The sequence below is a fragment of the Arvicola amphibius genome, chromosome 14 (genome assembly GCF_903992535.2).
Source record: "Arvicola amphibius chromosome 14, mArvAmp1.2, whole genome shotgun sequence".
Lineage (NCBI taxonomy): Eukaryota > Metazoa > Chordata > Mammalia > Rodentia > Cricetidae > Arvicola > Arvicola amphibius.
The window spans coordinates 48,426,744-48,570,922 of record NC_052060.1 but is presented as its reverse complement, the minus strand read 5'-3'; the positions used below and the strand labels follow the sequence as shown (position 1 = coordinate 48,570,922).

At 40.1% G+C, this 144,179-nt stretch overlaps 4 protein-coding genes and 1 pseudogene across 17 annotated transcripts; 3 read left to right on the top strand and 2 right to left on the bottom strand.

Moving 5' to 3' along the window:
• Positions 1–2,041: 2,041 nt before the first annotated feature.
• LOC119800935 (guanylate-binding protein 1-like) lies at positions 2,042–21,737 on the top strand. The gene is made up of 11 exons (XM_038311324.1): positions 2,042–2,084; positions 7,802–8,011; positions 9,956–10,083; positions 10,788–10,897; positions 15,387–15,583; positions 16,287–16,535; positions 17,341–17,621; positions 18,212–18,424; positions 19,279–19,381; positions 19,601–19,794; positions 21,627–21,737. Exons 2-11 carry the CDS (start codon positions 7,822–7,824, stop codon positions 21,735–21,737), a joined length of 1,776 nt encoding a protein of 591 aa, XP_038167252.1. The 5' UTR covers positions 2,042–2,084; positions 7,802–7,821.
• Positions 21,738–52,273: 30,536 nt separating this feature from the next.
• LOC119800971 (guanylate-binding protein 1-like) lies at positions 52,274–75,914 on the bottom strand. 5 transcript variants are annotated; one of them, XM_038311365.1, is made up of 16 exons: positions 75,844–75,862; positions 73,092–73,203; positions 69,938–70,146; positions 68,045–68,172; positions 66,995–67,104; positions 66,570–66,769; positions 65,976–66,218; positions 64,812–65,092; positions 64,500–64,712; positions 63,982–64,084; positions 62,409–62,602; positions 59,365–59,458; positions 57,428–57,621; positions 56,291–56,393; positions 54,915–55,108; positions 52,274–52,518 (listed from the first exon to the last, which is right to left on the bottom strand). In XM_038311365.1, the coding sequence occupies exons 2-16, from the start codon at positions 73,106–73,108 to the stop codon at positions 52,408–52,410; spliced, it is 2,394 nt and encodes a 797-aa protein (XP_038167293.1). In that variant the 5' UTR covers positions 73,109–73,203; positions 75,844–75,862; the 3' UTR covers positions 52,274–52,407. The 5 variants fall into 5 exon arrangements, with proteins under 5 accessions (XP_038167293.1, XP_038167294.1, XP_038167295.1 ...); XM_038311366.1 differs by lacking the exon at positions 75,844–75,862 and adding an exon at positions 75,621–75,774; XM_038311367.1 differs by lacking the exon at positions 73,092–73,203 and having other exon boundaries at positions 75,844–75,914.
• A 12,015-nt stretch (positions 75,915–87,929) lies between these two features.
• Positions 87,930–118,830, top strand: LOC119800736 (guanylate-binding protein 1-like). 10 transcript variants are annotated; one of them, XM_038310936.1, is made up of 23 exons: positions 87,937–88,095; positions 90,853–91,057; positions 93,205–93,332; positions 93,734–93,843; positions 94,570–94,766; positions 95,104–95,346; positions 95,910–96,190; positions 96,781–96,993; positions 97,758–97,860; positions 98,145–98,338; positions 100,418–100,511; positions 101,529–101,671; positions 102,750–102,830; positions 104,807–104,999; positions 105,846–105,973; positions 108,808–108,917; positions 109,107–109,303; positions 110,961–111,206; positions 112,408–112,688; positions 114,423–114,635; positions 116,628–116,730; positions 117,012–117,205; positions 118,045–118,830. In XM_038310936.1, the coding sequence occupies exons 2-23, from the start codon at positions 90,868–90,870 to the stop codon at positions 118,249–118,251; spliced, it is 3,849 nt and encodes a 1,282-aa protein (XP_038166864.1). In that variant the 5' UTR covers positions 87,937–88,095; positions 90,853–90,867; the 3' UTR covers positions 118,252–118,830. The 10 variants fall into 10 exon arrangements, 9 of the variants coding, with proteins under 9 accessions (XP_041910082.1, XP_038166869.1, XP_038166867.1 ...); XM_038310937.1 differs by lacking the exons at positions 87,937–88,095; positions 93,205–93,332 and having other exon boundaries at positions 90,924–91,057; XM_038310939.1 differs by lacking the exons at positions 114,423–114,635; positions 116,628–116,730; positions 117,012–117,205; positions 118,045–118,830 and adding an exon at positions 111,988–112,032 and having other exon boundaries at positions 87,934–88,095; positions 112,408–112,545.
• LOC119800693 (guanylate-binding protein 4-like) lies at positions 118,752–140,691 on the bottom strand. The gene is made up of 12 exons (XM_042054140.1): positions 140,514–140,691; positions 139,737–139,864; positions 138,547–138,656; positions 138,116–138,315; positions 137,532–137,774; positions 134,994–135,274; positions 132,441–132,653; positions 127,264–127,366; positions 126,780–126,961; positions 125,812–125,978; positions 121,004–121,200; positions 118,752–118,765 (listed from the first exon to the last, which is right to left on the bottom strand). The coding sequence occupies exons 1-12, from the start codon at positions 140,689–140,691 to the stop codon at positions 118,752–118,754; spliced, it is 2,016 nt and encodes a 671-aa protein (XP_041910074.1).
• On the top strand, positions 128,990–129,920 carry LOC119801126 (annotated as a pseudogene).
• Positions 140,692–144,179: the final 3,488 nt, after the last annotated feature.

The window sequence follows — 144,179 nt, the reverse complement described above, 5'->3', positions numbered from 1 at the left end:
AGAAACCACGTGTTCTTTCTTAAATGTCTTGGAGTCCTGTTTGTACAGTTTGTTTTACTTCAGGCTACTGGAAGGTTTTTCTAAATCCTGAGATTATGACTATCAGGTATGGAATGCTTTCATGCTAAACTGCAGATTACAAACTGAACTCTGTAGCAAGCTCCACTACACAGCAACAGGGATCACAGAGTTCTCAGTAGAACAGAGGCAGGACCTTCAAGATAGGAAAACAATGGACACAGTGCATGTGGGTGCTTACTGATCACAAGTACTGTATATACAGCACTGTGGGAGATGTACAGGGCACCATGAAGATTCATTAGACTCAGTCTCTGCCCTAACAGGGTTTACTGCAGTGGGTAAAATGGATTCTTCAGAGGGCTGAAGAGTAGAGGAAAGCAAGAACACTTGACCCTAGATAACTGAACAGCACAAGAAGCCCTAAGAGAACTTTGGAAACTAAATAACAAGGAATTTGTTTTAGTAGTTTTTACGTAAAATGACTTCAAAATTTTCAAAATACTCTTTTTTTTAAAATATACAGTGACTGCAGTTTCCACTCCCCCCCCCCCCAGGTTCTTTCCCCACCTCCCTTCTCTCCCTGACCAACATCCTTGGTCTCCCCATAGAAAAGAGCAGACCTCCCAGAGGCATCAATGAAACATAGCATAACATGCTACAATAAGACCAGACACATACCATCATATAAAAGCTGGAAGAGGCAACCCAGTAGGAGGATAGATGTCCCATAAAGAGGCAACAGTGTCAGAGACCACCCCTGCTCTTACTGTTAGGAATCCCATAGGAACATCAAGCTTCTCAGCCATAACATATGTGCAGAGGGTCAAGGTTAGGCTTTAGGTCTACCATACAAGTTTCCCGATCTTATTGGACCCCCATGAGCCCCAGTCAATTGATTCTGTGGGCCATGTTCTTGTGGGGACCCTGACTCCTCTGGTTCCTCCTATCCATTCTCCTCCTCCTCTACAGGATTTCTCAAGCTCCACCCAATGTTTGGCTGTGGGAATCTGCATCTGCTCCTATAAATTGTTGAATGAATTCTCTTTGGTCTCTTTTATGATGATTTTGCTAAGTTCCAGTCCCAGAACACTCTGCAGATAGGACAAACTCTAGGTCAAACGTGTTGTGGCTAGGTTGGTGTACCAGTCCCTGCACTTAAGGCCTTCCCTGGTTACAGAAGATGGCTGGTTCGGGCTTCATTGTCCCCATTATTATGAGCCTTTGATAGGATTACTCTCATGGATTCTATGGAGTTTCCATTGCATTAGGTTTCCATCTCATCTCCAAAATGCCCCCCCCCCCATTATAGTCATTTCTCCCAGTATCCCCGCCACTTGATCTTTCCTGTTTCTATCTCTCATGAGTCAGGCTGTTCAGTCTAGGTATATTATATATTTGTCTGAGAAACTCAGAAAGTTCTCAGATCCTGAATGAGTAGCCTAATGAATGTCAGTTTCCAAAGTCCAGACAATTGTTTCTGGGAGAATAATCTTTCCATTTGGACTAGATATTAGAGCTGTCTATTTTTTTCTCTCTGCATCCTCTATTTCTTCTTGGTAGAACCATGTAGTCTCTCAGACAACACCAGGTCAGGTCATGTCCACAGAGTATCAACAAGCCTCATTGGTCTTAGGGCCATTTGCCAGGCAGCTTGGTCAAGAACCAGTTACCTCTTGCCTCAGGGGAGTCTCTTTTGATGTCCTTGGCAGTGTAGGAGAACAATTTGTAGGGTCAGTCAAATAGCCTCTGGGAGGGACAAGATTATCTCCTTGTTCTGAATGTTCTTTCTCCAGTGATCAGAAGCCCCTTTTCTCTATTCCTCAAACTGTGGGCATTCCTGGCAGTAAAAGCATAGTGACTATGTGTGTACCATGGTGTACTTTCCTTTTCTCATCTGAGATCCTCGATCAGATAAATGAGCTCTGCCCTCTGGGCTGAGGAACCTGGCTTGGGCCCAGATCATTTAGTTGAAGTGACTACTGCAGTTCCCATGAGCCTGGTGACAGTCGTACGTGAGCACCTGCAAGTCGGCGTCCAGCAAGAGGGTAGGAGGACTGACGGTGGTGAGTTTCTCAAGCCAGACTCGAGGGTGGTCCAGGAGTAGGACCTGTGACTGGGTCACACAGGCATTAGACAGACAGCATTTTGTTGTTCCTCAGATGAGGGCATCAACTAAATTGTACTGTGAGGATATGATTCTGATCCACAGTTAACTCATTTTTTTCTTCGTAGTTTGGTTTTGTTTGGTCCTTCCTTCCTTCCTTCCTTCCTTCCTTCCTTCCTTCCTTCCTTCCTTCCTTCCTTCCTTCTATTGTTCTTTTCTTTATTATACTAATAGTAGCCGCCACAGCACTTACAGGGGACATCCTGCTGCTACAGAGGCTAAGCATTTGGACAGGTATGTCACAGGGCTTTTCCATGGCCCCAGTGTTTGGCTTAGAGCTGCATTTGTGATGTGTTTTGTTTCACAGACAGACATCTGAAAAGGTTTTTGAGGCATCTGGAAAGGCTAGCCTGGAGCCGAAGTCAGTACTGCTTTTAAACCATGTAAGTCTTTTCTGTAGTCTCAGTCCAGATGAGGGATCCAGTGCCACTCCTCTCTTGTGATTGTGTTTAGAGAGGGTTTGCTATTCTTGAAAACTCTGGTATTCAGAGGCAACAATATCAGCTGCACCTAGACTCATGAACCTATCTCTTAGTCTTTGGAGTTGGGATCTGAAGGACAGTGGCCATCCTACTCTGAGACAGGCTCCCTTTGCCTCCTCTCAGCTAGTGGCTAAGATAGGTAGCCTTCAATATATAAAGTTCTCAGCAGACGATCTGCAGACCAAGGTCTGTAACTCTTGCAGCTTTCCCTCGGTGCCCTTGTATAATCTGTTTTCCTGGAAAACCTCTGATGGAAGGGTGGGGTCAGCATTTGGAGTCTCATCAAACAAGGTTGCGGAATTTTGTTAATTCCTGGGGAAATCGAGTCCATAAAAGTTGCCTGCTGTAACCTCCCTTTGGATCTGTTCATTTAAAAGCAAAAATGGTTTGACTCACCTCTGCTAATGGGAGAGTGGAGAATGCATCTTTCAGGTCCAAGATAATATACACCTGTTTCTCTGGAGGAGCCAGATTCATGAGAATCAAAGTTCCAGGATTCTTCACAGGAAGAAAAGAGTATTCCAGAGTGACTGGCCAGGCACCAAGATGCCTGTCTCTAAGTCACGAGCTAGGGACTGCATTTCCCCTTTTTGTTTCTAGGGCCATTGTGTATTTTTTTTTTATTTTTGCATCTCACCATCAGAGAAGGGGACAGTGGCTTTCAGCTTATGCAAAAGGTCCTGTCTCAATCAGTTCTGTTGTTATACCTGCTTTGAGCGACCCTCAGCAACTAGACCTACTAATGTATTTACAAATGGATGGAAATAGAAAACACTATTCTGAATGAGGTAACCCAGACCCAAAAAGATGAACATGGGATGTACTCACTCATAATCGGTTTTTAGCCATAAATAAAGGACATCGAGCCTATAATTTGTGATCCTTGAGAAGACAATAAGAAGGTGAAACCAAAGAAAAACATATAGTTATCCTCCTGGATATTGGAAGCAGACAAGTTTGCTGTGCAAAAATTGGGATCTTGGGGGTGGGGAGGGTTGGGGGCAAGGGGAGATGGGGAGAGCAAAGCGTGAAGGGGAGGATAGGGAGAGCTTGGGGGAATGGGATGCTTGGGATATAGGAAGGGTTGATATGGGAGCAGGGAAGCATATATCCTAATTAAGGGAGCCATTTTAGGATTATTAAGAGACTTGACTCTAGAGGAGTTCCCAGGTATCCAGTGAGACGCCCCCAGCTAGTTGCGTGAGCAACTTTCTAATATTTATAACTTATTTTCTACTATCTGGGGCTGACTAAATGAGAAAGGAAATCCTTTTAGCAGTTGTCTTTAATCCTTGTGAAAAGGAGCAAGTAAAACTTATTGACAGTCTCCTTGCCCAGCGTTGGACAGAAGCAGAAAATCCATGCTGTTTATGCTGATTGTCCGGCAGCTATCCTCTTGGTCACCCAGCCCTGGGCAGTTTTTCTGTCTGCCTGCCTGCCTGTCTGTCTGTCTGTCTGTCTGTCTCTCTCTCTCTCTCTCTCTCTCTCTCTCTCTCTCTCTCTATATATATATATATATATATATATATACATATATATATATATACATATATATGCCTTATGTTGAGAGAAAAGTGTGTTTTACATTTTCCAATTGTAGGGATCATTTGGTTGAAAAAGCCACAAAAATACCAAAAGAAGAAGGAGGAAAACTTCCTTCTGTTTTCTTCTGTGGGGCTACTTAGAGCAGCCAGTGAGCTCGGGGAACTATTTCTTTCTTCCTGTGTACATCCTGCTCTGAAAAGAGGGTGCTTTGAATGAGAGCCCCACCCTGACTGTGCATGGGGACTAGGACAACTGGGGACCCTGAGAAGCAATGAAACAAGGGAGATCTCCAAAGTGTGACGGGCCCAGGTTTTGTTTGTTTTACTGGGGGACCTGTCAGAGTCAAAAGGATTTGGCTTCCCAACACAGGGGGCAAAGGTCTTAAGTCTGGGAGGGGTTATCACACCAGAGAAAGTCATTGGTCACTACTCAGAGACAGAAATGGCAGACAGGGAAATCTGGTGAAGTCTCACACCTTTCTGGACACTGGATCAGCAGCCTTTGTCAACCTCTCCTGTGGGCACAAACAGAAGGCACCTTAACCAACTGTCACTCTAGTGGTGACAGGCCAGGCAACTTTCTAATTGCTTCCTTTTGTGGTGGAGGTGTCAGAATCCTCAGAAACCTTAGGCAGCAGTTGACCAAAGGGAGTTCTGGGGACCTGGAGCACCCCAGGTTTGGCACCCCAGAGGAATGCCTTGACCACTGCACTCTTCCCTATTCTGAGGGGCTCTGAGACACACACACTGTCTCAGGGTCTGGACCCTGGGGATCTCAGTGTGACCTCGAGAAATGCTATGAAATATATACCAGGGAAGACTGCTTGGACATCATTTTAAACCAATAGTAATCCTTTATTAGCCGGTCAGTGATTACACTGGGTGTTCAGAATCCCAGAGTAGTTCGAGTCTTTCTGAGAATTAGTTTTTAAGCACAGAATCCATGTTCTGGGTAGACATGTGTCAGTGAACAAGAACAGTTAGCCATGAGAAGAACTACAGAAGTCAGAAAGCAGCGTTGGTAATTCAGAGTCTTTCCCAGAACTGTGGATTTTGAAGATCTAGGTCTTTGTTTTCATTTTGGCTGACAATGCAGTCTACATGCGAGTTTCATGGCCTGGATAACACTTCTGTCATGAAGTCAGTTGTGGTAAGGTCTAGGGACCTCTTACATCATTTTCAGAAATTAGGTTTTAAACGGATTACACCTTTGCTCCTCATTGCATCAAACATGAAAATTATTCCATAGCTTTTATATCACATGGAATTGCTTTTAAATAACAAATGTGTTCAAGTTCTTTTTGATCTGGATATTGCAGGTTCTGGTTGGGAAGTTCCTGACAAAACCTACTGACCACACAGTTCAATGAAGTCTTTGCAGGGCTGTGTTTATTTACTTCCATGGTCAGAATGTTTTCAGTTTCTTAGTACTTCAACCCTCTACAAAGCTTACAGTGCTTTTCACCGTTTTTTCACTAGGAGCAAACCAGAAAGCCTCACAGGATTGGAGGAGGAAATAAAAGACAACAACATCCATCTGTGCTGAGCTGCAAGCCCGGCTAATTAGGGGCACTTGCTCTTGCTAGGTCTGGGGAACTCTACTCCGGAACGTGGGTCCACCATCCTGAGCAGGAATGAGATGGCATTTTTGAGGATTAATTCATTTTCTCTAGAACTACTGTGACTAGAAAAGGCTGTTTCTGGGCATGGCTGGGGCACAGCAGCAGAAGAGCCCTGGGTGGTATGATCAGGGCAACAAGCCTCGAAGGGGACTATCGGGCTTGATTTAAGAGAGGAACCAGAATATGTGCAGTTTAAGCACCAGTGAGAATCACACTGAGATTGTCTTTCTCTGTGCTCACGATGTCTGCTGATGGGCATGGTAAAATGATCATGGTCAGTGATGGAGCAGAGTTGATGCCTTCCCGCTTCTACTGAAAGGGCTGCCTGTGGCTGATTTCCATGAGGGGAAACAGAACAGAGTGATCAGCTGCTGGCTTGGCAAAGAGAGTTAACACAGTGTCACTATAAGAACACAAAAGGAAGAAGAGATACGATCTGTTCTAGTGGCGAATATGAATGATCAGCTTACCACACACAGCATGTTCCAACTTGGCAAGTTTCAGTAGGAACAGAATAAACAAAGTCATAGATTTAGGTATTTTTTTAAAATATATTGATGGCAATGTGGGGCAGGCAGATTATGAGAAAATGGGGCAGTTTGCTACAGGTATTCTGATGCAAGAAATCGCCATGAAGGCAGCTAAGAGAGCCCAGTAAAATCTGGCTTCCTACTTTAAAACAACCAGTTCTCTACATGCACCCAAATTCTAGTCAGTCAGTCAGCCTTGTTGGTTCATTGACAGAGCTGAGGCTGCTTTCTGGGGACTTTGGGTCACAGATGAAACTCACAGTGAAAGATGAAGGGCAGGGCCGTGACCATCACACATCTGGTCTTGGCTGCCAAGAGAATTTTCTCCTTCAGTAGGAGGATTGGCTTATTCCTCATATCCATGTAGTTTTTAACCCTCTCCTGCAAGACCAGCTCTTCTACTGTATGTAGTGAAGGGATTTCTCCTGAATGTTGGGAACAAAAGAATGAGGACAAAGTCTGCTTATCTTATCCCCAACTTCAGGTCCTCAGGCTGTCGTTCCTGCCTTTTGGGATCCAGAACCCCAGTCGGGCACCATTCTCACCCATCACGTTCTTGCTTGATAACTGGTCAGCTCCTAGTCTCTGATTCCTAGTACTTCTCTGCCCCTTCTTTATGTTTCCCCTTTCTCTACCAAATGGAAACTAAACTGAAAACCTAAAGGAAAAAGGCAGGAAATAATTCTTTGAGACATTTCCTCTCCTGTGGTATTGAGCAGCTCCCTGATTTCTTGCTATTTACAGCACAGCTGCTTTCTGCAATATCTAGCATTTTCATTGGTGCTCACACACCCTCTCTGGGTTTAGGTGCATTTGAGGCATAGCTGCTTAAGTTTCAGAGCACTGCTCATGTGTAACCATGTCCTTGTAAGTGTCACTGTCACATAATTTCATAAATTTTGTAACACAGAAACGTGTGATGTTTTTCTATGTTTATGCTTTCTCTGAAATGGCAATGTAATTAATTCTGTGGATGACTCATACCCATGATATAGGTAAAATAAATGTATTTTATAATATGTAGTAATTATCAAAAAGACATGCATCAAAAAAAGAAGTGTTAATTCCTGGGGGCCTATTTATTCCTTAAAATGGCAATGAATAAATGAATATTTAACTGAGCATATTATCAACAATGTAAAATAATTTCTCTAATCTGATTCTGTTTTTTATTTGATATGTAGTGTAAAATCTTGAATAAGAAAAATTTTCAGTGCTAATTCAAATGGGATATTTCTGATGTAAGCACAGTAGAATGTTGTCATATTATATAGGAATTTTTTAAATAATAGTTTAGAAGACTCTAAAATTATACAGCTTCTCCCTCATCCTTGTCTCTGATGAACCTAACATTGTTATTTTTGTTGAGAATTCCATCACTCTACCTTCTGAGTAAAAAAAAAATAGATTCTAGGTAATCTCATCTCTCCCTTTCTAGACAGGGGACGGGCCTGCACAATGGCCTCAGAAGTCCACATGCCAGGCCCTGTGTGCCTCATTGAGAATGTAAAAGGGCAACTGGTAGCCAACCAGGAGGCTCTGCGGATCCTGTCTGCCATCGAGCAGCCAGTGGTGGTGGTGGCCATCGTGGGATTCTACTGCACAGGCAAGTCCTACTTGATGAACAGGCTGGCTGGGAAGAATGCAGGTGAGTGCCTCCAACTATGCTATGCTGGTACCCTTGTGTCCACTCACATTGTCTGCTTCTTGCATGAGAGTGTGAAGAATTTAATCTTTCGGTCATAGCTGGATGTTGGAATCCCTTTTGTCGTTGTTATTGTTGCTTTATCTGTTTGCTTTTGTTTTTGAGACAAGGTCATGCTTTAGGGCACAAGCAGGCCTTCAGCTCAGTACATTGTCTTGTCTGACTTAGAACTTATGATCTAACCTTGACCTCCTGAGTGCTGATGACAGGCCTGACCAAACGGATTTCAGAGGATTCCACCTCCCTGACAGGGTCCAGAGCATCCTCTGGAGCCCCATGACCCTGTCTACCAACATGTCTGCCAGCTGTCCTAGACAGTGACCCTTAAATGGGTCACTTCATAGATTCAGACTCAACGCACCACAGAAGCGAATGTAGTGAGACAGACAGGACGGAGAACTCTATTGCTGGCAAACATCTCCAGATTATGGGGGTCTGTGGAAACTTGGGGATCTAGGGCAAGCCTGCAAAATGTTATGCTCAAGTTACTCATCCCCAAATGAATTCAAAGTGCCCGGATTCTGGTGCAAATTACACGAGGTCTTTAATATACAAACTCGAGTTTGGACCACATTTCCAGCACCCCAGCGCAGTGGGTAAGGGAAGTACAGTGGCGAGTCCGAGAAAGAGGTGAACTTTTAAAGGTGAAATGCCATAATCAGGGGAGTTCATGTCTTTTTTTGCCTTGGGACTGGGTAAAGAGGGCATAGGGTAAGGTAGTTTCTGAAACCACTTTTGGGGTGTGAAAACCCTAACAAAGAGTCATTAATAACGGACAAGGTATCTTCAAGGACAGGATGCCTCCTAGGAACATCTGGACCTTGTTAAATTTTATGGCCCTGCTCCCTTAGTTCCTTAATTGGCTATTTTTAGGGTGCCCATTCAAATTCCACTATCCCAGAGCATTTCTGGAGCTGAGATCACTGCCCCTTGCTTATTATATGTCTTGAGATGAAGCCCTTTATTTAAAATGGAGTTTGCAAAGTCAGATTCTTACAGACCAACTTCAAAAGCACCCATTGTCTTATAGTTCTGATAGTGTATAAAAGTCCACCAACTCATCTAAGACTCAAGGCAACCTGTAATATACAATGACACAGAATAAACATTCCCAATGCCAGTATTGAGGAGACTAGCAAGAACAGTATACACTATAGCAAGACTGAACCTGGATGGACAAACGCCTAACCCTGTAGCTCCACGTGCAGCATAGAAGGCATAAGGTGGCCTTCTCTTGACAAAATTAACTTGCTCTAGGGTCCGGCTGTTTATAGAACACAAGGGCTCTCTCTAGGGCTGTGTGCACTCATTGATGCCAGCTTTCCTCAGTGAACATCACACAGTCTTGGCATCTCTAACTTCCTGGGATCTCCATTGTTACTTCAGCTTTACCCCCACAGCCTCACACTCAGCAAGCTCAGGAGCTTCATATAGCTCTTTGGCCTGCTACACACTCTTCTGGGACTTTGTTTACAAGGTAGGAAAAAGCCTTGTGACTGTTGCATTCCTCATATCTGAAAACGGAATTTCTGTTATGTCTCAGCACTAGCTTTGTTTTTGGCTAATTCTGTGGACCTTGTTTGTGCCGAGTTTCACATCAATTTTTATAATTTATTATTATTTTATATGTGTGAGTATTTTGCCTGTGTACCATGTGCATGCCTGGCATTCACAGATGTTAGAAGTGGCAGAGGGGTCCTTGAAACTATAATTATAGGCAGTTGTGAGTTGTTGCAGAGATGCTGAGAACCACACACTGGTCCTCTGCAAGAGCAGCAGGCACACTTAATCACTGAGGCACCTCCCCTGATCATTAAAGTTATGCCAATTTTATAATCATTTTCTTAAAGCACCTGTCTAATCCCTCATTTCCTCTCTGCTTTTCAGGCTTCTCTCTGGGCTCCACAGTGCAGTCTCACACCAAGGGGATCTGGATGTGGTGTGTGCCTCATCCTCAGAAGACAGACCACACCCTAGTTCTGCTTGATACTGAGGGCCTGGGAGATGTTGAGAAAGTAAGGATTGAGGGCTCAGTGTGAAATCCAGTCACTCATCTCTGAATATTATATACTGTTATCTATGATGCTTTAAAACCTAGTATGTTCATTTGTATGTGTATTGTATTCCCATGTGTGTCTGTGCATGCATGTATGCATTGTAAGTATATATGTGAGTGCATCATATGTGCATGGTACATGTACTACAGTGCACATACGGAGGTTAGAGTACATTTGGGTGCAGTTATTTTTTCCACCATGTGGATTCTAAGGACTTAAGTAGGACTGTAAGCCTTGTAGTTTTTCACTCAGAGTTTAAACTTCATTATAACATCATTTTCATTTTTACTTACATGACATGCTGTCATGTGTAATTAACAAAGAGGAGGGAATTAGTCATAAGAACTGTTCATAGAACAGCAGGGTGCTAGTTTTCAGTATTGAAACACTAACAATAGACTAAGCAACACTAGTGAGAAGCATCACAAATAAAACCACGAGCCAAAAGAATATTCACCCTGCAAGTACTGTGGATGGCATTTGTAGATTTCCTGTTTTTTTTGTATTGTACCATGCATTTGTCACAAAGGTTTCGTTTTTTTTTAACTTCAGTGGAACTCTAAAATCCCTTTTAATGAAGTGAATATATTTTACCACTACTGATCTGGAAAGTGACATGAGAACAAAACATACCTCTGACCCATGTGTGTTCTGACTTCCAGGGTGACAACCAGAATGACTGTTGGATCTTTGCCCTAGCTATACTTCTAAGCAGCATCTTTGTGTATAACAGTATGGGAACCATTAACCAGCAGGCCATGGACCAGCTTCAGTATCCTTTATGTAGTTCCAAAGAGCACCAGCGTGTGGTGATGTTTTGTTTGTGATCTAACAAATAAAGTTTGCCTGAAGATCAGAGTATAGAGCTAAGCCACTAGTTAGCTACAGAGGCCAGGCAGTGGCCTTTGATTCCAACACTCAGGAGACAGAGGCAAACAGATCTCAATGATTTCAAGGCCACCATGGGCTACATGAGATTAATTTAGTCTCAAAAATAAACAGAGTCAGATGGTGATAGCTTATCCCTTTAATCCCAGCCCTTGGTATCTATCACATGCCTTTAATCCCTGCACTAGGGAGGTGTAGACAGGAGTGATGTGGCTGGGTGGAGATAGGAATATTAGGAGGAGACAGGAGCTCAGAGCACTCAGTCTGAGGATTTGTAGGAACAGGATCTCCCCTTTGGTCTAAGAATTCAGCAGAGATGAAAACTAGTGGCTGCTCTGCTTCTCTGATCATTCAGCACTAACCCCTATATATGACTCTGAGTTTTTATTATCAAGACCAATTAGAATTCGAGCTATATCAGTATGAATGGGGTGACCTACCTTCATGAACCTCTAGATATTGGCTAATGCAACAAATAACACAAAAATTATATACACACATACACACAGAGAGATTTTTCTTTGGACTGCCAGACCATGAAAAATGACATGGAAACATTATTAATTATAGAAGCTCAGCCTATATCTTAGGATTGTTCCACTAGCTCTTATAACTTAAATTAACCAATTTCTTTTAATCTGTGTTCTTTTACATTACTCAGTAACTTTTACTCTGCACTGCCCTGTCTATTTCCTGTTCATCCAGCTGGCAACTCCATCTTTCTTCTTCCCAAAATTCTCTCTGTCCAGAAATTCTTCCTAGATCTCCTGCTTAGCTATTGGCCATCTAGCTTTTTATTAAACCAATCACAGTGACACATCTTTATACAGTGTAATAAAATATCTCACAACATTTCCCCCTTTTTGTTTAAATAAAAATGAAAGATTTTAACTCTAACATATAATGTGAGAGTCCCCTCTGTGTGTTGTGATTATCATTAATGAATAAAGAAACTGCGTTGGCCTGTTAATAGGGCAGAACATAGGTAGGTGGGGGAAAAACTGGACTGAATGCTGGGAGGAAGAAGGGTAGACAAAGTAATAAGCCATGGGGCTGCCAGAGTCAGACATGCTGAAACTTTGCTAGTAAGCCACTGCCACATGGTGATATACAGATTAATAGAAATGGGTTAAATTAATATAAGAGTTAGCCAATAAGAAGCTAGAGCTAATGGGCCAAGCAGTGATTTAATTAGTACAATTTCATCTGCTGTGTGTCATTTTTGAATTTGATAGCAAGTAAAACTGTAATGATATAGTCTTCAATCCCTATCAGAGACCCAAGAAGGATAAACCTTTACTTAAGTAAAAATAGAAAGTACAGAGAAATAAAATTTCAAAACTTTAGAAATGACAGAGACATTTGGCTGCCTGGACAGTTATCTCAAGTTTCCTCTGTATCATTATGTCATTCATCCTCAGCCTACAGTCCAAGAATATCTGACAAACCTTCTGTGAAGCAGGAATTTTGAAGGACTCTCCAACCTTTTCTTGGCAAAGTTTGGCAGTCACTTTCCTTTGTGTCTTCTTGTCTTGTTTGTACAGTACACTGCCAACAGTTGATGCAAAAGCAGCCTCTTGCTCATATGGTTAGCTTTTGATACATAGAAAGTAAACTCTATATGGAGATTCTTTCATGCCCATCATCCCTTTTTGAAGTAAATTGGAGCTGTCAGGAGCAGACGTGTCTCACTGTCATGAAAAGTCTTATGCTATTAGAACATATTAAGTGCTATATTCTGTAGGTCTTCGAAATGTTTGGTAATCCTTTATCTACCTAAAATATATCTTTGTATGACCTTGAAAACATACTAACATGGCTATAAGTTTGATTGTTATAGATGACTAATTATTAGCCTGTAGTTTTTTCATCCTAAGTAGCTTTCAAGGACTAAACCTGTACAATACATTTTAAAATGATCTGCATAGATATAATTTCTTAAACATGAATGGAAACATATATACAGTATATCAAAATAACATTAAATTTGTATCAGTATACAAAAAACCTGTAATAGTACAAAATATTTGAGACTAATGGTTGTTTATGCATAGATTCAACAATCCAACCTTTTATCCAATCATTTCTACACTATATTACCTTTTTCCCTTCAGAAAGCGAACCCTGAATCTAGTCTGTTTTGCTTTTTTCCTGATCATTACCAATAACAACTTGTAACCAATTCTCCTAAACAATGACAAACATTTATAAGCCAATGACCAAAAATCACCCTCCCTTTTCTTTGGAATGCAGGTGTCAAGTTTTCTAGACTGCCTTCTCTTGTCTGGTGGTGATGGCATCTTTGGGGGACTCTGGGAAAATCGGAAAAATGGTCAGGTCTTGGGAAAACTAACTACAACATTGTTGCCCAGTCTATATGTAATGAGAAAGCAAAAGGTTTATCTCTGGTCCTGGCTAGAACAGTCTGAGAGGCGGATTACCTGGGCCACCTGTTTGCATTGGTGTCTGGTCCCCTTGCTCCAAAAACATAAACTTTTAAAGGTAACATACATATTTTCATTTACACAAATATGAAATGTGCATTGTGCACAAGTCAGTTAAAGATGATGCTTTTTGTTCTAGTTTGACCAAGTTAAAGGTATCTGTCAACTTTATAAGTGCATTTGGACTGCATAACCAAACTGCAATATAAATCTCTATCCATATGAAAGGATGGCATGTAATAAGAAGTCATGAAGACTCTGTAGCCAACAAGATTTATCCGGTCTTATCTCATCTCCGAGCTGTTCCCACCCAAAGGGGTCAGCTTACATATTACCTGTCTTGTACTCTTTCTTAGCTTCCTTTCCCATTTCTATAGCCAAGGAGGTTTTGCCTGGTCAAATTTGATATTTTTTAACCTGTAAGAAATCCATATCCTTTTATTTCCTGTGGAAACAAATGCATAACATCTTCCCCAATGTAGTACATTATTCTGACTTTCATTTTCAAGTTAAGGCATTTCTAAAGTATATAGATTGTTTTAATTCAACAGTCTTTTCTATGATGCAAGGTCTCTCAGCAGCTATTGTCTGTTCATTAGCATTCAAAATTAACAAAGTACTATATATGGTCCAATCTCCCTGTGTTGTAATATTTCCCATCCTTACATCGCTTATTATTCTTTTTTAAAACTTTATTCCTCTCTTGTAAAGAGCTTATTATTTTTAAATTATTTAGTTTTTATGCCTACTATTTTTCTTTTTTCCTTAAGGCTATGCATGTTGTTAAACACACTATAACCAGTTTAGAGGTTTTTAAATTTGAACTTGCTTTTATTGCTTAACTGTAACCTTTACTGTTAGCATGAACAAACCCTTCAAGCACCATCCATAAAGCTTACCTTATGTGTGCTGGTCTTTCAAGTCTGCAGGAAGTGGCCCACATGAGACACTGTGGGACTACAAAGCTGCATTTGGATCCATTTTTGTGGATTTGGAAACTTTTGTTTTTAGCTTTCTCAGCTCTTCTGTGGAAATATGTGCTTTCAAGTTGGACAGTATTTGCAGTAAGATTTTTTTTGCTCACCCCAAATACACAAAGACTTGTTAATTATAAAGCTTAGCCTATAGCTTAGGTTTGTCCCACTAGCTCTTATATTTTAAATTAGCTCATTTCTTGTTGTAAGGGAGAGGGCCCGCTTGTTCATCCTAGCCACTTGGCTAGATTAGCCCCAAAATAAGCACACAAAACTGTATTAATTAAATTACTGCCTGGCCCATTAGCTCTAACTTTTTACTGGCTAACTCTTACATCTTTAACCCATCTATTAATCTGTGTATCTCCACGTGGCAGTGGCTTACCAGGAAAGATTCTAACCAGCGTCTGTCTCAGGTAGAGGATCCATGGCTTCTCTGTGACTCTGCTTTTTTTCTCCCAGAATTCAGTTCTGTCTTCTCTGCCTACCTAAGTTCTGGCCTATCAGGCCAAGGTAGTTTCTTTATTCATTAACCAATACAAGCAACACATAGAAAGAAGGACCTTCTATGCCAATTTCTTTTAATCTACATTCTTTTATATGGCTTGGTTATCTTTACTCTATACTGCCCATCCTGCTTCATCTCCATCTGACTGACAACTCCACCTTTCTTCCTCCCAGAGCTCTCTCTGTCCAGACGTCCTTGCTATGTCTCCTGCCTAGTAATTGGCTGGTTAGTTTTTTTCTAAACCAATCACAATGATACATTTTCACACAGTGTAAAGGAATATTCTACAATGTATGTACCTAGAGTGTTCACACTGATGTTAAGAACAAGGTAAATGAAACTTTTGGGCTAGGGTTTGGGAAAAAGTAGGACTAATACTTGATGAGACCCTGGAGCTGTGGTTGGTGCTGTGATTGTTTCATGGGTTTTCCTTAATTTGCCATTCAGCTATGTGACAGAACTGTCAGACAGAATCAGAACAAGATCCTCATCTGACCAGGATGGGGTAGAGGACTCAGATGAGTTTGTGAGCTTCTTCCCGGACTTCGTGTGGGCTCTGAGGGACTTCTCCCTTGAGTTGAAAGCAAATGGAGAAATTATTTCTCCAGATGAATACCTAGAGAATTCCCTGAGGCTTATACAGGGTAAGATACTTAGCAACTACTAAATGGGATATGAAACAATAATAAAAATTCATATTTTTCTATCTATAATCTTCTTAACCTACAGTTTCTATTTCTTCTAGCTAGCTACTCCTGAGACTAGTGCTTAATGTATTATTTAATAGATTGAGTTAAACATTTCTCTTTTGTTCTAGGAGCAAATTTATTTTATGCACCTTTCCATGCACCATGATCAATTCGAGTTTCCTACTTTGGACTTGCTTTTATACCAAAACACAAAATACAGTATACAACAATTATTATATATTTTCAGATTATATATGTATAATGTTTGGAAAAGTGTGGCCAACACACAACTGTTCACCTGCCAGGTGTCTTTGGAAATGAAATGATGCTGTACTTGTAGGTTTTGCATATTGTGTATATATATGGTCCAGCTACACTAAGTGATTTGAATACTTAGAATAGAGGCCACTTTCCCTGTGAATCCTAAAAGAGCATTCAGGAAATTCCTAGACTGACAACCCTTAAAGCACACTATTTCCTTTTTCTGTTCTTGTTTTTTATTTGTAAGATCTCACTCTGACTCAGGCTAGCCTCAATTTATAATCCTCCTGATTCAGCTTTCAGCATGCTAGGATTTCAAAAGCTCACATGACTAAATTAAAAAACATACACTCCCCTTCTATATCCTGACTGAAAATCCTGCTTTTGCTCCATCTAGGTACTGGCCAAAGAGATAAAGAACAAAAGTTTAATCTGCCTCGTCTCTGTATCCATAAATTCTTCCCAAAGAAGAAATGCTTTGTCTTTGAGCGGCCAGCACATGGGAAGAAACTTGGCCAGCTGGAATCACTGCAGGATCAAGACCTGAACTCCAATTTCATGGAACAAGTGACAGAGTTCTGCTCCTATGTGTTCAGCTGTTCTAAGGTTAAAATGCTTTCAGGAGGCATCAAGGTCAATGGACCACGTGAGTCTCTTCACAGTCCTTCTGCTCACTGTCTAGGCCACAGTACCATGAGATGGTATTGACCCACTTCAGCAGTGAAGAAATGTAGACCCATCACTACTGTAGTGCTAAGCTGCTGATGGTGCCAGCATTTATAATAGATTTTGTCTGTCACATTTTCTTGTTGGGAATAGAGAAAAATGGGGTAAAAGAAAAAAATCCTTTTTTTAAATCACCCAGATATCTGTTTCTGTGTTCATCAACATGATATCAACTAAACAAACGTGGTTCTTAATATGTCAGTACAATAAAATCTGCATGGAGATAGTCATTGTCACAGCAGTGTATACAGAGAGCATGTGCTAACAACCTACAGATAGTATTTAGCAATGCCATTTTTTTTTTGTAATCAACTTGTTGGAGAATTGCTGACTGGGAAAGCATGCTTTATTGCCAAATTGCAATGGAATGCTTACTATGGGAAGAACTGACAAACACAGGCAAATATTCTCCATGCACATGAGAGATGCCATCGTGAATTAAAATGGGCACAAAAATCCCATAGACACAGGTCCTTGTAATCTTCATCCAGCATTCTTTGCCTTTGTTGTCTTAAATACCTCACGAGAGGATCTTTGCACAGAGGAAGGTCTTATCTCATCAATGTGAGGTAGAGGTTGAGATGCTTCCGTCTGTCATTCTTCCAAATGATGTTAAGGACACTGGTGCCTTTAAGACATCAATGATAGACATATCCAGAATTACATAGATAAGTGTTTCCTTCATCCACTTGTAGCAAACATTGTCATCTATTTTCTGTTTATAGGACTAGAGAGTTTGATAGTAACCTATGTCAACACCATCAGCAGTGGTGGTCTTCCGTGCATGGAGAATGCTGTCCTGGCTTTGTCCAAGACTGAGAACGCAGCTGCAGTGCAAAAGGCCATTGCCCACTATGACCAGCAGATGAGCCAGAAGTTGACACTGCCCACGGAGACCCTCCAGGAGCTGCTGCACCTGCACAGGGCCATTGAGAATGAAGCCATCAAGATCTTCAGGGATAATTCCTTCAAAGATATTGATCAAGTGTTCCAAATGGAATTAGTGGTAATATTTCTCTCAGGTTTACCTGGATATAGATTTTGGAAGGCAAAGTGCTATGGGGAAATGAAATGGGTGCTTGAGGGGGCCAACTGTTACTAGATTTTGAATTAGTAACAAGAACCTATTAATAATCACAATAATCAGAAATAATGAATTTTCATAAACTCAAAACTTTAAAACATTTCTCCTTTCATGAATAAGCTGGCAATGTGCCACTTCACTGAATTAAGTATAGAAAAGAAAGTCATGTCTGATGAAGCTGCACGTACAGCGTCTGTTGACTGATCCAATATTCAAGTCAATATCTTAAAAAACCATAGCCTTAGCTATCAGAGGCAAATTAATGTTGAGCCATGTTCATTTTGTGTTCCACCTTTAGTCCAGTTTGAAAAAGAAGTTTACTTTGCTCTAAACTTCACAGCCAAGGAGCAAGGGATGACATCAGTAAGCTGGCAATCAGGGGAGGCGATGTCGTTATAGTGAATGCTCATAAGTTTTCCTTTGCTTGTTTTGTGTTTGTTTATGTTTTAAGAAATGTTCCCAGAAATTTGTAATCCGGGCTTCTTTTCCTTCTTTTCATTTTTACATTAAAGGCCAAGTTGGAAACAAAGGGGGAAGAATTACATAGGAAGAATCTACAAGTATCCTCAGATCACTGCTCAGCTCTGCTTCAGGGTATTTTCAGTCCACTAGAAGATGAAGTGAAGCAGGGCATTTATTCTAAACCAGGGGGATACTGTCTTTTTAATGGGAAGATAAAGGAGTTAAAGAAGAAGTACTATGAGGAACCCAGAAAGGGGGTTCAGGTAAGCAAGGTTATGTGTGTGTTCTGGGAAGCTGCTGACCTCCAGACTGAGGAGTTACACCCAGAATGTCTGGGAGAGGATCACACTGTTTGCATACCACAGATAAGGTCAACATCATATACAAGAAGATTATCATAGGGAATGCTTCCTGCTTACTCATCAGAAAAAGTGCACTCACTCAACAATTGAGTTCATACTGAACAACCACATTAGACACCAGTATGACTGTACCCTGCGTTTTAGTTAGACTCTTTGTATTGCAAAAGACCCAAATGATACTCCTTATACAAAACTTACAATTCATTATTTGACCTTTTAACTATATTTAAAAGACAACTGGGTGAGGTAATATCTGTGTCTTTCATCCATCACTCTTCTCCAGGCCCATACATCCTTCCCTTTCTCATTCCTTCAAATTCCTTCAAATTACCACATCACACTTAACTCCAATTTAGAACTGTTAGTCTAGCAGGACAATCTCTTTTTTTTTTTTTTTTGATTTTTCGAGACAGGGTTTCTCTGTGGCTTTGGAGCCTGTTCTGGAACTAGCTCTTGTAGACCAGACTGGCCTTGAACTCACAGAGATCCACCTGCCTCTGCCTACCGAGTGCTGGGATTAAAGGCGTGCGCCACCACCGCCTGGCTAGGACAATCTCTTTTATTCAACATGGGCCTACAATAAACACATTCCTTAGTTGGATGGGTCCATCCTGGATCATGTGCCTGTTTCTGTGACTGGGCTGGGACTGACTCCAAACACCAAAAGGCGTCATTAGAGGAATGGAGCGTAGAGAGACAGGCATAAAAGCATTCAGTAATTTCTGATATTAGCTTCTTTTTTTCTGGACTTGAAGGCTGAAAAAGCTCTGCAGAAATTTTTGCAATCCAAGGAGAGTGTGACTGATGCAATTCTACAGACAGACAAGACTCTGACGGAAAAGGAAAAGGAGGTTGAGTGTGAGTCACCCGTTAAGAGACTCTGTTCTTTTGAAAGCTGTGAGCTGTTTAAATTATTTGTAAACCTGGGACCCTAAACCATAGCTAAAAACACAGTTGTGTCTTACTGGCTGGTATCAGCCAAGGTGGTACTATGACGTCATCAGCAACAGTGAAGCAGATAAGGAAGAAGAGTAACACATGATGCATTTTCACCTTCCTTCTTGTTTTTAACCCCAGTGGAGCATGTGGGTGCCGAAGCTGCACGGGCTACAGCAAAATTATTGGAGGTAATGCATCAGAAGAAGAATAAGTTGATGAAAGAGAAAGAGAAGTTTTACCAGGAGCATGTGAAAGAGTTGACTGAGAAGATGGAGAAGGAACAGGCCCAACTGAAAGAGAAGCAACAGCAGGACATTGAGCACAAGCTTCAGGTATTTAAATTGCATCATCCTCTATATTCTCTTCATTTAAAAATATTTAAAGTGTGTGTGTGTGTGTGTTTATATGTGTGTGTGCATTTGCGAATGTGATTTTAGTATATGTAGAGACCCAAAGAGGAAGTCAGATCCCCTGCAGCTTGAGTTAGAGGTGCTTGTGAGCCACCTGACTTGGATGATTGGAATTGAATTCTAGCCAGTAACACACACATTTCTGCTGAGCCATCTATCCAGTCTCTTGCTCTCTGTTCATCATGAGAGGTAATGAAGCCTAAAGGCTGGCCAAGCCTAATCTCTTGGGCTGTTTATTTCTAAATCCTGCTTGAGTCTGTTGCCCATGTCTGATGATTAAGATAGTAATGTGTAATGTTGTCACACTAAGTCCTTAAGTAATATATGTTTATGGCAGATTTGCTCTTTATGTTTTTCTTTATTTATTTTTTAAGACTCCATGAGCCAAGAACTATTTCCATATTATACAGAAGACAGAAACACAATTAATATAAGATTAAAAAGTATACAGTCTTAGTACTTGGGGAAGCAGAGGCAAGAAGATCAAAACGTTAAAACCATCCTCAGCTATGTAATTTAAAACCAACCAGGGAAATAGCCCCTGTCCCCCCACAGGAACAAACACACAAACAAAAAGTCACTATTTATAAGATACATGCAACAAATTAAACTATGGTTCCCATAGTGGAATCCACAATGGTAGTTTTCTGTCTTACTGGTATGAATTTATTCCTGAGAATGTGTTTATGAGGAGAGGAACTCCTCAGTTCCAACAATTGTGTGATTCTCTGTCCCTCCTCTTTCCTGTACTCTCTTCCCAATTTGTGTTCAGCCAGAATGTAGAAATCCATTATTTTCAGGTGGGGACTCTGAATTTCTTACCTATCATCTGGTACCTCTGCTATCAATTTCTGGAAGGCTACACTAAATTTCTTTCTTTTTCTTTTCTTCCTTCTTCTTCTTTTTCTTTTTCTTCTTTTTCTCTTCCTCCTCCTCCTTCTTCTTCCTCACCCTCTCTCTCATTCTTGCTCTCTCTCTTCTCTCTTTGTCTTTGTGTGTGTAAACATGTGTGTGCATGTTAGTGTCTCTTCATGTGTGCACATGGATGTGAAGGCTTCCAATCTTCTTTCATCACTCACCACCATATTTTTTGAGACAGGGTTTCTTACTGAACCTTGAACTCAATGATGGAGCTAGCCTAACTAGCCAATGAACTTCAGGAATCTGCCTATATCTGCCTTTCTAGCCTGGTATTAGAGAACTGTGCTGCATCTAACTTTTACTTGGGTGCTCAGGATTCCAGCTTAGGTCTTAGGCTTATGCAGCAGGCATGTTATTGACAGTCATCCCCCACCCTCTAGACTACATTTCTTAGTTTAAGATTCGGAGCCTTAGTTAGATTTTATTCCTGTGCTTCATATTTATATAAGATATGAGTAGGTGGATGTGTTAAAGGCTATAATGCTAAAATCTGAAGCAAAACACAAGATTAAGATTACTTATGGGGGCCATAGATGACCAATGAGAAAAACCCCTCATATTATATTTTTTTTTAGCTAATGGAATCCCCAGGGGTAGTGACCACAGCTGCCCAAGAAAAGGCACAATTTGGGGTATGGGGATAAAAACGTCCAAAAGGGAAAATAAAAGAAAACCTTTGAATATCAAAATTTATTTATGACTAAACACAGGTTAATAAAATTAAGGTTAGAAAAAAGTTAAGAAATTAAATGATAATATTTAATTCATATGGAACCTGCATAGAACATGGGGATATGTTCAATGACTCATTGTCTCCACTTATCACTTTTTAGGAACAGGCTCGACTACTAAATGAGGAATTTCAGCAGGAGCGCAAAAGACTTCAAGATGAGATAAAGAATCTCCAGACAAGGGAACCAAAGTGGAAACTGACCATAATCTAAAGGCCTAGCAAACAGTGCTGTCCTGGGTTACAGAGCACAACTAAACATGGTGTTTAATGGGGACATAGTGTCACTCCACTTGGTAGTCCTGTAATTGAGTCCTGTATCAGAAAATAAAAAGTCTGCAATGGTGTGCAGTGCAATCATTGAAATCATGTTTATTTCCCTGTATAATTGAGTATCAAGGATATCACAAGTCTCTACAATAAGAGACGTATCGATGATCTCCAGGAAACAAAGGAACATTGAGTACATTCATAAATGGTGGCACATAATTGGGAACCAAGTTGTCCAGGGGTGCTATGGGAGAGTCATTGTAATGCATTATTTATTTTAATCTTAGATTTATGCACATGTATGAGTATTTTGTCTGTGTGTCAGATGCATGCCTGGCATTCACAGATGTTAGAAGAAAAAGCACAGGGCTTGGCATGTGGACCTCTGAGGCCATTGTTCTTGCTTATCCTAGGGAGAAATATAAGATTAACTAGAATCAGACCTTTAACTCACAAGGTAGAGTTATGAAATCTTTAAAGAACACAAGAGTATTGTGTGCCTTAAAGACATAGACAAAGAAGAACCTCTGTAATTTTAGCATTTTATAGAATATTGTTAAAGAATTTCCTTTAAAATATAACTGTGACAATAGCAGACTGCTCTCACAATAGAAACATTTCAATAAATTTCACATAGAAAGCGCTCCTTATTAAAGTTTTAAAACTAGATAGAAATCAAATAGAAAACAGAGTCGGATTTAGAGAAATAGTTTTATAATGCAGTTGTATATAATCAATTAAATATTCATTAATTCATTAGCTTACTTTTGTAATGAATAAAGATACCCAAAAATTAATGCTTCATTGTTTGATGCATACCTTTACGATAATTTCTAGAGATTATGAAATATATTCATTCTACCTATCTTAGTAGTTTTTCTCATGTCATGGGCACATGTCCCTATCCACAGAATTAATTATATTAACAACATAAAGCTACAAAAAGGCTATTTATTTTATTTATTTTTCTGTATTGTTTGCAAAATCTATGATGATGCGTTACAATGACTCTCCCAAGGACTTGATTGCACAAGAGCAGTGACCTGAAATGCAGCTACACAGCCAATGAGCCTGAACATAGAGAGAGCACCAATGCAAATACTAGCTACTGCAGAATGTAACTGTGATGTAAACAGCAAGAAATCAGGGAGCTTGGGTGGTAACTGAGTTTGTCCATCTTCCTGCTCTTCTGCACGTATGACAAGTGCCAACTTTCCCACGTACTGCAGCCAGAAAGGGGTGGGGCCAGCTCTCTGACTCTCATGTGCCCAGACCCAGATATCTCATGCAACACAGGTAAGGGGTAGGACCAGTTTTTCAAGAGAGGCAGGGCCAATTCTACAGTCTTCACATCATATTTTGTGAAACTATGTAGAATTTATATTATTTCTTATTTTCAGGCACTGTAAGAATGTCTTCTGGATCAAAAGAAGTATCTTTTAGGCTTTTTTAAACTATAAATTTGATTTCTTGAGAGGTTGTAATTCACAAAATCTCTTTTATCCTAGAAGAGTGTGACAGTTAATAGTATTGACTATAGACTTGACATGATCTGAAATCCCCCAGGAGACACACCTCTGGACATGTCTATGAGGGAGTTTCTGGATTGGACTAATGGAGTTTGGAGATCTTACTGTGGAAAGAACAATTGCATGAGCTGGAGATTCAGGCCAAATAAATTGAACTACCAGTATTCATCTCACTCTGTTTCCTTAGTGTGGACGCAAAGTGACCATTTACCTTACACTCCTGTGGTCATAATACAATACACTGGAACCATAATAAATTGTTCCTTAGGCTGGCTAATTTTTTTAATCAATGATGGAAGTAATGAATACTGTGAGTTTTAGGGCTTTATGAGTTCTTTGTGATGCTAGTTGGTTTAACTGAACTGGAAATATTATTTACAGAGAGATGTCAAATGCCTAGTTTGAAAATGTTCTTTATCACAAATTTCTTTTATAATTCTATTGCATTTATTCATTATATACAGTGTTGTGTCGTAGGAGGATATTTTCATATAAGCATATCTTGTATGTTAGAATACTCCCATAACCCCTACTGTTTTTTATGTCTTCCCCTTCCACTACTCCACTTTGTTTTCCTAGAAGGTTTCACTTTGAATTTCGTGTCATATATCCATAATAATTTAAGTATCTATATAGAGTCTTGAAGATATATACTAAAGAAAACATATATTTGTCCTGAAGAGTCTAATTTTGTTTGCTTAATATGATTTTTTTCTGGTCCTCCACTTCCAGCAAGCAACCTAACACAGTTCTCAATTGCTCTCTACCTTGTTTTAGAGATGGGGTCTCTCACTGAGAGTGTTCCACCATGTCTGGATTGTATGTGAGTGTTGGGATCTGAATTATGTCTTCCTGTTTGTACAGCAAGCACTTTACTTACTAAACCAGGCAACCTTCATTCTGAGTTTTTATTCCCTTTAAAAGATGGTAACCATCTATCTTATATTTTTTGAAGATGGGATAGTTGATCTATACTTCACAATACTAAGAGTTAGTCAAAATATGGAAAAATCATCTTTATTCTGCTTGGGGAAAATCAACAAGATCTCATGTCCAGCTGCTAATAATAGAAAAAGTTTAGAATATATTTATGGATACAGATAAATCATCGAAGTTTGTTTCATATCCACAGATTACCTCTCATAATATAAAGTCCATCTTTAAAGTCACAGCTCTACTTCATGCTGAGTTGTCACAATGTTATTATGTAACTACTAAGATAAAACTTTTTCTTTTAGCTCTGGCTTAGGGTCATAGGATCACAAGGAATTTGAACATTCCACAACTCTGCAGGGCACATAGTCCCTTAACTTGTGCCTCACTTTCAATCTCCCTTTCCTTTTCTGCGAGTGTCTGTTCTGTTAGTAGAACTGCATCACTTACATCTCACTTGGACTGTAAAAATTTCTGTTGAATTCTTAAAGCCACTGAGTCCAGAAAACATTAACAGCAGGAACAACTGCAAGCTTTTGTTCCCTTCTCCCTACTCCATTTCTTCTAATGAGTCTCTTGGGGGCTAAGAGTCCTAAATACAGATGCCAGGTTCTCTGGCAGAAAGGGCGGGGATGGAGCTGGATCTGCTGGACTTTCCATGGGTTGACAACCCAGACCTGACCCCTGGCCACCAGGGAGAAACACACACACTGAGTCCGAAGTCAACCACAGCAGGATCTCATTTTATTGCATCAACCAGGAACTTGTATAGGGCTGAGATAGAGGGTGGGAACCTTGAGATAGGTTGAGGCAGAGAAATGAATTAAGGCCAATAATATTCTGTCATGTTAGTGATGGCTGGGCAGAGGTGGGTTTAAGTTGGGTTGAGCTGAGTCACTCATATGCAGAAGTCATGGCCAAAGGCAGGTCTCCAAACTTGAGCTAGACTCAGGAAATTACACTGGGCCTCACGCCTGGGCCAATGAGGCCGAATACCTCCCCCTTTTGTTTTTATTAGGAAGAATGAAGACATGGCCCCTGTCTTCGGTTGTCTCCCACATGGAGATCTTACCTGTTATTGAGTACCAAGTATCTCATTAATGAAGAACCCACTCCATGACCTGTCTTAGGTCATCCCAGCCTGTCTGAGATCTTACCCATCTCTGGTCAAGTGGAGGGTAGAAGAGGGGTCCTTATATGAGGATTACCAGTCATACAAGGGGCCAGACTCCTGTGTGGCAAGCCTATAAATGTATACCTTGAGCTGATGTCATTTAATTGCCTCCAATCTTTGGTGAATAATTGTGGATCTTATTGAACACACAAGGCCCAATAGTAAGGAGGGGAATAAGGAAAAGAAAGGGTCTGAGTAGGGGAAGGAAGCAGGGTAAGAATCCTTGAAGGCCTGTCCACAGGGGATTATCTTGAAGGTCTTGCAGTCTTCTCTCTAGGTCTTCCTGAAGTTTTTTGATCTTATCTCAGATGATCCCCAACTTGTTGGCATAAAAGAAGAACCTTTCCTGTAAGAACAAGCAGATGCCTCCTTTTTCAGCAGTTAGTAGGTCTAACCCTCTTCTGTTTTGTAGGCAAAGCCAGTGTCTGATTAAGTACAGGAAAAACCATGTGGAGAAAAGATTCCATATGGATGTCAAAGACAAGCTCAACCTGACTCTCAGGGAGAGCAATAGGGTGGTAATTAAGCTCTGGGTATTGTGCCAAGGCAAGTCGTCCTCCAATTTCTCCCAAGAGGCCAGCCCCAGCACCCACACTTGTTCATGATGGGTGGTGGGAATGGTGGCCTGCTGAAGGTCTGTGGAATACTAGTCAGAAGTGCCAGAAAGCATTCCACAGGTGAGGGGGATTGGGGCTTAGCAGCCTAATTTCTTTCAGCCTGAACTGGGCACTCCTCCCTAAACTGTTAACTGGAAGTACGACTTTCACAAAGTCTTTCTCTTTGGAGGGCCTTGGAGGAAAGCATCCCTTTAAGGCAGTGACAGTTGCAATGGCTCCCAGAGGGGGAATTTTCCCTTTCTCTACCTGAGCTCTATGGATCATTATTTCTAGCTACCCTGTTCCAGGTGTCCCAATCAGAGAGGCTGCCTTTGGGCAGCCATGGGACGACCCTGAGTAGGTAAGTCCTTGTCTGGAGGGCTTGACTGTCAGAAAAATTAAAGCCCCTGCTTTTAAGTAGGACCTGCAGGGACTCCAAGGCAGGACTTTGCTTAAAAGAGGACTGCCCCATATTTAATGGGGTACACTCACCCTCTGACCGATTCGCCTATCTTCAAAACCTTTTGAATTCCTCACACGGGGCACCAATCTGCTGGGTTCTCTAACAGAAACTGCGGGGGCAAAGCCAGATCTGTCTGACTTTCCCTGGTGCTTAGTGTGATGGTGAGTGTCGACTGTCCAGACCTCCCCCTCTGGCCACTGGGGAGAAACACACACACTGGGGCCCAGTGTAACTTCCTGAACCTAGCTCAACTTTGGAGACCTGTCTTTGGCCATGACTTCCATATATGAATGACTCAGCACAGCCCAACCTAAACCCACCTCTGCCCAGCCACTACTAACATGACAGAAAGTTATTGGCCCTTATTCTTTACTCTACCTCAATCCATCCCAAGATTTCCACCCTCTATCTCACCCCCATATAAGTTGCTGCCTGATGCAATAAACCGAGATCCTGCTCAAACTGGACCCTCACCCATTCTAGAAATCAGCTATCAGGGCTGTTTCTGAAAAAACTGAGCCTGTCTGCTTTACTTTCAGTGTTTTTCCTCAATTACAAATGGATCATTCTGAATGAGGTAGAGCAGAGCCAGAAAGACAAACATGGTATGTACTTGCTTATAAATGGATAATAGCTGTAAAGTAAAGGAGAACCTTGCTACCATCCACAGACCTAGAGAAGCTAAGTGGCTAATATTAAGTTTAGGTGGGCATGAATCTCACTGTCATGGGGAAATAGAATAGGCATCACTGTTGGACAGGGGTAGTGATCTGAATGGGAGGGTGTGAATGGGAACAGGAGAGATCAGGTGAGGGGGAAGAATGGAAGGAGATAGTCCTGGGAGAAACAGCTGGAATCTGGGGTATCTCTGGCAAGAGCTAGAAAACTCGCTCAGTGGAACTGGCCCTCTCCTGCAATCTTGCAAGACTTTCAGTGAAGGGACTATAACACCAACCTAGCTACAAAACATTTGACCTATAATTTGTCCTGTCTACAAGATGTGTTGGAGTAAACGTGGTACAGAAATAATGTGTAAAATCAACCAATGCCTGACCCAACCTGAGGCCCTTACTGTGAGAGGGAGCTCACAAATGAAGTCCAGGACTCAGAGGGAGGATAGCCCAAAGATATAGGATAGAACCAAACATGACTGGTATAAAAAAGTCAATGAAATGATGTTTCACGATATTCTGCTACACTCATAGATTGGTGCTTTTCTGGCTCATTTTGTGTGTTGACTTGACACACATAATGATGTTTTTTTATTATTCATAATTCTTAACTGGTGTGGATTGTTTTGCGGCCACAGCTAGGTTTTGAATTTACTGCCTTTAAAGTGTGATTCCTGAGGACACCTCACCCTGGTTACAATTAAGAAATTGTATATCCAGCCCACTGGGCTATAGGAAGGTGAGAAATCTTTACTGTAAATTTAGGCTGTGTCTGAGGAAAGAAGAGAGGCCCTGACTAAGGTAATATATACTCAGGTCTTAAGCCTGGGTCACATGGAATCTCTGCACACACAATTCTATCAGCTTTTATGGGGCTAGGTACCTGGGCTGGAATTCCAGTTTCTCAGTGAGTGAGAGGCATTCCTCTGGTGTGAGGGTTTCTTTGCCCATCTCATGACCCCATGAGATGACCCCATGATCTTTCTGTCTTTCTGTTCAGCTGTTCAAACTGACTGTGAACTCATGCTACTTTGGTTTTCTGTGTTCCTATCTCTGTTGTGACTCTCTTTCAGTTCTGACAGCTGCTCCCTGGGTCTCTGTAAATTTTGAAGATACTGTTGATCTGCTATCTTGTGATTAGGTTGTAACTGTCATACAGAGTAAAGGTCTCTGGTTTGAATAGGTCATGAAATCTGAGATAGGCAACTGAGGCCAATCCATGTCACACTGCAGACCCAATCTTGATATAGCTCCTTTATTCCGTGCAGCATGGATGCTGCACATCCTACTGTAGTGGCGGTCACATGCTCCCTAACAGGATCAGATAGGTAGCTAAGAACGAGTCATCCAAGAGTCAGAGTGACTCTGATGGAAATCCCTGACCTGCCTACTTCTGATAACTACTGAGGAGTGATGCATATTGTCCATCCCATGAGTGTAGGGGTGCCTGGAGAAGTAGACAGACTGAAATACATTGCCGCAGTTAAGAGCAGCACACAGGAGATATGTACGTGAGCAAGTTTGGCAGTGGTTTTCATGTGGTCTTTGCTGTGAGCTCTAAGACTTGAAAACAAGCTTTAGCTGTCTTCATAAAAAGCTTGACCATGTAATGGAGGACCTAGAGTGTGGGGGAGGGGGGGGTCTATGCTATCTGCTTCATTCGCCATGGATTTGGCAAGAAAAAAATATGGAGGAAAGAACGAGTCTGGGCTTTGATTTGGCATTACTTAGAAGCTGATATTATATAATGGAAAGAATACAGGACAGCACAGTGATAAAGAGACTTTCCTGGGATCCAAAACTGTGAGACCCATGGCAGGAAATGAGTAATGAATAGACAGAAACAAAATCACAATACAAGACAGCCCTCAACTCTGACCTTTAATAGAGAGGAAGGGAAATTCCATGATTTGGCATGCAGACTGGGCGTGTTTATAATGGCTCATAATGAAGCCTTGATAATCAGGAAATAGCCTGCATCTAAGTAGTGTAAACTGGGAAAGACTAATGATTAAAAAGAGAAAGATTTTTTTCTGTCTGACTTGTGGGACAGCGTGGTGGGTGAGAGCAGTTTGAGTGTGGGGGAGGCAGAGAAATATAACCACTCAACCCTTTATCAGAGGGCCCTAAACCTCCAGAAACTGTAAGGAAAAAAAAATCCTTAATAATAGCATGTGACTGGTTTTGGCTCATACACAAAAGGGAACCAACCATGGACAGAAATCACCATCAGCTTATATACTTTGCCATCCCCAAATTACACTTCTAAAAACAGGAACATTTCTAGAGACAGAAATTCTATGACCTAAGTATTTGGACAAATGCGGAGATTTCCTGTGTAAAACACTGTCATAGTTACCTTGAGACAGACTTGTCTGGTTTTCACAGGTGACTTTAGTGAAGGCCACCCTGTCTGCCTTGCAGAATGATGCTTTCTGCTAAGACAATTGGGAATGTTCCTTTAGCTAAACTCTACTTAATGTGACTTCATATTTTTTAAACTGGTTTAACAGAACTGTTACATTGTGTAGTTACTATCCTCAGTTTCTCCTGTATCAATCAGTAGAAATAAAATCTCTGTATTTTTAGGCTGACTTCGTGGCCTATTTATTTTAATTGGTAGGGTAGAGTTAGGGTCTTTTTGAGCCCAGACTAACCAGTTTTTTGAAGAATCACTACTACATCAGAGTTTACTATGTTCAGTGACTTGGAAATTTCCCACGTGCATGCACGCCCCCCTCCCCCACTGCCTCATTCCCTGGTGCAGTTTTCTGGTATGGTTCCTTGCCGCTTGGTGACTTGTGCAACTTCTGGTTTGGGTTCCCTGCCCATGACTTCTGGGCTTCTTGCTCCGTGTATGGAAGTGATTCAGTTGTTTTTAATTTGTCAAGCAAAGCATATTTTCAGTATTTAACCAGTACCAAGGCAGGAAACTAAAGCAGCTCAGGACCATTCGTGTTGCCACTGGTGGCATCACTGCTAGTTGTACCTGCTGGACAATAAAGATTATTACACCTACTCGGGAGGCAGAGGCAGGAGGATCTCTGAGTTCGAGGCCAGCCTGGTCTACAAGAGCTAGTTCCAGGACAGGCTCTAGAAACTACAGGGAAACCCTGTCTCAAAAAACCAAAAAAAAAAGATTATTACACCTAAAACAATTAATCAGATCTCATAACAGATAATTAATAAATCTATATGGAAGACTATGTTAACATTGAAACATTTAGTATTTTTTTTTGTTAATACTATAGATTGTATTGTGCAAGTCTTATATGATTATGGTGATACATCTGTTTAGTAGATATTGGGACTCAGTTTTTTCTTCATATTATATCCTTAAGAAAGAATGAGCTTACTCACACTAATAATAATAGTGAGTAATAGTGTGAATACTTGTGAGTTATTATTTATAGACAATTATATTGGTATAGATTCTTGTATATTGATACAAGTTAAATTATATTGAATATTGTAAGCATGCATGCTTCTACCTCTGAAATTTTTCATATATTGATATATATTTATTATATTGCATTGTATATTTATACCTCTGATCAAGATATTTATACCATTTTTACATTTTGAGGTCATTGTCCTCATTTGTTGCATAGTTGTTTATTGTCTTAGTTTTTAAGTTATATAGGTATTAAGAATTTTAGATCAATAGTCATCTATGTTTATCATACCTATAGTTAGACTACTCAGGTTCTTTAGATACATAGAGATTATATTCTACATAAATAGGTAATCTTCAACTGCTTCAAAGAGCTGTAGAATATGGCATTTAAATAACTTAGGGTTCTGTTGAAGGGAGACACAATTGCTCCTGGCAGCACTGATCTATTCCTGAGAGAATGTTGAGCACTGAAGACACTCCACTTTTAGCTTGCTTTCTTCTTGGCAAAACTGGCCTTTGGGCAAAGAAATGCCCATGCCTCAACCACTGACAAGATACATAATATCTGGAAATGGATAAACAGGACTGTCAAATCTTGCCACAGGTTAAGACAGTTTTGAAAAATTTCCCACCTTTGAAAATGGTCTATCATTTTTTCTAGGCCTTAGCCAAAATTGGTTGCTTCAGCATTGCAAATGAGACTTTGTGTGATTATAGCCAGTTGTCTCTGTCATTTGTTGTACATTTTGGAAGTTGCTTGATTGTACTTCCTGCTTACTCAAGTAATATTATTTCCCTTCTCGGATCTTCAATTGGATTAAAGACTAGATAGTTGTAGTTACTGTACTCTCATGACTTGGCCAAGTTATTTATTATACAAGAATTAAACTAGTTAGGATAGGATAATTATTGACTATCTTTGTTCTTATTGTATATAATTTTGTATTAGGCTTAGAACTTTCTTATTTAAACAAAAGGGGGAGGAGATGTAGGAAGTCTTACAACTTGTGGTTACCCGCCTACTGGGGCAAGGCACCTTATACTATATATGTTTATATAGAGCCTGCATCTGTCCCTTCTTCCCCGTCTTCTCTTTTGGATTTCTGGATGCAGTCTCTGTTCAAGCAGTGAATTCTGATTTCTGAGTTTACCCCTAAATAAATCACCATCTATTTCTCAATTTTGAGCTAGTGTGAGATTTCATCCTTTCCACATTGGCCAGTAGTCAAGCAGGAAGTATAGGTGGGGTGACCAGAATAGGAGAATTCTGGGAAGAGGAAAGACTCAGTCTGCAGTCGCCACTCTGACGCAGAGAAAGCAAGATGAGAATGCCTCACTGATAAAAGGTACCAAGTCATGTGGCTAATGCAGACAAGAATTATGGGTTAATTTAAGATGTAAGAGTTAATAAGAAGTCTGAGCTAATAGGCCAACCAGTTTATAATTAATGTAGACCTCTGTGTGTTTCTTTGGGACTGAATGGTTGTGGGACTAGGAGGGACAGAAACTTCTGTCAACAGGTGATGTTTGATTTAAGAATTTTCAGTCTAGAAAAGGTTGAATACTCTGCTGGTCTTCTCAGAAAAAGGGAGCTTCATTCTAAGTATTCAACCCACACTCTGTAGCTAGACTGTGTGCATAGACAGCATATAAATCCTCAAGTACAGCGTCATTTCATTTCCAAAGATGCCTGGCAGCTTAACAATTGTGTGGCAGCCACATTGTTCTAACTGTTGGGTGAGGATACCCACTTTAACTTACTTTTTTCAAATATATATTCATTGCACATTGTTGTAGAAGGAAGCGGCGGGGCTGCGTCCCGCCACCCGGCCGCCGGCTAGCTTTACACCCGAAATAATTACACAGAAACTGTATTCTTTTAAACACTGCCTGGCCCATAGTTTCAGCCTCTTATTGGCTAATTATCATATCTTTCTTTAACCCATATTTAGTAATCTGGGTAGCACCACGAGGTGTGGCTTACCAGGAGAGATCTTAACCTGCGTCCATCTCGGAGAGGAGCAGCATGGAGACTCACTATGGCGACTGCCTGAAGCGTCTCCCCAACTCTACTTCCTTGTTCCCACAATTCTGTTCTGTCTACTCCACCTACCTAATTTTCTGTCTCTTAAAGGGCCAAGGCAGTTTTCTTTATTAATTAACCAATGAAAGAAACATAGACAGATAACTCTCCTCCATCACATTGTATTCTGGTTTTTTTGACATATAAACAAGTTCAATGCAGGGAACACAATTTAAAGTCAAAGATAAAGGTGGAAGACAAACACATTTATTCTTAAAACAGAGAAAAGTTTTAAGTCAAACTATTAAGTTATATATTAAGAACTAATTTCTAGGAGTAGCTAGCTAGAAGAAATAGAAATTTCAGACGTAAGAAAATTATACATATAAATATCTGAATTCTCGGGGTTTGTTTTGGAAATCACCATTTATCAGTGTTTAGTTTTTTACCCTTTATAAGCCTCAGAGAATTCTCTAGGTATTTATCTGGGGAGATGGGTTTCCCATCTATTTCCAGCTCAAGAGAGAAGTCCCTCAGAGTCCACATGAAGTCCAGAAAGAAGCTCATAAACTCATCTGAGACATCAACCTCATGCTGGTCAAGTGAGGATCTTGTTCTGATTCTGTCTGCCAGCTGTGTCTGATAGCTGAACAGATAATTAAGGAAAGTCCCTGATACAATCATAGCACCAACCAAGCCTCCAGGATCACTATTCTACATTAGTTCCACATCTTCCTGGAACCTAGCCTCAAACCTTCAATTGCCTTGTTTTTAACCTCGGGTTGAACACCATAGGTACATATATGTGAGATATTTTTATGTTTATGTCCAGAGTCATGGAGCTGGTTTAGAAGGCTAGGTCACCCCGCTCACTCTAGTGCTGTTCTGGCCCTCAGAAAGGATACTGCAGCTGGTCCATGGCCTGCTGGTTGATGGCTCCCATGCTGTTGTACACAAAGGTGCTGCTTAGAAGTACAGCCAGGGCAAAGATCCAGCAGTCGCTGTCACTGTCACCCTGGAAGTCAGAACACATGTGGGTGAGGAATATGTTTTGTTCTTATATCACTTTCCAGATCAGTGTGGTAAAATATACTCACTCCATTAGAGGGGATTTTAGCCTTCAAAAAATTAAACCCTCTGTGACCTATGCAAGGTACAAAACCAAACAAAAGAAATAGCAATAAACCTGCAAATGTTATCTATCCACAGCACTTGCAGGGTGAATGCTGATTTGGTTTGTGGATTCATTTGTGATGATTCTGACTGGTGCTGCTTAGTCTGTTGTTAGTGCTACAGTACTGCAGACTACCCACCCCACTGCTGCATTCTGACCTAGTCTCGAAACAAGGTCCCTCCCATTTGTTGGTTAAATGTGACTACATCTCATGCAAGTAAAATGAAAAGGATGCGATGATAAATTTCAAACTCTTCCTAAAAAAAACTACAGGTCCCAACTCCAGCCTGACAGTGAGGGAACAAGCATAGGACCAAACTAGGCCCTCTGAATGTGGATGACAGTTGTATGGCTGGGACAGACTGTGGGGCCATTGGCCATGAGACCAGGACTTATCCCTACTGTGTGAACAGACATTTTGGAACCCATTCTCTTTAGAGGGATACCTCGCTCAGCCAAGCTATATTGGGGAGGGCCTTGGCCTGTCTTAAAGCAATGTGCTGGACTTTGTTGACTCTCTATGGAGTCTTACCTTCTCTGAGGAGTGGATGGGCGTTGGGCAGGAAATTGAAGGGAACAGGAAAGGGGGAGAGAGTGGGAATTGGGATTTGCATGTAAAATGAGAAAAAAATAGTTTTTTTAAATTAATTGATAAAAAAAGAAAACTACAGGTCCAGTGAGACTTGGTGGGTATAAAAGGCTTGCTGTCCAGGTTTAGAGCATGAGATAAATTCCTAGAACCCATATAATATAAAAGTGGTGGCCTTTAATCCCAGTACTTCAAAGTCAGAGGCAGGAGTTTCTCTATGAGTTTGAGGCTGGTCTGGTCTAGAAAGACTTGTTCCAGGATAACCAGTGTTACAGGGCTACACAGAGAAAGCTTATCTCAAAAAAAAGAGAGAAAAAAGAAAAAATTGACCCACATGTTATACTCTAACCTCCACATTCTCACAGAGACAAGGCACCTTGAAGGTGCCTTGCTAAGTGAAGTGAAATAATCAGTCACATACAAAAAATATATTTTTTATGAGTTCACTTATATGAAATTTCTTGTAAAATTAAATTCATATTAAGATGGACAATTGGTTACTTCTAGAGATGGATGGGGATGAAATACAGTACAAATTTCTTTAATTCCACAGAACCAGATATCTAAAAACAATTGTAAATATAAGTCTTATATAATTATCAATAATAAAAATGCCAATACACAAATGACAATTAGACATTATTCTTTTTATTTATTTATTTATTTATTTTCATTTTTTTCTCATTTTTTTTTTATTCAAGATTTCCATCTCCTCCCCCTTCCCTCCCCTCCCTTCCACCCATACCTCCACTCCACCCCTCTCCAAAGACAAAGAGCCATCAGGGTTCCCTTCACTATGTTAAGACCAAGGTCCTCCCAGCTCCCCCTAAGTCCAGGAAGGTGAGCAACCAAACTGACAAGGCTCACAGTGAGCCCGTCCATGCTGTAGAGTTCAAGCCCATCACCATTGTCCTTGGTTTCTCAGTCATTCTCCACCGTCAGCCACATTCAGAGAGTTTGGTTTGGTCCCCTGTTCCATCAGTCCCATTCCGACTGGACTTGGTGGTCTCCCGTTAGATCTGTTCCACCGTCTCAATGGGTAAAAGCACTCCTCGTGGTCCTGGCTTCCTTGCTCATGATCTCCCTCCTTTTGCTCCTCATCAGGACCTTGAGAGCTCAGTCTGGTGCTCCTATGTGGGGCTCTGTCATTTTCTCCATCCAATGCCAGGTGAAGGTTCTATGGTGATATGCAAGATATTCATGAGTATGACAATAGGATCTGGACATTTCTGGCACCCTCTCCTCAGCTGCCCTAGGAACTAGCTGGGGTCATCTTCCTGGACACCTGGGAACCCCTCTAGAGTCAAGTCTCTGCCAACCCTAGAATGGCTCCCTTAACTAAGATATATAATTCCTTATTCCCATATCCACCCTTCCTATACCCCAACCATCCTATTCCCCCAAGCTCTTCCCATCCTCCACTTCACACTTTTCTCTCCCCATCCCCCCATACCCCCATCCCACCCCACCCCCATGTTCCCATTTTTGTCCGGCAATCTTGTCTACTTCCAATAACCAGGAGGATAACTATATGTTTTTCTTTGGGTTCACCTTCTTATATAGCTTCTCTAGGATTTTTTACGAATTATAGGCTCGATGTCCTTTATTTATGGCTAGAAACCAATTATGAGTGAGTACATCCCATGTTCCTCTTTTTGGGCCTGGGTTACCTCGCTCAGGATGGTGTTTTCTATTTCCCTCCATTTGCATGCAAAATTCAAGATGTCATTGTTTTTTTACCGCCGAGTAGTACTCTAATATGTATATATTCCACACTTTCTTCATCCATTCTTCCACTGAAGGGCATCTAGGTTGTTTCCAGGTTCTGGCTATTACAAATAATGCCGCTATAAACATAGTTGAACAAATGCTTTTGTAATATGATTGGGCATCTCTTGGGTAAATTCCCAATAGTGGGATTGCTGGGTCCTGGGGTAGGTTGATCCCAAATTTCCTGAGAAACCTCCACACTGCTTTCCAAAGCGGTTGCACAAGTTTGCATTCCCACCAGCAATGGATGAGTGTACCCCTTACTCCACATCCTCTCCAGCAAAGGCTATCATTGGTGTTTTTGATTTTAGCCATTCTGGCAGGTGTAAGATGGTATCTCAGCGTTGTTTTGATTTGCATTTCCCTGATTGCTAAGGAGGTTGAGCATGCCCTTAAGTGTCTGTTGGCCATTCGAACTTCTGTTGAGAATTCTCTGTTCAGTTCAGTGCCCCATTTTTTAATTGGGTTCATTAGCATTTTAAAGTCTAGTCTCTTGAGTTCCTTATATATTTTGGAGATCAGGCCTTTGTCTGTTGCGGGGTTGGATGAAGATCTTTTCCCAGTCAGTAGGCTGCCTTTTTGTCTTAGTGACAGTGTCCTTTGCTTTACAGAAGCTGCTCAGCTTCAGGAGGTCCCATTTATTCAATGTTGCCCTTAATGTCTGTGCTGCTGGGGCTATATGTAGGAAGCGGTCTCCTGTGCCCAAATGTTGTAGAGTACTTCCCACTTTCTCCTCTAACAGGTTCAGTGTGTTCAGATTGATATTGAGGTCTTTAATCCATTTGGACTTGAGTTTTGTGCATGGTGATAGATACGGATCTACTTTCATTCTTCTACAGGTTGACATCCAGTTATGCCAGCACCATTTGTTGAAGATGCTTTCTTTCTTCCATTGTGTGCTTTTAGCTCCTTTATCAAAAATCAGGTGTTCATAGATTTGTGGGTTAAGATCTGGGTCTTCTATTCGATTCCATTGGTCAACTTCTCTATTTTTGTGCCAATACCAAGCTGTTTTCAATACTGTAGCTCTGTAATAGAGTTTGAAGTCAGGGATGGTAATGCCTCCAGAAGTTCCTTTATTGTATAGGATTGTTTTGGCTATCCTGGGTTTCTTGTTCTTCCATATAAAGGTGATTATTGTCCTCTCAAGATCTGTGAAGAATTTTGATGGGATCTTTAAGGGGATTGCATTAAATCTATAGATTGCCTTTGGTAGTATTGCCATTTTTACTATGTTGATCCTCCCAATCCAAGAGCAAGGGAGATCCTTCCATTTTCTGGTGTCCTCTTCAATTTCTTTCTTCAAAGACTTAAAGTTCTTGTCAAATAGGTCTTTCACTTCCTTGGTTAGAGTTACCCCAAGATATTTTATGCCATTTGTGGCTATCGTGAATGGTGACGCTTCTCTGATTTCTTTCTCTGCTTCCTTGTCCTTTGTATATAGGAGGGCGACTGATTTTTTGGAGTTGATCTTGTATCCTGCCACGCTACTAAAGGAGTTTATCAGCTGTAGGAGTTCTTTGGTGGAGTTTTTCGGGTCGCTTATGTACACTATCATATCATCAGCAAATAATGAAAGTTTAACTTCTTCCTTTCCAATTCGAATCCCCTTGATCCCCTTGTTTTGTCTTATTGCTATTGCTAGAACTTCAAGTACTATATTGAAGAGATAAGGAGAGAGTGGACAGCCTTGTCGCGTTCCTGAATTTAGTGGGATGGCCTTGAGTTTCTCTCCATTTAATTTGATGTTAGCTGTCGGCTTGCTGTAAATAGCCTTTATTATATTTAGGAATGACCCCTGTATCTCTAATCTCTCCAAGACCTTTATCATAAAGGGGTGCTGAATTTTGTCAAATGCTTTTTCAGCATCTAATGAGATGATCATATGGTTTTTATCCTTCAGTTTATTTATATGATGGATGACATTGATAGATTTTCGAATGTTGAACCAGCTCTGCATCTCTGGGATGAAGCCTACTTGATCATAGTGGATAATTTTTCTAATGTGTTCTTGGATTCTGTTTGCTTGTATTTTATTGAGAATTTTTGCGTCAATGTTCATAAGTGAGATTGGCCTGTAGTTCTCTTTCTTGGTTGAATCTTTGTGTGGTTTAGGTATCAGGGTAACTGTAGCTTCATAGAAGGAATTTGGCAGTGACTCTTGTGTTTCTATATTATGAAATACCTTAAGGAGTATAAGTATTAGGTCTTCTTGGAAGTTCTGGTAGAATTCCGCATTGAAACCATCTGGTCCTTGGCTCTTTTTGGTAGGGAGGTTTCTGATAACAGTTTCTAATTCTTCGCGACTAACAGGACGATTTAGAGCATTTACCTGGTCCTGGTTTAACTTTGGTATATGGTATTTATCTAAAAAACTGTCCATTTCTTTTACATTTTCCAATTTTGTGGCATACAGGCTTTTGTAGTAAGATCTAATGATTCTCTGAATTTCCTCTGTCTGTGGTTATGTCCCCGTTTTCATTTCTGATCTTATTAATTTGCGTGTTCTCCCTCTGCCGTTTGATTAGTTTGGCTAAGGGTTTGTCAATCTTGTTGATTTTCTCCAAGAACCAGCTTCTTGTTTCATTGATTCTTTGGATTGTTTTCTGTGTTTCTATTTTGTTGATTTCTGCCCTCAGTTTGATAATTTCCAGTCTTCTACTCCTCCTAGGTGAGTCTGCTTCTTTCTTTTCTAAAGTTTTCAGGTGTGCTGTTAAGTCTCCAATGTGTGCTTTCTTCGTTTTTTTTAAGTGGGCACTTAGTGCTATGAATTTTCCTCTTAGCACTGCTTTCATAGTGTCCCATAAGTTTGAGTATGTTGTGTCTTTATTTTCGTTAAATTCAAGAAAGACTTTAATTTCTTTCTTTATTTCTTCCTTGACCCAGGTGTGGTTCAGTAGTTGACTGTTCAGTTTCCATGAGTTTGTAGGCTTTCTGGGGGTAGCATTGTTGTTGAATTCTAATTTTAATCCATGGTGATCTGATAAGATGCAGGTGGTTACTAATACGTTTTTGTAACTGTGGAAGTTTGCTTTGTTACCAAGTATGTGGTCAATTTTCGAAAAGGTTCCATGAGCTGCAGAGAAGAAGGTATATTCTTTCCTGTTTGGGTGGAATGTTCTATAGATGTCTGTTAAGTCCATTTGGTTCATTACCTCTATTAAGTCTCTTAATTCTCTGTTAGGTTTCTGTCGAATTGACCTGTCCATTGGTGAAAGAGGAGTGTTGAAGTCTCCCACTATCAGTGTGTTTGGTTTGATGGCTGCCTTGAGTTCTAGTAATGTTTCTTTTATATAAGTGGGTGCTTTTGTATTAGGGGCATAGATATTCAGGATTGAGACTTCATTCTGATAGATTTTTCCTGTAATGAGTATAAAGTGTCCCTTTCCATCTCTTCTGATTGATTTTAGTTTGAAGTCAACTTTGTTAGAAATTAGTATGGCCACACCCGCTTGTTTCTTAGGTCCATTTGCTTGATAGACCTTTTGCCAACCCTTTACTCTGAGTAGATGTCTGTCTTTGTGGTTGAGGTGTGTTTCTTGTAAATAGCAGAATGTTGGATCCTGTTTTTGTATCCAATCTCTTAGCCTGTGCCTTTTTATAGGTGAATTGAGTCCATTGATATTAAGTGATATTAATGACCAGTGGATGTTAACTCCGGTTGTCATTTTTTATTTGGTTGTAGAGATTGTGTGTTTCCTTTCTTTGAGATGTGCTGGTGAAGGGTCACTATATGTCTGAGTTATTTTGGGCAATGCTGGACTCCTTTGTTTGTGAATTTCCTTCTATTACTTTCTGTAAGTCTGGATTTGTGGCTATGTATTGTTTAAATTTGTTTTTATCCTGGAATATTTTGTTTTCTCCATTTATAGTGAATGAAAGCTTGGCTGGGTATAGTAATCTGGGCTTGCATCCATGGTCTCTTAGTTTCTGCAAAACATCTATCCAGGACCTTCTGGCTTTCATGGTTTCCATAGAGAAGTCAGGTGTTAGTCTGATAGGTTTTCCTTTATATGTTACTTGACTTTTTTCCTTTGCAGCTCTTAATATTCTTTCTTTATTCTGTATGTTTTGTGTTTTGATTATAATATGGCGGGGGGATGTTTTTTTTTGATCCAGTCTATTTGGTGTTCTGCAAGCTTCTTGAACCTTAATAGAAATATCATTCTTTAGGTTTGGGAAGTTTTCTTCTATAATTTTATTAAATATATTTTCTGGGCCATTGAGCTGTAATTCTTCTCCTTCTTCTATGCCTATTATCCTTAGGTTTGGTCTTTTTATTGTGTCCCAGATTTCCTGAATGTTTTGTGATGAGAATTTGTTGGATTTGCTGTTTTCTTTGATCAGTGCGTTTATTTTCTCTATGGTATCTTCAGAATCTGAGATTCTTTCTTCTATCTCTTGTATTCTGTTGGTTATGCTTGTTTCTGTAGTCTCTGTTCGTTCACATAGATTTTCCATATCCGGCTGGCCCTCGGGTTGTGTTTTCTTCCTTGCCTCCATTTCAGTTTTCAAGTCTTGCACTGTTTCCATTATCTGTTTGATTGTTTTTTCATGGTTTCCTAGGATATCATTTACGGATTTACTCAACTCTTCAAACTTTTTGTTATTCTTCTCGTCCATTTCCTTAAGGGAGTTTTTCACCTCCTGTTTAAAGGACTCTATTACTTTCATAAAGTCAATTTTTTCTACATCTTCTTGATTAGTGTGTTCAAGTCCTCCTGTTATAACTTCATTGGGTTCTGGTGCTTTCATGTTGTTTTTCAAATTGTTGGAGGAATTCTTGCATTGGCGCCTGCCCATTTCTTCCTCTGAATAATCCCCTTTGGGTCTTCTTTTAGAAGTTCAATTCCCCCCAATGAATTCAATTCACTCACCCCAATGAATGATGGATCCTCTGGCAGACTGTCAGGTCTCCTTGCAGGCCAAGCAGCTAGCTAACAAAGGGCCTGCCTTGCTGGAGGCAGGCTAATGAAGGAGGGGACCTCCCACCGGCCTGGGTGCACTCAATTTCAGGACCCCGGAGCCCAAACAGGCTGAGCTGTGGGATTTTGTGGCCCCAAAGACGGGAGGATGAGGCGGGGTAGGGGGTTCTGGGTGCAAGCTGGGAAGGGACAGGTAGAGAGAGGCAGTATCCGGGGAGAATAACCCCTGCAGGAAGAGCAGGAAGTGTGCGGGTGGGGTGAAAGTTGGGGAATGTCGGTGGTCCCTCTCCAGGCAGCTGCCCGGTTCAGGCACTCACTCCTCACTCACCCCAATGAATGATGGATCCTCTGGCAGACTGTCAGGTCTCCTTGCAGGCCAAGCAGCTAGCTAACAAAGGCAGCAACAGCCAGTTTTAAAGGGGAAAACCAGAAAGAGACAGCTCCCGAGTTCCATCCAATCATAATGTGATATGGGAAGAAACAGTTGAGGACTTTCCATGGTGGCATGCTTTTAGCCTATCAGGGAGTCCTGTGGTGTGTGGTTGTGGCCAATGCTGGAGCCAACCAGTCAGAAGGAGTGGAACACTTGTGGTATAGCATTATCCTAGATACCTGTGCAAGGGGATTTGGGATTGCAGCTCAACCTCCGGAAATTGTGGGAAACAGCTTATAGCTGAATGGCCTGGGACAAAATCAAGTTCCTACTGCTAACAAAGCTCTAGCAACTACTCTCTTTTAATCATTCCCATAGATCTTTTTGTTCTACATGAAAGCTCCAGCAAACTCACCCCATTTATCTCTACAGCACCATTAACTTCAAAGTTAGAGCCCACGGTCCAGAAGGACTATCTTTTTGTCCAACACAGTCCTCTAATAAAAGAATTCCTTAGTGGCATTGAACCTGAGCTATCTGCTTATTTCTCTGTCTGGGGAATCTTAGTATCAAGAGTCATCACCATAGTAAATGGGGATAGGAAGATAAGGACAAAAGCTTTCAGTCATTCCTGCTGTTAACTTCATGTTTTCTGAACTTGAAGGGTGAAGAAGTTCTGCAGAAATTTTTGCAATCAAAGGAAGATGTGACTGATGCAATTCTACAGACAGACAAGACTCTGACAGAAAAGGAAAAGGAGATTGAAGGTGAGGCACAACTTAAGGGACTTCATGCCCTCAAAAGCTGTGGAATGGTTAGATTATTTTTAAAATCGGGACCTTCAAGCGAACTTAAAGGACAAAGCTGTGTCTCGATGGCTAGTACCAGACATGGTAGTACTATGGCCTCGGCAGTAACAATGGAGTAGGTAAGGAAGAGAGCATCACATGCTGCATTTACATCTTCCTTCTTGATTGCCTTCCCAGTGGAGCGTGTGAGAGCTGAAGCCACCTGGGCTGCAGCAAAAATGCAGGAAGAAATGCAACAGAAGAATGAGCAGTTGCTGCAACAGAAAAAGAGTCACAAGAAACATATAAAAGAGTTGACTGAGAAGATGGAGGAGGCCCAGACCCAGTTGAGGGAGAAACAGAGAGCATATTTGAAGCTATCTTGGGTATTTAAATTGCACCAACTTCAATGTTCTCTTCATTTATAAAATATTTTAAAATGTGTGTGTGTGTGTGTGTGTGTGTGTGTGTGTGTGTGTGTGTTTGTGTGTGTGTGTGTGTATGTATGTATGTATAAATTTGCACATGTGCATGTAGTTAGTATCTGTAAAGTCCCAAATGGAGAGTCAGATTCCCTGGAGCTATATGTGCTTATGAGCCACCTAACTTGAATGTTTGGAACTGATTTCCAGTCTGTACCACACTCTGCCACTGAGCCATCTATCCAGTTTCCTGTTCTCTCCATTTCTGTTCATCAAGAAATTTAATGAAACCTAAAGGCTGACCAAGCCTGATCCCATCTGCTGTTAATTCCTAAATATCTGCTTGATGGTCTGTAGCCCATATCTGGTGATTAAGTGATCGATGACTAATGACATCACACTAAATCATTTAGTAATATATATGCTATACTTTGCAGCTATATTCTTTGTTTTATATTTTTATTTATTTCTTAAGACTCAATGAACCAAGAACTATATTCCTATTACATAGAAGAAAGAAACACAGGTTCACTTAAGATTAAATATACTATCTTAGTACTTTGGGAAGTAGAGACAGGAGGATCAAAAGGTCAAAATCATTCTCAGCTTTATAGGGATTCAAAATCCACTAGGACAATAGCTCCTGTCACAAAAGAGTCACTATTAATGAATACATACAATAGATTAAGCTGTTTTTCCCATAGTGGTATCCACAATGGTAGTTTTCTGTCTCACCTAGTATGAGTTTGTTCTTAAGAGAGTGCTTATGAGGAGAGGAACTATTTAACTCTCCAACTATGTAACAGTCTATCTGTCACTCTGTTTTCCTATACTCTGCTTTCAATTTGTGTTCAGTTTGGAGTTAGATGAGAAAATTCATTATCTTCATTCTGGGACTCTGATTTTCTTACCTGTCATCTGTCACCCTGCTACCAAGTTTTGGAAGCTTACACTAAATTGCTTACACTAAATTTCTCCTTCCCACCCTTTCTCTTCTCTCTCTCTCTCTCTCTCTCTCTCTCTCTCTCTCTCTCTCTCTCTCTCTCTCTCTCTCTCTCTCTCTCTCTCTGTGTGTGTGTGTGTATATACACCTGTGTGTATATGATAGTGTTTGTTCATCTATGCACATGGATGTGAAGGCCAGAGATTTACTTTCAATTTCCCCCATCACCCTCCACAGTATTTTAGACAGGGTCTCTTACTGAACCTCAAGATTACTGATGAAGCTAGCTTCATTAGCTACTGGCTGCTAAGTTTTAAGGATCTGCCAATATCTGCCTTACAAGTCTGGTATTGCAGAACAGTGCTGTATCTAGTTCTTACCTTGGATTCTAGCAGGCATGTTTCTGATTCAGCTATGTCCTTACCCCCTACTCCTGGTTAAATTTCTTAGACTAAGATTCAAAGCCTTAGTTAGATATTCAGAATTCATTTCTGTGCTTCATGTTTACATAAGGGGTGAGTAGGGGTATGCATTAAAGTCTATAATGATCTGAAGACAAATTCAAGATTAAGATTACCTACAGAGGTTATAAACAACTGATGAGGGAAAAAAATCAATGCTGGTAGCTTAGGTTCATCAATGGAACTATTTCTTAGTGATAGGAGTCCTAAGAAAAGTGACTACAGCTACCCAAGAAAAAGTATAATTTGAGTAGGAGGCTAAAAAATTTCAAAAAGGAAAAGCAAAAGCAAACCTCTGAACATTAGTATTTACTCATGAATAATAAAAGATTATAATTCAAGAAAAATAAGTTTGAGAAAAAATTAAGAAATTAATAATAAAAATTATGATGAAAACTGCATAGAACATAAGGATCAACCCAGTACGATATTTATTGTCTCTGTCACTTTTTAGGAATGTGCAGAACTACGGGACGAGAATGAAAGGAGAAACTTTTTGGGATGTTTGGTATGCTAAAGGCCTGAAGAGTAGTGCTATCCTGCCATTCAAGCAGAACTGAAAAAGGTGTAGAATTTGGAACAAGAGTGACTCTTACGTGGAACACAAATAAAAAATATGCAAAGATGTTCAGTGCAATCATTGAAATCATGTTCATCTTCATATAGGATTGGGTACCAAAGATGCCATTGATGTCTTTCTCACGAAAGTGGTACCAACAGCACCACTTAGAAGAGAGGCCCCTTTCCAGATGATCTCAAGAACACTTACTGTATTATTAAGTATTGGTTCATAATTAGGAATCCAGTTGTCCAAGGATGTGATAGGTCTAAAGGACAGGGATAACTAACCTTATTTCCCACAATGTAAAGTTATCCATTGTATCAAATATCAAAACACTCAACCTTTCAACAGTGGAATTATTTGTGGACACTGATGATAGATAAGCCTATGAACACACTCCATTATAAATCAAGACACCTGCCTGGAGATGAGATATCCAAAGGAAGATGGAAGAATCCATTACCATGACCAGAAGCTGTTTTACAGGTCCATGGGCCAAAGAAGGGAATGTTTCAGTCCATGGAGATTGAAACTGTTACATTAGTTTTCTAAACTTTAATATTTAACACTGATTGCATGCTAGCATGATGTCAACAAAGCATAATGTAGACCTTAAGGATGAATTTAAATGATGATGGGTAATCTACAGTATGAAAGGTATTTTAATGGTTTATCTGTAACCATAAACTTACTCTACTCTTTTCCATTTATTAACAGTTATACCTGAAATCCTTTTGATTTTTCCATAAGCAGAATAAAGATTGTTTTCCCATATTTTCAACCAACTCTTACTATTAAGGCACACACACACACACACACACACACACACACACACACACACACACATATAATACTCCAACTACCAGAAGTGCAAAGTGGTTAGCAGTTTTTAAAGGGATCAAGAACTGTTGGGGGCTGTGGCTCAGTGGGTAAAATGCTTGCTGTGTAAACATGAGCACAAAAATTCAGATCTTTTCTCCCACGTAACAAACCAGACATGGTGGCACACATCTGGAAGTTGAGCACTGAAGTTGGGGAAAGGTGGACAGAAGGATCCTTGGGATCTACTAGTTAGCCAGCCTAGTCAACAAATGGGCTCTGGGTTTACTGAGAGACCCCATTTCAAAAATAATATGGAGAACAACTGAGAACAGGGTCAGCACACTTTGCCTGCAGGACCATAAGAAATCAAGCTGGAATGAAACTGGACTCTCTTTTGCTGAATGGTTCTTTCTCATGGAAGCAAAAAGAAGCATGTAGGTTGCTGAGGAGAGCGGTCACCAACATCCCTGCTGGGCTATGAGACTTCCCTCCTCCAGCTACCAATATGTGAGACAAGATGTGATCACTGATGCAATGGTAGCTCACTGACTGTGAGTGCCTTCTGACCAGATCTAAGGCCAACTCCACCGGAATGCAAATCTGATACTGAAAGCCAAGGCAAAGCCCATGACTAAAGGGAGCTGGGTCATGGCCCCTACTGGGGAAGCCACTTATATTGATTTTTAGAAGGATGTGATATCCCTGAAAAAAAATTTCCTTCTGAATATTTGTTGGTGTCATTATGGGCACAAGACTGAAAGTGAAAGCAGACAAGCTCAGCTCCTCAGAAACAGCCTGGCTGTCAAGAAATCACATGACTTCTTGAATGGTTACAGTCGGATTTGTGCAGTGTGTTGTACATTAGGATGCTCAAAGATTTCTCCAAGTCCTGAGGTTATGAATATCAGGTGTGGGATGTTTTATGCTAAACTGCACTTCACAAAATGAACTCAGTAGCAAACTCTGCTGCACAGCAATGGGAATCACAGAGTTCCCAGTAGAACAGAGGCAGGACCTTCAAGATAGGAAAATAATGGACACAGTGCGTGTGGGTGTTTACTGAGTACAAGTACTGTATACACAGCACTGTGGGAGATGTACAGGGCAGCAAGAAGACTCATTAGACCCAGTCTCTGCCCTAACAGGGTTTATTGCAGTGGGTAAAACGGACTCTTCAGAGGGTGGAAGAATAGAGGAAAGCAAGAACCCTAGACACTAGAGAGATGGAGAATAGAAATAGAATATTTCAATCTCTTTTTTTTATCAAAACAATTGCTTTTTATTTTATATGCCAATATCAGTTCCCCTCTCTACCCTCATCCTGCCTACCCAACCTTTCTTCCACACCACTACCCATCAGCTCCTCAGAGAGGGTAAGGCCTCACATGGGGAGGCAATAAAGTCTGGCACATCATTTGAGGCAGGACCAATGCCCTTCCCGCTGTATCTAGACTGAGCAAGGTATACCCCCATAGGGAATGGGCTCCAAAAAGTCAGTTTATGCACTAGGGATAAATCCTGGTCCCATTGTTAGTGCCCCCACAAACTGCTCAAGCCACACAATTGTCATTCACATTCAAAGGACCTAGTTCACTCCTATGCAGGTTCCTTAGCTGTCAATCTGGAGTCATACATATATTCAATGAAAGATATGCTATAGACAAAATAGGTATGGAGAAAAGTAAATTTTTCATAAGATTTTTCTTCTTTTTGTCCCATATCAGATGTCTCCTGACATGAGACAGAAATTCTGAATTTTTCTTTTAACAACATGCTTGGACTAAGAGGATAGCCCTTGTCTAACACCAAAGCCAGCCTTGATTTTTAAATGAGTTTTTATTTCTACTGGGTATTAAATATTTATGTAGATGTACAGAGAATATATGTATAAAATTTTACACTGCAGATGACCTGTCCTCATACGTCATATTCCTCTGTGTTCAGTGATTCTTTCTGGAAAGTTACTTTTTTCTCTTTAGGCATACAAACATCCAGGGCCTCTTGACTTTCTGAAGATGTGTATTTTCCTTCAAGAACAGAACCCTGACCCAACCTTTATGAGGTTTCCTAACTACCCATATGATTGTCACCTTTGTAGAGGAGCTGAAATTTCTCTGTCTCAAGAGGTTTTTCCTTTTAAAATAAAATCTTTTTTTTTTAATTTTGATGGTATCCATAGCTTGTTTTCTCCTGTAGGTTACTCCCTTCAGGTAACAGTATTTGATTATAGAAAGAACAAGTAAGACATCTCTTTATAATCTCCTTAGCTTGTTGCCATGTAATAGTAAACTCTTTCTTGAAACCTTTGCTATTGACATAATGTTTCTTATGTCAGAAACTGAAGAGGAATGTGCTTTCCTCTTCCCAGAATTCTGTTCTCATTGACCCACCTCTATTTCCTGTCTGGTTGTCCACCTGCCTGGCTACTGACCAATCAGCATTTTTTAAAAATATAATTGACAAAATACAATTGTCCCACACTACCTCCCTTTTCTGTTTAAATAAAAAGGAAGAATTTTAGTTTTAACACAGTAAAATTACATATAACAAAACAGGTATCAAGCAAGAATTACAGTTACAATATTTATATCTACTTTATTTTTATCATAACTAAGGAAAACTATAATTAGAACTACCTATTCTTCAGCTCCATCAAAAACTCCAGAAGAATATAATATTACCTACATTAACAGGAAGTACATTGTAAGCAACTTCCAAAACTCTAGAATTAATAGAGGCATCTCACTGCCTGGACAGTCATGCTAAGTTCTTTTGTATCATTGGGGCATCCAATCTTCAACCCACAGGCCCATAGTGTCCAGCAGACTTTTGATGAAGCAGGAGTTTCAAGGACAGATCGTTCTATATTGACAGTTTGTTAGTTACTTTCTTCTGTGTCCTGCAGAATGCCTGGCAGACACTTTCATAAAACAGGAACCCTTAAGGACTATATCGCTTTCTTTAAGAAACTTCAACAATCATTTTTCTATGTGTCCTGCATGTCTAGTCAAGCAGTCTTGGCAAGATTAGTTTATTGCCAAAGTGGCTAACAAACTCATGAGGAGCCTCTTCATTGTCCATTATCCTCTTGAAATAGATTGGTGCTGCCAGGAGCAGATATCTCATTGTTATAAAAAGTCTCAAGATCTTAAAACATTTTAAATTCCCTATTCTGTCAGTCTTTGAAAGGTTTGAAGAATACCTATTTATCTGAAATACACCTCTGTAAATCTAGAAAACCTAACATAACTAAAGGCTTGATTATTATATATTTATCTTTATTTTTAATTATACATTAAAATTTTAAATAAGCTGCCAAAGTACATTGTCATAATCAAGAACAGAAATATACATATAACAAAATTGACCTTAAATTTTTATCAAGATCCATACCAATGCATTTCTATAGCATTTCCCCCTTTAAATGTAAATAAACATTTACAAACAATATTTTGGAATTTGGGCATAGTTCTTTTCAAACTGCTTCCTGTTTTTTGTTGTACAAATTAATTTTTAGGGGTGTTCAAGTCAACCTTTCAGGGGGTCTTGGTCCATCAAACTATCTTAGTCTGGAAATAAAAGTTCTCATCCTCTGTGGAAACAAAAGCAAAATCTCTTTTCCAAAACAACAAATCTTTAGAGTCAAATTTTGAAGTCAAAATAGCTTTAAAATATATATGTTGGTTTAGCTTAGGAGCCCATATAATGAAATGTTTCTCTGTACTTATCTCATTCACAGTAAAAAAAATTAAAAGAAGACACAATAATATACATAATCCAGACTCTCAGTGTATATTCCATCTTTACATGGCTTATTTTTCTTTACTCCTTTTAATCTATGACTGATTGTATTCTGTCTCTTTAAAGACTTTGTTTTATTTTTTTAAAAAACAGTTTCCTTCTTGTTATAACTCTCTATTTTCTTTTTCTTCTCTCTTCCAAGCCTGTGTATATTTATCCTACACTGACCCATTTAGAGGGCTTTTTAAAAATCTGAATCTGTCTTTATTGCATATCTTTAATTATTTTCTGACCAAGAGCACTTTAAAATGGTAATCATTGTGGTTGTGGCTGCCCTGGATGCTGGCTCCACTTCTCTCTGCCTTTCATTTTGGTTGGAGATACCATTACGTAAACCAGCTCTGGGACTGTTGGGAGGGAACTGAGCTCACCACCTCAACTGTGGTAAACAAAGTTGCTGCCACCAAGTAACTTGCGGCACACTTCCCATAAACCCTGTTTTAAATGCTCTGTAGCTGTACCTTCTGAAAGAGTCAGAGTTATTTGTGCAATTAACACAAAGCAGGAAGCTTTCTTAAAGGAACCACACAGTTTTTGCTGCTACTGTTGAGTCAGGAAGCCTTCTCTTAGAAGAATTGCACCCCTGCTTGCAAACAAAGCCCACCTGAGAAAATGCTGCTACCAAAAAGCTGTGCTTAACTCTGTTCTTTTGCATCTAGAATTTCTTTTTAAGTTTTCTCAGGTTTTATGTGGATGTAGTCAGCCCCACCTTAGCACACCAACCTGTTTGGTGGAGATGGCTTATTTGTTTTCTGGCTGCACAGACTCAAATAATCACTCAGAAGCTATATTAATTATAACACTGCTTGGCCTATTAGCTTATGCATATTTCTAGCTAACTTTTACCTCTAAAATTAACCAGTTTCTACTAATCTGTGAATCACCACAAGTTCATGGCTTACCAGCAAGTTTCCAATATCTGTCCCTGGTGGTGGCTACATGGTGTCTCACTGACTCCACCTTTTTGTATCCCAGCATTCAGCTTAGTTTTCCCCACCTAGCTCTATTTGTTTAGGACCAAATCAGCTTTTTTATTAACCAATGGTATTCACAGCATACAGAGGGGAATACCAAATCAGGGTAAAGACAGTTCAGGTACCCTATCCGCTATTGCTTGCAGTCGAAGCTGGGGCCATCATTACATATTCCTGGGAATTTCCCTAGAGCCAGGTTTCTTGCTAATCCCTTAAAGATTTCCTCTGTCAAAATATTAAAGAGAAAAGACTAAAGCCATTTTAAACCCAGGACCCATCCTTGAGAGAGTCTAACCTAGCAGGTACCCCACACCAGCACCACATCCCATGTACCTGTGAATTCAGAGAAAAGCCACAACAGACCCAAAAACCGCCTTGCTGCTAGAGACTTGAGGACAGCCAATCAGAAAATAGACAAACAAGGGTTTGTGTGTGTGTGTGTGTGTGTGTGTGTGTGTGTGTGTTTTTGTGGAAAGTTACAAAAATCCCCTCTTTACTTAGAGCAAACTCTCCCCCTCCTCAATCCAGCAACACCAAAGCATGTAACTCCTTGATTGTGATTTTTCCCTTTAAAGACCTCCTGCACTGTGAGCTTGGTGCCTTTCTCCCTCACCTGCTACATATGCATCAGACAAAGCCCCTGCTTGCAAGACTGTACAATAAAGAAACCTTGTGCAATTGGATCCAAATTTGGCTCTGAGGTGGTCTTGCTGCGGGGAGGGCTCACAACTCAGGCATAACGATATCTCTTTCCTTGCTCTGCCTCTCTGTCCTTCTGCCAACTTGGCCATTCAGTTCTCTGATGTTTTCCTCCCCACTCACCTTCTCTTCTCTGCCTCCCCTACCATGTTCCCTCCCCTCCCCAGTGCTTGTATTTTAGACAGGGTTTCACTGTGTAACCCTGGCTGGCTAGGAAATCCCCATGTAGACTACTGGCCTCAAATTTACCGAGAACAAATTTACAGGTGCCTCTGTGTGCCACCACATCTGATCCGCAAACCCTTTCTTAATTGTTGAAAACTAAACGTAAGGCAGGTGCAGAGAGCCACACCAGTTGCCCTAGAAGATCACGAGGCTGAGACAGAAAGAAAGGGAGTCAAGGCCATCTCTGGCCACATACTCAGGTCCCAGAAAGAAAAAAAAAACATGAAAAGAAAAATGAGAAAGGGAGAAAGAAGAAAGAAAAGAGAGGAAAATAATACTAATATATTTGGCAAACATTGAGTGTTGAGTGACCAAATGATCATAGTGAATTCCTAAAAACTATTATTTATAGAAAGAATGAATGCTGACAGTTACTGACAACATATGATTTATTCTCAAAAGAATGACGTTGAGATCTTATCTGTGGTCCCATTCTATAAAACGCCAAACCAGGATGACAGTCACCTTTGATGGTCAGAGTAGAGATTATAGACCATGAAGAGACTGGGGGCCCTGATATGTCCTGGTATGACATGAGCAACCCCACGATTGTGTGCTTGGAGTGGGACTATCACAGATAATGCAGCCTCCATTATGACTTGAACTAAAATTCAGGGAAGGCACAATTCTAGGTACCAATTTCTATTTCAGTTACATTTCTTATTGCGAAAACATATCTGACTAGAAGTAACTTACACAGAGGTTGATTTGGTGCCATCGTCTCAGGACATACAATTTGTCCTATGAAGGAAGGCAGGCAGCAGGAGGTGCTGTGAGAGCTCATATCTCAGTTGACAGGGAAGCAGAGAGGCTACGAAAGGGACTGTCTGGGCTACAAGTCTGCAGCCTCCTCCCTTCCCAGATCTACACCCTAGGCTAGGCTTTATCTCCCAGTGTTCCACAACCTCTCAAAAACAGTAGTAGCAACTATGGGCCCAGTATTTAAACACATGAACATTTTAAGTGCATCTCTGCCACAAACTGAAAATCCACTCACAGTAGGGTTACATGATTTCTACAAAGACTCTCTCAAGCATATTGATAATTAATTCTATCAATAAACATGGCATGTGTATCCTTACTCTTGTAACCTCAACACCCTTCCCATTGTTCTATGGAAATTTTACAGTGATACCATATAATTAAACTCAATTGTACAAAGATCATATGTTCTTAGGCATTGACATCTTTATTATTTTGAAGAATATTTAGTTATGAAATTGAGACAGTTTCAAGCATATCAATAAGATTCTGCCCTGAAAGGAGAGAGTAGGGAAGGAAGTTAGCATGCAAAGACTCTTCACATCATGGAACAATCAGAATTCTTCTTTTTCATCTTAATATTCCTTATTTCTTCCTCATGCTTTTTGTTCTGTTTCCTGAGTTTTTCATTAAAAATTTCTTCTTGTTCCTAAAAAGAGAAACTGGAAACTGAAACCTGCACAGAGTGATATCATCCCAGTAAGAATATCTGTCATCCAGGGAAAAAGGACAATAATGAGGATGCAAAAGATACAAGACCGCATAATCCGCTGGTTGGAATGTCGTTTAAATTGTTATAGTTCCACCAAAGTCAAACTGAAGGAAGAGAGAATGTCCATCAGATTCAACCCTGTAACTTCTGCATATATTTCCAAAAGAATCAAGGTCAACGTACTACAAAGAAAGTGGATCCTCATGATTATTATGCTCTGCCCCCCAAAGCTAAATTATACAATCAGATTGGATGTTCTTTAGTAGATGAAAAATGAGGAACATTGTCATATATATGTATATATATATATATATATATATATACAACTCTATCTTTTCAGCTTTAAATGAGAGTTAAATTATAGTATTTTCATGTAAGTGAATGAAAAAGACATAAGTCAAACTAAAAATAAGAAATTTGTTTTGTTTCATGTGGAATCCAGAGAGGGAAGATAAGAACACAAAATTAAAGGGTAAAATCTAGCGGGAAAAAGAGGGTCATTAAAGATGAACAGAATGCCATCAAATCTGGTCATATGCAATTATGAAAATTAATTATGAAAATGCTGTAATGAAACCTGTAAGTTGTACTGTTAATATAAGTAATTAGCCAAGACTAAGATAACTGTATTTTTTCCAATAATGGCCAAGAAAGTACCCTTTAAAATTTTTTAAATGTCTCTTTTAGTGTTGTGTCTGTTGTATATGTAGGATGTGTGTGCACACTCATGAGTGTGAATGTGTGTGTTTGTGAGTGTGTGTTTGAGAGGGGGAGAAGGAAAAGGAGATGAAGAGGAGTGGAAGAGAGAGAAAGTAAGGGAGAGAGAGAAAGTGAGAGAGAGAAAAAAATCAGAGGAAGAGAGAGAGAGAGGGAGAGAGGGAGGGAGAGAGAGAGAGAGAGAGAGAGAGAGAGAGAGAGAGAGAGAGAGAGAGAGAGAGAGAGAGAGAGAATGTGTGGTGGTCACAGGGTTAGAGGATAACCATTGTGTAGTTTCTCACTTTGCACCTTTTTGAGACATGATTCCTCTGTTGTTTTCCTTCTGTATTTTCCAGGTTTGGCCTGTGAATTTTCAAGATTCTCTTGTTTATGCTTTTTAACTCCTGTAAAAGTTTTGGGAACATAGGAATTTGTAGTATTACACCCTACTTATACACAGGTTCTGGGGGTTCAAATTCAGGTCCTTATATTGGAACAGCAACCACTTTAATGCTCTGAGCCATCTTTCCAGCTCACAGTTTCATTTCTTCAGTATGATACCTCCTAGCTTTAGCAGTCTTTCTACTTTAGCATCTGAAATGTTTTATCTACTCTCCTTATCAAACTATTGCTCTGCTACTGTCTATTCATTTCCTTATCATCGTATTTCGCTGTTACTGTCTATTCATTTCCTTATCATCCATATTACTCTGCTACTGTGTATTGCTGTTACTGTGTGTATTCAACCTCTTACTCCATATTTATAATTTGATCTTTAAAACGTTTTCAAAGTTTCTAACAATGTACATCTCCTATATGTAAATAAGATAATAAACATGCCTTTAGAACAGCGATGTGTGGTTTCCAGATTAAGGAAAGATACACGATTGTGAAATCTTATATAGACCTGTAAGATTTTGTTGGAAGCACAAAGAATAAAGTAATGAGGTGTTCTGGGAGTGCATTTGTGCATACTGTGACTCAGAGCCAAGGCAAGGAGAACAGGGAAGTGCCTATAATCAGTGCTACTAAGGCCATAGGTAGTTGAAATTACTTTTTAAGATGCTTTCCTATAGAGATGGCAAAAACAAAACCACCATGGACCCTACTAGGTAAGAGAATCATGCAAGAAGTTCACCCAGGAATAGTATGTCAGAACACTTTCTAACTTTGAGGATTGATAATTTTTCAGTAGAGAAATGACATCAGTGCCAGTAGAGTGGTACAAGGCTGTAATGTCAGATTTGGGATGCTGAGGTGTGAAGATCTCAAGTGTCAGTCTAGCCTGAGCTACACAGAGAGACACTATCTAGAACAAGCAAGGAGATAAAAAAAATAATAGATGAGCACTGTGTTCTTAAGGAAGCAATATTTAATGTGGCTAAAGTACTTTTTGTAGAAATTTTAATTATTTGCTTATATATTTTGAGATGTACAATGATTCCTGAGTCATGGAGCATAGTCTTTTTGTAATTAGCCTTTGGAGCTGCTACCCACTGAATCTAGGCTAATTCAGACACAAAGGTGAAGGTGTCTGCACAGAAAAGTCCTCCACCTAATCATGTGTACTAACCATCAATCAATGACTTTTATCACTGGTCATTAAGTGTGAAAATTATGATGTCACAAGGAATTACCTGCAGCTTATTAGTCAAGATCTCCTCTTGCTCTTTCATTAGCCTCGCTGTATCTGCTTCCATCTTCTCAGCCAACTGTTTCAAATAATCTTCAAAAGCTTTTTCTTTCTGTCCCATAATCTTCAGATTCACCTCATTCATTTCCTTCAACATTTTTATTGTGTTCTCTGAGGACTGAGCTTGTGCAGATTCCACTGAGAATAAAAACAAAGCAGAAAAATATATTTAGGATCAGTGTGTAGCTTCCCCCTCCCTCCAATGTGTTTTCATGTTGATTCTTTATGTGGGAACTTCCTAGGGTTGGTATTTCTTCTGGAGTCACCATAGCTCCTCTGATACATTTTCTTAAGCCAGGTGTGATTTTCAAGAGTGAAAACACATCTTTGCTCAGTTTGCTATAGTCTGAAAACATGATGTAACTGAGCCAGCACCAAGGAGAAGACACTGGTTACCCTTGGGCTTCGTTGGCAGGGAACCTGGATGTTCTACACACTCACTCCTGAACAGCCACCATGGAGCTGCTACCCACTGAATCTAGGCTAATTCGAATGGCTAAGCATTCAAAAGGCAATTTAATAAAACCCATTGTTTTACACAACTAATGTAAAATAAAGTTTAAAATTCAAAAAGAAACATTTCCTTCAAAATGAGGTGGAGTGTTATTTACTGTACCCTGAATACTTAGCAGGGCCAATAAAGTTCCTTTATTTACTTTGAATTTAATTTTTTCTATGTTCATGTCATTCCTACTAAATTCAACAGTGTGAGTAAAATCTTAAATCAGAACGGGGTCAAGAAGTATTCTGTGGATGAGAAAAACTAATCTAACTTAATTAGACTACACAATAGCTCCTGTTTAAAATATGTCTTATAAAATTTATATTTTGTCTAAAGGAAACGTAATGACTTGATATATAGTATGCACTTAAGCATCCTTAAAACCTTTAGCAATAAAATGAAGCGGAAAAATCAACAGGTTTAGTAATGAGCATCAAAGAAATCGCCTTAGTAGCAACTCTTGTCTTCGTATACCATCTTCATTTTTTCAATGTTAATAACCAGCATATAGCCGGGCGGTGGTGGCGCACGCCTTTAATCCCAGCACTCGGGAGGCAGAGGCAGGCGGATCTCTGTGAGTTCGAGGCCAGCCTGGTCTACAAGAGCTAGTTCCAGGACAGGCTCTAAAAAAACTGCAGAGAAACCCTGTCTCGAAAAACCAAAAAAAAAAAAAAAAAAAAATAACCAGCATATATACAAGCATGATATGTTCATTTCCAAAGCTATTGATTCCTGTGAGGGAGTTGATCATTGCACTTGAGCCCTGGTGATGGTATGGGACAAGGAAATATTAATTGGACAAGAGCAGATTCTAATACTTTTTAGGAGTATTTCTCTGTTTTTTGCCTCTATATCCTGAATCTCCTTCTGATGTTTTCTTCTCTCTTCAGAGATTTCTTCCTTGAGATGCAGCTCTCGTTCCTAAGGAGGAAAAGAATGGTTAGAGGAGAACAAAATAAAATGACATCACAGAAACTGTTTCACAATTATCTATAACTTTCTCTTTTGCTTCTCAAATCAACATCCTAATCAGATTTGAAACTCTCTTTTAAGCTAGCCTCTATTTTATCTTGTCTCGGGGCATGTTACTTTCTCTTGAGGTTTCTGTGTTTGGAATTATTTCCCAAGTACTTCTTCATAGTTAATTATCAGAAGAGGCTCATTCGTGGAGGCCCTGAAGTATTGCTGCTGTTGAGTTCTCCTTAGGGATCTTTGATCCAACGGGGAACACAATTGTGTATAACTATCATGCTCCCTTCCCCTTCCAACTTCCCCTTCTGTAGTGTGGGTTTCATTTCAAAATGATGGTCACTTGGGAGGATTTTTCCATGGTGCTCAGAAGCACAGGTATATCTAGGTCATGAAATCTTGAAGGAATTATTGATAATAAGGGAATAAGATTGAGGGGACTGGGACTACAGTTGCCCAGAGTGCACTTCTGAGCCAACATAAAGAACTTTAGATTTAGAGAAATCCCAGAGAGCAGGTAGAGTAAAATAATGAGGAGAGCATTTCCTCATGTGTTTTAACAAAGACAAAATCACTATGGATTCCACTAGGCAGAAAATATGTGCTAGGTGTTTTCCCATGATATTTGACACAGCACCTACATTTCACCTACAACCATAATTTTTCTGTAAGAAAAGGTAAGCTATTCTGTATCATTTGATGTGGGTACAATATACAATTCATTCTCGGCTTTTTGTACAGGGCTTGGTGATCACCAGCTGCTATACAGTGAGTGAGAGAATAATGCAAGCTCCAGGGAGCACAGTCTACCAGTAAGAGGCCTTTAGCAATTGCAGATTTTCTATGATACAGATACAAAGGATAGAAAACTGTAGTAGAGTGTTTGACTACAATCGTTCTTCACCTAGATCAACCGCATTAACCTCTAATCAGTATCTTTTATTCCTGCCAGTGGGTGAGAATGTTGGGATGACACAACAGAATACCTGGAGCATATGAGTCATCATTTTCTCTTGCTCTGCCACTTGCTGAGCTCTGTCTTTGTCCATCTTTTCTATCAACTGCCGCACATGTTCCTGGTAATTCCTGTCTTTATTTTCCATCAGCTGATCATATTTCCTTTGCATTTCTTCTAATATTTTTACTTTAGTCTTTGAAGATTCAGCTTCCATGTGATCCACTGTGAAGGATAAGGAAGGAAAAAAAAACTGTAGGATTGCCAGGATGTCTCCTTCTTCGGCCAACACCTGTTTGGTAGTTTACTATTGGCTACATGGAGTTCTGTGGTACCAGTATTTCCCTTAGAGAGACCAGGATGCCTCTAACAAAGCCCACCATTTGAGCTATTGGTTTGGGGAGTGAAGTCTATCCTTGTTTTATTTGTTCCAAGCAGACCTACATCTGAAGATATCTACTAACTCCTAATAGGCTTAAAGAGAGTTGATTTAATATTGTCCTCTCTCTCTCTCTCTCTCTCTCTCTCTCTCTCTCTCTCTCTCTCTCTCCCTCTCTCTCTCCCCCCTCTCTCTCTCCCTCTCCCTCTCCCCCTCCCCCCCCCCCCTCTCTCTCTCTCTCTCTCTCTCTCTCTCTCTCTCTCTGTGTGTGTGTGTGTTTCTATGGCTCTCCCTGAATTCAATATCTAAGTGTCAACAGTTTTTTACCACTTGTATATAAGCCACACATTGAAAGCATTGTGATCTGACACTGATGGCTAGAAAGTACTTCCCTTTAACTTGAAAAGAACTATTATTTTACTTTGTGCCTATGGATATCTTCGCCTGAATATTTTTCTGCAGATGTGCATGCTTTGTGCCTATAGAGGCCAGAAGAGGACACTGGATCCCCTGGAACTAGGATTACAGATCATTATGAGTTGCCATGTGGGACTGGAAATTGAACCAGTCCTCTAGAAGAACAACCAGGGTTATTAACTAGTGAGCCATTTTTCCAGCCCCAGAGCTTTCTGTTATATATAACCATGTATCATCTGTGGTTTGTCAGGAGGAATACTCAACAATACCTAAGGTGTTCTCTATTCAGTGCATAAAAGGGAGCGAGAGCACAGAGGTGAAAAGTCTAAGTTATTACTAGATGGAGAAGAAGAAAAAAAAGTTTCCTGGCAGCTCTCTCTCTCCTGTCATGTCCCTTAGTTACATAATTCATGACATCTCTAACAAAAAAGGTGGATAATTCAAATATAGGGGTCAGTACAGGTTATGCTAATTAATGCATATAATACAGTTAGAAATGAAATGAAGAACTTAAGATGGGAAAATGGTTTTACAAGTAATTTCATTTTACTTACATAGTTCAGGGATGGTAAAATGCCATAACTTGTGACTTGGTGATGATATAAATGCCGTGAATCATGGCTCAGTGATGTTGTATAGGTGTCAAAATTTCTAATGTAAAGCCATGGGAGTGGTTAGATACCCAAATTCATGATTAACTTGTTCCCTGATTTGATAGTGTTCTAATAGAAACTCCTGCCCTATGTATTAAATCTTTACTTATTATTATTGCATGTGTGTATGGCTTGTGGAGAGCAGGGGCACACACTTGCCACTGTTCATGGGTAAAGGTAAGAGGAAGCAAGAGGACAGCTGTATGGGGTCTATGTTCTCTTTCCACTTTTTCATAGCTTCTGGTGGTTGAACTCAGGTCTCCGGGCTTCACAGGAAGCACCTATTAAGTGGTAAGTCCTCTTGTAAACCCTGTTCTATGTACTTTTACATTCTACTTATCATATTAAGGATAATACTTAACTAGGTGGTGGTGGTGAACGCCTTTAATCCCAACACTCAGGGAGGCAGAGGCAGCCCAGTCTCTGTGAGTTCAAGGCCAGCCTAGGCTACAAAGATACAGGACAGCCAGAGATACACAGAGAAACCCTGTCTCAAAAAAACAAAACAAAAAATAATACTTTTTTCTTTGTATCTCTTCTCCACATTCTTCATCTCTTCTTGAAGCTTTCTGCTCTCTTCTCGGAACCCCTCTTGGAGTAACTGTTTCTGCTCCTAAGAGGCAAAGAAAACAGTTAGCTTTGCATGAAAGGAACAAGATAACAAAACTTACCAAACAATTTCCAAATTAGTGCTTTTGAAATAGTTCAGTAATTCCTCAAGACTTTGATATTCATTCTTAAATTTTGTTCATTATTTTCCATACCCATCCATCTCTTGAGTTCTCAACCTTTATGACAATCCCCGTTACTTTTTCATTTGGTCAAATATAGTAGATAGATAGATAGATAGATAGATAGATAGATAGATAGATAGATAGATAGACTGATAGTCCCTGAAAAGGTACCCTCAGATTTGTGGATCAACGAGAATTTAGTCATTACATCTAAATCCAGACAGCATTTCTATCGACTGGCAATTATATAGTATAGTTTTGTTTCCACACACACTTGCCCTTTTCTATTGACAGTTTCTAGCAACTGGGGGAGAACTTATTTTAATCGCTCCTTCAATGAATGTATACAGACATTTCTTTAATTATTGTTCACTAAAAATAATGGACTTGAACACGACCGCCATCCATGAAGATCTTGGAATTATTACCTCATAATCATTGCCAGACAACTCTATACACAGGAAGATAATGGATATTTAAGTCTGTGACACCCAGAATAAAGGAAAATAAGCTTCCATATTTCATATGTAGAGTAGAGATAGTAGCTGAGGACCTGAAGGACTGATATGGTCTACAGTAATTTCTGAACTGATGTTTAGGGGCAACTATACATGGAGGAGTGCTATTAACAGAAAGGTGTTGGAAGACTGTGTGTCAGTTGGTGATGTGTTTTTCTACTCTGGCTGCTTCCAGAGGTATAAAAGTTGTAACAGAAACATATTGTTACTTGCCCAAACTACACACAGTTGTGTGAGATCTAGCCTAGAACATTTACTTAGAACTGCTCATACTACTTTTCCTCAAGTTGAGAAATCGATCAAAAATGCACATATTGTAGAATTGCTGTATGACAACTCTTTACTGAATCATATGCACCATCTGCACTCCAGTGCAGTTCCTAATTTGGCCTCTTTTAGTTGTTTAATTTAATTTAGTGATTTTTAAAGCCTTCATGTGCATACTCATTGTATGTGCTACTATGTTACAAAACCACACTTCTATATAAATCCATATTGTGTGTTGATCACATTGTTTTTCATGACTTCCCACCTTCCATTTTCACAACCTATCCATCCCATTGTCATTTTTATTCTTCTATATGGTTTTACTTCCACATGCACATTCATGTATTCCTGAGACTGAAGTGTACATACACATAGGTACACACATAAACACACACGGACACACACACAAACATGCATTGGCACACACACAAATGATTGTATGAATAAAACATAAACATCCAAAATAAAGTAAAATGAAACAGAAAATCTAGCAAATACCATTGAGTTCATTTTGTATTAGTCAATTATCCCTGAGCATGGGACCGGCCCTCAAGTGTGTTTGATATACTCATTGAGACTTCATTGGAGAAAACTGAGCTTTTCTTTGCCAATGGGTATCAATTACAAATAGATTCTTGAAAAGAGGCAGAACCTGTTTCTAATTCTCCCTCTCCATGCTAGGACCCCGTCTGGATTGAGCTTTCCATGTCTTATACATTCTAGAAGAGACTCTGTGAGCTCATATGTGCATCCATCCTGCAGTACCTGGAAAATGACGTTTTCTTGGAGTCATCCATCACCTCTGGCCCTTACAATCTGTCTACCTCCTTTTCTACATACATTCCTGGGCTTTGAGAGGAGGGGATGGATGAAGACATCCCAGATAGGACTTTGTGCTCCAAAGTCTCTCATTATCTGCGTACTGTCCATTTGTGGTTCTCTGTGTTAATTCTCACCTACTGCAAGCAGAAGCTTCTCTGATGTGGGATGAGAAAGCACTGATCTATGAGTATAGCCGAATGTCATTAGGAGTCATTTTATTGACAGGTTTCTTTAGCAGAATAGTAGTAGTAGCTATTATCCTATGTCCTATGACTTATCTACTCTGAGGTTCATGGCCACTTTAGCAGTGTCTGCAGTGGACCTTAAATCAAATCAAAGATTGACTCATTGCATGTGGCCACTATTTTGCAAGTATGTCTTACAAGCATGTAATTTTGTTGTAGGTTACAAGGCTTATAGCTGAGTGATATTGATGACTATCTTTCTCCTCTGTAGTGTGCAAAGTACCTTCCCCTGCCAAAAATGTTGATCAGTAGATGTGAAGCTTCTGCTTAGGCACCAGATTGACTTCTCTGTGTTCAATGACATAAGACAGTATTGTCTCCAGCAGGAGCCTTGCCATCAGGTTGTGGAGAGTAACCAATACCCTGGCAAAAGTCTTTGATGTTTGGAGGTTCTCATGGGGCCCCTTGTGCCAATATACATTTGATTTCTCTCATTTTTTAAAATGTGAAAACTTAAATGTGTAAACTAGAGCTGTATTATTCTAAATGTTGTTAAATTTTAATTTTTAATGGATTTTAAATCATAAAATACAGCTTGTAAAATGCTTGTACAATACCTGTCTGTGGATAGCTGTTGTTTGTAGTGATTCAGAAAAAAATGGTATTCATAAGACTGTTGTCTTTTCTAATGTGAGCAAGTAGCTTTGGACAGTTATCAATGTAGAGTTGTGGGAACGTTAAAATTGAAGGGGCTGCTATAGAATATGAGCTGGAGAATTCCTTATAATTAGCCCACCACAGAGTGGTTTCTGTTATAGATTTTGGTTTTTTTTTGTTTTTGTTTTTTTGTTTTTCGAGACAGGGTTTCCCTGTAGTTTCTAGAGCCTGTCCTGGAACTAGCTCTTGTAGACCAGGCTGGCCTCGAACTCAGAGATCCGCCTGCCTCTGCCTCTGCCTCCCGAGTGCTGGGATTAAAGGCGTGTGCCACCACCACCCAGCTCTGTTATAGATTTTGGAGGATAAATATAAGTAAGTACCTGAAGTTTAATAGCTAATGTCCGTTCTTGTTCTGCCTTTAGTTGGATTCTGTCATTCTCCATCTTCTGAGTCAGCTGTCTCATATGTTCCTGATAACTCCTTTCTTTCTGTTCCATCAGCTTCTCATTCTTCTTCTGTGTTTCCTCCAACAGTTTTGCAGCAGCCAGGGCAGATTCAGCTCTCTTACGCTCCACTGAGAAAGAGGGGAAATAACTTTAACGTGGGTCCACAATGAGAAGGCACCAAAGGCTGGTGCTCTTTGTGGACTCATAGGTTCAAGTGTGATGATATAGTGAGGCGTGACTCTGGCGAGGCAATTGGACTTAGATGATTGTGAGGATGGAACCCTCATAAGAGCTCAGTGCTGTTGTGGGAAGATAAGAAAACCAGAGTTCAGTCTTCCCACCCTGCTAGGATGCAGTGGGAAGACATTCAGGATACTGGAAAGAGCACTCTTAATAATCCTACAATCCAGACTCTGAATTATTGTTCTTCAGAACTGTGAGAAATACGTTTATTTTACCTGTGGTACCTGTCTATGGCATTCTGTCACAGTGGTCCTCCCTGGAGGAGAGAATAATACTTCTTTCTTTCTTCCATAGTTTCTGGTTATTCCTATTAATTTTTGGTAGTGTTTTTCCTTTTTATTTATTATATGTGTCTTTTACATCATGTATCTTGATCCCATTCATTGCCCAGGTCCTTCGCATCCACCCTCCATCCTTGCAACCCACCCCCCAAGATAAAACACAATTTAAGACAAAAAGGGGAGAAAGAAAGAGAAATCAAAACAATTTTTTAAAAAGCGAAAAAATTAAAAATCTCATCATGGAAGCTACAGTAGGACACACTGAGTCACACAGTAAACCCCATTGTCCTTTATCTTTACTTGCAAGTGTACAAGAGTTATTGGTCTGGTTCAAGGCATCCGGTTTCTACTACACTATTGATGCTGGGCTCTCCTTCCTGTTCTTCTTGGATATCCTATTGTCTTGTTTTGTGGAGATCCTGTTGGGTCTTCAGGTCAGGTCCCTTCACATGCTCCAGCAGATAGGGTGGATGTTGGAGTGAGCCAAGTCATAACTCTGGTTCTGGGCCTGTTTCATTTTATTTTATGTGTATAGATGTTTTGCCGGCATGCTTATCTTTGCACCATGTGCATGCCTGTTGCCTGTGGAGGCTAGAAGGGGGCATTCTTTGTATTGGAGCTTCAGTCAGTTGGGAACCACTACATGGGTATTGGAAATCAAACTGGGGTCCTCTAGAAGAGCATCCGGGGCTCTTAACCACGGATTTATCTCTGTAGCCCCCTTTCATCACTGTTTGATGAGGCTATCTCAAGGCCATCTATCTTGCTCTTGAGGTAGCTGCTACCGTAATATCAGCGACCATGTGTGCCACGATCAGGAAGAGCTTTGGGTATAAGATTGTCTTCTCACTCTTGTTTCAGTTTAAGAGTTACTATTTTAAGACAGGCAAATAGCTAAACTGTTACAATATTTTGTAAGTAATTTGTTTTTTGGTTTATGGTTTTGTTTGTTTGTTTGGGTTTTTTTTTGGTTCATTTCTTACCTTCAATCTCCTTTTCCTTTTCAGTCAGACTCTGATCTGTCTGTAAAATGGCATTAGAAACGGCCTCCTTGGATTGTAAGTATGTCTGTAGAACTTCTTCAGCCTTAGAATCCAGAGAACAGAAGTTAGTGGGAGGAAATCTGTCCATCAGTCTCCCTACTATTCTCAAGAATTGTTCTTCTCATCTAAGATTTCTTATGACAGGAATGAGCAAACCACACAAGGCAACCAAATGGAGTCCCCCACTGGTTGGTCTGGGGGAAAGTGATTCTGTGTATTTAGACTAAGGCATATGAGCTGGAGTGAATAGTCTTGTGGGCTTACATGGGCAGAACACGCTGAGAAATAAGACCCTCAAGGAGAAAACAGGTCAGAGGGTATAGATATGAAGGTGAAATGGCCAGAATATAGAGCTAAAAACAAATCATCAGTCAGCTGAGTAGGTGACATTTTCTGAATGTTCGGATCAAGGAGGCATGTCTACAGTGGTAGAGCACACTGATAAATATCTTGGTTACCTGTATGCCCTTCTTTGGTTGTCCATAGTACTCTTTCTTCAGTCTCTGTGTTTCCTGAACAAAGAGGCCATAACCTCCTGGTTTAGAGTAAGTGCCTTGTTTCACACCTTCTTCAAGCGGTTTGAAGATATTCTGAAGCAATGCCCGGCAACGGTTTGATGATGTTTCCAGATTGCGTTTACAGAAGTCATCCCAGCGTTCTTCTAGCTGAGACTGCAGTGTGAAAATGGGTGTAAAAATACCAAAAATATTCACAGGGTTCAGACAATTTCTACAACAACATTAATCCATATAAACATAGGAGGAAATTACCCCCAATTCCTTTTGAAATGCATGGTCTTCATCTTTAAAGGAAGTCCTGAGGAAGATTTCTATGGCCTCTTTCTCACTGGCCCTGTGCAGGTCCAGCAGTTCTTGGAGGGTCTCTGTGGGCAGCTGCACCCTCTGGCTCATCTGCTGGTCATAGTGGGCAATGGCCTTTTGCACTGCGGCCGAGTTCTCTATCTTTGCCAAGGCCAGGACTGCGTTCTCTATGCACGGGAGATCCCCACTGCAGATGGAGTCAACATAGGTCAGCACTAGGCTTTCTAGTCCTGTAAATAGAAAGCAAGTGATGACATCCACTGAAGTAGAACATTCTTCTCTAAGGAAAAGACAAGGCAAGCCTGTGTTCATTGAACATGGATATATCAGTCCTCCAACACGTTTAGAATAAGAATTCTCAATCTGTGGGTTGAGACCCTTCTGGGGTCCCCTAAGACCATTGGAAATATCAGATATTTACATTAAAATTAATAATGGTAGCAAAATTACAATAACAACAATACAATTACAATAACAAAATTACAATAACAACAATGGTAGCAACAACAATAATTTTATGGTTGAGGGTCACCATAACATGAGAGCTGTATTAAAGGGTCACAGCATTGGGAAGGTTGAGAACCACTTGCTAGAACATAGGAAGTCTTCTATATTACTTCTTTGGGAATCTTCAGTTAGAATGTGTGGAAAAGTAATATTTTTGTCATCCAAAAATGTTCTTCCATGTCAAATTCTACCTCAGTGTTGCTTTATAGAACTTTCTAAGGGGAACCAATATTTTATTGGCTCTGTTTTTCATGAGTAATCATGAATATAAGGCAATATAGTCAAAATTTTTCCCTTAATAGTCAATTAATCTCACTTACTTTTTACTTAATTTAAATGACTATGCATGTTTTGGCTGGATACTGAGAAACAGCACATGTCTAACTTTTTAACATTGCAGAAACTTAACTTGCTTAACTTACTTAATCTGGGTTTTCACTGCCTATTCCACTTAAGGGTTTAATTAATTAAAATCTAGTAGATAAGTTTAAAGCATCTAGAATTTAACATAAAGAGTCATAGCCCCTACACTTCTGGAAGCTGAATCTGTGAATGTTTCACTCTCTCTTCATCTTGAAGTGAAGTGGAAGAGTAGGACGAACTCACGTGGGCCATTGACAGGTATGCCTCCCGGAAGAGTTTTGGCTTTGCAATGCTTAAAGATATACAGACAAAATTCCTCTACTTGCTGCAAAAAATCAGAATCTATTTCATTTTCTTGCAGTTTCTCCAGCAGGGAAAGCTTTTTCCATTCAGTGGGTGGATAGAAGATAAAACATTTCTTCTTTGGAAAGAACTTTCGAATGCAGAGTCGGGGCAAGTTGTATTTTTCAACCTCTTTGCAGGTACCTGGGGAAATAATTTTTACAAAGGAGAGTGAATAGCTAGGGGAAGGATTAGTTTGTCATTTAAGAATGTCTTCAAATAAATGTCCTTTCTATGCTATAGTTCATGATTGTGTTCAGCTTTTAACATGAGCAGTGAAGTAAGCAAAGAGATGAATGCAATCTGATAACAGTACTTGGAAAACGGCAGCCCGAAAACCCTGCAAATTAACATAACTAACATTGGTTCTATTGACAGATGATAAATAAGAACTGCTTCATAGGAACAGCTAGAAGCATAAAAATGAAAAACTGAATATAAGCATTCCAAAAGGTCATAAATGTCTGGCGTTTCTATAGGTAGCAATCTCTGTACCTTCCTTGAGCTTCAGCGAATTCTCCAGGTACTCATCTGCTGTGACGCGGACTCCATTTACTTCCAATTTTAAGGTCATATCCCTCAGGCTCCACACAAAGTCAGGGAAGAAGCTCACAAACTCAGCTGAGTCTTCCACCTCATCCTCCTGCTCAGGTGAGGCCCTTGATCTGATCCGATCTGTCAGCTCGGTCACATAGCTGGGTGGCTAAGGAGAAGTGATGAATGAGCAGGGTCCCCAGTCTTCTCACCTCACGTTGGTCACCCATCCCCACGCATGATTTCGCCATGTTCTAACTCAAGTGTGAACTCGTTAGTTGGTATATGAGGTCTCCCCTTGTGCTGGGATTATTCTGTCTCCTATCTGTCAACACTGACTGTGCAGCATTCCCAGACTGGGATGTTCCACATCACAGAAAGGATACTGCAGCTGGTCCATAGCCTGCTGGTTGATGGGTCCCATGCTGTTGTACACAAAGGTGCTGCTTAGAAGCACAGCCAGGGCAAAGATCCAGCAGTCATTCTGGTTGTCACCCTGGGAGTCCGAACACAAATGGGTTAGGAGTTCATCTTCTGTCAGTTTTCAGGTGAGCAGTGACCAAAGTAAGCTCATTTAATCGGATGTTTAGCAGAATAGTTAGCGAAACTGATACTGTCTTACAAACCTACACAGGACAACTCTAAACAAAAGTAATCATGAAGTCTGTTGAACTTTGAATATTTTTTGCTAAGATTTTTGGTTTATATTTATTCTTTGAAGACATTCTTTTGACCATTGGTAGGTAATTGTTAGACAGTGGATGCTAGCAGATATCCTAAAACTTCAGACACACTGTAAATTTAAGTATTTCACCCATTGTTAATGAGAAGATTTTCATATAATTCATAATATCTGTGGTTATTATTTTAAAATCTCATTTAATTCTTTCTTCTACTTCCGGGAATAGAAAATAGGGCTTTTCCAAAGCTTGTCAACAATAAGGGACTGAAATAGGCCACCATAGGTCATTCCTGGGTACTCATTATGTACAGTAAAAAATACTTATTTTATTAAATATTCAAGAAAATTTCATAAGATAGGCAGAGTATCTATTTATTTTATTCAGTTGATGGATCAGAAAGTTGAGGTTGATGGATGTTTAAAAATAAAGACTTTGATTTAGGAACAAGGTTTCCTTTTAAACACAGTCATTTGTCCTCAAACCCAAATCTGTAACTGAAGTTCTGATTAGGGTAGGATACAAGACACCAAGTTTATCCTTGGTACCTTCATGAGATGGGGTACCAGGATTAGGTCACAGCCAGTTAGTTGTTGGGATACTGCAGACTGACCACCCTGCTTTTCTGTGAGTCTATTTATTAGTGATGGCTAAGGTTAATTACATGAGGTTACAGTAAATCCAAGCCCTTATTTTAAAATTACAGGATATTTAGATATCAGGGTCTGAACTGCAAACTGAACTCTCAGTCCTTACTTTCTCAACATCGCCCAGGCCCTCGGTGTCAAGCAGTACCAGTGTGTGGTCCTTCTTGTGGGGATGAGGCACACACCACATCCATATTCCTTTTGTATGAGCCTGCACTGTGGAGCCCAGAGCAAAGCCTGCAACATGCAGAAGAGAGGACTCAGTGGACAGAGAGTTAGCTGCAGTTGTTTCAGAAAATTGATATAAAAATGAGAACAACTCAGGCCAGTAGAGCTAACTGAAACCAAAGCTAGTATTGATCTTGCAACCAGAGAAATAGCAAAAATCATAATACCAAATGCTTAAAAATATTCAACTGTTATCATTAAGAAAATAGTATTCAACAAACTAGAAGAATTTTTTAATGCACACATATGATATGCCATATATGAAAACACCTGCCAACGTTATACTCAACAGTAAAAGCTGAAAAGTTTTTCATGTAAGATCATAAAAGAGAAAAAAATGTGCCTAGTTTGGACACTGGTGTCCAGTACAGTACTTAAAGTGTTATCTAGAGTAATTAGGAAAAAAAACCCCGAAATATCTGGTAACCAAACTGGAAAGGAAGAATGATATTATCTTTGTCACAGATGGTATGATTATATGTTAAAACCTTTCAATTTCCCAGAGAATAATTCTGAATATAATTAATTAATTCAATATGGCTACAGCACACAAAATTATGTCTGTAATCTCTATAATTAGTTCCTTTTCTACACACTGATAATTAATAACTATAATAATATATAATAATTATAACTACAATAATTAAGAAATCCCACTTAGAATTCCATCTAAAGAATAAACTACTTGGGAATACACTTCATCTAGAAGGTGACAAATCTACACAGATTTGAAACACACAAGTTATTTTTAGAAAAAACAATTTTCAGAAAACACAATTACATGTTCCATGTTTAACGTTTGGAGGACAGAAATGAAATGATGAATGTCCATTCTTTCTGTGACAAAGAACTTGCTTGGTCAACAAAGTTGTGGTGGAACTAGAGGATTCAAGTGATCTTCCCACCTCAGCCTCCTGAGTGCTGGGATTCCTGTCCTGCACCACAGCCCTTGTTCCCTTCATATTTTGCTTTAAGGGTCAAATCCATAGGAACAGATTATAGAACAGTGATGGAAACTAGGAGACAGGATCGTTTTTGTATACTGGGCACTTAGTTTGTGTTGAGGAAAATATTATATATATACACATGTAAATATATAAATAGATTTATGTGATGACTGCACAATGATGCGAATTTGTTTAATGATATAGAACTGCAGTTAAAAATTATTAGAAGAGTTAATTTCATATTATGTTTATTCATGAAAATAATTTCTAATTCAATTTGAAATGTTTTTAAAACTTTAAAGATCAGAGGAAACTCACTATTACTTCATGAGCTTATTAATTTAAAAATCATCATCATCATTTTGTGTGTGTGTGTGTGTCTGTGTATGCATGACATGTGTTTGGGTGCTGTGTCACAACATGTTGGTGGTCAAAGGACAGCTCAGTAGATTTGGCCCTGTCTTTCACCTTTCAGGTTATTGGATCCAGGTTGTCTTGTGCAGCAAGAGCTTTTACCTGCTGATCCCTCTTCTTGGCCCAGCCTTTAGTTTATTATGTCCTATAGATTATTATGTATTTAATTATTGTTACTAACGCTTTCTCACTTTCTACGATAGGAATGGGTTCTGCCTTCAAAATGGAGCTGAAGGTAGTAAAGAGTGTTATGGAGCTGACTGACTTCCTGAAACAGAATGAAGATAAAAAGTCTAACTTTGAGTAGGAGATTAGGTTTCAGAATCCATCACCTCTAACTTTCCTCCTCACAACAGAGGCTCCAAGTGTGTCTGAATATGGGGACTCTGTAAGACATTGCTGGTGGCACTCACCCGATTTCTTCCCAGCCAGCTTGTTCATCAGGTAAGATTTTCCTGTGCGGTAGAGGCCCACGATGGCCACCACCACCACAGGCTGTGTGATGGCCGACAGGATCTCCAGCGCCTTCGGATTTGGTCTCAGCTGTCCTTTTGCATTCTCAATGAGACACACAGGCCCAGGCATGTGGAACTTTAGGGCCTTGTCCATTGGGGCTCTTTGTCTTCGAGGGAAGAGGAGGAAAAAATTAGAAATTCCTTCTTAGAAGGTGGAGTCACCCTCCAACACAGAAGGTGTACAGTACTGTCGAAGCAGTAAGGGAAGATCTGTGCACATATCCAGGAAGTTGAAGAAAATGAGAGTACTAATGCACTTTCAAAATTCAACTATTAACAACTCAAATCTTCCCTTTAAGTTAACATGGGGGATATTCCTTTTAGATTCTAACTTTAAATTTTATGGTAGATATTGAATAGGAAATATAATTTATTAAAAACATTCTTATTAATTTTATTTTTAATCATTGAGATTATAATTAAATTATATTTTCCTTTCCCTTTCTTCCCTCAAAATCCTTCCATATGACTACCCCACTCACACACTGTCCTTCAAATTCATGGCCTCTTTTTTCACTAGTTATTGCATGCATATATGTACATGTATGCCTGTATTCCTAAATATAACCTGTTCAGTCTATATAATGCTACCTATGTGGCTTTTTTCAGGGATGAAAAATATTTTTAAAATTCTATTTAGAAAATTGTCTTTTTTTTAAAAAAAATAGACTTTCACCTGGGCAACAGAGCGAGAGCCATGACAGGCTCCAAAGCTACACAGAGAAACCCTGTCTTGAAAAACAAACAAACAAACAAACAAATAATAGCCTTTCTTGGGGGCTGGTTTGATGGCTTAGCTGGTAAAGGTGCTCAGTTTCCATCAGGACAACCTGAGCTCAATCCCCAGGATCCATATGCTGGCAGGAGAATACTGGCTCTTGCAAGTTGTCCTCTGGTTTCCAAATGTGTTCCATGACATGTTCACACCCCGTACACAAAGACGCATAAAGTAAATAGATAAATAAAACAATTAAAAACTCCTTAAAAACAGGATTTCTCTAAATTTAGCATCAGGTGAACTTATTTTGACTTAGACTACATGTGAAAATTATTAGCCCATTACTTCTTTCAATGAGTAAAAACACTCATGAAGAAACGCTCCATTTTCCTCATTTTTGCACTGGATAATAATCTGCACAGATGTTTAGTTTTTTTCCCTCCTTCTTGCTCTTATGAACATTTTGGTGCCTTAAACATGTGCAGGGACCCTACTGTTGCTGCTCCAGGAATGAAATCAGCACAATTTACTTGTGCATATTTTTCAGAAACAGGTCATCCTGGACTAGAAACTCTTCCAAGGACTTGGTGGGTGTGAAGGAGGGTCGAAGAAAAAAGAATATATTTCAGCTAACAGTCTACAAAAGCTTGACTAATTGGTGGGAACTTCAGTGATTTTGGAGAGCTAGAACGTTGAAGACCCAGAGCCAAATTATCTTTGCTACCTCAGACTCAAGATCACATTTATTGTCCTCGTCTGTGTTTGACCTAAGATCCTCCTATCAGGTATGATCTTTTTGGGAATGTACAAACAGAGCCCTGGCTTCTACCACCCAAAGGGTGAGAATGTAGTCAGAGAGCATTTGAGGACTGTTTCCTTACTGTGCTCTAAGTGACCTACCTGATGCTTCCAGAAATATGTTTGAACACATCTTCATCTATGATTTTTCTTTTGTTCTGTAATAAAACTTTATGCAACTATTACCCTGTTGGAACCTGGTATTTGGAAATGACCCACATCTGTGTCCTTGTGAATTATTAAAATTCAATGTTAACAACTCAACTCTTCCTTTAAATTCATCACGAGAGAATTTCCTTTTGGATTCCAATTTTAAAATTTATACTAGATATTGAATGGAGTAGTTAACATCATAATATATTTAGTTTCAAAACAATAAATTATCCCTTTGTCTGTTAAAAGTAAGAGTTGTGGGTCTTGTTTTTTGTTTTGTGTTTTGGCCAGTTAAGACGTTATATGTCAGAGCAGTGCTCTGAACCTTCACTAGTTACACGGTACAGTAACCTAAATGGGGAGGGATCCGAGTGCCATATTTTTAAATACCACAGGAAGCTCAGAACAACAGTGACCAGAAGACCAAAAATCATGGAGCAGACCAAGAGCAGAAAGAAGTTGTTCAATGAAAATGGCTGTTTCCTGTGGCCCAGTTTTAGGTTTCCTGTTTTTTTTTTTTTTTTTCCTGCTTGGTAAAGGAAAGAAAAGAAAATGGGGATGGGGGAAGGAGTAGAGGATGCAGAGGTAAGAGTTAACAATGGAGAGAGAATTGATGAATGAAGCTGGTGCCTGGCCAGGAACTCAAGGGAGGGACTTCTAGGAACAACTTTCCAAAGATCTGAGGGGTGGGGGCAAAGTAAGCCAGCCGAGACACTACCCTGAGTCCTGCACTGCATGGGATTCTTTGGAGGAAGCCTTTTAATGAAACATAAGTCTGAATCCTGTAAGTGAGAGGTAAGGTATGGGATCTAGGAATGAGAGAGTCTTCCCAATGAAAGAGGAAATCTACTTAAAAGCCAAGTTCAGGTATGTGGCGGGGAGCATGCTATCTTGGTCTCCTTCTTTCCCTCTGGGTCCCGGAGTTTTCTTTCTGCCTCCACAATGTCAGGGGCTGTTTGCCTTGCATCATTTATTGTTTATTTATATTATTTAGTGTTTTCATTTCTCTTCTTCATGGAAACAATGCATGAAGAGACTTTCAGTTGCAGCAGGAACAAGACAGAGCAAGGACTGTCAATGCCCATGGTCATTTAATCGTGTTCCCACTCAATAGAGACAATGTGAACACAGAGAAGAGCAAGCTTCGTAGCATCGTTCCAGCATTTCCAGCTGAATTTGAGCCCAATACTGATATACAGGGACCGTTTGCCCTGATAACACTCCTCCTAATATAACCCGATCCTGTGCTTAGTTGATGCCCATTCTGACTGCAATGGTGTCTAAGTGACCCAAACAAAACCTTCTCGTCACCTTCCCAACAAAATAGACCCCATGTCTCCAAGTAGAATCCCCAGAGCTGGGAAGAGAAGTGAGCCTCCTTACCTCCTCTTATTGTTCATGGTGTATAGACTGGCTTCCCTGCTAGTCTCTTATTTCCTTCTCCAAGGCTGTGAGACTTTCTCTGAATGAGGCTGATGAAATGCACAGCAACATTCTTAGTAGATGAGGAGAATATGAAAACGAAAGTGCTTCATTCACAGCAGTGAATCAACAATCATAAAAGTAGTTTCTGTAGCTGAGCCAGTGGGAGGGTTTGTCTGGGCTTCTCAGCCAGGGCTGTCAAACATTTGCTTGGAAGAGACCTTTGTAACTACGTGTGTTTTGACAACTGTCCATTAGATATGGATTCTTTTTTATATAGGCAGGAACTCTGAAGGTTGGGGGCCTGTGTGATCATCTGAGATGAGGAGGCAGGATATTATATTGTAAACCTAGTTGTCTAAAATAAACCTCCTAGTGCGAATGAGTCTTCCTTCAGAACTAGTTAGCTAGGGAAAGGGCACGTCTACCACCCTGCTAAACACCCAGAATCTTCTACTTCACTCACTCCTGTCAGTAAGCTCAGTCAGGATGGTGTCTGTGTACTGGAAGTTGTTCTAGGCCAGTCATGGTGGATTACATGGATTTTTTTTTCTCAATGATGTTTTACAATTTTATTTGAACTTTTTATCCTTTCTTAACATTTTAGCTTCACTGTTCTTGAATCTAATTCAAACTCATTTAGCTTGCTTAATATTTATTTACTTATTTTGCAGAAAGTATTATCCAATATCTTTGCAAAAAATGACAAGTCATGTTAAAACTGTATTTTCCCAGAAAGGATATAGTCAGTTCCCAATAAGATTTGCTATATCAGTGGTAAGAGTGGAAGAAATCTGGTACTTTAGTTCTGCCTGCATCTTCTCCATCTTTGCTTCTCTGTCACAGGAACTCTATTTCTGGTGAGTGTGGCCCCAGCATTTGGGAATGGCTAGTGTGTCACAAGGTCCATTCTTTCCTTGTGGTGATAGAAAGTGATGTCGTGTATGACGAGTAAAACATAGAGCCTAGTGAGAAGTCATCATAGACCTCTCCAGAATCGCCATGACTTCCTCTCACCTTGGGACCTTCCCCTTTCTTAGGCAATCTTACCATGATGTGATCTGCTGAAACCATGAGACTGCCTGATGTCACACTTCTCTTCTTTATGAAGCACCCAATGTCCGATGCTTTGATTTCATAATAGAAAAATACTAGTACACAAAATCAATGACCTGAGGCAACTCTTTCTTCATCTCCCAAGCCATTTTTTTTGAGACAGAGTTTCTTTGTGTAGAATCGGATATCCTGGCACTAGCTCTGTAGACCAGGCTGACCTCAAACTCACAGAGATAAGCTGCCTCTGTTTCCCAGGTGCTGGAATTAAAAGTGTGTGCCACCACCGCACAGCAACTTGTACTTTTTGATACTACTCACTTATATTCTTGTGTCATTCTCAGATACAACACCACTTTCATCATAATTTTTTTTTTATTTTTCCTAAACCTGGTGTGAGGTTGTCACTTTTGTTGATCTTTTCAAAAACTCAACTCTTAGTTTGTTGACTTTTTTGTTGCTTTATAATGTCTGACCATATATCTCTGCTCCAATCTTTATCATTCACCTTTTGCTACTTTTAAAAAGTGTTTTGAGGATCATAAAGCAGAGGGTGGGCAGAGTCTAAATGGAAGCTTCAGAGGGAAGGGTTTTGAGAGCAAGATAGGATACGAGACTGAGCAACTGGAAGTGTGGCTGCGTAAGGGATCATGTGTGTTGGGGACCACAGGAGCTGGAGAAGCAGGGTTACGTCTCCAAAGGACTCAACTCAACTTTGTGTTCTCTGTGAATTGCATTCTTAAGAATCCTGGAACTAAATCAATCAATCAATCAATCAAGAATCCCAGAGCAAGTGATTCTGCAAAGCAGAATGGACTAGTCAAGGGCACATATTTCCCTCTTAACTAACACTTGTCAAACTATTATGGTTGTTACTGCAGCTGACTTCTCCCTGAGAAGAAATTCAATGAAAGACATTCTACTAGGAAGACTCACTTTAAAAAAATAAAAAGGCAAAGAGGAACAGTGGGAAAAGAGGAGTGTTAGAAATCAGAGGACACATACACCCCAGCAGATGCACAAAACACAGCAAAGAAGCACACATTCACACATATATACACACAAATACTCACATACACATGCACACACATGAAAACACACATAAATACCACATATCCATGGAAAACAAAAAGACTATACAGAAAAGAATAACCCTAGAATAATAGCACTATGAAAGAAATCTTAAGGCAGAAAAATCAGAATAACATCAGATTTACTATTTTCAACAAACTTAGGAGCCAGGAAAGCATGGATTGACATATTCCAAGTCTTAAAAGAAACCAAAACTAGAATATTCAAAAAATTTGTAATAAAAGATGAAAAAATAAGACTATTTCAAGACAAACGAAAGTTAAAGCTGTTAATTAATCTAAGCCAGAGCTGCAGGACATTCTTACAGGAATACTCTACAGAGAGGAAGGAGAAGGTTTCATGTACCAGTGCACAAAGGCACGATGCAGTCCATGAAGGCCACGGATGGATAGATGAGAGTGCAAAGGAAGAGCAAATCTTGTCCAACACAGCGAACCACCAAGTATTCAGTGCTTCCAGGAGAAAGAAAAAGAACTAACAACCAGCCAACCAGAGCAACAAACCACAAATCATAAACAATAGCAAGCTCTTCTCAATCATTCTGTAAATGCAAATACCCTTAACTCACCAATTAAAAGACACAGACTACTGGACTGGATCAGGAAACACACATAGCTAAAAAGACACCCATAACCTGAGAGACAAAGGTTAGAAATCAAACTGCTAAACAAACAGAACATGTAAACAAGTTGGTGTAGCAATTCTCATACCTTCAAAGTAGACTTTAAACCAGTCTAATCCGAAGAGGTAACGAGGGCTGACTGCTACTTCTCAGTAGAGGGAACACTTAGTCAAGTGGACATGTGTTCTAATATGCAACAAATGTTATTCCTTTGATTTCAAATCACAAACACTGGCAGACTGCAGGAGTCCAGACACATTAATATGAAAGAACTCAGTATATCTAGAAAGGGTCTTCAAATAAAAACTCAGTAAGCAAACCTCAGAACTAAATTACTGAACAGATCAATTATACTTGAAAGTCGTTACAGAAAATTCCACCAGACAGTAAATATACATTCTTCTCAGCAGCACATGGAACATTGTCTACAATTGCCCACACTGCAAAAGAATAAACCCTAGTAAATAAATAAATAAATAAATAAATAAATAAATAAATAAAACTGGGGGCTAGAGGGGTGCCACAGCTGGTAAAAGTATTTACTGCTTTTGGAAAGGAAACAGGTTCTCCCAGCTGGTAAAAGTATTTACTGCTTTTGGAAAGGAAACAGGTTCTCCCAGCAAGCAAAAGTAACATGGAACAACCTGCCACACTCTTCTGACTTCTGCAGCCACTACATACATGTGCACACTCATATATGCGGGTAAAACACTCATGCACACAAAACAAAAAAAAATACATTACTTTTTAAAAGCCCACTTTCTGTCTCCTATCAAATCACAGTAGTATCAAACTTGAAATCAGCAGGAATAACCTTTGAAACTACACAGATACTTGGAGATTAAGCAATATACTTTAAAAGTGTGTGTGTGTGTAATTCTTTTAAAAATTTTACACATGCATAAAACATATTTTTATGAAAACCATCTCTCCTTCTCCTCCTCCAATATTCGTCTGAATATCTCCAACCCCTTCCAAATTTCCTTTTCCCTTCAAAAAATTTTTCTTTTAATTTCTTTATTTAAAAAGCCACTAAGTGATATTAGTGCTGTCTGCATGTATATGGGTGTGGTGTCATCCACTGGATCATAGTCAACCTACTAAGGACCATATCTCTGGGAAATACTGACTCTCAGAAGCCGTCAACTGCCAATAGGTAGCTCTCCTGCTATGGGTGCGTCCTCCTGAACACTTCCTTACCCATATTGAAATAAACAGCGGGTCATTAATAAATCAGGAAGGGAAATTAAAAATTCCACAGACTGCCAGATCTTATGAGATGTAACCAAGTCAGTCCTAAGGGGAAAGTTTAGAGCTCTAAATAAATTTCTAAAAATCAGAGAGCTCTAAAAAGAGAGGAATCTAATTATATACCTAAAGTTCTACAAAAGTAAGAGGACACCAAATCCAAATGTAGCATGCAACAAGAAACCATGGAACCCAAGCCAAGGGTTAATAGCATAGAGACTAAGAGAACAATACATAGGATTAGCAATCAAAAAAAGTTAGCTCTTTGGTAAGATTAACTAGATTGTATAACACCTAATCAAATTAAACAACAGGAAGAGAAAGGAGTCAAATTAATAATATTAGAGACAAAGGGGAGTTCTTACTATATACTGCTATGAAATCCATACCATTAGGAATGCTGTAAAAACATTTTCACAAATTAGAAAATCCAGGAGAAATTTCTGAATGTGTGTGACCTACCAAAATTCAAGGCAAGAGACAAATAATGAGCAAACCCATAACAGCCAGACTGAAGCGGTACTTAAATGTCTCCCCCAAGTAAGGTGACAGGTTAATCAGATTTAACGCTGAATTTTATCAAATTCTTAAGGAAGATTATATATATTATAATATATATCTTATATAAGATATATTATATTATTATTTATTTAAAACCTGCTGAAAATGAGTCATACCATACAACAAACAGTACTCTCGCATGGAAGGTTTACTAGGAGAGAAAGGGAGGGGCAGGAAAAGGGGCAGAGACCAGTCCCTGGGGACAAGAATAGTGAAAGAGAGAGAAAGGAAGGAAGGAAGGAAGGAAGGAAGGAAGGAAGGAAGGAAGGAGGAAGGGAAGAAAGAGGAAAGAAGGGAGCAAAAGAGAGCAAGTGAAAGAAAGAGAGGGAAAGAGAGAAAAGAGACAGGAGGTGGCCAAGGCCCATTTTAAAAAAGGAATGTAGCAAATGTGCACAGGAGGTACTCTTAATGACTGCAGCTGAGGACAGATCCTGTCAGGACCCCAAGGGCAGGCCAGTGCAGATGCCTGAATACTAACATTTCTCCCTTTTGCTTATCTTTAAAGGTGAGGAGTTAGAAAGGCATAGTAGGTGAAGCAGGGATGAAGGGATGAAGGAGACATGTTCTCGAGACTGCTTTCCGCTGATCTGGGGGGTGTTGACCACCTTTGGGGGACCTGAGAAAGCTGATGCTTTCTCCATATCAAGGGGTATCTGAGTGTTTCACTTTGTTTTCCATGTTCTGTGGGGACCATTCAGGGCCTTTTTGGATGTGGGAAGATGCTGTTTGAGATGGACCTAAATCGACTCCCTGGAGCTCGCAAGAACTTAAAACACCTGTACCTTTCCCATTACCACAGCATCACCTTGATACCCTCTTTCTACCCAATTTACTAGGACACACAGGTGGTTGATTACTGAGGGCAGTCAATAGTAAAAAATAAAATAGAACAAATTTGTACCACACTAGTAACGCTGTCTCCTGAGAAGACAAGGGAAAGTGGTAGGGGAAAGATCACCAGGGCATGATTTGAGAAAATAAAAAGAAAGGGAGAACCAGTGTGTGCTTAGCAAGAGGAAGCTGACTTCTCCATCTGACCCACACATTGCAGCAAGCAAACAGGACATTTAGAGAGGGAGAGCAGACAGAAAAAGAAAGTAGAGAATCTTTCTTGGTTTCCTGTCCACCTGATCTAAGTACCAGTGAGGGCAGATTTCATTTGAAATGAGTGGTCAGCGGGTCTCTAAAGCACATCCCTATGGGAGCAAGGAGGTGTAGATGATGACCAAGTTTCCATGAGTGAGGCAGAGAAGAAGGACCCAAGGGTCTGCAGTTTCTAGCACCCCAGGAATTCAGACAGGATCAGATTAAATTGGCAAAGGCTGTCGTGTGCCTTGTCATGCAAGAACAAGGGCTAAAAGCTCTGAGCCTGAGAGAGACACAGTTGCCTGGTACTAAGACTTCGGGAAAAAAAGAAAAAACAAACAAACAGAAGGCAAGGAAAGGCCTGTGCTCGAGAGATATAGCCTCACATCCAGGTGAATGGTCAGAGGCAGGTCGCCCCTCCAGAGACTCAACTGCTTGTATTGACTGGAAGGCAAAGCCATCAGTGAACCTGAAAGCAGATTTGTTGCAGTTGGAAGAGAACAGATCTGTTGAGGGTGGAGCAGGTGCGGAGGGTCCCAGTGTAAAGTGATTACTTTTCAGTGGGCCCTGCCACTAAGCAAACAGACACATACAACAAAGTAGTGTAAGAGGTTTATTGTAGGAGGGGGAAGCGGAAGAGTGAAAGGGTGATACCTCCTTCCATCTTTCTGATCATTGCCAGAATGTCCTGTGAAATATCAGGATATAGAGTGCCAGGAAGCAGCCATTTGGATTGATATCTAAGAGTTATTGAAGCTAGGTCTGACAGTAAAGGTGGATGCAGCTCCCATGAGTGAGGCACAGAAGTAAGAACCAAGAGTCTGCAATTACTAGCATCCCAGGAATTTAGAAAAAAATCAAATTAAGTAGGCACAGGTTGTCCCATGTATTATTATGCAAAGAACAGGAGCCAAAGTCTCTGAGCCCAAGAGAGCCATGGTTGCCTCACACCAGGACTTCATGAGGCTAAGAATCAAGAAACCACACTCAAGAGTCCTCACCCAAGAGTCATCATCCAAGACTCTTTTGAGAAAGAGATTTATTTGGGAAGGACTAATCTGAGAGGGTGGCTGCTTGTGTCAGGGAGGGATTAACAGCAGCTCTTAACTGAAGGGATGGAGAGGTTTATATAGGGCTTTTTGGTGGCAGAGTATTCCCAGGGAGAAGGGTGACTGATTAGTTTTTTCCTGCTCAGAGATTGGTCAGTTTAGCTGGTCAGGCTACCCCTGACCAAAGGTGGCTCTGCCTTTATGGACAAATTGTGTTTCTTTCATTGGTCCTTTTTAGCTTTTGGACTCTAATCTTAGGACCAGTGCATATTGCTTTCACTGACTCTGATTCTAGGGACAAAGTGTGTTTCTTTGACACTAGTTTCAGAGCCAGGGCACATGTCTTTAGTTCTGGGTTCAGGGATAAAGATGTTTTTCTCCCTGGCCCAGGTCTCAAATACAGGGTGTGTTTCTTTTTCTGACTCTGAGTTTAGAGTCAGGGAGCTCAGTGATTGGTTGGTTTCCTGCTCCAGTTCTCCCTTTTACCCTACAAGAACACACTTTCAAGGGACAGGAATGGACATGGGCCAAAGGAACCATTGTGTTGATTTTCATGCTCAGGTAAGCCTTATATAATTTCTTAAAGTTTGGAGAATAAGCGGCTTTCCTGAAAGGGGGAGTGCTTTTCTATAAGTGTGATTGACAGGCTCATTTGGCTTTAATCCAAAGAAGGGAACCATAGTATGTTTCTGTTGTCTACAAGACAGACTTTCACTAGGCAGTGATGGAAGCTCAGTAAGTACTGATAGGGGAACTTCCCCCTTATTTATTCTCTCTCTCTCTCTCTCTCTCCTCTCTCTCTCTCTCTCTCTCTCTCTCTCTCTCTCTCTCTCTCTCTCTCTCTCTCCCTTTCTTTCTACTCCGTTTTCTTTAGTATACAGGTCAAAAATCTAAGCATGTTCTTTTTAACACTCTGGGTTTTCTTACTGATTCTCTGAATCTCACCAACCCAACCAAGGTCAAGAGACAGCAAGAAAGTAGAAAACTGGGGACCAGTCCCATTAAATCTTTGAGCCCAGCCTTCTAGACAAATCCCCCAACCCCAATCACAGATATGCTACAGATCAAAGCCCCTCTGCTTACAGGCACTTCATGGATCAAGGTCTCTTTGCCTGGTGACCATTAAATAATCATACTAGTTCATGCTTGTGCTAGGCAGAGATTCATCACCAGGAGAAGGTAAGTCACTTTCTGACCCCCCCCCCCCACTCATCCTGTTTTCTTACTCTATAGCAATTTTAAATCACTCAACCTTCAGATTCTTCAATGGTGCCCCCTCTTGGAACCCCTTCCCACTTAGGGGGTTTCTCCTCAAGTGATTCTAGTTAAGTCTATTTTAGTGAACCATTGATTTTATTGGAGGTACTTACAAGAGTATGAATGCTTGTTTTCTTACTGGAATATGTTTGACTGAGACAAAAGGAACTGTATCACTGAGCAGCTCAATGAACAGCCTCAGTTCTTATCCAGTTCCTCAAACTTTACTCATAGAAGGCCAGTACACAGGCCATGACATGTGAAAGTCATCCTGGGAATACCTCCCTTTCAAATCAAGGAAGTTGTTTCTCATTTTCCCCTAATAAATCCACATTCATGTGCCCCACTCCTTGTTCCTGTTTTCTATTCCTGGGCATAAGTCACTGAATTCAAAGTCTGAAGCTACTGGCTGGGAGTCACTTGGGTGAATATTTTCCATCAAACTGTAACTTTCCTCCAGAAGTAAAAGGACCAAATTCTTGACTCTATCACATTCAAAGAAGCCACATCGTTGTCATAAATAAATGAAGACTTTTGGGGAGAAAGTGGTTGGTGGGATGTAATATGCACTATGGATCTAAACCTGTTGCCTCTGTCTTCCTCCCTTTACCTTCTCCCTCAGTTTGCTCACCATCTCTTCCACTTGCAAAATCAGTGTTTAATAGACCACATAGGAGGTAAAACTTGAAGCAGACTTTCAAGGGAAGAGATAGACACTTTGCTCTGCACCCTGTCGAAGAAAAGGTGTGGCGAGGCCAACAAAGCACCCTCCCAGGAAATGAGTGGGTATTTTCTTTCTTTTTTATAGTTTTTTTTATTGCTTTAAAAATAATACCAAGTAAAATTCCCACTTCCTCCCCTGCTCCCCCCATATACCCTACCCCTCCAGTCCTAAGAGAGGGCAAGGCACCCTGCCTGTGGGAATCCAAGGCCTCTCCCACTACATCGAGGCTGAGCAAAGCATGCATCCAAAGAGAATAGGATAACAAAAAGCCAGTACATGAAGTAGAGACAAATCCCAGTGCCATTGTTATTGGCCCCTCAGTCTGCCTCAATTGTCAGCCACATTCAGAGGGACCAGTTTGATCCCATGCTCATTCATTCCCAGTCCGACTGGAATTGGTGAGCTCCCATTAGCTCAGGCACATTGTCTCAGTGGGTGAATTCCTCGAGGTCCTGACTTCCTTGCTCATATTCTCTCTCCTTCTGCTCTTCAACTGGACCTTGGGAGCTCTGTCCAGTGATCCGATGTGGGTCTTTGTCTCTGTCTCCATCCATCGCCAGACGAAGGTTCTATGGTGATATTCAAGATAGACATCAGTCTGACTATAGGACAAGGCCAGTTCAGGCACCCCTTTTCCACTGCCCCGGGTCCTAGATGGGGTCATCCCTGTGGACTTCTGGGAACCCCTCCAGAGCCAAGCCTCTTGCCAACCCCAAAATGGCTCCTTTAATTAAGATATCTCCTTCTCTGCTCCCGTATCGGTCTTTCCTCCATCTCAACCATCCCACTCCTCAAGCTCTCCCCAACCCTCCCCTTGTCCCCTCTCCCCCTCTCCCCCTTCCCTCTACCCCCTCCCCCAACTTTTGCCAGTGATCTTGTCAGTTTCCAATTTCCAGGTGGATCTATATATGTTTTTCTTTGGTTTCACCTTGTTACTTAGCTTCTTTAAGATCATGAACTATAGGCTCAATGTTTTTTGTTTATGGCTAGAATCGACCAACGAGTGAGTATATACCATATTTATCTTTTTGGGTCTGGGTTATCTCATTCAGGATAGTGTTTTCTACTTCCATCCATTTGCATGCAAAATTCAAGATGTCATTGTTTTTTACTGCTGAGTAGTACTCTAATGTGCATATATTCCACACTTTCTTTATCCATTCTTCCATTGAGGGACAACTAGGTTGTTTCCAGGTTCAGGCTATTACAAATAATGCTGCTATGAACATAGTTGAACAAATACTTTTGTAGTATGATTGGGCATCTTTTGGGTATATTCCCAAGAGTGGTATTGCTGAATCCTGAGGTAGGTTACCTCCCAGTTTTCTGAGAAACCACCCCACTGATTTCCAAAGTGGTTGCACAAGTTTGCATTCCCACCAGCAATGGATGAATGTTTCGCTTACTTCACATCCTCTCCAGCATAAGTTATCACTGGTGTTTTTGATTTTAGCCATTTGACAAGTGTAAGATGGTATCTCAAAGTTGTTTTGATTTGCATTTCCCTGATAGCTAAGGAAGTTGAACATGTCCTTAAGTATGTTTTGGCCATTTGAAAAAATGGGGTACTGAACTAAACAGAGTGGGTATTTTCTATGATCATCTATATAAAATCCCGAAAAAAAAGGTGAATAGACTCCAGCTAAATGCAGCGTTAAAGCCCCAACTTCTACTCCTCTCAGCTGATGAAATTTGTCCTAATGGGTGCCATTGTCACTGACCTCCTCTGTAGCATGCGATCACATCAAACAAACTCACCCAAAAAAATAGGGGCAGAGCATAATTGTGGCAATGTGTGACAGTCAAAACCGAACTACAGGGTGTCTTAATATCAAAACCGTCAAACATGGAGAGGTTCACTTTAAGAACTGACTTAAAGCCATAGAAGAAATGATGGTTCCTCAAACCCAAGCAGTGTGAGTTTTGGCCAGCTGGGACCATGACAAGACAAAAAGACAAGAGCAATTTAGCAGCCTGAGAAGGGAAGGTAAACCTTCAGTCCATAGCCTGATTGAAGTTCCTCACCAGTTGAGGAAGTAGAATTCCAGCACAATTAACATTTGTTGTAAAGGTTACTGACACAGAGTTAATATTCTGTTTCTGTGAAGGTGGTTTATGTTAAAGCAATAAGCAACCACAATTAAGGCTTGAGTGTGTATTGCCTTAGACATGACCCTATTCTTCAGACATTGTCTGACAATCTATAATAAAACTGTTAAATTTTGTTGATCAAAAAAAAATCAAAAAAAATTTTTTGTTGGTCAAGGACCCAGAGGCGCCTAAAACAAGCAGGCGATGGCCAATGCTCTTGGTTGTCTATCAGAATTATATGGCAATATACTATTGCTGAAGACACCTTACACTTGGGTTGCAGGACACAGAAAATTCAATATGGAACTTACCACAAAACTTCTTTCCAGCTCTCTGCATCTCAGTGCTAGAATCTTGGTGGGAGGCTGGGGGAGGGGTGGCGGCGTCACCAATGGTTACATTAGGATGTGAACCTTTTCTATGACAGATAATGGAAGACATTCACTCAAGTCATTCCCAGCCGGTGGCTTCCCACTTGAGTTTACTGCCTCATGCCCAAAAGGAATAAAATAACACGGACTCAAACAAACAGTGAGAACTTGATTTAGTAGAGGAAAGTGTAAAAGAACTCCTGAAATCAGGGAAAAGGCCTCCTCGAGGGTGGAATTCCACCATGCTGCCCTGCCCAGTGGCCTTTTAAAAGTACTATTTAGTGAACTGGGGAAGGACTGAGGTTTTCTTTATTGAGAACATTTGTTGGATTTTTCAGTAATGTTGCTGACTTTTGTCACACACATTCCCGTAAGGTGGCTTCCTTGCAAACTCTTGTAAATAGTTCCAATAAACTCACTGGTTCAACTAAACTGGTCTTGATGATGTCATTTTCTTGGTCTATTGCCAGTGTCCTATCTGTAATGAGTAAATTTTTGTTCACGTCTGCCAGGAAAATCACAGAATACTGATACGTGTGGTAAATTATATAGACAAGTGCAATCTTATCTGTTATTACCTCCAGGGCCTCACCATAACTGGTCTCTCTGAAGAGAGGCCAGTGCTCTCATAAAGATTTCTACCTATAAGACAGTGAGCTGCTATTCTCATATCTATTAAAAACAGCCCAGGACACAGGCTAGATAGCCTACATGCTAGATAGGGTTCCAATTCATTTTGGACAGATATTTCTTTCTTTCCTAGAAGTTGTCCTCTGTATTTATGTCTATATTGCATATTCTTTTGTGCAGGTATATATCTGTGTCATGTATATGTGTATGTGTGTGTGTGTTTGAATTCATGTGAGGATACACATGTACTTATGTGTGCATGTGTATGGAGACTTGAGGCTGACATAGCATGTCTTCCTGACTGCTCATTGTTGGAAATAAGATAATAACCAACTCAAGAGACTAGTAAAAATGAAGCAGACTTTAAAATATTTTTAATTGAAATTCAGTAGCATCAGGGCTCGGTGTGATGGTCCAAGTCTTTAATCACAGCTGTCAAGAGACAGAGGCAGATGAATTCAGGATCAGCCTGAACTACACAACGAATCCCAGGCTAGCCCGAGTTTCTTGTTGAAATCCACTCATGTGTGTATGTGTGTGTGAAAAAACAACAACAACAAAGAATAGGAGGCAATCGATTTGAGAAAAGTAGAAGGATGGGAGGGAGGGTGTTGAAAACACACACTCTCTCTCTCTCTCTCTCTCTCTCTCACACACACACACACACACACTCTCTCTCTCTCTCTCACACACACACACAGAGCACTTCTAAATACACCATTCTGCAGAAAGGATGCCAACAGAGAGAAAAGGCAAAAATGTCTCCTGGGCTGACTTGGCACAAGGCAGTGCTTTCAATGCCCCCATACCCCCCGATTGTGAGGAATTTCTGCTCTATAGGCAGGATCTAATGGATCATTTTGAGCTTGAGAATGCCCCTTTTCTTTTCTCCTTTCCTTCCTTCCTTCTTCCTTCCTTTCTTTCTTTCTTTCTTTCTTTCTTTCTTTCTTTCTTTCTTTCTTTCTTTCTTTGTTCAGATGAAATCATTTACTAAGAGAAAATAACTTCCATCCTACACACACTGTTCAATCTTCTTTAATATAAAAAATTACCAAATGATTTTAAGGACCACATACTGAGGCAATGACCAGCGAAGATCAAGAAAAGCCAAGCAGAGATTCTCTCAAAATTAGTTTAGCAATACTAAAGAAGATATTACATCAAATCCAAGAACACATTAAATTTATATTCCTCCCAAAGCAACTTGCCTTTTTTCTGATTGCGGGCTCAGTCACTAGCAGACTACCTCTGCTCTCCAATTCTCAAGAGTTCTGAAACAAACAGGCACCAGCTGCCAGCTAGGGGAGAGGGACAAAGGGAGAGAGGGACCTAGGGATAGAGGTCCTAGGAGAGGAGTGCCTAGGAAAGAGGGAGCCTTGGGGAGAGATATGGTCTAGAGGAGAGGGAGCCTGGGGGGGGGGGAAATAGGGGAATGGGCCCTTATGGGAGGGAGCGCCTACGGGAGAGAGGGCTTTGGTGAGAGAGACTCTAGGGGAAGGAGTGATCTGATTCCCATTTCTGAGATAGCTTTTTATTTTAACCACGGAGTCTCCTGTTCTGACGTCACCTGAGAGATGCCACCAGGGACTTCAGAAACAGAAGGAAGGAGGAGACAGCCTAGCAAGGATCCATGTTCCAGAAGATGAGAGCCCACCTTTGTAGCCACCTTGCCTTGTAGGAAATAAGGGGGGGGTGGTAGATGTTATTTCAGAGGTATGTTCTTTCAAACCCAGGCAGATAGGTACCAAGTTATATCCCTAGTCTTAAGAGATGGCCATTCTACAATGGTGGTTGTGATAATCCAATCTGTGTTGGGAGGTCATTGATCTTCCTGGATCTGTGAATCTCAGAAAGCATCCCTGAGAGGCTCAGTTAAATGTCAATGTGGTTTTCCCTCCTCATAGGCAGTCTCTATATTTTCCTGGAAGCTTTCTTTTATTATGACCACTCCTATAGCCTGGGAATCAGGAATTCACTGGGCAAAGGCCAGTGCATTTCAGCTATGTTACAGTAAGTTGTTAAGATGAGCAGGGTGTGGGGAGAACACAGGACTCAGTGACAAAAATTGCAGTCATCACTAAAGAAGAGAGAAGAAAACTTTTGACTCGGTGGAGCATCATTATGTCTTATGAATTTGCCCATTTTCAGAATTTTCTGTCACGCAGCTGTCTAGAATCATGGCTCTCATTCTTCCTAACGCTGCAACCCCTTAATATAGTTCCTTATGATGTGGTGATCCCAACCATAAAATTATTTTCATTGCTACTTCATAACTGTCATTTTGATACTGTTATGTATTATAATGTAAATATATTAAATACATGATATTTGATATGTGACCCTTGTGAAAGGGTCATTTGACCCAGAAAGAAGTTGCAACGCACATTTGAGAACCCTTGGTCTAGAGAATTCTGGGCTGTTAGTGGCACAGGCAACTTTAGGGGCAAAGCATTGTATTATAGACCTTTAGTGTTTCCTTTAAGCTTGAGGAAGGGTCTAATTTAGTCATCCACATCTGCAGCAGGCTTCTTGTCTCTGGACCGTCACAGTGCTATTAAGGCAACAGCAGGTACCTTATCGAGATTCTGTGGTTCTCTGCTATCCTCAATTTTCCAGAAAGGGTCAGGAAGTTCTCTAGGTTGGATCCTAGGAAATCAACAACCGTCCTGCTCTGATTCTGTAATTGTCCCTTCCCTAAGGAGCAATAAGAGGCCTCAACTGGACTGCAGTGAGCCTGACTACCAGGTGCTGAGTGTTGAGGAGGCTGGAGGACGCTGTTTCCCTCCATCACCTCATCTCTAACAACATACTCAGTCCACTGAGTGAGTCTCTGGTTCTGGAAACAATATGCTATCTCGTAATTTGTGCTCTCCAAATGGCAGCATACATGAAGATCATATATATTCTAGGTCTTATGGGAGTGCTTCTGAAAACGAATACAGTTCAAAGATCTCTTCAAGATAAATATTTGAAGATTCTGCATTGAAAATTCTTTGTGTGCCTGTTGACTCACTGCCTAGACTGGGTGGTTTCAGTTTCATAGCTCTCTGATCCACTGCAAAGGTTGCCGGGATTTCCAATATCCTATTACTTGGGGAAATACAGAAGGTCTCCTATCATTGCAGGAGGAAATAACAGAGAAAAGAAGGAACCTTTCCACCCACAGTGGGATCAACAGCCGGTAAGAAACTGAGTTACTTCTCTTTTCAGTGTTCTCTCCAGCTCTGAAGAGCTCTGGGGTCATAAGCTGGGCAGCAGTGAGAGAGCATTTATAAGGGTTAATTATTTTCTTAAAAACTACCGAACTAGGAAAAGCCGCTTCTGGGCATGGGCTGGAGCAAGGCATCAGATAAATCCTGTGTGGCATTATCAAGGCAGCCAGTCTCTAAATGCCACTACTGGGTTTGCTTTGAGTTTGAGACCAGCAGACGTGTGACTGAAGAAGGGCAGGGTGTGCAGTGGGATTGTCTTTCTCTGTGTTCACCTTGTCTCCGCTGGCAAAGATACAGTCAAATGACTATTGTCAGTCATGGACCTTACTTAGTCCCCCTCCTACAGAAAGGGCTGCCTGCAGCTGATTTATATGGAGAAACAGAATGAGACACAGAGTAAGAGCCATTGCCATAGTGAAGGACAAAGAGAGGAAACACTGTGTTGGTATAAAAACACAGTTCCAACTTAAAGAGAATAGCAATTTATTCTGGAGTCAAATGTGAGTGATAATGACCCAGGAACACAGATTCATGTCATCCCAGACACCACGTTATACCGTGGTGAGTCGCCTCCAATTTGTATAGCTGTAGAGCAAAGAAAACTTTGGCCCTTGCCTATTTAAAATGTACTGGAACATCAGGTTATAATAAAGAGAGAGAGCCTTAGATGCTAGCAAATCTAACCCTTTGGGGAGGTGAGGATTAGGGGTGTCTTTGTACATTCCAGAAAGGATTTGACTTGATAATCACGGGAGGTTAAGCCAAGCACAGATATTCGCAAGAAATGGCCATGGAGACAGCTAAAGATAAACTAGGAAAATCTGGGTCCAGACTTACAACATCCCATGTAAGTCAGTCAGCCTTGTGGGTTCATTAGCTCAAATGGAGCTATTTTCTGGGAACTTCCGGTCACAGCTGGAACCTGAGTGAAAGACAAGCTGGGCTGTGACATGCCTCCTGTCACACAGTTGACCTGACTTCCCAGCAGATCTCCTCTTTCAGTAGTTCAGAGCCCCTCACTTCTAGGACCCACTCAGTCCTTACCCCTTGCCTGCTCCTGTGTTTTACCAAAGGGCTTCCTTTAAGAGTCCCTCACAGGGTAAAGATGGTGTCTCTGTTTGCTTTATCTACCACATGCTCATCTCTCAGTCAAATTTTCTGGCACTTCCGAAAACCCCCCTCTAGATTTCTGGCCACCAGCCTGCCTTCCTTATTTAACAATTTTCACCATTGTTGTTGGCTCCCATCTTCCATTTTCCCCACTCCTTCTCTTCCTTTTCTTCACATTTATTTCTCTTCTCTAATAAGCAGGAAATTGAAACAGAAACATCTAAAGTTGTATAGCAGGAGGTAATGGATTTCCTATGACCCTGGCCTCTCTGGCACTCTTGACTTGCTCCCTGCTCTCTTACCAATATCTCTTTCACCAATATCCAGTGTTTAAAATTTCTTTTGCAAATATTGCAGTATTTTCAATATTTACTTTCTTATCCTCTCTGGTTTAAGTTCATTTACTGTATAGTTAATGAAGCTTATGTTTTTTATTTTAAATTTTCTTTCATTTTACATACCAACCACAGTTTTTCCTAACTTTCCTCCTTCCATTCTCACCCCCCACTCCACTCCTCAGAGAGGGTAAGGCATAGGTAGTCAACAAACCCCGGCATATTAAGCTGAGGTAGGATCAAGCCCCTCCCCATTGCATCATGGCTGAGCAAGGTATTCCACAATAGGGAATGGGCTCCAAAAAGCCAGTTCATGCACCAGGGATAAATCTTAGTCCCACTGCCAGGGGCCCAACAAACAGAACAAGACACACAGCTCTCATCCACATTCAGAGAGCCTAGTTCCGTCCAGCTGTCAGTCTAGAGTCCATGAGCTTCCATTAGCTTGGGGGCTGTCTCTGTGGATTTCCCCATCATGGTCTTGATCCTGCTCCCTTGCTCATATTATCCCTCCTCCCTCTCTGTGACTGGGCTCCAGAAGCTCAACCCAGGGCTAGGCTGTGAATCTCTGCATCTGCTTCTATCAGTTACTGGTTGAAGGTTCTTTGATCCTCTCTGGTTTAAGTACATTTAGCATATAGTTAATAAAGCTTATGTTTCAGGGTGTAACATTTTTTTATTTTAAAATATTTTTTCCTGACCACAGTTTTCCCTATATCCACTTCTCCCAGCCCTTCTCCCCCATATTCCTTCCCTCCCAGATCCACTTCTCTTCCTTTTCCCTTCAGAAAGGAGCAGGCCTTGCTATTAGTTGAACATGGCACAGCAAGTTACAATAAGACTAGGCACAACCCTTAGATCAGAGCTAGGTGAGAAAACCCAGTAGGAGGAAAAGGGTCCCAAGAGCAGGCAAAAGAGTCAGATACACACTCCCCCTGACTCACATTGTCAGGAATCCAACAAGAACACCAAGTCACATAACCATAGCATAGAAGCAGAGGTGTGGCAAGATTAATAAAAACCCAGAGACAGAAATTAGGGTTCAATTTTGAAGGTCAGAAAAACAAAACAGTCAGTCAATGGAATATCTGAGTATGGGAGCTGTAGAATGTTAAATCATTTCTTTGACATTTTACATAAAATTCTTAATAGTTTTATAACTTTCTAAATGAATAAAGATTTTCACTCACTAGCTCACTGATACATACAAAACTGAAGAATTTTAGTTCTTTGCCTTCGGGATGCTACAGACTAATTCGGATCTACCCTACTTGAAAATAGGAGACAACCCTGAAAATGGCCTCAGAGACCTGCATGCCAGATCCCATGTGCTTGATAGAGAATGTGAAAGGGCAACTGAGACCTAATCAGAAAGCCCTGGAGATCCTGTCGGCCATCACACAGCCAGTGGTGGTCGTGGCCATTGTGGGTCTCTACCGCACAGGAAAATCCTACCTGATGAACAAGCTGGCCGGGAAGAATACAGGTGAGTGCCTCCAACACAGCTGTGCTGGGTCACTTCTCTCTACTTATATCATCAGTGTTTAACATACAAGTGTTAAGAATTTAATATTTCAGCCACAGTTGAGTTGCTTATTTAGTTGTTATTTGTCTTTGAGACAGGGTCTTGCTATGCAACTCAAGCTATCTTTCAACTCATGATTCTCTTGCCTTAGCCTCCAGAGTGCTGGGACTATTGCCCATGCACCATCACAAGTAGTTCCTATTTTTCCTTTTAAAAATTATTCCTTTTCCCAGATGAAAGCAATAGTAAAAATGACTAATTTATGTATTAATAACTTTAATATGTTATTATGTTTCTTTCTATAACAAGAAGTTGCCACTGGTTTCTAAATTTTAAAAAGTTGCAATTCATATTGTCTACTTTAGACTTTTTTGTATTGTTATAAAATAACTAACATAAAATTTACAACTATTGTTAAACATACAGTTTTGTGGCAGTAGGTATATTTATATTTTTGTGTGTCCATTACCCCCATCTGGTGTGGGACAATGGTCTGTATTTTGTCAATTATATTTTAAATAAATGCTGATTGGCAAGTAGCCAGACAGGAAGTATAGGCTGGACAACCAGACAGGAAGTAGAGGAGGATCAATGAGAACAGGAGAATTCTGGGAAGAAGGAAGCAGATTATATAGTCCTGGCCCAGCCACAGAAAAAGAAAGATGTGACCGCCTCACCAAAAAAGGTACAGAACCATGTTGCTAGCATAGATAAGAATAATGGGCTAATATAATTTATAAGAGTTAACAAGAAGCCTGAGCTAATGGGCCAATCATTTTATAACTAACGTAGACCTCTGTGTGATTTTTTTGGGGACTTAACGATTGTAAGAACCAGGTAGGACAGAAAATTCAGACAACACCCATCTGGCTCTAGTACTGTTTCATTTTTCCCTAGAGAAATGAAATCCATCCGGAACCGATGTCCTCACATTATCTGACATTCTGCTTCTAAATTTGACAGTAGTGGGAAAGTCACATAAGTGGACTCATTAGAATTGTCTTTGTAACTTTGTAACTTAAATTATTTAACATGATAGTGTCAAGACTTACCATTACTAGGGCACGTAGCAATTTTCCTCCTTTTGTAGAGTTCAATAATTGTATGTGCATAACAATTTTGTTATCTATTCATCTGCACATAGAAGCAATATGCTGTAATAAATGCTAATATGAATGATATAAAGCTCTTTCTCAGTTTATGCAATTATTTTAGGTTGGATTCTTCTTGAGTGAAACAACTTTAAGAAGAAGGATCTGCTCTGACTCATAGTTAAGGAATATCAGTTAATTATGGCAGGGAAGACTTTACACAGTAGTTCCATCCATTGCAGTGGAAGCTTATGGACTGTTCACACCACACCTACACAGCAAGAATTACAAGACCCAAGTTAGAGTCACACAAGCCAGAACATTCTGCTTTTGGTCCCTATTGTCTCTTGGCCATCTCAGAAAGCAAAATTCGTTGGATTCCATTTCCAAAGTCTTCATAGTCATGAAGTTTTAATGGCATATAAAATTCCAATGTCTCTTCTGAGATTCAAGGAAAATTTTTCGCTGTGATATCATGAAAAATTAAAATGCCATTTATACATTTCCAATATATGACAGTATAGAATAAAAATTCCCATTCCAAAGATAAACAGGATAGTTGGAAAGACCATACCAAAACAAGAATAAAGTCCTGACAAAGACCAAACCAAGCTTCATACCCAGCAGTCAGAGCAGGTAGAGGCTTCAGGTAGGTTCCAATAGGGTGTTTAGTTCTGCTCCATCTTGGACTGGCCACACTCAGTCCTCCTAGCTTTTCTCAGTGGATATCACACAGTCCTGGCATCTTCTGCATCCTGGGGTATCCATAGCAACTGACACTTCACCTTCACAGCTTTAATCAGTGTACTCAGGAATTCAAATTTTTTTTCTGCAACCTTGGTGCAAGTCTAGATGGATGTGTGCAACTTGCACACTGAATGACTGGAAACAAATTATTTTTCTGCTGAAACTTTGGTGTTAGTTATCTGTCCTGGCCTTTAATATACTAATTTATATCAAATTCTTAAAATACTTCTACTAACTATATTCCTTTCTTCTCTCTTCTCTGCTTTCCAGGCTTCTCTCTGGGCTCCACAGTGCAGTCTCACACCAAAGGAATCTGGATGTGGTGTGTGCCTCATCCCCAGAAGGCAGACCACACTCTAGTTCTGCTTGACACTGAGGGCCTGGGAGATATTGAGAAAGTAAGAATTGAGGGCTTAGTTTGCAGTTTATATCCTCATTGCCTGCATTAGATAGCTTTTAATGACATCTCATTTATCTAACATGTGTCTAAGTTTAGCTATCAGAGTAGAGGAAAAATGTTTACAAGAATCATAGGAGAGCAATGAAGTTAATACACAGTGTTCATGGGACTAACAGGCTTACAGCATTAACGAGAATCATTAAAAACAAAAATGCAAAATCTTTGTAATTTTCTTTGGACATTTGTGCTTGAATTTGGATGCCTTGTATAGATAATAACATTATATATGTTTCTCTAATTCTTTTAGAAACACTCAGCTGATCATATTCCTGTTACGCTTGGTCTGGAAAGTGGCAGAACCAAAATATATTCCTCACCCACATGTGTTCTGACTTCCAGGGTGACAGTGACAACGACTGCTGGATCTTTGCCCTGGCTATACTTCTAAGCAGCACCTTTGTGTACAACAGCATGGGAGCCATCAACCAGCAGGCCATGGACCAGCTGCAGTATCCTTGTTGTAGCACAGAGCAGAATACACACACACACACACACACACACACACACACACACACACACACGAGGGGGAGCGGGGAGAGTAAAAGACTGAATCTCTTCTGTTCACAAGACAGTGGCCTATGTGTTTGTACAGTTAAATTATATGTATGTATGCACGTACATGCACACATGAGCGTGCACACACACACATTTAACCAAGTACAGACGTGCATGATAGTGACAATGTCATGTAAACAGAGACTGCTTCTTTGTTTAATGACTGCTGAGACCCAAATAATCACACAGCAAATCTATTAATTACAACACTGTTCGGCCAATGACTCAGGCATATTTCTAACTAGCTCTTACATCTTGAATTAACCAATTTCTATTAATCTGTGTATCAACACGAAGTTGTGGCCTACCAGTAAGTTATGGCATCTTTCTCCTTTAGCGGCTACATGGCGTCTCTCTGACTTTGCCTACTTTTTCTCTATACCTCTGTTCAGATTTCTCTCCTGGCTTTACTCTATTAAGCCATTGGCTGAAAGAGCTTCTTTAATAACCAATGGTAATAATACATATTCATAGCATACAGAAGGAAATCCCACATTAAAGTCATAGACCTATTAATTGGTTGAAAATTGGGTCAGAGAAAGGCAATGCAAAGTGTGGGGATGCAGACTGATGTGAGGACTTGGACCCTGTTTGTCCACTCCTCTTCCTTAGCTTCTTAGATATGTGACAGAGCTGACCGACCGGATCAGAACAACATCTTCACCTCATAGCAATGGGACTGAGGACTCATCTGAGTTTGTGAGCTTCTTCCCTGACTTCGTGTGGACTCTCAGGGATGTGACTGTAAGGCTTGAAGCAGATGGACAAAGCCTCACAGCTGATGAGTACCTGGAGAATTCCCTGAAGCTCAAACAAGGTACCTACCTGAAATGTTACTGGAAAATTGGGAGGAGAATACCAGAAACTGCTCTTGGTTGCAGATGTTAATATTCACTATTTTACTTTTCTACATTATTTCTAAGAAGTGGTTTATGTATCTGTCTCAATATGTCAATTTTAATGATACTGTTCCCTGGCAATGGAGGCACATTGACTTTGTTATTTGATCAGATTATTTTAATAATCCTTTCAAGTTGTATAGAGATTCACATAGCCAAAAACATGGAACAGAAGAACATTTATTAGAAGAAACCCCAAGGGAACACATTAACACCCTACGAGCTGTGTGGCTATATTTTCTTTAATTTCTGCAGGTACCAGCAAAGAAGATAAAAATTACAACCTGCCTCGACTCTGTATTCGAAAGTTCTTCCCCAGGAGGAAATGCTTTGTTTTCTATCCACCCACTGAGTGGAAGAAGCTCTCTGAGCTGGAGAACCTGCGTGACGATGAGTTGGATTCTGACTTTGTCCAACAGGCAGCAGAGTTCTGTTCCTTCATCCTCAGCTCTTCCAAGGCTAAAGCTCTCCCAGGAGGTGTCAAGGTCAATGGAGCTCGTGAGTCTCCTGTCCAGTCCTGCTTTATAGCTTGAGAGAGTACACTCTTTTGGTGGTAAAATAACACCCACACACTTCATTTTTGACAGGTTTTCCAAATTCTAGATATCCTAAAGCTAATTCATAAATTTTCAGGTTAGAAAATGACCTGTCTTTGAAAAATATCTGTAGGTTAAAGCAAAGAGACTCTATACATATCATTTCTCTACTAACATCAACTTGCACTGGCATCCAAAGACATATACGTCTACATTTAGTTTAAATGTAAGTTGATCTTAAAGAGTACAGATTCAATGTACATGTCCGCCTTTTGAGAGCAAAATAGCTTCATGAGGCTTAGTTCTTAGTGATAATGGGAACCACAGATACAAAGCATTTTGTTTACCTTAAGGTTCTGTTGTACAATGCTGAGCTTGGCTAAATTGGAAGTGTGCATTTGCTATCAGGCTTCTGGTTAATATTCATGCTATTGAAGGGTGTACTGATTATGCATGGACACGCTCAGAAAATATGGAGACTACTCCACTCTAAAACAAACATCATCACCTGTTTTCTCAATGCAGGACTAGAGAAGTTGGTGCTCTCATACATCGATGCCATGAGCAGTGGGGATCTCCCCTGCATGGAGAACGCTGTCCTGGCCTTGGCAAAAATAGAGAACTTGGCAGCAATGCAAAAGGCCATTGCCCACTATGACCAGCAGATGAACCAGGGCATGCAGCTGCCCACAGAGACCCTCCAGGAACTGCTGAATCTGCACAGGACCTGTGAGAGAGAGGCCATAGAAATCTTCCTCAGGACTTCCTTTAAAGATGAAGACCATGCATTTCAAAAGGAATTATTGGTAACTTTATGCCATGTTTAAATGGATAGGGATTGTGAAATTCAGAAAATTATAAGGTAATATCAGGCATTTATTTTGAGAGGAACTTGTTACTAGATGGTGACTGTATCTTTTCATAATTATTAAAAAGAACTTTCTTGTTATGGACTCAAATTTTGAAGCTTTTGAATAAATTTTATATTTGTATTTGTATAAAAATTGTATATTTACAACATTCATCCTAATTGTACACATATAAGAGATGTGTGGAGGCTCCAATTTGATAAATCTCCTGTCATCATACTAAGTTAAGGTCAAAACTAAGCAAAAGCAAAGAAACTTGACCAGGCCGATGTTGCATCACATGTATTCCATTTATGGTGATGACTGATCTGCTTTAAGATGGAACTATTTCAACCAAGTGTTGCAAAAGTAGATGTAATTGTACTAAACACCCTTTAGATGGGCTGCAAGAGGAAGTCCTGGCTAAGAGCAAAAGATGAGGCCCTGCCATAGGTAAAAATAGTCTTCATGGAGAATTGCCTCAAGTTCTGTGGGTGAACTAAAGTTTTCTTGTTACTCCTGTTTTGCTTTTTATTTTTGGATTAAAGGCTCAGCTAGAAAAGAGGTGGGAGGTCACCTGTAACAAGAACGTGAAACTATCATCGGACCTGTGCTCAGAGTTACTTCGGAACATCTTCAGCCCTCTAGAAGAAGCTGTGACAAAGGATGCTTATTCTCAGCCAGGTGGATATCTTCTCTTTGTTGAGAAGAGAGAAGAGTTGAAGAAAAAGTACCTCAGGGAACCCAGAAAGGGGATACAGGTAATCAAGAGCTTGCTTTACATTAACAGTGAGATGCTACTGACATGCCTGCCTGGAACACCAGTGTGACCAGATGTGATTGCACATGAAGCTGAGGTTTTGTGTGCATAGTACTTAGTTTCTAAACCAGTCAACAAACAAACAAACAAACAACAAAAAAACCACCGAGGGAGTTGATTAATGACATAAGATGAGTTCCAAGTGGTCACAAATCAGTGCATTCAAATAACATGTTTTATTAGGTAACTCACAGTTACTGCTAGACATGTGATGTTATAGAGGACAGAGATAGTTGCTTAAGTAGAGATGATACTTTTATAAGTTTAGCCTTCAAGCTGGCTTTAAAGAAAGCAGACCTATGAGCACAATGAGGATCAATTATTCTACTTGTCAGGTGTTACCCCTGCCTTCAATTCCCTCCTGTCTTGGTCTATTTCAATTCCTCTAATTGGCTTTCCCCATGAAGGCCTCATTCTTGAGCATCTTCTGCCTACATCGAGCCATAGTTCTAGTATTTTCAGTAATGGACATGACTCTCCATTTGAAGGGTAGCAAATTTGTTTCGATGTCCCTATAACTTATTACAAGACTCTTTCTAGAAGGTTTCACAATTCTTTTTGTCACAGCATGTGATAAGGAGACATGAGCTCCAGAATTACCTAATACAAGAAGCATAGTTCCTTGATGAAATGATGGCACAAACAGACAGAAACAAACACTTGTACCATTTCCTTCTGTTAACATGTGTTTTTGGGAACTCCAAGGCTGAAGAGATTCTGCAGGCATACTTGCAGTCCAGCGTGGTTATGGCTGAGACAATTCTACAGAGAGACCAGGCTCTCACAGTAAAGCAAAAGGAGATCGAAGGTGAGAACTGACCCAAGAACTTTATGTCCTATCTCATAAAAGTTTCTGCAATCTTCACTAAATCTGTTGCTATTAAAACCACAACAAGAACAGCAAGATTGTCTTGGCTTCTGGTGTCATTGCTGAGTTTGGCAAATACACTCATCAACATTATGGTTACCTCAGAGGAAAAATCCTTCTATGTAGTTCCCTCATAAAAGTCACACAGCTTGCTCTTCAGAAGTGGAGAACAAGGAAAGAGATAATAATGAAGAGGTACTTACTCTTCTTCCCCTTTTCTCTAGTGGAACGGGTAAAAGCTGACTCTGCGCAGGCCAGTGTGGACTTGCTGGAGGAAATGGAAAAGAAGCATGTGCAGATGATGAAGGAGAGAGAAAGATGTCATCAGGAACGAGTGAGGCAGTTGACTGCGAAGATGGATGGTGAAAGAGCTCAGATAGTGAAGGAGCAAGAAAGGATTCTGGCCCTTAAACTGCAGGTACTGAGCTGGGTCATTTCAGCTTCATCATCCACTGTCCTCAGTCAAAAGCACAGCAGAAGGCTAAATATCACAGTCTTCCTTAATCTTCTCCTTTAATTTGCATGAATTATTAATCCAAATGCAATTAATTTCATTAAGCACTGCAGAAAACCCTCCTACATCCCAACATTGCCCCTACTTCTGCCCCAATTTACCCAGGATGTCTCTTTTATGTCCCCTTCCCAGGGAAATCCATGCATCCCCTTTTGATCCCTCTTTGTCATCTAGCCTCCCTGGGGCTGTGGATTTTGTTATGCTGTATTTTGCTGCTAATACTTACTTAGGAGTGAGCACATATTATTTTTGACTTTCTGGATCTGGGTTACCACATGCAAAATTATTTTTTTCTAGTTCCATCCATTTGTCTGCAAAATTGAAGAGGTCATTGTTTTTTACAGCTGTGTAGTCTCCATTGTGTAATGTAGCACATTTTCCTTATCCATTCTTCAGCTGAGGTGCAACTAAGTTGTTTCCAGGTTTTGGCTATTATGAATAATGCTCCAAATATTGGTTTAGCTAGTTTTTGAGGTAGACTGATTCCCATTTTTTTCTGAGAAGCCGCCATATTGATTTCCAAAGTGTCTTACGAGTTTACACTCCCACCAGCAATGCAGGAGTATTCCCCTTACTCCATATCCTCTCCAACATAAGCTGTCTTTAGTGTTTTTGATCTTAGCCACTCTGACAGGTGTAAAATGGTATCTCAGAGTCATTTTGATTTGTGTTTTCCTGATAACTAAGAATGTTGAACAATTCCTTAAATGTCTTTCAGTCATTTGAGATTTTTCTGTTTAGATCTGATGAGCGGTTGGTGAAGATCTTTTCCCATTATGTAGGTTGCTGTTTCTCTTATTTACTATGTCTATTGCCTTATAGAAGCTTTTCAGTTTCATGAGGTCCCATTTATTAATTGTCAATCTCAGTGTCTGTGCTACTGGTGTTCTATTCAGGAAGTGGTCTCCTATGCCAATTTCATTCAAGGCCATTTTCAACTTCCTTTTCTGTCAGGATCAGTGTAACTGGATTTATGTTGAGGTTTTTGATCCACTTGGACTTGAGTTTTGTGCATGGGGATAGATATGGATCTATTTGCATTCTTCTACATGCTGATCTCCAGTTATATAAGCACCATTTGTTGAATTTCTTTTTTCCATTGTATAAATTTTGTCAAAAATCAGGTGTTCATAGATGTGTGGATTAATGTCAAGGTCTTCAATTCTATTCCATTGATCCACGTGTCTGTTTTTATGCCAATACCAAGTTGTTTTTATTACTATAGCCCTATAGTTGAGCTTGAAATTAGGAATGATGATACCTCCAGAAGTTCCTTTATTGTATAAAACTGTTTTCACTATTGTGGATTTTTTTTTTGTTTTTCCATACGAAGTTGAGTATTGTTTTTTCAAGGTCTGTGAGAATTATGTTGGGATTCTGATGGGGATTACATTGAATCTGTAGGTTGATTTTGATAAGATTGTCATTTTTACTATGTTAATCCTACCTATTCAAGAACATGGGAGATCTTTCCATTTTCTGACATCTTTTTCAATGTCTTTCTATTTCTATTGGGTTGACCTTTCTCATATCAATGTTCCCTCAGGTAAAAATAAACCTCTGAATGGACCAATGCAATCCTGCTCATTGTAATACTGGATTGTCAGTATTTAGGTCACCAAATTCAAGAATGAGTTTTGTCAACCCTAGGGTGCTCTCTCCTCTCTCTCTCTCTCTCTCTCTCTCTCTCTCTCTCTCTCTCTCTCTCTCTCTCCACCAAGGTATGGATCCCATACCTTGAGTTCTAGAGAACCCTCCAAGTTAACAATGGATCCAAACTATCTCAGAAGGGGATGAAGAGGATAATGGGTGGTGAAAATGGTGAGAATTCATTATACACCGCATGACACTGTCAAAAAATAACTATAGCAAGAGAGAAAAAGTATTGTAAGCTGATTGTAAAAAGAGGGCTACTTTGGCAGCTAAGAATAAATTCATTCATCTTGTTAGTCTTGTAATTTTATTACTCAATTTTCTTCTTAGGAACAGGAACGACTGCTCAAGGAAGGGATGAAAGAAGAGAGTAGAAGGCTTCAGAATGAGATTCAGGTTATGGAAAAGAGAAACAAAGAAAAAGGTATTTTTGCCTACATGTTGTTATATTCTATGAATTCAGAAACAGAGTTTTCTCCTGTACACTCTTTCCAGGACACAAATTTAAGAGCAACTCCAAGGCATCAGATGATTATCACTAAATGAACATCTACTCTTGATGCTTGCATATGTATTTTGCCATCAAGTTTATAAAGATGAAGCCCAAGTAGGAAGGAAACATGTTAGCCACTAGCCACACACAGTACAGGTTAATACAACCTTAACAGAATCCGTCATAAGTTGAGGTGCACTTTCAATTATGTAATCAAGATGCTATTTCAAATGGGGAGTTTCCTGCCATAATCTGCATTACTTCCTTATTATAACCATGCTTCTAGATGTCTTCAATCCGGAGCACTTGTTCAGAGTTTACCTGTACCTTGGTATGCTCCTGGAGTGTTATGCAATATAGAATGAATCAGATGTGACTGAAAAATGTCTTTGGGTGCAGTTCGGGATCTAACCTGCTTTGTGACCAATGATCATGAGAAGAAAGTACTCATGTTCCCCAAGTTAGGAAAGTAGTCTGACTTTGGTGTGGAGACTGTATAAGTTCTTAGCTGGGTCAAGCCAACATGGTATGTAGCCTGTGATCTGTATCCCAGCCACTGTCAGAAGAATGCTCACATCTGTGCGTCACTAGACTTTTTAGCCATCGAGGTTTAGCATCTGATGTCTATATAAAAGACATCAGATGGTTAACTACCTTTGTTTAACTACCACAGCTTTTCCTGCTCTTACACATATAATCATTCTACTACAGTGGTCTCAAAAACACAGACAGGCTAGTATTTATATAGCAAATGTGTTCTACAGTTTACAAAACTATTCATGTGTAAGGATTAAATGCAGTCAAAAGAAATGGGATTTTTTTTTCCAATGAAAACTTAAGGCAACAGAATTCTTCTGTCAAACAGCAACAAACAGCAAAAAGAAGAAGCTGTCACCAAAATGCTACATTAATTTTCTCATTCATTTTCCTTCTCAATCACACATGAAGAAGCTGAATATGCCCAAGCTACCATAAAAATGTTGGAGGATATGCACAAGATGGAACAGTATTTAATGGCCAAGAAAGGAGAGACTCATCAGGAACACATGAAACAATTCACCGAGAAAAAGAAAGAGGAGCTTGGATGTCAGGTATTCTATCCCACAATATCACACAGAATAGGTAGAGAACACATAAAAATTACAAAAATGTGCTTACTTCATGTTTGGAAGGTGGCCTGGTTTGATGTTTAATAATCTGTGTAGCGTCTCAAATTGATAGAAGGGTGATTATTGCATTATTCCATTGTCTTCTGGTTTCTACTTCTGTAATAAACACCATGACCAGAAATCGCTTGGAGAGAATGGGATTATTTCATTTTACAACTCTTAGGTCACACTCCATTTTGGAGGGAAGTTAGGGCAGGACTTGAGTTAGGAACCTGGAGGCAGGCAGAAACTGAAGCAGCGACCATGGAAGAGTGCTGCCTACTGCCTTGCTCCATGGCTTGCTCAGCTTGCTTTTGTATAGATTCCAGGACCACCTGTTCAGGGTGGCACCACTAATTGATCACCAATCAACAACTAATTAAGGAAATACTGCACAGGCTTGGCCATAAGGTAATCTTACAGCGGCATTTACTCAATTGTGATTCCTTCTTCTCAAACAACTTGTCAAGTTGACAAGACACACGAACAAAAACAGGGTATCGAGTCATCTGTAGAACTGTGTTGTTTCCACCAACACAGCGGCTACACCACAATCTACTGCTGTTTCAGCTAGTAACGGCAACTCTGTAGTTACCGGCCGACTTCTCAGGATGCAACCTGGTGGGACTTCTGCATCCCATTGGATTTGCCTCCAAGCACTGGAACCAAATGTAGTGGGATCTGGGATTCTCGGGTCCACATTCGTACACAGCAAATCCTTTTACTCCCTGAGTCATCTCACCTACCTTTAGTTCATTTTTCATTCAACTTATACTTGATTATTTCCTTTTTACTCAATTATAATTCTATATGTAAGTAAATACCTGGTAGTACACACACACACACACACACACACACACACACACACACACACACACGGCATATATAAAATGATATTTATCTGTTTTTTACTATATACTATGAGACATTCATGGTTAATTTGTCATAGTTTGATGTTTATTTTCATACAGCAATTCTTTCTTTCACTGTCTATCTGTATTTCTTTTAATGCCAACCTTAGCACTTTGGAGGAGAGGTTTCAATGAGACCAAATTCTTGCAAATGGGGTATGAGCAGAAATGTGGATGAAGATTCATCCAAGGTATGTGCTTTGTGGGAGGAGTCATAGACTCTTTCCTTTTCCCTTCTTCTACTGGGAGGAATGCGTTATGATGGAGACTCATTGTGAAACATGAGGTATGAAGAAAGACAGCAGCTAAGCAAAAATAGAATAGTAAGATGCCCCTTTGTAAAACATATCCAAGTGCTCTTGTCTTGACCCCTTGAAAAGGCAAATAAACTATCAAGCGGTAAACCACAGTGTTCTGGATCCTAGTTGGCAAACATCCGAAGACATTTTTGAATTCCACATTGACTGTGGTACTATGATCATCAAATATATAATGAATAAGCAAATACCTGCCATCCTAAGTAATGGGCACATATTATTACAAATAAAAGAGTGATAGGAAAATCAATGTAAAAGAGACCTTTACTAAGGCACAGGAGCAAGTGAGGCGCATGTGACCAGAAGTGGGCAAAAGAATCTTTTATGCAGTGGCAGAAAACGTAGCTAAATTCATTGACATCCATGCAGGAAAAAGATGCTTGTAAGAAGAACTTGAATTTCAGTGGGGGTGATTCGAAGGGGAAGTCTGGTTTCTCCTTGCTGCTTAGCGAAAATGTTTTAGGAAAGAAATTAACCAGGAACTGGTAGGAGATTTTTGACCTGCGTGTGCAGATTGCTAAGGATGGCACAGTTAGGAAAATCCTGGGAAAGGAACTGTGCACAGAAAGCCAAGTGTGTGGGTGGAGAAATTTGTGTTGAGGACTTGGGCATGCGATACATGGATGCTCTCGGGACTTCTGCACAAGGCAGAACTGAAAGTGGGATGCAGGATCAGCAGCTCGCCATTCTGAGTTACTATACAGAACCCTGGTGTGTACACAGAAGACTCATGGGTGCGCTGCGCATATTGAATCAGCAGCACTTTAGACAATGGTTTAAATAGATTCATATTTATAATTGATGCCTTTATGTCTATGTTTAGAAATGGAGCTCATGCTACATTAGTTAAAGACTTTCACAGAAGTTAGAATGTGTAGTGATATTTCATTTGTGTTTTAATAAATAAAGCTTGCCTGAAGATCCAAAAGTAAAACAGCCACAGGGGTCAGCCACGCAGAGCAGGGAATGGCAGCCCACACCTTTAATCCCAGAACAGGAGAGGAATATAAAATGGGAGAAGACAGGTCTCATCTCAGTTTCATCTTGAAGGTTCCTGGAGGCACGATCGCCATTTTGGACTGAGGTAGAGGTTAGAGTCAGTGGCTGGCTATTCTGCTTTTCTGATCTTCAGGTTGAATCCTAATATCTGTCTCTGGGTTTTTATTATTCATGGTACGAGAATGTAATGGATACACTTTCATTTGAGGCAAATGGGAACCTCCGACAGAAATCCTGCTGCTTCAGTTCAGCAAGTCTAAAACAGGGCCATAGGATTACTCATTCCAACAAAGGCTGCTCTTCAAGAAAGAAAGGAATGGTTGCCTTTCAGTCTTTCAAACTAGTGTCCACATCCTAGCCACCAGAACCAGGTTCTCCAGAATGACACCTCCAAATTTATTTTTTTAAATGGCATAATTAAGTTATAGGTCTTAAAATGAGACCACATTGGTTTCCTTTCTGGTGGGCACTTTGTCTAATTGACTTAAGTACTATAAAGAGAGAGGCAGAGGGAAATTTGAAAGAGACAAAGGAAAGAGAAAATGAAATATCAATGAAATGACAAGTGCCATGAGAGGCATGAGTCAGCTGGCAACCAGAGATGAGCATTCACCCCCAAATCTTACCCACAGAGCACACTGCTGTGCCCACTTCCCAAACATTTTGACATTTGGCACAAACATGGGACAAGAAAACATAGGTGTGGTTTTCATGTGCAGTTTGTATCATCATGGTTTGATAGAGAGAGGCCCAGGAAACCAGTCCAGCTTCCCAAGCAGGAGGATCTGATAGACATGCCTTGTATGCCTTCAGGATGCAAGATTGTACTGACAGCCTTTTCGATGTGACAGGTTGTCATGGCATCAGAAACCATGAAGGCCCCCATATGTCTGGTGGAAAATAAGAACAAACAGCTGTTGGTGAATCGAAGAGCCATCGAGATTCTTAACAGTATTTCCCAGCCTGTGGTTGTGGTGGGCATTGTAGGCATGTACCGCACAGGAAAATCATACCTGATGAACTGCCTGGCTGGACAGAACAATGGTGTGTGTTGTTTGGGACAACAGCCAATTGCTTGAACTCCTTACAGCTTAGGTTCTTATTGTGGTAGAGTCACATGTAGAAATGCCAATCTAGCTGAAGAAGGAAAATAAATCTTAATGTTGAGTTAATTAAGGCACCCATTCCTTTTCCTTGTTTGACTTCTATCAATAGAATAACTCATGCTGCTCCTCAGGATCCAATTAATCTGTTTAACCTTCTCTCACTCGAAAGTTGTAGATGTTTCTCCTCTTTTTAGAAAAATGCTTTGTTTTCTTGTGGAATGTGCCCATCCCATTAAGGTGACTTTTGTACCCTTTTGGGCTCCACATTCTACCATGAGTACCCCATACCTCATTTACAATTTTTTAAAGTAAAATTATCTTCTTTCAATTTCATTCCCACTCCCCCATAACCTCTATATCTTTCAAGTCACCCATCTTCTATTTTACTTAAAAATTTAATTTAAACATTTATGTACATATGCATTTCTTGTTTGAGTCTGATTATTTCAGGTGTAGCAGGCTGGCCTTAAACTCACTGTATAGCTGGAGATGATGTTAAATTGATCTTCCTGTCTCCACTCAGACTTTTTCTTCATTAATACCCTTCCCTTCACTTAACCCAGAAGATCCTCTTTCATATCCATCTTGGACCCTTACTTGGCATTGTCCCCATAACTGACTTCTTCTTGCTTCTTGAAATAGATGGTAAAGGAAGTTCAATGCTTATGATGAAATGGAGACGACATTTTATTTCCTGGGATGTTCTGCCATGTAGAAATAAAACAGCTCCTTAGCTCTCTGGTCTATCTGCTGATATGTGTCTATATTCCACTCTTCCCTACAGGCTTTCCTCTGGGCTCCACAGTACAGTCTCAAACCAAGGGCATCTGGATGTGGTGTGTGCCCCACCCCACCAAGCCAAATCACACCCTCATCCTTCTAGACACCGAAGGTCTTGGGGATGTAGAAAAGGTGAGTCAGAAAGTGAGTGGCAGATAAAGTTACTCTTGATTTCTCATTGTGTTTTAATAACCCCCTGCAATTCAACATATAGAATGTAACCTTCTGCCTAGAAATAAAACTACAGAAGATGAGTTGAACTTGATTCTTTCAGTCACACTTCTAGAGGAAAAAAACACCAAGTATTGTATACCATTAGATAAGGCATTTATATCTTTTCAAAGAAGGGAATAATTAGACTTTATTGAACCAAAAGTCTTTTTTTTTTTTTTTTTTTTTTTTGGTTTTTCGAGACAGGGTTTCCCTGTAGTTTCTAGAGCCTGTCCTGGAGCTAGCTCTTGTAGACCAGAACTCAGAGATCCGCCTGCCTCTGCCTCCCGAGTGCTGGGATTGAAGGTGTGCGCCACCACCGCCCAGCCCCAAAAGTCTTTTAAAGGCTCAGTGTTAGTCCTTTGGAACCAGCTCTGGAGACACTGGTAAAAAGAGGAAAAGGCTCTGCCCTGATGCAGTTCTCCTCATCGTGTGTATCTGGTGGTCTTAAATTGATGCTTTTGACACATCAATATTTAAAAAAAAAACACGCTTCCAAGAGAGGAGACACATGGTGGTGTTTTATTGACATAAACCCTTGGCAAAAACCTATGGGAAGGGGGGCAGTAGGAGAGGAGAAAGGTAGAGGTAAATGGGCACATTCTCAAAACTTACTCAATTCCATGGAAGTCATGTTTCAAAGATGATGCCTCTGCCTTGAACTGGAACAACAATTCATAATTGTAAGTTTGCCCTGGAGGCATTTCTCATCATCTGCCTAACTAACACCTGCAAGGTGTCAGTCATTCATCACCACTCATCAGAGCTTGCATCATAATTGCACTTTTGTTACCAGCTTCCCAGACCCAAATAATCACACAGAAGCTATATTAATTACCATACTGCTTTGCCAATGGCTTAGGTATATTCTTACCTTGCTCTTATATCTTAAAGTAACCCCATTTCTAATAATCTGTGTATCACAATGTATCGGGATCCAGGACCATCATAAATTATTTCTTATACCAGAGTGGAGGTGTGGGAATCAAAACATTATTCACATGAGAGTATCGGAGGGAGTTCAGGGATCATTCGGATCCCAAAAATCTGAAATCACATCCTAAAAATCACCCATCTTTATTTTCTAAACAGCTTTCATATCAAGGTAAACTGAAGGGGGCAGGTAATACACACTTCCTTAGCGTTCTTTCCTAGGTAGCGGGGGACTGACTTAGGCCACGTCCTACCTATATCTGTTTTGTCATGCCCCGAAAACACCTCTTCTACGGACAACCTAATTTATAATAAAAGGAGCAGAACGATGTTAGCATATCCTGACCACTTGTTAGGTTGAGGTCAGGTTGTTTTACATTAAAAGAGCTAGATAACTACCTCCTGTGTGGAAGGTGCAAATTGTGCCTTGTAATTTGTTCAGATTCTCTGACCACCAGATAATGTGGAATATGGGCCTCCATAAGTCGGCCCCATAGACATGAGGCTGTGGCTTACCGGAAAGTTTCCTGGTATCTTTTTTCTTTAGCGGACACATGGCATCTCTCTTACTCTACCTAACTCTCTTTCTCTACCTCTTGCAGCCTGTCTATATTCTGCCCTGTCATACGCCAAGGCAGCTTCTTTATTAACCAATGGTAATGAAACATGTTCCTAGCATACAGAGGAGAATCCCATATCATCTCCCCTTTTTTGTCTAAATAAAAGGAAAGTTTTAAATTTAATGCAGTAAAATTACATATAACAAAACAGGTATCAAGCAAAAATTATAGTTACAATATTTCTTTGTGAGGCTAAAGTTTCATATATAATTTATCTTTTATCATAACTAAGAAAAACTATAACTATCTGTCTTCAACTCCATCAAAGACCCCAGCGGATATAATATTACCTAAGTAAACAGGAAATGCATTGTAAGCAACTTCCAAAACTTTAGAATTGTCAGAGACATCTCGCTACCTGGACAGTTACCCAAAGTTCCTTTATAACATTGGGGGAGACATCTTCAGCCTACAGGCCCATAGTATCAAGCAGACTTTTTCATGAAGCAGGAAATTTAAAAGACTGTTTCACCTAAAAACTGGTAGTTTGTCAAGCACCTTCTTCTATGTCTTGTAGAATGTCTGGCAGGCTCTTTCATGAAGTAGGAACCCTGACGGAATGTCTCACATTCAATTTAGTGTATAAAGGTCTTATAATCCTCATGTATTATTAATAAAAAAATCAAGTTTGTTGAATTTATCTTCTAAATTTACCATTAAAATTACTTTCAATTTTTGTTCATGGAGTATATGGATGGTATGAAACATCTAATTGACATAGCTATCCTCCTTGTTGTTTTTAATTGGATATAAGTAGAGTTCTCAATGGTGTTAGGTATATGGTACAAGACTCAAATGTATTCTAAAAAAATAAGTGTTAGTACCTTTCATTGGACATCTAATTTTACTACACATACCGTGTTGGGTTTTTCTATGGATAATATATTACTCTATCTTATTGTCTATGAAACAAAGAGAGAAAGAAAGGAAGGAAGGAAGGAAGGAAGGAAGGAAGAAAGGAAACAAGTAAGTAAGCAAGCAAGCACTGTAAAGAAACACATCATTCAAATTCTTTTATCAAGAAAATGTGATCAAAAAATTCCCAATGCAATAGTTAAAGCTAAAATGTATGTTCATGTCCTTAGAGCTTGTTCCTCTACAGAACTAATAAATGAAAGCTCAAGAATACAAAGATCGGATGAGCTTTAAATAAGAGTTAAGAAAAGAGTTAGATCCAAGCACTGTTACCCATGTGCCTTCTAGGGTGACCCTACAAATGATGCCTGGATCTTTGCCCTGGCTATTCTTCTGAGCAGCACTTTTGTCTACAACAGCATGAGCACCATCAACAATGATGCCCTGGAGAAGTTGCAGTATCCTTTAAAGAGCCAATGTACTATCTTCTATTGAAGAACATTTAAGAATGAGACTCGTGTGTGAATGGGTTACTATTGGATGGTCAGATACTATAGAAAATAAAGCAAAATGTTTATACTTACTTTTTAAATGAAGTAATTGTGGGGATTGTGATTTTGGATGCCTTTTCCTTAGCTGAATTCTAGTTATATGACAAAACTCACAGAGCTCATTAGAGCAAAGTCTTCTCCAAGATCTAATGCTATTGAAGATGCTAGAGAGTTTGTGAGTTTCTTTCCAGACTTTATCTGGACTGTACGGGACTTCACCCTGGAGCTGAAGTTGGATGGTCACTGCATCACAGAAGATGATTACCTGGAGAATGCGTTGAAGCTAATTCCAGGTATCAGAGCTAAAACTGATACAGAGTATCTTAGTATGGGGTAGGATCCATTGAACACTACCCATCATTTATGTAGTAACTGGCATTTGAGGCTAGACTGAAGGCCATAGAAGGGGGAACTAAGAGTTGAGTGGGAATGCTTAATGTTAGGAATTTAAACTCACCCAAAAAGAGCAGAGCCCAATACCAAGCAAGAATACTTTATGCCAAGTTGTATTTTTATCTAAGATGTACCTTAGAAACAGATGAGGAAAAAAATGGGAAAGTTTTGAAGGCTGAACACTTTTATTTGCTATGGCGGCTTCTGCTTTTGTTTGCTGAAAACATAGATGCTTATTTGTTAGACACAAAATCTCAATAAAAAAGATGTCTATTGGAATATTCTATTTCACATACTAAGTCTAATTTTTTAAAAGTAGAGATACAACTTTCTAAAACTGATACTAGCATATTCTCCATACATTTTTTTAAATAAACACGAAGAAAACTATCTCCTCAAATGATGGGGGGAAGTGTTGGGGTGCTGTTACCCTGACTGATATGACAATTGAAGTCATGCACGCAATAGCAATAGCATATGTGGCTGCATGCATGGGACCCAAAGGAAAAAACAAAGGGGAAATGCAACATGAGAGTGGGGAAGTATTAGTTTGTAAAGAGAACAGCATTGCTGAGAGGGAATGAGAGAGAAGTAGTCTGTGAATATTGTCTTATAGCCTTGTATTTGAAACCTTCAAAAATAAATACTCATGCCCAGGAATACATGGCCAACGCAAAATAAGCTTATTGCTGTTTTTAAAGTTTTTTTTTTTTTTTTGGTTTCACAATGCTTTGTCTGGGCATTCTTTTAATCTTACAGATCTTTTACTTATATATTATGGTTCTCAAGTTTTTGTGTGGGTTTTCTGTGTGCAAAAGTGTGTGTCTTGGTGTCTGTATGTCTTTCTTGTGCTTCTTCTCTGAATCTTTTTTTCTATTGCTTGTTTTTTCTTGTTCTAGGTTGTTGGGAGGGGGCGGATTTTGAGACAGGGTTTCTCTTGTATAGATCTAGCTATCCTGGATCTCACTCTGTAGACAAGACGGGCTCCTGAGTGCTGTGATTAAAGGTGTATGCTACCACCTTCCAGTTCTAATTTATTTTTATTTTATCTTATTATTATTCCTATTATATATCTGTGTGTTTTATAATGAAGGAAGAAAAGAAAATGTAAGAATTTGTGTGAGTAGGAGAAGGCAGAGAGTCTGGAAGCAGCTGGGGAGGAGAAAGTATAATCAGCATATACTGTATGAAAACACAGGTTTTATAAATAAAATAAAATTATGTAAATCATTACTTGCTTGGGTACAGATCAGTTGATAAAGTACTTGCCTAAGGTGTGGAAAGCTCTAGGTTTGATATCTAGTACCTTCTAATCTAGGTGTGCTAGCACACTCCTGTGGTCTCACATTCAGCAGGTGAAAGCAGAATCATCATCTGTAGTTATAAAGTGGATCCTAGGCCATCCTAGACTGGAATATTTAAATCCTTGTTTAAAAACCAAAACCAAACCAAGAAAAAAGAAACCAAAAAACAGAAAACAGAAAAAAACTGTGACTTTTTTTTAAAAAAAATCCATCAGATATGTCCATATAACTATCTGTTTTTCCTCTTCCTTAGGGCAGAATCCCCAAATCCAGACATCCAACTGGTCCAGGGAATGCATCAGACAATTTTTTCCCAGGCGGAAATGTTTTGTCTTTGACTGGCCAGTGAGCGACCAACAGCTCTTAGCCAAGATTGAGAGCATACCAGAAAGTCAATTGAATCCTAAATTCCAGAAGCAATCAAAGACTTTCTGTTCTCATATCTTCACCCATGCAAGTACCAAGAAACTCAGAGAGGGAGTCCTGGTCACTGGGAATCGTGAGTCACTTTTTAAAGGCTTATGTCTTCTCTGGGTCAGTCCAGAGTGAAGTCTGGATTCTTTGGTAGGATTGTCAGTACATTTATATACTGCATTATAGGAATGGGGGAATGCAGAAGTATGTATAATATATGGAAATCCACACTTCTTTATTAAGGTTTCTCTACTAAGGAAAAAGAGAAATATTTTTTTAAAAAACAACCATGCTTTATGTTGGATATTTTGGTACACCATTGTAATGTCAGCTATGTAAGATGCTGAAGTAGGGGGTTTCCTAGCTTGATATCCCAGTCAACTTAGCAAATTGTCTCAAGATAATAGACAAAACAAGGTAGAGCTGAGCTCAGTGGTGCAAAAAGTGCTTACAGTAGTCAAGGCTCAATTACAAGAATCATAAAAAATTAACTGGGGGTCGATTATTTAAATTAACAAATAGATATAAAACAGGGATGTAGACATAGTTCAATGGGAGGATTTTTGACCAGCATGCAGTAAGTATACCAGTAATATAATGCTCAGAATCACAAAACATAATATTTAATAAATAGGTAAATTAATAAATATTAAGCAAAGCAGTGGATATAGCTCAGTGGAAGAATGTTCACCTAGTGGCCTGCATATAGGATCATAGGCTCAATCCCCAGTATCACATTTCAGTAGCCAACCAACAAAAGATTTCAGTTGATTTACATATGTCAGAAGAAGAAGCAGCAAACCCTGAGTGCTGTGCACAGTTAATGAATGAGTGTGAAGCAAATTTGAACTTAATCGTCTTTACAGAGCGGACTTTGTAGACATGGCACCTCTGCAGTAGCCCATGCGAAGGTGGGTCCGTGTTTCATTAACCTCTGACCTTTTCAGACTAAAGGCTCTCCATTTTTATTTGGAAATGGGGCTCACAAATTAAAGATTTTTTTCTGTGTAATAAGACACTTCATTTGTTTCTATGGGAAAGTATTCTAAGAAACCATTGATCATAGTGCTTTAATCATTTTAATTTTGTTGTATGGTGAAGGACAATGAAACCAAATAAGTAAGAAATACGATTCAGATTTTTACATGAAAATGATTTCATAGAAGCAGGATGAAGATGGTGACCAGGAGGAAAATAAGAGGAAGAAAAGAAAACTTTATATTTAGTATAATGGGTTTTGGGGAGTGAAATTTTTCTAGTGTGCCCTAAATATCACATCTCCTTAGGACTGGGGACTCTAGTGGAGACCTATGTGGATGCCATCAACAGCGGGACAGTGCCTTGCTTGGAGAATGCGGTGAAAACACTGGCCCAGCGTGAGAACTCAGCAGCTGTGCAGAAGGCAGCTGACCACTACACTGAGCAGATGGCCCAGCGAGTGAGGCTCCCTACAGACACTCTCCAGGAGCTTCTGGATGTGCACACAGCCTGTGAGAAGGAAGCCATCACTGTCTTCATGGAGCACTCCTTCTTGGATGACCATTGGGAGTTCCAGAAGAAGCTTGTGGTGACATGCCTTAGCATTTGTCCTTACTGGTGCCTGGCCTTCTGCCATAAGGCTCTATGCTTTGATCCCATGCTCCTTCTTTCCTATCATGCAAAAGACAGGGTTCTTTAGCACAACTCTACCCTTTTCTCTATTAGATGTTTTTAGTTTTTTATACTTCTTTTAAAAAATTAAAACAAATAGGTGTAAGTGTGTTTTGCCTATTGTACACCCGTGTATTAAATGTATGCAGTGTTCATGAAGTCTAGAATGGTACATTGGATCTCCTGTATCTGGATTACAGATGGTTTGCGTTCCTATGAAGATGTTAGGAATTGAACCTTCGTCCTTTGGAGAAACAGTCATTGTTCTTGACTGCTGTGCCATCTCTCTAGTCCAACTTCATTTTTATTGCTATTAAATAGGTTGTTATGTGTTTAGTGTCTTCTAAAGTATATTTATATGGCACAGTTCTTCAAGTCAGGTGCAGCACTGGGTATGTGGGTCTCTGCTCAGTGTATCCCAATCTTAAATTCAGGTGCCAAGTAGTCTTAGCCCGTGTCTAGAGGCTCTGAGAACCCCTTCTGTCTTTGGTGTGTCAGTGGGGCATTCTGTCCTTTCCTCACTTCTCATCTCTGTATTTTGTCTATAATCAGTTGTAGAAAAGTGATTTTGACAGGTTCCTATGGTCAAGTAAACATTTCTTTTTTTCACCTTTGACAAAGTTTAAATATTAAAAATATGTTAAATGCTTCCTAAGCAGTTTATCAGACAATAATGTGATATCTGTCAATCAGAGCTGACCAATTGTTGTTTCTCTTTAAAGTATCTCTATTAATTAACAAGTTCATGTATAATACAGAGAGTTGACATACTGAAGCTATTTAGGTTATGGCTGCAGTTTTTGGTCAGTAAATTCAATTTCTTGAAGTTGGGCTGTGCTGTATAAAGATGCAGTCACAGGATTAATGTCCATCTTATTCTGGGACAATGAAGAATGTAGATGCCAAGTTAGGAAACTCTTGGGGAAGTAGCATCATTCTGATGACCAGAGATGCTGTCATAATGTTTTTCTTTTACTCTGTCTTTGACCATTCAAAACATAACAAACATCATCCATAGTGAGAACAGCAGCATGGTTATAACTTAAAAATATAAATATTAAACCTTGAGATTTTTAACTTCATACTTCTCACCCTCATTAAAGGAATTCTTGAAGCACCCACTGCTCAGTTCAGAATAAACCTATCCAGAACTGACAGGTGGATTTGTTGTGCAGATATTTTCAACCACACGAAAGCACATTCTCTGAGGAAGCTGTGTCCCCTTCTGGTTCAACTTTGCATAACAAAGTTATTTTATTTTATCAGACTTTATCAGAATTTTATTATTTGTAAGGCTGGGATTATAAGAGCATTGTGTATGCTAGGCAAGTAGTATACCAATAGAGCTACAGCCCTCCCTGCTCCATTATCATTCGTATTTATATTGTGGATGCATAGACACTCTTTATCCCAGCCCACAAAGAAGAACAGAGATGCTCCGCCTATTCGCCCTACTTTTATAGCTTTTGAGTTTGAGGCTAAGATAATTAGGAAGTCACTCAGAGTTCACCAGTCCAGGGCTAAAGCTCTTTCTCTGATCTTCCTCCTGTCCTAGTCTACTCTAGGGCTGTCACATTGCTTCATCCAAGACTATCACAGTGACACTTTCTTCTATCAGCTTCTTTCTTCTGTCTTCCCTACTCATGTGCAGGCTACTGTAGAGAAGAGGAAGGAGGCATTCATGCAGCAGAATGAAGCAGCATCTCTCAGTTACTGCCAGGCCGAACTGGAGAGGCTTTCAGAGTCACTGACGGAGAACATCTCGTGTGGAGCTTTTTCTGTTCCTGGTGGGCACAGCCTCTACTTAGAAGTCAGAAAAAAGGTTGAGCAGACCTACAAACAAGTGCCTAGGAAGGGAGTGAAGGTGAGGAATGAAGGTGGGGAGGGTGGGTATGGTCCTACAGCTGGGGCACAACTAGAGCAGTAACTGCTGCTCCCAGAATCTAATCCTCTTCTCTGGAGAGAAATCAGAGTATCTTGTATCTTGGACATTCTAGTCTTTACATCCACAAAATACTGTATGATACAAAATAACTAATAAATATTAATTTCCTCAGAACATATTTGTAACATAAATCCAAATGAAAGAGAACATTAATTTACTTAATTTTTGATATTATATATGTTATTACAGAAAGAACTTTTATTCTCAGGAAGCTTATGATTTTAGCTAACATGAACAAATAGAGCTTGCTTGTTAATTAGGAACTAATTATTAAATGTAAAGAGGTGGTAGTAGAAGTGGAGATGGTGGTGGTGGTGGCAAAGATGCTGATACTACAATGTTGAGTACTCATTTCCTAAATTAAGTTAGTATTATTTTTCTTGGGAAAATCAGTTTATTACAAATGAAAGAACAAATCAGTTTCTAACAGTATCTCTACTGTACAGTTGAGGGTGTGGTGAACAGAGAAACTCCCACAGATTTGTAAAAGAAGCAAAACAACTTCATTCAGAGAGAAACAATCATACAGCTAAGAGAGGAGTACACTGTTCAGATTGACAGAGGTCATGTAAGTGAGGGTATTCAAATGACCCAAGTTCCACCCTGGGTCGCTTTGAATATCTCTAAGGCAGAGGTAGTTACTGTAGTCATACTTTGAGTTGTTCTGTATATTGAAGGATATATTAGGCCATACATTCAATTTCCCTAATGCCCATGCCTGTTCTCACAGATAGTGCATCTGATTTTAATTATGTGACTGCTCAGTAGTGCATGGGCCTGATAGCCCTGTGCACACACTGAAAGCTACCTGAGACCAGATCTGTTCTATAGGATGCATTGGCAATATACTTGAATCTAACCTGTCAAGGCTTGATTGATTTATGGGTGGACATTTATACTATCATTCATAGGGAAGTTATGTGTAGCCCATGCTGGAATGCTGGAGGGACTGAGGGATTGGGTGAATTGTTTGGAGAGGGGTGTGTGTGTGCATAGTGCACACAGGTAAAGAAATAAGTTTTCAGAGTGCATTATTATGAGACAGCGAAGGTTGTAAACCAAATAAGGTCTAAGATTATTAATATATTCCCTAACCCTGCCTGCCTCATATGTTTTTGTGTGACTGTGTAGATTTTTCATATTCTTTACTCTTTTGACTCTTTGCTCCTTTGGGGGTCTATCACCAAGCTCCAAGTAAATACACAGAGGCTTATTATTATTTATAAATGTTCAGCCTTAGCTTGCTTATTTCTTGCCAACTTTTCTTAACTTAAATTATCCCATCTACCTTCTGTCTCTGAGCCTATTTCTTTTCTTACTTCTGTATATATGACTTTCACTCTTACTCCATGGCTGACTGTGTGGCTGGCCTCTAGTATCCTCTTCTCTTGTTCTCATGCACCCTGATCCTCTTTTTTTATCTTTTCCTCCCTTAAATTATTATCTCTGCCTGTCAGCCCTGTCTATCTTTTCTCCTGCCTTGCTATTAGACCAATCATGTTAGACAGGCAAAGTAACACAACTTCACAGAGTTAAGTAAATGTAACATAAAAGAATGCAACACATTTTTGCATCATTAGACAAATGTTCCACAGTGTAAACAAATGTAAAACATCTTAAAATAATATTCTACAGTTGAACTGCACACAATTCTGGTTGGAGCTGGTACCCGGACTGGCTAGTGGGCGACATTCCTGGGGAAAAAGGTTGGAGCTATCAGAGGGCTATTATAGAGGTCTTCTTAATCTCAAAAAAGAGCATAGACTTTTTACAACCACAGAATTAAAGGATTCATGGGAACTAAAGCAGGATTCAAATATTGCAGTCAGGTTAGTAATCTCATTGAATGATAACTCTTTCATCACAAGAATACATCTTGCCACTTAATATTTTCTCTCTTTGGGTACACAGGCAACTGAGGTGTTCCAGAACTTCCTGAAGTCACAGATAACAATAGAAGCTTCCATCTTGCAGTCAGATAAAGCCCTCACTGATGGGCAGAAAGCCATGGCAGGTACAGAGATGGGCTCTGCCCTCAAAGAGTTCCTGTAAAGCCCTCTGATATCACATACACACAAACAAGGATATCTCTCCTGTATCTTCTCTATCTAAAACCATAATTGGAATTGGTGTTGCATGGTTAACCAGTCAGTACATTTCCATCATGTATGGAATCAGTGTCTACTGATGGGAAGATGCAGAGAGTTCCTATGGGGAAATCAGCTTGGAACATCAGGAGAGTAGTTCTGAATTCTAATTATCCTTTCTTCCTTCTGCAAAACCCTTGTGTGACAGCTGAGCAGGCCAAGAAGGAGGCAGCTGAGAAGGAAGTGGAGCTAATGAGGCAGCAACAGACAGAGCAAGAGCAAGCAAAGGAGGCTCAAATGAGAACTTTGTCAGAAAACATGGCCCAGCTGCAGAAGAAGATGGAAAGTGAAAGGGAGAACCTACTGAGAGAGCAGGAGAGGGTACTGGATCACAAGATCAAGGTGAGGATAGATGGGGATGGAAGTACCTGGTGGACCACGGCACCCCGGGAAGGAAAAGTGTGTCAAGGAAATCATGATCCCAGAGAGAATCCCCAAGGGCACATAATCATAAAAAGCTCAAATCCATCTAGATCCTGGTGAAGCTCTAAATTCTAAAATTGCATTGCTTCCTGTAGCATTAGCAATCTAAAGGGTGATGGAGTGAAGAAGAAAAAAAAAAAACATTCACAGGACTGTTCTTGTATATTTTAGAATAGTTTCATTTTACTCCAAATGACAATACCTCAATGCACCACCACTCCTAAGAATTCTTGCAGAACTGTCCAGGATACACATTTGAAATTATCGGATTAGTCAGCATAAGAACCTGAAGCTCTGAACCAGGCAGTGTCTGTTTCCAGATCCGGTTGGTGTATTCTACAGAACTAGAGTAAAGTGCAGTCTTCCTCCCCACCCAGAGCTTGACAGCTCTCCTTTCAGGGCAGCAGTTAGTTCCCATCATGTGTTACACAGATGGGGACAGCTTAGTTCAATGAAGCTGAGACTGAATGAGAATTAAAGTTACAGACCTCCAAAATGGCATTGTGCTTTACCCCATAGTTCTCAGGGCTGTCCTAGCACTAAGTCTCCTTCATCCCAGAAAAAGAATTGTAAGCAAATATCAGCCATAGCTACTCTCACTCTTTGGTTCCAAAACTGTGAGGTGTTAGGCAAACTTGTCAAATACTATTTTTATAAATGTAGGAAACAAACATGCACACATATGCTTAGCTGCTGATGTTGTTAATTATGCAATATTAGTAGTATATATTTTTAAAACGGACTCTCTCTTTTTGTAGGTTCTAAAAGAACTAATTCTTGATGGAGTTGAGGAGAAATATGATGATTTAAGAAGAGAAATAAAGCTAAAAGAAGAAGAGATTGAAGACATTAAACACAGCTCGATTCAGAATATCCTTGATATTGCTAGCAATATATTAACTGAATCACTTCCCGTGTTATGTAATATAGGGATGCAGATTCTCAGCTCCTATGTCCTAGGTTAAAGTTTCCTATGAAGTATAGCATGAAGGCCTCTTATGTGGTAATAATACTATTTTTATTATTGATTTTTATTGAACTCTACATTTTCTCTGCTCCCCTCCCTGCCTATCCCCGCCCCACTTCAACCCTATACACACATTTTAGTGTGTATGTCATAATGAATTTATTCAGCAGATATTTCAAAGTAAATAATTACCAAAGAAGATCAGAAGCTGACAGCTTCCCCACCAAAAAGTAGAAACTCAACTAAAATTTTGTTGGGTAAATAGAAATCATTCATGAAAAAGATGCAGTTAAGTCACGAAGGAAAATAGTCTATCTATAAATTCTCACCAACATGACTGCCCAACCAGGAGCTGAACAAGTACAATAAACTTGCCAAAGTAGACAGGAAATACCCAAGCGCTCTACCCTATGCAAAGAGCTACATATAACTAAAAAATGTTGAGAGCAAGACAAATATTCTTCTTCAGAAAAGAGAACACCAATTGCTTATCCAATATCAAATGGCTAACACTGAAAATATACACACAAATAACACTATACAGACTGAACAGCTTATATTTAAGAATATACATGTATACACATATATGCATGCAATAACAATTAATGAAAAGATAGGCTATGAATTTGAAAGAGATGAAGAGTATATTGGGGGGTGGGAGGGAGGAAAGTAAAGGGAGAAATGTTGTAATTTCAAATTAAGTAATTACTTTTAATGTAATTTCTATAATTGTAATTTCAAAAATTAAAAAGGTCAAAAAAGTAAATATTTGCAATGCCTGTTTCAGTCCTGTGTATTATTTATTATTAACCTTTGTGAGAAGAGTCTATCAACTACATTTTTAATAGGCATAAGTATGAGGAAAATATATGTTTTGATGAAATAAAATCCACAAAATATAATTAAGAGGTTCACATTTTACTTGTATTTTGAGCAAGAAAGAAGCATGTTGGACAGCATGAGTTAGGGCTTTATGGAACTGACAGACTCTCATGTTTGGTGGAAAGGAGGGCCATATTGAAATTATACTTCAAAATTTAATATGCATATAGTTCTAACCTGTAAAATCCACATTCATGAATTTCATATGTCATTTCCAGGTGAAAACGACACTTGTAGAGATAGTTGTGTGCCTTAATTAGGATTTCTATTGCTGTGATGAAACACCATGAACAAAAGGCAAGTTGGGAAGAAAAGCGCTAATTGATTTACCCTCCTATACTGCTGTTCATCATTGAAGGAAGTCAGGACACCAGTTCCAACAGGGCAGGGAGCTGGAGGCAGGAGCTGATGCAGAAGTTATGAAGAGATGCTGCTTACTGCCTTGCCTCTCATGGCTTACTCAGCTTGTTTTCTTATAGAACCTAGGGCCACCAGCCACGGGACAGCACCACCTTCCGTAAGATGAGCCCTCCTCTCTTGATCACTAATTGAGAAAATGCCTTACAGCTGGATCTCATGGAGGCATTTCCTCAATTGAAGCTGTTTCCTCTCATGACTCTAGCTTGCTTGCATCAGGTTGACACAAAATCAGCCAGTACAGAGATGTGTCTCAGGATTATTGTCTTGTCAAGACTCTGGAACAACTTTAGTGCTCATTTGTTAGCTCTTGTAATGAACATAAATGGAAAGAGATACTCTATATCTACCCAAGCTAAAGGGAACCACTATCTGTACTGATATGAGAAAGTCTTCAGGATTTACTATTATTGGAAAATGATACACACAGTTTGTAAGTGAGGCACTGAGCTAAGAAAATAATGAGGATTTGAATGTATCGGTATCAGTGTAAAATACAAAATAAATTAGTATTTACATCTACCGCATGAGTGGAGATAGCTGAGGAGGTTAGAAGAGAACCACTAACATTGTTAGCTATTCTTTGAATTTCACATTTCTCATGAATTTATTACTCATTCACTCAAATATTTAAAAATGACAAACATTAAAATGCAAACAGATGTACAGAATGAGAGCATTCAGGACAATATGGAAGTCTTGAATGTGACTACAGACAGCTTGAGTCCACCTGTAGGACACAGAAAGTCTGTGCCATGTCTCATTCTGTTTCAGGTCTGTCAGTGGAGACTTGAAATTCTAATTACTATGCTTTACAATATATGACACCCTGTATTATTGCCACAGTGATCTTTTTTTTTCATGGTTTATTTTTTTATATTTAAAAATTTCCATCTCCTCCCCTCCTCCTCCCCCTTCCCTCCCCTCCTCCTCTCCCTTCCCTCCCCTCCCCTCCACCCATACCTCCCCTCCCTCCCTCTCCAGGCCAAGGAGCCATCAGGGTTCCCTACTCTATGTTAAGACCAAGGTCCTCCCAACTCCCCCCAGGTCCAGGAAGGTGATCGACCAAGCTGAGAAGATGATTCTTAACCTCTATGTCGCAACATTTTGAGGGTCAAACCACACTTTACTGGGGTCACCTAAGACCATCTGCATATCAGATAGTTACATTAAGATTCATAATAGTAGCAAAATTGTTATGAAGTAGCAACAAAACTAATTTTATGTTTGGGGGTCACCACAACATGTGGTACTGTATTAAGGAGTTGCAGCATTAGGAAGGTTAAGAACTGCTGCCCTAGAGAATACTGAAGAAAGCCTACTTTAAGTTTCTCTTTACCTCATTACAGTCCTTCTCTTCACCTGTAAGACCCTGACTTGTTTTGGATCTAGGTTTCCTCTCAGAAAGCTGTAAGTGGCACTACAGTTTTGGAGCCTGCTTTGTGACCTACCATTCCAGCCATTCGTTGATAAGGGTGATGATAGTCCTCTGGCTACCTTCAGATCTGAAGGGATATCACAGCGGATAGGTGGATGAGGGGTCTCTAATCCTTGTCCAAAGTAGGGGTTCAAGCCTGCATGTAATGGTAGGAGACTTGAGGAAATTCTACCAGAAGTGCCTGTTGTATTAATTGTCCCTTGGAAGAACCTGAAAAGACAGCAACAGTCATGATTATCAAAAATATAGGTAAGAGTGAGAAAAGATCTCATCCTCAGAGATTGGCAGTGGTCAGGAGACCATAAACATTAGTAGTCACATCAACCCAAGAGAGCACTTATCAGGCGATGGACCCATCCCATGTTGGTCAAGGGCCTTGCGGAGGCCCAAAAGTGTGAGCCTATTCCACCTTTTCCGAAGTTCAGAGAGTTTCAGCTTGCTCACAGTTGTTGACAACACTGTGACTACAAACCCTGACCTAGGGTGTAGTTACGTGGTGTTTTGGAGATTAAGACAGCCCATAGAGGTGTATCCTCTCCACCATGAGACCCAACATCAGATAATTCAACCATACTTCTGCTCCTTTTGAATTAGGAGGTTTGACCTGGGGAGTGGCTTCCTTCAGGATACTTGATCTAGGAGTCTGTCTGAACAACAGAATGCTTTTCACATGAATTAAACACTTGATGGCTCAAAGTATTGAAGCAAAAAGCTATTTTAGTTGTTCTTTGTATCATGTTAAAGCAGTCTTTTTCCTTCTTCTGCCCTTTGGTATTGGGGTATAAAAGTATGAAAAGTTAAACACGGCTGAACTCAGAACTGAGAACTTCGTATGCATGAGGCACTGCGACTATCCTATGTCTGTGATTTTTTTCTTATTCTAGTCCCTCCTACCTAACTTCTCTAATCCTCATGCCCCTACCCTGGAATGTATAGACTCACCATGGCTAAGAATCATCCCAAAAAGGTGGCCCACGATGATATGGCAGCCCAACTTGGTGTGGCTTATGGCATATGGCATGGGGCTGAGAACTCAAGCAGATAACACATGCATTTACGTTTGGCCAGCAGTACAAGGGGAAAATGTGATGGATCATCACCCACAAATAAGATGCCGCAGGTATAAAAGTAAGAGGTGAATACTCATGTAAATGTAGAAAATTAATATAAAGAGGCAATAATTATGTCAAGGGTAAAGCTGTAAATATGGGACAAAAAATAGTATTCAACTGTCTGTGCAGTTGCTTGGATGTATTTTGATAACCAGAGGAACTGGGGCAGAGCAGAAACAAATGCAAAGATTTTTTAGAGTTTGTCGATACTGTAAACAGTATACTTCCTGCTCCTCTGGCAGCATATCTGCAGCTGCGCTCAGGCTGCTCCTGGACTTGGAGAGGTCTAAGTGTGGCCCTGCCTTCATCCTCCAGCAAATGGTGGTGCTGGGGTCATGGAGTTACAGACTCTGGTGCTGCTGAGCAGGTGGGAAGACTAAAGGGAGCTTGTTCTGTAGAAGGAGCTAGCCCTGAGGGCCTGTAACTGCTTCTATAGCCTGCAGGGGTAGGGGTGGCCTTTGAGTCTTAGAGTATGAAAGAATCAGGCTTGGAGGAATCAAGAAAAGGATAGGGGAAGGAGGGTGGGGGTGTTGGCTTGTCAGCAAAAGCATTTTCCGAAGGTATATTAGTAGTGGAGGACTGGGATCTGGCAGAGAATAACTGCTGCTTGCTTGGGGAAGAGGTTTACAGAAACTTCAGGATTAGAGGTCTATTGGTAACAGATGTGCCTTTGGTGGTGAGAAAGCCCCCATCTTACCAAATGGAAGCATGCTAATGTTGGATGTGGAATGTATATGAGGGTTTCGACCAGTGCTAAGGTGACAGCTCTAGTAATGGCTTTGTCTTCAGTGAAGTGGTGCCTGGTGGTAAAGGGACAGACTCTATAAGTGAGTCAGAGGAGACTAAGGTACAGCCCATTTGGCAGGAACCAGTGGAGCTAAGAGATGAGTTTCCATCTATGAACCATGGACAGCTAGGTTGTGGCCCAGTGATGTGGGATTTACCTCTATATGCTATGATTACCATTAATGAATAAAGAAACTGCTTTGGGCCTGTTGATAGGGCAGAACTTAGGTAGGCAGGGAAAACAAAACAGAATGTTGGGAGGAAGAAGGCAGAGTTGGAGAGACGCCATGGAGCCTCCAGAGTCAGACATGCTCAATTTTTGCCGGTAAGCCACTGCCATGTGGTGATACACAGATAAATAGAAATGTGTTAAATTAATATAAAAGTTAGCCAATAAGAAGCTAGAGCTAACGGGCCAAGCAGTGTTTGAATTAATATAGTTTCTGTGTGTTCAGGGCAGCTGGGACAAGCAAGCAGCCTCCTCCTACAGCAAAGGGCCAATAGTAAATTGTGGAGATTTGTAGGCAAGAGATTTTAGCCAGGATTTCCTAAGAGGGTGATGTAGAAAAGTTGAAGCTTAAAGGGAGAAAAACAGAGGCTTTTGTGTGAAAAGGGATCTTTGAATTGGTGCGTTAGGAGGACACACCTAACCAAAAGGTCAAAAGTGAGTCTAGAGGCTCCCGTGACAATGAGGAAGCTGTTTCTAGGACAGGAAAACAAAGTTGCTGTCACCTAACTGCTGTACGAAGCTGTTTAGAAAGCTACGCGCGAGGACCTTTCACCTATTCCCAGACCACATGTCTATTCACCAGTTTTCAGCGGTATAAAAAAAATAAAGGGTTAGTCACGATTTCATTGGTATAAAAGATAAATGGTCTTGCACAAAGCTCGAGGAAGTAGCAGAGAAAGGAGGGTGTTACAGATCTCAGGGTGGGTGGTTCCGGTTACTTCCAGGCATTGTGTTTAAAATGCGCTTGTACAAAGGTTTTCCAGCTAAGAAAAAAAAAAATCCCTTTTTGGTTTCTAACTTTTTGGCTTTTCTGGCCCAACCTGAACAAAGTAGAATTGTTTCAGGCCACTACATTAAATATACAAACACTAATGCAAGCTGAAGAGCGAAAGGGGTTTGTGCATATTTGTTTTATATCTGCCACTACAGATAAGAAAAAAAAAAAACCGGCTTTAGATAATAAGGGCTGGAAATCCCTGCAGGTCAACTAAAGGTTGCTGGAAATGTAAAGTCCTTCATCTGTTGCTCACCTGCATCCAGAAAGTGAAAGTAAAGAAGAATTACTCAGGTAAAAAAAGTGGACTCAATTCTGGAAAATCTGCTTTTTTCTCGTTAGATCAAAACAGGAACTTGCTTTGAAAAATGAAATTCCATTGCTTATTTCATAAGGAGCATCCAAGGAAAAGTAGCACACACTATACTTACTCCATGTTGAGAAGAATGCTCCATGATATACTACACTAACACTATATTAAATACAAAACCATTGATAGGATGAGGTCTGGGGATTGATATTTGATGTAACAACACCTATGGGCATTTGAAAGGGGCTGATTCCTGGGACACTCAATACTGCAATTGTGAGGGAAGCAAACTTACTAGACAAGGAGAATGTAGGATAGAATGTCAGGAGACGAACAAGAGAGCACAGTATTGCTCACGTCTAATGAACGGCAAAGCTCTCAAATGAACCATGCAATTGTGAAGATAGGCCATTTTAAACCCAAGAAACCAAGAAAGCCAGTGGAGTGATTAAAACATGTGTGAAGAACTGAGAACAAAAACTCTAGAGTTCAAACTGTTCTGAAGAGGATCCATAAGGTAGCATGGAAGTCCAGGGCAGAGAAAAGGAGGCATCTGTGTTAGGACTTCTATTGATGTGGGGGAAGGAAAGGGTTTAGATCATGCTACAACTCTTAGGTCAGGGCAGGAAAGGGTTTAGATCATGTTACAATTCTTAAGTCAGGACAGGAACGCAAGGCTGGAACCTCGAGGCAGGAGCTGATGCAGAGGCTATGGAGGAGTGCTGTTTACAGTCTAACTTTATCATGGCTTGTTCAGTTTGCTTTCTTATGCCACCCAGGACCATCTGCCCAGGGGTGGCATCACTCACAATGGGCTGGGTCCATACACATCATTCATCAGTCAGCCAACACAATAACCTCACAGATTAGCCCACAAGCCAATCTTAGTAAGTCATTTTCTCAAGGAAGATTCCATTTCCAAAATATGTCTACAGTTTTGTAAAATTAGCAAAACACACCAACACATTAGACAAGCAAAATTCTTCTCTCTCTCTCTCTCTCTCTCTCTCTCTCTCTCTCTCTCTCTCTCTCACACACACACACACACACACACACACACACACACACACACACACACACACACGCTCCAGTTTGTTAATGGAATATTTTTATCTTCATGACTTTCTGAACTATTCTGTGGAGAGATTTCAATTGTAAGTAGATCTACCTCTCTGAAATATCAATGGGGATGTGAATAAGTCAAACTGCAATTTCTCTCTGGTGAGTGTTTGGGCAAATGAATTGTCCACTGTTCAGAGATGTCACAGGTAAGCTGCTGTCAGGTGCTCAGTCTTGGTATCAGATAGAAGTAGTTCTCATGAGATGGCCACACAGTATGCTGGGCATTTGTTTTTATTGTATACATGTAAGGTTTACAGTTCCATAACTGATGTACATATGTATTGTAAAATATCATCATAGTGAGGCTTACGAACATCTGTCACTGTATAGTTAGCTTTTTATGAAGATATTACTTCTATAGGCTTCCTTAGCAGTCAGTATCTGACATTCTTTGATAACCCTTAATTTAAAACTGCCCTTGAATGAATCTATTGACATACACACTAAAAACGTGAGTCACTATGTATGCTACAAATGCCTTATAAACCTCTTAATAGTTGAGCTGAGTACGTTCACCAGTGTGTCATGCAGTACAGAAACACCCCATTCAACAATCCTGGGAATGGTTTCAATCTCTTTTTCTCTTTGCTTTGCTTCCCTTCTTAAGCCATCATATTGCTTCCCAACTCCTTCAGGAAGTAGTTCTTTTAGAACCTACAAAAAAAAGAGAATCAACTTTTAAGAATACATATTAGTAGTATTTCATAATTAATAACATCAGCAGATAAGCTTATTATACATGTTTCCTCAGTCTACAAAAATTAGTATTTGACCAGTTTGTCCAGAACCTCACGCTTTTGAGCTGAAGAGTAACTATAGGTGATAAATGTTTACAGTTCTCTTTCTGGGATTAATGGGACTTGGTGCTAGGACAGCCCTGAGAACTATGGGCTAAAGCACAATGCCATTTTGGAGGTCTGTCACTTTAACTCTCATTCAGTCTCAGCTTCATTGAGCTAAGTTAACCCCATCTGTGTAACACATGATGGTAACGAACTGCTGCCTTGAAAGCAGAGCTGTCAAGCTCTGGGTGGGGAGGAAGACTGCACTTTACTCTAGTTCTGTAATACACCAACCAGATCTGGAAACAGACACTGCTGGGTTCAGAACTTCGGGTTCTTATGGTGACTAATCCCATCATTTCAAACGAGTATCCTGGACAGTTCTTAGGAGTGGTGCGTTGAGGTATTGTCATTTGGAGTAAAATGAAACTATTTTAAAACATACAAGAGAATCGCCTGTGTATTTTTTAATCATTATTTCTATTTCTAGTACTACAAAAAGTGATGCATTTTTAGAATTAAGAGCTTCACCAGGATCTATGTGGATTTGAGGTTTTCATGGTCACATGTCTTTGGGGTTCTCTGTGGGATCATGATTTACTTAACAGTGTCACACTTCTCCTTCCTATGGGGTCATCATCTTCCAGGTACTTCCAACCCCATCTATCCTCACCTTCAGTTCTTGAGTCTTCTCTCTCAGAAGGTTTTCCATATCCCTCTCCATCTTCTTCTTCAGCTTGGCCATGTTTTCTGACAAGGTTATCTTCTGAGCCTCCTTCACTTGCTCTTGCTCTGTCTGTTGCTGCCTCCTTAGCTCCACTTCCTTCTCAGCCACCTCCTTCTTGGCCTGCTCAGCTGTCACACAAGGGTTTTGCAGAAGGAAGAAAGGATAATCAGAACTGAGAGCTCCCCTCCTGATGTCAGAGACCAAGCTGATTTCCCCATAGGAACTCTCTTCATCTTCCCATCAGTAGACACTGATTCCATACATGATGGAAATGTACTGACCGGTTAACCATGCAACACCAGTCCCAATTATGGCTTTTAGATAGGGAAGAAGATACAGGAGAGATATCCTTCTTTGTGTGGGGTATGTTTCTGTTCATAAATCAGAGGGATTTACAGGAACTCTTTGAGAGCTGAGCCCATCTCTGTACCTGCCATGGCTTTCTGCCCATCAGTGAAGGCTTTATCTGACTGCAAGATGGAAGCTTCTATAGTTATCTCTGACTTCAGAAAGTCCTGGAACACCTCAGTTGCCTGGGTACCAAAAGAGAGAAAATATTAAGTGGCAAGATGTATTCTTGTGATGAAAGAGTTATCATTCAATGAGATTACTAACCTGACTGCAATATTTGAATCCTGCTTTAGCTTCCACAAGTCCTTTAATTCTGTGGTTGCAAAAAGTCTATGCTCTTTGCTGAGATTAAAAAGCCCTCTGTAACAGCCCCCTGCTAGCTCTCCAGTCTTGTTTCCCAGGAATGTCACCCACTAGCCACTCCAACTAATAACCCCTGCCAGGTTTGTGTGCAGTTCCCCAAACACATATAAGGCAGGCAGGCTTAAGGGAAAAATTAATAGTCTGTGGCCTTATTTTTTTTTTGGTTTTTTGATACAGGGTTTCCCTTAGTTTCTAGAGCCTGTCCTGGAACTAGCTCTTGTAGACCAGGCTGACCTCGAACTCAGAGATCCGCTTGCCTCTGCCTCCCGAGTGCTGGGATTAAAGGCTTGCACCACCACCGCCCGGCTTAGTCTGTGGCCTTATTTGATTTAGGGTATACATCCCTCCCCTTCTTGTAATGATGCACTTGCCAGCCTGGTTCCGTTACCTGTGGTTACTATGCACACATACCCCTCTCCACACAACACTCCTAATACCTCAGACACTCCTGTTGCAACCTTGCACTGGCTACACATACATTCCTCTGTGAGCAATAGCATAAGTATATCCATCCCTAAATCAAGTCAAGACAGGTTTTATTCAAATATACATCCTATAGAATAGATCTGGTCTCAAGTTGCTTTCAGTGCATGCACAGTGCTAAAAGCAAACTTTGTCCTTCAAGTAAAATCTTACTAAGAATATTCATACTTAGCATTTCATGCCTATGCACAACTGAGCATTCACATGATTAAAATCAGATACACTATCTGTGAGAAAAGGCATGTGCATGAGGAAATTGAACGTATGGCCTAATCTATCCTCTAGTATAGAGAACAACTCAAACTATGACCATAGTAACTGCCTCTGCCAACTTTTAAATCCATTCAAAGTGGCCATTTGTGTGCCATGTACACTCAAAGAGTGGAACTTGGGTCATTTGAAAATCCTCACTTATATGACTCCTCTCTTATCTGTATGATTTCTTCACTCTGAATTAAGTTGTTCTTAATCCAAGTCTGTGGGAGTTTCTCTGTTTAGTATACCCTTCAACTGTACAAAGGAGATACTGTTAAAAACTAAATCCTTCTGGCCTGAGTATTAAACTGATATTTCAATGAGAAAAATAACACTAACTCAATTTAGAAAACAAGTACTCAATATGTTATTATAATCATCATCTCTACTGATATGTCTAGGTTCATTAAGGTCATTTAAATATGATAGGTAGTCCCAACTTATCAAACAAATTCTATTTGTCTATGTCAGCTAAAACCATAAACTTCCTGAGAATAAAAGTTCTTTCTGTAATAACATCTATACTCTGAAAAAGAATTACCACATTATTGAGAGACCAAGTTGGGAGCCTCGTTACCCTGAGGTGAAGCATACTAACACTGTAGTAGCTGCTGCATGGGGTCACATGTGCAGCATCCATCTGTCACAGTGGGAAAGACAGTGATTTTGCTGTTAGCCACATCACCAATCCTTATCAGTTCAACATGTGTCTGTACTACACTCTAGGAGAGGGCATATGGCCATTGAGCATGAAGCCGATTCCTGAGTTACCTCAGGAGTGGCCAGGATCCAGGAGGAGATACTCGTTCTCTTTGGCTTTAGTTGCGTAGGAAAGGTGGTTGTTGTTAAAACCAAGGCTTTGGATTCAGAGTCATATTTTCTGATTGCTACCTACAGGATGTGATAAGGTGATTTCTGTGAGTGCCAAAGGTCTACACGCTACAGGACTTGCTCTATCAGAGAAATTACACTTCCCTGTATTGCAGTCTGGACTAGCATAACCAACACATCATCAATGACTTCACTATTAGCAGGTGAGGCAAGGCTCACTCCTCATGAATGTAGCCCAAGTGGCCTGGTGGATGAGAAAGCCTTACCTCAGGCTCTCAAAGAGGGAAGGCTATGAGAAGCATCCCTCAATGTGTATGAGAGAGCCCTCTAGCTTCTTTCAGGGTCCATGGTAAATGCACCAAGTATCATCACACCACACAAGGCCTGGTAGAGTGAACAAGCATCACTAGAAATGAGGGAGACAGCTGCCACTGAGATCCACTGAACAAGTGCAGATTGCATCCCAGAAAGCTTACTGTGTCCATTACTTCAGCTCCTTGATCAGTCATTAACCAGCAAGCAACTCATCCCAAACTCCATGGTGCCACATGTAAGTATTACCAGGCATACCAGGTTTAGTTCAGGAGGGCTTCCTGCAGTCATGGAAGGGATCATTCCTAGAGGCATCCCTGTGACTCACAACCTTCTCACAGTATCACACCCTTCTCAAGCCCCCTCCCAACTCTCAAGCCCACAAAACACAGAGACAATCAAGAATGTCCTAAAGAGCAACAGCAGAGAATACTAGAAAGTAATTATTCAGATAAACTTGGAGCAAAAGTCAGTAGAAAATGGAAGAACTAACAAAAGGAATTTGATGATCTTTTAAACTGATCCTGGACATCACGGATGTTGCAGGGTTAAAGCTACAAGACCTAGAAAACTGAAGATGGTGTCTGCTTCCAGAAGTGTGAAAAGACTAGAATGGGATTTATAAATGAGAAATTTCTGTTATTGCATGTTAAATATTTCATCTATGCATCAAGTCACAAGGAATAAATTGAGCTTTCTATTTAACAGTTCCTTGGCCACAGCATGTCCTGAGTAACCTACTCTAGATTATTGTATTAAAAGCTCAGAATATCGAAACTTTTAAAACATTGAAAGGGAATTCCCACCAAGACTAATCTCTTTGGCATACAGTAGTTGGTATCCCTTTTTGCTAATAGGAAGATTAAATTCTGAAATTATGGGGATACATTAGTTGCCTATGCAGATATCCACACACACAGGCCCGAGGAAGTCAAAGTTCCTGTACTTAGAAATTCCTGCTCCCTGAGCAGGCAAATTGCTTATAAGTTCAGGAAAACCCTCTGATGATGACACAAACTGAAACAAAGAAGGGAAAGGAAGAACAAAAAGAAAAAAAAGTATTGTTTCACAAGTGCTTTGTACTCAAATATACTTTCTGTTTCAGATCCTCAGCTATGTTATTGAGTGAAAGACTTGAACTAAAAGGGTTCTAGAAGAATAATGTTGAAGTTCCTTATATCTCAGCAATCACTTCTTATTGTAACTTACCAGACTGACTATGAACAAGCCCACTTTTTTAGACATTGATGAATCCTTTTCATCATGTGATATTTCATACAAGAACACTTCAGATGTGCTATTAGTTGTGAATATTTTTAACAAATCTATTATATTTTTGTGAGCTAGTTACATGTTCTATTCATAGACTTTTTGTTTCTAAAGATAGCTTATATTGAGCCTTCCTGTAGGCACATTTCCGTCTTTTTGTGACAAAAGGAAAACAATAAGCTGTCCAAAGCAGAAAAATAATGGCTACCAGAAGTGTATTTTGTTTTATAGTAAGTTACCATTTCTGTGTTTGTTTATCATAAAGGAAGGCATTTATCATTGAGAACAGTTTTAAATAAAAGGTAATTAAAAACTCAAAACTGAGAAACAAATATCACATTATAAAATAAGTTAATTACAGAGGGCTGTAGGGGTATACAGCAGGTGACAATTCGTGTTCACAGGTTGATCTACCAGACGAACGGCTCTCTGGTGGGGAGCCCTACCTGGAAAGGCCATGAGGTTGCTGACTGTAAATGACCAGTTGCTCTCTCTGTACTTCTCTCGTGTGCCACTTTATTTCTTCCCCAAGAACTGCTATGGGTATTTTGCTCACTGCTTGTCAGTTTATCTCATGTAAATATTCTATCTTTTGGGCACACATATGACTGTGAATGGACAAAAGATGATTTCTGATTAATCTGTATAATTTTGATGAGTAGAAATAATGCTAGGATATTTTTCATTATTCAGACTGACATAGAAAAGTAATAGTTTCCTCAGTCACAAAGACATCTAATTTTGGACTTCAGAACATACTCAAAATAAAATGGTTGCCTCTGGAGACGAATACGCAAGGACAAACTCCCAGGTGTTGCTTATTACTGAAACAAGGTCAGAAACCAGGCAACTTTGAAAGACATAAACCTCCCGAAGTAATGTACTTTTTCTGCACATATTCCCTACCACTCAAGGTTCTGTTAACTTACTGATATTAAGTCTTGAACTTCAATGTCTTTTCCTGTCTGGGAGCCCTAACCATTTAGGTTATGTGCATGACCAAGTGTTACTCACTGGCCAGTCAGTGACATCCCTAGCCTAAGAAAAACTGTGACTTATCTTGTGTTATGAGAATAGGTCAGGCCCTAAAAATGTGAAATATGCTTGTCCCGAGTTCAGCTGTGAGAGGAGCATTGGCAGTGTACAAAGGCAGTCGTGTTGAGCTATATAGAGAGCTTCTGGAAAAAGAGCTGTGCAGAATGTGAGTAAAGTGTGTTTGTGTGTTTTGTGTTGTGTGTGCATGTGTGTGCTGAGTGAGAGATGAAGAAGAAGCAGATGTATATATGTAAAGAGAGATATATACCCATATGTAAAGAATAGCTGTGTGGAGACAGAGAGATTCTCAGGGAACATTTTTAAGATGAAGTAAAAGAGAAACCTACTATCAGAAAACATATGTGTTTCCTTATTTTTTTCTCCTCAGATAGAAGAAGTCTAGCCCTGAGATAGGTAAGAATTTTTCAAGATTTGTGGATGTTTTTGTGTATCCTGGGTACTGGCTGGAGGCTGCCCCTCAATCATTCATATTTAATTTTCTTTTTCATTTGGATTTATGTTATAAATCTCTTCTGAGAAAATGAATATTTATTAATTCATACATTGTTTTGTGGCTGTAAAGACTAGAATGGCCAAGATAAAAGTTACTTTGATTTCTCTCCAGAGAACGTTCTTAGATTCCAGGGGCAGCAGCTACTGCTCTTGTGGTGCTCGTGCTGTGTGACCATACCTGCTTTCATCCCTCACCTTCACTCCCTTCTTGGGCACTCGCTCATAGTTGTGTTCAACTTTCTTTCTGGCCTCTAAGTAGAGTCTGTGCCCACCAGGAACATAGAAATCTCCACGTGAGATGCTCTCCCTCAGGGACTTTGCAAGCTTCTCCAGTGTAGCCAGGCAATAACTGCGAGATGCTGCTTCATTCTGTTGCATGAAATTTTCCTTATATTCTTCTATGGTGGCCTGCCATTTGAGTAGGAAAGACAAAACAAAGAACCTTTTAGAAGAAAGATACCACTGTGATATTTCTGGATGAAGAAATGTGACAGTCCCACAGCAGACTTGGACAGAAGGAAGATTGTGAGACTTGCTTTATTCCTGGTTTGGTCAGCTCTGAGTGACTTCCAGAGACCTTCCTAATTTCCTTGGCCTCAAGCTCAAGAGCTATGAAAGTGAGCTGGATGGTCCTGAACTCTGTGTCCTTCAGAAGAGGTTTCCACACCCCAATAAAGAACACAAAGTCCAACCGGGGGCGGCACAGCTTCTTTGGAAGTGTGTGGGTGAAAATATCTGCACAGCAAATCCACCTGCCAGTTGTGAGTAGGTTCATTCTGAACAGAGTAGTGAGTGCTTCATGCCTTCCTTCAGGGAGAGAGAAGGGTATGAAGGTAAAGAATGAAGATGCTAAAGTGGATCCTTATAAACTGCAATCAGACTCTCTTCTTCAGGATGAATTAATATATTTTTGTTACTTGTAAGATATTCAAATAAAGACTGAAAGACAAACTTTGTGTGGCAGTGTCTCTGGTCATTAAATTAAGAGGGAGTCTTGGAGTTCTTTTCCTTTCCTTGGTGTCTTTGTATCATAACATGCCATAAACAGTGATTCTCAACCTTACTAATGCTGCAGTCTTTTCGTACCGCTCCTCATGTTGTTGTGAGCCCCAAACTTAAATTTATTTTTTGTTGCTACTTCATAACTGATTTTGTTACTGTTATGAATGGTAATATAAATAACTGATATGCAGGATATCTGATATGTGACCCCCTGTGAAAAGGCTCTTCAACCCAAAGGGTTTGCAGTCTACAGGTTGAGAAGCACTGACATAAATGATACTCATTATTTTATAAACTTTGGGTGATCTGAAGACAAAGAACTTATTTAATTCTACTAGTTCTCAAAAGTCAGTTGTTTATACTTGATTGTAGACAAGGGAATTCAGAGGGATAAGAAACAGGGGAAGATAAAAATACATTTTTATATTTTGAATATTGAAGGAGTTCTTAGAGCCTCTAGGCGAAAGCCCCTTTTGCCCCTTGCTTTAGCTTGGTGTACAGCAATGCCTTGTGCTGTACCTCAACAGCACAACCCAATAGATGCACATTGTTTCAAGCTGCTGATGAAAATTAAGTGTCACATTTTAACTCCTTAGCCACTTCACCTTTCCAAAGTTTCTTGACAAATTTTGTTGCTCCTAAGAACCCTACCTCCTTCCATGATAAGAAGGGACACAACATGAGAAAAAAATCCAGGGTCTATGAGGGTGACCCTAGCCCAAACTCCTAGCAATGGTGAACATGGAACCTGAACCAGCAATCTCCTGTAAACAGACAAGACTTCCAGTGGAGTTATTGGGACTGCAATCCAGCAACATAACCTTTCACCTACAATTTGTCCTGCCTGCAAAATATGCAAGGGTAAAGGTGGTACAGAAATTATGGGAAGGGCCAACCAGTAAGTGGTCCAGATTAAGACCCATACCATATGAGGGAATCTCACCCCTGACATTGCCAGGACAGCCAGAACCCAGAGGGTGGACAACCCAGAAACCTAGAATAGAACCAAACATCACTGGCAAAAAGAACATATTCAATGAAATGATTCCTAATAACATTCTGCTATACTCATGGATTTATGCCTAGCCCAGTCGTCATCAGAGAGTCTTCACTCAGCAATGGATAGAAACAGATTCAGAAACCCGCAACCAAACACTAGGTGTACATTGGAATCCTATTAAAGAGAGGGAGGAAGGATTGTGGAAGTCAGAAGGGTCAAGGACACCACAAGAAAAGCCACAGAATCAACTAACCTGGGCTCACGGAGACTGAACCAACAACCAGGGAGCCTGCATGGGACAGACCTGGGCCCTCTACACATATTTTACAGTTGTGTAGCTTGATCTTCTTGTGGGATTCTTAACAGTGGGAGCAGGGGCTGTCTCCAACTCTATTACCTGCTTTTGGAACCCCTACTTCCTACTGGTTTGTCTCATTCCCCCATTCAGTCTTAACAGGAGAGGAGGTGCTTAGTCATGTAAGCAGTAGTGCTAGTCTAGTAAGGAGTTTCAACTTGATATAGCATGACTGGCTGTTACACATGGGAAGACTAAGCTTCTCTGAAGAGAAAGGAGGAGGAGTGAATGGGAGAGAGGTTGAGGGAGGGACTAGGAGGAGACAAAGGAGGGAGAGGAAAATGTGATAGGACTGGAAAATATTAATTAATATTAATTTTTTTAAATGCAGGGTCAAAGTCACATTGAAGAAGGGCAGGCAACAGTAAGGAGAAATGCTAAGGCATATCACCACAAGCTTCTTCTGGAACTCCCGTTTGTCATCCTTGAAGGAGTGCTCCATGAAGACCGCGATGGCTTCCTTCTCGCAGGCTGCGTGCACATCCAGCAGCTCCTGGAGAGTGTCTGTAGGGAGCCTGAGTTTCTGGGCTATCTGCACACTGTAGCATTCAGTTGCCTTCTGGACCGCTTCTTGGTTCTTATGCTCAGCCAGGATCATCACTGCGTTCTCCAAACAAGGCAGAGTCCCACTGTTGATGGAATCTATGTAGGTCTGCACTAGAATCCCCAGTTCTGATGAGACATGACAGGTACAATTTTTACTTGTGTTTTGTTTTATGGTCTACACGCTTAAATGGTACATTATACTAAAGACACCTTTTTCATTTTTCTTCCTTTTTGACCTCATGTACGTCCTGTTTCTATGAATCCTCTTTTATGGAATATCATAACCATTTTCTTGTTCATTTTGTATTACATTTTTCTTTAATTCATTACATTATAAAGTTAAATTAATGATTCAAGCATTATGTTCAGATGTCTTTTGGAAGAACATTTTACCACAGAAACTAAATGACGTGGCTTATTAAATGCTTTAATTTGTGAACCCTCTTTCCAAGTCAAGCCCATGTCAAAAAATGCCTTTAATTACAAGCCAACGAGACAGCAGTTAATGCACAATGAGCTTGTTAGAGTCATGAGTCAGCGTAAAGTGAAAGGAGGGCAGACGGAGACCGTAATCTAACCTAATACAGATAGCATTGTTTTTAGTGCCATACACAGTAAGGTGTAACCTCTCTCTAAGGGGGAAACGCAGGAGTCTTCCAGGGGAGAGAGCTTCTTAGGACCCTTTATAGGGATACAGTGAGGGGCTTGGGAGTGAGGAAATTATTGCACCCACAGCCTATATTTTTCTACTTCAGCCTCCTTCCTGAAATTAATTATTTGCCCAAGGTGAGGTGGAATGTCTTGGGAGAAGGGTTGTATCTACCAGCACTCCTTTTTGTGCTGATCACTAAGACTGGGCAAGGCCACCAGCAATTTCATAGGAATCCTGTTCTATCACCATGGCACTCTATCAAGACCAACTTCACTATGGTCACTGTGATTCCACAGGGGTGTAATGTCTACAAAGCCAACACTGCACAGAAGAGTGACTCTAATTTGACTCTCAAACATGCACTGAACTTGCGGAGCACTCATGGCCAGCTGACTTATTTCTGATTGATGCAAAATATCTGTTTGTATTGCCTGTGTTACCGGTGACCAACGCCAGGTTCTCACATGCATGTGAGGCAAGTGATCATCAATTGAAATGCACCTGAGCTCTGTTTTGTATTTATCTGCTGAGTTCATTAATTTTCTTGTTAATTATTTGGTGTCTGAGTTTCTGGGTGTTGAGTCAGGTTCTTGTCAAATCTAAGCAACTGCTCTGCCTCAGAACCTTCCCTTTAGCAAGCTACTCAGGTGATTTGTGACCCAGAAATGGCCAAATCCCTCCTTAATATAAAATATGCCTGGGTTTATTGAATATATATCCAGTTATGTTGGGGCAGCTGGCCCAATCCCTGCGTTCAGGGGCGTGGCTGCCCCAGCGGAGTAGGATATCCCTTAAATAGGATCGGGGCGCTGGAAGGAGCCCCGTTTTTGCTCTCCCCTGCGTACCTTCTGCTCCGCTGGACCCTAGGTTCTGTAAGTTCCCTTATTTCCCCTTTTATTTTTTTTTTTTTTTTTTTTTTTTTTTTTTTTTTTTTTTTTTGGTTTTTCGAGACAGGGTTTCTCTGCAGCTTTTTTAGAGCCTGTCCTGGAACTAGCTCTTGTAGACCAGGCTGGCCTCGAACTCACAGAGATCCGCCTGCCTCTGCCTCCCGAGTGCTGGGATTAAAGGCGTGCGCCACCACCGCCCGGCTATTTCCCCTTTTATTAAAACTGATTTATTATAAAAGGACTATCTTGGTTATTTCCTAACCCCTCCGACCGCCGGCAGCCGGTACACGGTTAGACTTAGGACCCTTAAAACAAGATCATTCTCTCATCATTAATGTGTGTATCATCCACTTTTGAACATTGTTTCTGCTAGGATACAGTCATTGTGTGAGCTGTTGCAATCTGAGTCAAATGAAGAGTGTTATTTGGTTTGATTAAGCTCAGTGTACTCAAACAGAGCCTGGGATTGAAGAATCTATTTTATGTCTAGGATTCCCTTTATTATTGGCACAGCCTTAGATAGTTACTGAACATTCAGAGTAGATACATGATCTGAATTTTTAAATCTATTTTAATTAAATGAAGTTTAAGCTAAGTAGACATGTATGTCTTTTGATACCCAATACTTATTACAAGTAAGCATAGAAATATTGAAGGTAAAAATCTCTCTCTCCCTATCAATATAAATGTTCCCATCGAGAGATCTGACTTACAGAGGCATTAAGTATAATCTGAGATCATCTGGAATTTGAAAAAGAATTGTTAAAACTCAAGTTAGGTAGATGTTATATCATTTCTCAAATGTGTACTCTATAAAGCTATCAAGGATTGACAGGAAACTCACGAGCTCCGTTGACCTCAATGCCTCCTGGGAGAGCTTTAGTCTTGGAAGAGCTGAAGACGAAGGAACAGAACTCTGCCACCTGCTGCACAAAGTCAGAATCCAGCTCATCATTGTGTAGGCTCTCAAGCTCAGAAAACTTCCTCCAATCAGTGGGTGGATAGAAAACAAAGCATTTCTTCCTGGGGAAGAACTTTCGAATATAAAACTGGGGTAGGTTGTAATTTTCATCTTCTTCACTGGTTCCTGGAGAAAGTAAAGAAAATATAGCCACACAGCTAGCAGGGTGTAAATGTGTAACTTATGAATATTTCCTAACAGATGTTCTTTCTGCTCTATGTTTTTGGCGGTGTACATCACTACACAACCTAAAAGGGAGATTAAAACATTCCAATCACAGTGCAAGGTGAATGTGTCTCCATTATCAGGGAGCATTTCAATCACAGTTGACATATTGAGACAGATACTAAACAGGAATCACTTCAGAAACAGGCTAAAAATCCAAGAGAAAATCAAATCTAAGAACCTGCATAAAGTGCAAATTCACGGAATTTTCCCCTCTGTACTCCAATCACTGTTCTCTGTACCTTGCTTGAGCTTCAGGGAATTCTCCAGGTACTCATCTGCTGTGAGGCTTTGTCCATCTGCCTCAAGTCTTAGGGTCATATCCCTCAGAACCCACACGAAGTCCGGGAAGAAGCTCACAAACTCAGCGGAGTCTTCCACCTCATCCTCCTGGTTAGGTGAGGCCTTTGCTCTGATCCAGTTTGTCAGCTCTGTCACATAGCTGGGTGGCTAAGGAGAAGTGGTAAATGAGCAGGGTTCCCAGTCTTCTCACCTCCCACTGGTCTCATCCATCCCCACGAATGTTTTTCCATATACCATATTCTGACTCAAGTGTGAACTCATTAGTTGGTATATGAGATTTCCACTTGTACTAGGATTATTCTGTCTCCTCTGTCAACACTGATTCTGCAGCATTCCCAGACTGGGATGTTCTCCATCACAGAAAGGATACTGCAGCTGGTCCAGAGCCTGCTGGTTGATGGCTCCCATGCTGTTGTACACAAAGGTGCTGCTTAGCAGTATAGCCAGGGCGAAGATCCAGCAGTCATTCTGGTTGTCACCCTGGAAGTCAGAACATCCCTTTCTAGATGAAGTGTTCCAAAATGTTTTTTGATTCTTGTTTTTGTTTTTTTCTGTTTGTTTGTTTGCTTTGTTTTAGAATGAACTAGAGCTATGAGCTGTCAGAAAAAAAACTAAACTACGGTGCTATGTTCCTGTTAGTAGAACTCAGAGGATGTGTCATTTCTAATTAGGGTCACTGGTAGAACTCACTCATATTTTGCCAGCTTAATAGGCTTTTTATGTCCATTAGTGAATAGTTTTGATTAACAGTCCAGAATGGTGGAGATTTCAAACTCTTACAGAATCTTAAAAGCTTCCCTTCACGTAAGGTTTAATTGTCCCATATAAGAGTAATAATACTTAAAGTTCTGAGAAATTATTGCATATTTAAGACTTTAAATTTAAAACTTTTTTCATCCACAAATAGAATCAGTTCAGAACCTATTTGTCCCCCTTGCCCTCTCTTGTCCCTATCCCACCAGCCTTTGTCTTCCTGACTTCCCTTTATTTGATGGGGTACATGAATGTGTGTTTTCCACCGCTTAGGCTCATTTGTAATCCTATATAATAGCCTATATGGTTATTTATCAGTGCATAGCAACCTTACTACCCACTACACTATATTGCTAGTCTTACTAAATGAACAGTGCTGTAATTGTGATAGAGACATATCACAATCATTTTACCCAAAAGTGGAAGGTACACATAACTTATATGCATGGCTGAAACCACAGAATTTGTAAGGGGCAGACTGTTTGCTGAAAATAAAGTCTCATCACTTCAGAATCTCAATTATTCTTAACCAGCATTCTCTGTGGGGAAAACACAGCATCTTTATACATCTGCATTAACTGGATTAGCTCCCTTAACGATGACAGTCCTGTCCCAAGATGCTCATGACCTCCTACAATGCTGGCTTCTAAATATCTTCTTCCACATTTTTACCAAACTTTTCACCAGTAAACAGAATCAAAAGACATATTGTGATTAAGAGGGAATTTTCATGTAAGGAAAATCTAGGTACTCCAGAGGCCAACGAGAGTCAGTGTGCCTAATCCAATTTACGATCCCCCTCCTTACTTTCTCCACATCTCCCAGGCCTTCTGTGTCAAGCAGAACTAAGGCGTGGTCTGGCTTCTGGGGATGAGGCACACACCACATCCAGATCCCCTTGGTGTGAGACTGCACTGTGGAACCCAGAGAGAAGCCTGAAAAGGGCAGAGGGGGGACAAAGGTAGAGATTTCCTAGCAGGTGCTTCTGGAAATAGAAACAGGAGTGAATGTCAATCAAGGTTAAAAAAAAATGTGACATCATGGCCAGAGGTGGGGTAAACAGGTAACGTTGTAAAAAAAAATGAATAAAAATAGTAATCACTAAGAAGAAAGAAAAGCAAAGAAAAAGTGAAAATGGAATATTCCATTTACATTGAAAGTCTTTGTGTTTCCTCCACAGATGGTGGTTGCTTACGTTGACACATGAATATCTTACTATTTTTGTGACTTTGAAATGCTTGTATAGCAATAGTCTATATTATCTACTGGCTTATTCTACTAAGCAGCAAGAACATTACACGTTTTAAACAGGAAATTAAGATAAATTGAGAAAACAACACCTGACTCTTCTTATTATAGTAAAGTACACAAAACTGATCTGGATTTTCAGATATAGCCAGCACATAAAGCTCTTTAAGATAAATTAATCTTAAGCATAATTTCTCGCTTGTCTCCCCTATGGATTAACAATTACCTTTCAGTATTTATCTTTGCCTTGAACTTTCTGTTCTAATACCCTATGCTGCAATATGACAGTGTGGGTAGACCCAGGGGACCCAGCACAGCTGTGTTGGTAGCACTCACCTGTGTTCTTCCCAGCCAGTTTGTTCATCAGGTAGGACTTCCCAGTGCGGTAGAGGCCCACAATGGCCACCACCACCACAGGCTTAGTGATGGCTGACAGGATCTTCAGGGCCTTCTGATTCAGCCTCATTTGTCCTTTCACATTCTCAATGAGACACATGGGAACTTCTGATGCCATGTCCACTGGGGTTTCTTGACTGCAGAGGAAAAGACAAGGGATTAATGAGAATTCTAGGTTTTCAGCTGAGAGAGCACCAGTTTGTCTGCCTTCAGAATGCTATGAGAATCACCATACCCCAAGCTGCGCACCAGGGAAAGAAATGAAATGAATACTTGTATAATTTAATAATGTCATAGTATACTTCTTGAAAAGTAGTCAAAAGCTTAATAATTTAATGAAAACATTTTGTCTGCATTAAAGAATTCTGATGACCAAAAATATTTAGGCAATATTTTTACTTACAGTAAAAAAAAAATAAACTTTTTCTTTGAATTTTCTCATTGAACAGTTTGTTATTAAGCAGAAAATAGAATATCTTTTAGTGAAATTCTTATCTATCTATCTATAATCTACCTTCTATCTTTCTATGTATTATCTCTCATCTATCTTCTATTATATATATATGTATGTATATAAGATATATATATATGTGTATTCATTGAACTAATTTTTTGTTTTTAATTTTAATTCTGAATGTCTGAGTGTTTTTCTGAATGTTTGTCTGTATACCACTTGGTTGCCCGATGCCAGCAGACACTAGAAGAAGGCATCACTTCCTCTGGAACTGAAGTTTCAGATGGTTTCACATTGCCATTTAGGTTCCATGAATTGACCCCAGGTTCTCTAAAAGATCAACAAGTGCTCTTTTTTAAAAATTTTATTCTATCTTATTTTATTTTATTATTGTTCCTTAGAAGGCTGTTTATTTTCTAATGTGAGACAGAAAATGGGTGGATCTGGATGGCAAAGGGAGATGGGAAGGATCTGGGAAGAACAGAGGGAGGAGAAACCATAATCAGGATATATTATGTAAGAAAAGGTGTATTTTTTGGTTTTAAATAACCATGGAAATTACTCCAAAGCCTACTTTATGGAATCAGAAAATTGTTAATCTTAGATCCCCATTTATGTCCTGCCTAAAAATTATTAACAACTGTATCCAAGCCAAAATAAAGTAAATTCAAATTGTTTGGAATTTTTTTTTAAAAGTAGGGCTTATAAAGAAGCATGAAATGGGAGTGGTGTAGCTCGATGGCAGAATGCTTGTTTCCCTCTCAGAAGGCCAGAGTTTGATCTTTAGCCTTGAAAAATAAGTCAGAAGGATGACTACTCACACTGAATAAGACAGCATTTATGCAGGTTAGAGTTGTTTTTTAAATTGGTTATCCAATATCAAATGGTTTGCCCTGAAAACAACATATAAACAGTAATAGTTACAGACTAAGGTTTTATTTAGGAATAGATATCAGTATAGGAATGGGTCTAGGAATAAATACATGCTATGTAGATGCACGTGTAAGAATCAGTGATAAAAGAGAACGTGAATGGTAAAGACGGCAAGGAAGAGTATATGGGAAGGTTTGGAGGGAGTAAAGGGAAGGGAGAAATGATATGATTATATTATAATCCCAACAGTAAAAGGAAGTTGTCTTTGTTGGCTGTGAGGAAAAAAATAACAAGAGTAGAGAAAAACATGTCAAGAGAAAAAAAAAATCAAGGACTAAAACTAGAAAGAAAATACCAAGAAGCCTAAAAAGTAAGTGATCTCCTTACCAAAAGAAACAAACAAACAAAAAACAATTTATGATGTACATATCTTTTCAGGTTTTCTTCTTCTTACTGCCTTTAAATTTGAGGAGAAAGAGGAGAGGAGATAAAGAGAAGAAGAAAGAGGGATGAATGTCTCTCTCTCTGTGTGTGTGTGTGTGTGTGTGTGTGTGTGTGTGTGTGTAGTGAGTGTGTGTGAGAGAGAAAGACAGAGACACAGAGGCACACAGAGAGAGAGGCTCAAAGAAGAAGGTGGTGAATGAAGCATATACCACAAAACGCAGAAGGTAAATTAACAGACTAGAGAATCAAATCTGACCGTGGCTACAGATTGGTCACTGTGACTGGAAAAACAATGGCATCATCTCGAGATGAGACCTAGAGATGAGACAGTGCTGTGTGCAGCCTGAGGCTGGACTTTCAAGGTAAGGAGTAAGTCCTAGGAATCTGCTTCTGGTGAAGCATGACTTATTTCTAAGTAATCAACTTTCAAATAACAGGTAAGTACATACAGCAACGATGCTATTTGTACAATTCCTCCTGATAAGGGAAGTGTATCCCTTCTGTAACTGCTTCCTACTGAAATTAGAATGTCATTGTCAAGGCCCAGGAGTCTGGAACACCAGTCAAAGACCAGGAAAGGAGGGAGTCAGACAATGACAGGAAACATCAAGTTTGCTGTTTGCTGGCTCTCTGCTCAGGATCTGCAGTACAGCCTGGGGCTAGAAAAGTGCCGGGCGCTTTGGAGCAGTATGGGATGCAGGGGTTCAGGAGCATCTAGTACTTCCAGTAAGTCCAAGGCTCACTGGTTCTGATTTACAAAAGTTTGCAGCTTTCAGCTGGCTTGAAATTTGCCAGGATAAGTATAGATTATGGATAGAGGGTACAGTAAAGGAAGGTCATCAGAAGAAAACACTTTTTTTTTTTTTGGTTTTTCGAGACAGGATTTCCCTGTAGTTTCTAGAGCCTGTCCTGGAACTAGCTCTCGTAGACCAGGCTGGCCTCGAACTCAGAGATATGCCTGCCTCTGCCTCCCGAGTGCTGGGATTAAAGGCATGCGCCACCACCACCTGGCTAAGAAAACACTTTTATCTTGAGTGAATACTTGAAACTTCGAGGTCTGTGATTCTGGTAGTTGCAGGTATTGAAGTACTTTTAAAACTATGGGAAGCAAAGAGAGGAAGGGAGGGAGGGAGGGAGACAGGGAAGGAGGGAGACAGGGAGGGAGGGAAAGAGAGAGAGAGAGACCCCATCCTCAGGAATAGACACTAGGCAGGGAAGCTTAGGTTGTTAATGACAGGAATACTTATTTTGAGAAGCACTTTTACATCTATACTTAGAAGACAACCAAAGGAAATTAAAATTTTTGAACTTGTGATATGATATTAGTAATCAGCACATTAGAATTGCTAATATTATAACTAAACTTTTGAAGTATTAATGCAATAATAACATAGTGAGAGAAAAAGAAATCTGAAACTTTTCTCAAGTTTTATTTACTATAAACCACTTCTTTAAACATTTATAACTTGTATTCACATACCATAAATTTCTTTCTTCAAGCCTTACAACTTGCATAAACTTCAACCATTTTCCTTTTCCATTCAATCATTTACCATTAGACACAAGTGATTGATTATGAGAGCAGTCATTGTAAAGCAAATTCCTTCAAATAAAGGAATAGTTAGGTTATGCTGAAACTTATTTTGTGAGTTTATCTCTTTTAGAGGTAAGTCTACCAGCAAGGTAACTGTCTGCCAGATTTTTCCTTATGAAATGAACTGACCAGGAAGCTGAAGCCTTGTGGGAGGAATTGGGTGCTTGGTGCTGTAAAATTGATATAAATGCTGTTAGCCATCAACATCATCAGAGAGCTGAGAAGGATAAATTTAAAGGAA

What these genes read in the sequence shown, in the direction of transcription:
- LOC119800736 (XM_038310936.1), top strand. Translation starts at nt 90,868, where the DNA reads ATGGCCTCAGAGACCTGCATGCCAGATCCCATGTGCTTGATAGAGAAT. An exon ending in CAGGCCATGGACCAGCTGCA is followed by an intron (nt 93,844 to 94,569) that starts GTATCCTTGTTG and finishes TTAGCTTCTTAG; the next exon opens with ATATGTGACAGAGCTGACCG. An exon ending in AAGAGGAGCTTGGATGTCAG is followed by an intron (nt 101,672 to 102,749) that starts GTATTCTATCCC and finishes TGCCAACCTTAG; the next exon opens with CACTTTGGAGGAGAGGTTTC.
- LOC119800971 (XM_038311365.1), bottom strand. An exon ending in CATTTCAAAAGGAATTGGGG is followed by an intron (nt 64,713 to 64,811) that starts GTAATTTCCTCC and finishes TTCACACTGCAG; the next exon opens with TCTCAGCTAGAAGAACGCTG. An exon ending in TCTTGACTAATAAGCTGCAG is followed by an intron (nt 52,519 to 54,914) that starts GTAATTCCTTGT and finishes TTCTCTTTTTAG; the next exon opens with GAACAAGAAGAAATTTTTAA.
- LOC119800935 (XM_038311324.1), top strand. Translation starts at nt 7,822, where the DNA reads ATGGCCTCAGAAGTCCACATGCCAGGCCCTGTGTGCCTCATTGAGAAT. An exon ending in GCCTGGGAGATGTTGAGAAA is followed by an intron (nt 10,084 to 10,787) that starts GTAAGGATTGAG and finishes TCTGACTTCCAG; the next exon opens with GGTGACAACCAGAATGACTG. An exon ending in TGTTCCAAATGGAATTAGTG is followed by an intron (nt 17,622 to 18,211) that starts GTAATATTTCTC and finishes TTTACATTAAAG; the next exon opens with GCCAAGTTGGAAACAAAGGG.
- LOC119800693 (XM_042054140.1), bottom strand. Translation starts at nt 140,691, where the DNA reads ATGGCATCAGAAGTTCCCATGTGTCTCATTGAGAATGTGAAAGGACAA. An exon ending in CAGGCTCTGGACCAGCTGCA is followed by an intron (nt 138,316 to 138,546) that starts GTATCCTTTCTG and finishes TTAGCCACCCAG; the next exon opens with CTATGTGACAGAGCTGACAA. An exon ending in AGAAGACTCAAGAACTGAAG is followed by an intron (nt 125,979 to 126,779) that starts GTGAGGATAGAT and finishes TTTTTTTTGTAG; the next exon opens with GTTCTAAAAGAACTACTTCC.